This window comes from Mustela lutreola, chromosome 14, assembly GCF_030435805.1.
Source record: "Mustela lutreola isolate mMusLut2 chromosome 14, mMusLut2.pri, whole genome shotgun sequence".
In the NCBI taxonomy this organism is placed as follows: domain Eukaryota; kingdom Metazoa; phylum Chordata; class Mammalia; order Carnivora; family Mustelidae; genus Mustela; species Mustela lutreola.
This window is the reverse complement of record NC_081303.1, coordinates 20,613,309-20,717,754: the sequence shown is the minus strand read 5'-3', so window position 1 is coordinate 20,717,754 and position 104,446 is coordinate 20,613,309. Positions and strand designations below refer to the sequence as shown.

Genomic DNA, 104,446 nt, shown 5'->3' with positions numbered 1-104,446 from the left:
TACGTGAGAAGATGGGACATTCTTTGGAGTTTTAGGTCATTACATTTGGCAGCTTTCCTTTCCTGAATTCCCATAGATCTTTATTTGCCTTTCTCTGATGGCACTTATTTTCATTTTATGATTTGTGCACATATCTTACCTCTTATCAGAGAGATTTTCCCCTACACAGACTCCATGCATACTCAGTTTTGTACTTTGTATCTGGAAGGAGAACAGTAAATACCGAGTCAATGAATGTTTTTCAATATCAAAAAACTCATTTAAAGGTAACATCAGAGGCCCCTGGTGGCTCAGTCAGTTAAGCATCCAACTCTTGATTTTGGTGTTTTGTTTGTTTTTTGTTTTTTAAAAGATTTTATTTATTTATGACAGAGACACAGCAAGAGAGGGAATGCAAGCACAGGAGAGCTGAAGAGGGAGAAGCAAGCTCCCCCCTGAGCAGGGAGCCCAACATGGGTCTTGATCCCAGAGCTCTAAGATCATGGCCTGAGCTGAAGGCAGACCTTTAATGACTGAACCACCCAAGTGCCACTCAACTCTTCATTTGGCTCAGGTCATGATCTCAGGGTTGTGAGATCAAGCCCCATGTTGGGTTCCACAATGGGCATGGAACCAACTTGGGGCTCTCTCTCACCTTCTCCCTCTGCCTCTATCCCACTCATGCTCTCTCTCTCTAAAAAAATAAAAAATAAATAATAAAAAAATAAAAGTAACATCAAATAAGTCCTGTAAGTCAAGTAAATTGTGTTCCAGGTGATTTTAAGAAGTTTGTGATGGGGGTGCCTGGGTGACTCAGTGGGTAAAAGCCTCTGTCTTTGGCTCAGGTCATGATCTCAGGGTCCTGGGATAGAGCCCCGCATCAGGCTCTCTGCTCAGTGGGGAGCCTGTTTCCCTTCCTCTCTTTCTCTGCCTGCCTCTCTGCCTACTTGTGATCTCTGTCAAATAAATAAATAAAAATCTTAAAAAAAAAAAAAAGAAGTTTGTGATGTTTTCCAATATGAGAGCCGCATACTGAACATTTAAGTAAGTACAGATTATTGTTTTAGTCCTTTAAGACAGCCAAGAACATGCTAACCCGTTTTATTTTTTTTTTTTAAGATTTTATTTATTTATTTGAGAGAGCGAGCACATGAGCCAGGGGTGTGGGAGGGGGAGGGGCAGAGGGAGAGGGAGGTACTGACTCCCCCCTGAGAAGGGAGCCTGACTTGAGGCTCAGTCCTGATACCCTGGGATCATGACCTGAGCCGAATGTAGAGGTTTAACAGACTGCGCCACCAAGGCACCCCCATGTTAACCCATGTTCGAAAGTCATTTATGAGGCAAGGTATTGGCTGGTTGAAATCAGCCTCCAGGGCCAGACCATGTGGGTTCAGACCCATCTTTGCCATTCCAAGGCTGGGAGGCTGAGGACCCCTTGGTCCCTCACTTCCAACTTCTGGAAAATGAGGATCCTAATAGGACTTACTTCCCAAAATTTTTAAAAGGATGAGAAATAATGTGTACACATACAGCACCCAGAATGACATTAGAACTCCATAGACACTAGCCATCATTTTCTCACAGTCCTAACAAGAAGAAAAGGGGGACATGATCATTTATTAGATTAGGAAAGAATAGAGTTTTTTTTTCTTTGAAAAATGTAATTTAGACATCTCTCCTAATTTCCCAGCTCAAAACATTCCCATGACTCCCACCTTGTCTGTGACACCACAAATGCCTACAAGGTATTTTTAAGATGTAGATGAAAGTTGAAACACATTTTATTATAAATCCAATACGTGTTAAGTTTCATACAAATTGTATTTTATCCTTTTTACTGTTCCTTACTCAAAAGACTCATTTGTCTTCCTAGACCATGGCAACGGATTTTACCATGTGGTTGTCTCCTTCTTCCATTCTCCCCATCTGTCTCCAGTAGAAAACTTTCTAGAATTTAAAGAAAAAGACTGGATCTAACCAAATCCAAGACACAATGCAAGGAATTAACTAGAAAGTTCCTGATTGTCAAGGTGAACTTGTCTCATCAATTGTTCTCCCTCTGCCATTGTTGTCAGGTACTGCTGAGAGCCCCCCTTTGGCAAGGCCTCAGGCAATGTCAGAGGTGGGAAGAGAGGGTGACTGCCACTTAAGCTTTGTGCAGATGCTCCAAAGAATCATAAATTTCAGAGAGAGGGCCAAGCAAACCATCAGAATAAGAAGGAGCCTCTGATAGTTCGACCCAGTCGGGATGATGAGTGACAGACGGCTGCCTTTGCCTCACACAAGGACACTTCTTAGTCCTGGAAGCCTGCTCATTACGGGGTCACATGACTGTGTGTCTCTGCCATGGTGAATTTTCATATAAGAAAAGGCCAGCATTTCTCAGCCCACATCCCCTGGCAGCTGTCTCTATCATTTCAGGAAAAGGTCATTGCAGTGATAAGGGATTTTGATTTTGCTCTTTGAGTAAAATTTCAGTGCATCCTAGAGAAGTGTTTTTCAGCTCCCACAACTGGTAAATTTAACTATACATCAAAGGCTGGTAAATTTAACTCTACATCAGATACCCAAAGTGGTAAAATTTGGGTGCAAAAATAATTTATCCCCTTAGTGTTCCAGAATAAACATAAATGGAACCAAGATAAAATAGACACCAAATTTAGTCAATATGGATATTCTTGGGCAAACATGGTTGGACATATAGTTTAATTTCAATATTGATCTTATTCTTCTTCATATAATTTTCATTTCATTCTATAATTAATTACTTCAGTCTGTCCAATTTCCTGGTGACTCATGATTACATTTTTCTTAGTAACGGAGGAGACTTGTATTTCCTGTTAGCAGGGCTTTCTTTTCTTGAATTTGTGCCACCTAATGATGCTGTTTTTTCTTCCTTTTATTCAAAATAGTGTGGTGGGGCAAGAAGCAGCCTGGCCAGAACTTGCTGTGGTGTATTCATATAGCCTCTGACAGAGGTCGTGGTTGAGGTCCTTGGACTTTGGAGGTGATATCATGTAGTTTTGGCAATCATATAGCATATTGTTTAAATTGGGACATTTTTGAAAATGAAGGGGGGGCACTCTTCCAATAAGACAACAGGACAGTGTAAATCAAGACTATCACAGGCAAAACCAGAATTTATGGTTGTCCTACTATGGTAGAAATGATCTGGACTTCTATCCAAATATTGACTATACCATTTTCCTGTTTTGACTTGTGAAAGTGATACAACTTTCATTTTCTACATCTGTAAAAGAAAGATAACACTGTTCACATGTTGAGAGTGGGGCGAGTGCCTGACATATTGTATATCCTTTGTACAATATTATCATGATGACGTTTGCCTAGTATACCTCAAAATTCTGCAACGTAGACAGTATGAGATTGTGAATGAATCAGGTTAAGTAACTCCTAGAGGTGCAGTCAGTTGCCCCAGTCAGAATTTCACACTCCAAAATGGCAGCAAGTGATCTCATCAGGATGTAGGTACAGCAGGCACATCCTTCTGTCTTACCTGAGTTCAGACCAAAGATCATGCTATTTAATATGAGGGATATTTAAATGAACTTTTCATTGCTGGAATTAGTGGTTTGTTAGTCATCATAATGTTAGTCATCATAATGGACATTAGAACTAAGCTCTCATTGATAGAATTTATGATTTCCAAAATGTGTGGCTAACCTATTTTAGGGGTACTCCCATGCTTGCATGAACACGTTTTTAAGAAGCTGGACCATTAGCGATGGTGTGTGGGATAGAGGTCTTGCAATTGTCTGATGCTTACTGTGAGAGTGACAGAATCCTGGCTCTGGAATATTGTTCATCTCCCTCCAGTGGACCTTTCATGCGAGGTCATGATTACAGTTCCCAAACGGAAAGAAACCAGGCACTTCATCAAACTCACAGAACAGGTGGTATGTGTTACCTGTTTCTACTTGCTAACAAGTGTTTGTTGAATAAATGTCTGTATGTATGACAGAAATTGGCCTGAAATTTAGTTTAATAAAAACTGGCTATGAGGTGTGGAACAATAGTTCATTTTCATCCTAATTCCTATAGTGGCTGCTATCACTATCCACCAAAAAATAAGCCAGTCATTTTGTGTGATTAAAATATTTGCAACAGTTATATCTCTGTTTTTAACCACTAATGTGAGTCTACATCTGGAACTTCTGCCCACTTCTGTTGGCCATCTGGGATGAAAAAAAAAAAAAAGCTGAAAAACACAAATCTTAGAAAAACTGACTTGCATAGAATGGAAAATGGCAGATCCAGATGTAGAACTCAAATCACGTGGTTTGAAATTCAGTGCTCAAGAGTGGGTACAAAGCAAATGCGAGTGTGTGTGCATGTGTGTGTGTGTGTGCCCGCGTGTGTACATGCATGTACACCCACACGCCTGTGCCAGAAGAAGAGAAAGAGTAGAAAGGAAAGTGAGATGATATGAGGTGACACAGAGGAAAAACAGAAAAAAAAAAAAACATTAGACAACACTGTGGGGTCCTTTGGCAACCCAAAGAAGGTGCTAAAATTAAGTGCAAGCCTCCAAAGTAGGGCTGGGGAGACTCTGGAGTTAGTATTTGTTAAGAGCTAGTTCTTTTAAAAAATATATTTTAATTTTTATTTGAGTGAGAGGGAGAGTGAGAGTGTGCTGCCACACGTCAGGAGAAAGGTGGGGGAGAGGGACAGAGGGAGAAACAGACTCTCCGCTGAATGTGGAGCCCCCCTTGGGGTGGGTCCCAGGACCCTGAGATCATAACATGAGCTGAAGTCAGATGCTTAACCAACTGAGTCACCCAGGTGTTCCCAAGAGCTCTAAATAATAATAATAAGGTCTATTAATCATTAACAATGGACTAACAACACATTTCCATGCACAATGCAGATGTGCTTGCCTTGTTGTCTAGTACCATGAAAAACGTGGTCAAGAGGATAGTGGTATCTAAAACCACATCTCTCAAAGTTTTAAGTACAATCATGTGTACTGGAGATCGTAGAGTGATTTTAAAACACCACAAGGAAATTGATCTCCAAAGGAACAGTTTATTCCATTTCTCATCCATGACAAATTTTCCCTTCCCTTGGCTTATCTCCTAAAATACTAAACACTCTGCTTATACAAAAAAAAAAATAAAAAAGAAAAAAAAGAAAAAGAAAGAAAGAAAGAAAAGAAAAAAATCAAGAACAAAAACACAACCAAAAAAAGTACAAAAATCTTTCAATACATTTGGAGAAGAACCAAATAAAGTACTATTTTTATACAACTTTAAGCCGGAGAAGAAAGCCAGGAAGTAGCTAATTTTAAATATTTAAGAACTGTCAACATTTATTTCAATGGAAAGCACACCTTTGAGGTTAACAAATGACGAGGTTTCTCAAATTTGGACCACTCTGTCTAAGGATTATGGGATAAGAGGAAGAAAAGACAGTATTAGGTGTGTATAAATTTTCTACATGTATGTTGATATATACAAATGGAGTTTCTAGAAAGTAAGAATGTCACAGTTGAATAATGACTAAAATCAGTGTCACTACAGAAATAGCGAATTTTTTAAAAAGATTTTATTTATTTGTCAAAGAGAGAAAGAGCTCAAGCAGGGGGAATGGCAGGCAAAGGGAGAAGCAGGCTCCCTGCTGAGCCAGGAGCCGGATGTGGGACTCAATCCCAGGACCTTGGGATCATAACCTGAGCGGGAGGCAGACCCTGAACCAACTGAGCCACCCAGGCTCCCCAGAAACAGCTAATTTTTAACTCTCGAGTGTCAGAATCCTGAGATGCTTTTTGACCTATTCCAATAGGCTGGGCCTCTTTCACTTTGATCCTCAATTTCATATATAATTAAATAAGCCTGTTCGGTTGAGTATATTTTAAGTCCCATGGAGATTGGAGGTAAAATGGACCTTCGTGAAAATGAAGTAAAAAACTGAGTTAAGTCACATGAGAGACTGAAAAGATTTCCGACACGTTGATTCCACCTATAAAACTCCAAATGGCTTACAGATGAGGCCACTTTTAATTTTAAGAGGGGAGAACAGTACCTTGTGTTTGTATGTGTGTTTGCTCCAAAACATGGATGAAGCTCTCCAGCTTATGCAAGGTCCCTGTGGCAGAAACCAGGCATGAATTCAAGTCTCTTGAGTTGCGGGTCTCGAGAGCTAGGTTTTCGGACAGTGAGCCTGCAATATCAGGATGTGGCCAGAAAGCCAAGGAAGGGGACAAGATTCAAGGCTGAGTAGAATCATGGTCCTGTGGGACCAGCGGTACCTACCCCTGAATCCAACGTTCTCAACAATGGTGACTTTTCCTGGGCACTCCATACTGACCAGAATATCAATAGCTACTATTTATTGAGCTCTTTCGAACTGTGCTAAATATTTAACACTCATCATCTCACTACTTTCACAACATCCCTGAGGAGGAAGGTTTTAAAACAAGTAAACCAAATTCTGTTACGCTGGAAAGAAATTAAAAAAAAAAAAAATTAAACCATTTAATCCTTCTTCTTCTTCTTCTTCTTCTTCTTCTTCTTCTTCTTTTTTTTAAGATTTTACTTATTTGAAAGAGAGAGAGAGCACAGGTGAGAGAGCGCGAGAGAGTGAGACAGCAGCAGAGGGAGAGGGAGAAGCAGGGGGTCCAATGTAGCTGATCGGAGAACCCAGAATCATGACCTGAGCTGAAGGCAGACGCTAAACTTACTGAGCCACCCAGGCACTGGGTGAATCCTCTTAATAAATGCTGGGAGGGAGGTGCCTGGGTGGCCCATTGGGTTAAAGCTTCTGCCTTAGCTCAGGTCATGATCCCAGGGTCCTCGGATCAAGCCCCGCATTGGGCTTTCTGCTCAGCAGGGAGCCTGCTCTCACCCACCCAACACCCCCACCCCCCGCAACCGCTATCTCTGCCTGCCTCTCTGTCTACTTGTGATCTCTGTCAAATAAATAAATAAAATCAAAAAAATAAATAAATGCTGGGAGGCATTCTCATTTTCTAAATGAGAAAACTAAGGCACGAAGAAACTCGGTGATTGGCTTAAGATAACATGGCAAGTCAGTGGCAGAGCTGGCTCAGAACCATTGCTCTTGGTCACTGTGTGAAGACAGCGCCCTTCAGACACGGAGTGGTGCAGACTTAAACCCCTGGGGCCAGACTAAAATACAAAGTGGGGACTGGGTTGGTAATGCAGGGTGGGGATTTAGGAGAGAGGCCAGGAGCAAAATGCACTTGCCTGGAAAGAGCCGTGTGCCTTGGCTTGCTGTGGTATGTGGGAGTAAGTGGGAAATGGCTATAAAATGAGACCCTCAACCACAAGCGTGAGCTTAACATGAAACATGACGCAGGAACAAACTCTCTTATCTAAGACAGCAGGTGCAGGTGTCACGGAGAGAACCAAGATAATAATCTGAAGCTGAAGTGATTTTTAAGATCTTGAATCATGATTGAGAGGTAGGAAAGCCCTGGGGACATCTTAGGCCGCCGTGAATCTTCTGTATTTTCCATTCTCTTTCTTGGAATTTGGGTAAGTCAGCCAAGCCTGAAGTCAGCCCGTCACATTCACCATCTTCTTCATGAAATCGCCTTTCTAGGGCCTGAAAGTCCCTGGCTGTGAATGTAGACTGAGTATTGTCTCTATTTAATGTTTATAAGACTGGGTTCTCAAGAAGTGTTCTGCAAATTCCACCCGCTATCAAATAATGGGGAAAGCAATTTGAAGAATGACAAAATCACTACTCTCAAATTCCACCCTACCATTTTAGGAGTAATTAGATCTGCTATACTACAGAATTCAAGTCATTTAGGGGTAATTGCTCCTGTAATGGTCAGTCTCACACAGCTGCGTGTGGCCTCCTGGGACTATTTCCCAGGTGGGCTATGGACGGGGGACCCTTCCTTGTGTTTGCAAATCCACATGATTCTGACCAGGACGCCTCCCACTCGCTAAGTCCTGATCCATCCAAGGAAAAAAGTAAAGAGAACATCAGGTGAGCATACATATTTACATACGCTACAAGGTTGTGCAAACAAACTCTTAACTGGTAAAAGGGCATTTATAAATGGCTCTTACTTCGAACCATTTGCTTTGACAACTTTGTTTTCCTAATTCAAGTGCAATTAACACGGTTTTTTTTTTTTTTTAAAGATTTTATTTATTTGAGAGAGAGCAAGTACACTTGCACAAGCAGGAGGAGGAGAAGAGGGAGAGAGAGAAGCAGACTCCCTGCCAAGCAGGGAGCCTGATGTGGGCTCAATCCCAGGACCCCGGGATCATGACCTAAGGGCAATGCAGACGCCCAACCCACTGAGCCACCCAGGTGCCCCAGCACAGTGTTATATATGAGTTTCAGGTATACATTTTAATGATTCATCGATTCCATGCATTACTCAGTGCTCATTAAGATAAGGGTGCTCTTTTTTTTTTTTTTTTTAAGAATGCAGCTGCTTTCCTCAGACAAGGTAGCAGGTGGCATTTTATTTTATTTTTTTTAAGATTTATTTATTCGACAGACAAAGATCACAAGCAGGCAGTGAGGCAGGCAGAGAGAGAGGGGGAAGCAGGCTCCCAGCTGAGCAGAGAGCCCGATGCAGGTCTCAATCCCAGGACCCTGGGATCATAACCTGAGCTGAAGGCAGAGGCTTTAACCCACTGAGCCATCCAGGTGCCCCAAGATAAGGGTGCTCTTAATCCCTTTCACCTATTTTATCCATCCCCCTACCCACCCCACCTGTGGTAACCCTAGTTCTCTATATTTCAGAATCTGGCTTTTTGCTTGTCTTTTTTTTTTCCTTGTTCATTTTTTTGCTTCTTAAATTTCATATGAGTGAAATCATATGGTATTTGTCTTTTTCTGACTTATTTCACTTAGTATGAAACCCTGTAGATCTATCCACATTGTTCCAAATGGCAATGTTTCATTCTATTTTATGGCTGAGTAATATTCCATTATATCTGTATGAGTATATATGTATGTGTGTGTGTGTGTGTATGTGTGTGTGTGTATCCTGCATTTTCTTTATCCATTTCTCCATGGATGGACACTTGAGCTTCCATATTTTGGCTACTGTAAATAATATTGCAATAAGCATAGGGGTGCACATAGCTTTTTGAATTAGTGTTTTCATTTTCTTTGGATAAATATCATATGATCTTTTTAGTTTTTTGAGGAACCTCCATGCTGTTTTCCATAGTGACTACAGTATCTTTCATTTTCACCAACAGCTCCTTTTTCTCCCTATCCTTCCCATAACTTGTTATTTGCTATCCTTTTTGAGTCTAGCCATTTTGACTGGTATGAGGTGATATCTCATTGTGGTTTTGATTTGCATTTCCCTGATGCCTGCTGACGTTGAGCACCTCTTCATGTACCTGTTGGCCATCTGTATGTCTTTTTTGGAAAAATGTCAATTCATGTCCCCTGCTCATTTTTAATTGGATTATTTGGTGTAAGTTCTTATATATTTTGAGTATTAACCCCTTATCAGACACATCAGTTACAAATGTTTCTCCCATTCACCAGGTTGTCTTTTGTTTTGTTGATGGTCTCCTTTGCTATGCAAAAGCTTTTTATTTCTGTAGTGTAGTGATTTATAAATTTTTTTAAAAAAAGATTTTATTTATATATTTGACAGACAGAGATCACAAGTAGGCAGAGAGGCAGACAGAAAGAGAGGGGGAAACAGGCTCCCCACCAACCAGAGAGCCCGATGTGGGGTTTGATCCCAGGACCCTGAGACCATGACCTGAGCCAAAGGCAGAGGCTTAACACACTGGCGCCCTCTGATTTATAATTTTTTTTAAAAAGATTTTACTTATTTATTTGACAGAGTGAGAGAGCACAAATAGGCAGAGCAGTAGAGGGAGAGGGAGAAGCAGGTTCCCCACTGAGCTGGAAGCCTAATGCGGGGCTTGATCCCAGGACTCTGGGATCATGACCTGAGCTGAAGGCAGATGCTCAACTGACCGAGCCACCCAGGCACCCTGTGATTTCTTACAATTTTTAATAGTCTTTACACATCTAAAATCTTTTCCATATTGTTTAAAAGTCCTTATCCTTATTCTCCTTAATACTTTCCACCAGCGTTTCCCCCTTTATAACACACCAATTTTCTCTTGTCTAACTCATACCCTTTTTAATCACTAAGTGTATAGATTTTAAAATAATGTGTATAGGTTTTAAAATACGGAATGTAAATTATTTCTGGTGTTCATAACTGGCCAATTAGCTAAGAATTTTTATTATTTCCATCATGGAGTTAAAAATAGAATCTCTTTGAAAGTACTTCGTGAATATATTTTTCATTCACTTCCACGGGGTTCCACCTTACCTATGACAAGTTGCAATGCTTTTTAGGCCACACAAGATTTTCTACTCAGAGTTTTGCAGAGATTAGTGGCAAATGGACTCAACAACTGGCTAGAAATTGAATTTCAGTAAAAGAGTAAAAAAATGCTTATTACTTAGCAAGTCAACAAAAGTATGTTCCATGTTCTCATCAGACACTTTTTAAATGCAGTGTTAGCTTGAAAACAAATATATAAGCCAAAGTGGGGGATAGACAATGCCAAACACTAAAAGCCAGAACTCCTTCTTGAAAACATTGTTAATGATAGTTACTAGTCAGTTTTTGACTTCTTAAAAAGGCTTGGAACATCATGAAGATAAAGAAAACTTGAGTTACTTCCAATAATCTACTACAAATAACTGATTTGACTAAATTTCAATAAAATTGAAGGTCATTGGCTATGTTTCTCCTCCCCTTTCTCTTCCTCTTCCTCCCCGCTCCTTCTTCTTCTTTTTTAGATTTTGCTTATTTATTTGAGAGAGAAACAGAGTGCCCAAGCAGGGGGAGGGGCAGCGGGAGAGTGACAAGCTGACTCCCTGCTGAGCAAGAAGCCCCAGAGGACATGACTGGGGTGGAGGGGCAAACGTGGCTTATGTCAGCTGACCAGGACCAACAAGAGGCCCCATCTGGTTTGGATCCCAGGACCCTGAGATCATGGCCTGAATCAAAGTCAGACATTTAACCAACTGAGCCACCCAGGCATCCCTATTTTTCTATTTTCTTTGTTCCTAGTTTTCAAATACTGGATAGTTAATATTGACCTTTACCTTGTCATGTTCTTTATGCCGGAGCCAAGAACAATGCACAGGTGTTATTTATTTAGCTAACTTCATCCTTAAAGCTGCCAAAGAGGATCCCGGATGGAATAGATTTGCAAGTGCATAAAAAGAATAAAATTAAATGTTGTACAGAAATGACCTCATGTGTTTTCATAGCCTTCATCTAAGTAGATCGAGGGACCATATTAGTCCTTATTTTATAGATAAGGAAACTGAAGGAAAAAGGAAACAAGTATATTTAACATTTATTAAGCATCTGTAACAGCAGAGGCACAGTGCAGAGTTTTCGAACATACACATAATTAAGCTGAATTCCATACCCTCCAAACAGTCACAATCTAGTGGACATAGGTGACTGTGAAAAATGCCATCATAAATATAGAATACAATGAAAGAACAGGGGGAGTGACTTCTGATGGCTGTAAGCTTTTGAAAGGGTTTTGTAGAGATGGAATCTGAGCCAAGATTTAATGGGTAGAGTGTTCTACAGGCAAAGATGGTGGGATAGCAGAGGTCAGAGCAAAGGTATAGAAAGGTAGGACATGTGATTTTGTTAGCTATCGCTTGAATCTGAGGGTAGGGCAGGGATAGAAGGGAGATGACATGTTCGGAAGGCCTTAATGGCAACTCTGGTAACAATGGGGTAAAAAGTAGGGTGGCAGGGAGATAATTAGGAGACAACTGCAATGGTTCAGGAAAGAGGTAATGAAGCTTGAATGGATCAGAAGTAGGAGTGATGACAGCAGGTAGTGATAGCAGAAGTAAAATCTATATAATTTGGCAACTGAGTGGGTGTGGACCCTGAAGGAGGAGGAGGAGTTGTTGAAGATGATTCTAATCCATTAACCTGAACCAGTGAACATACTAGATTTGAGCTACGCTGGGTCAGAGAGAAGGGAATTTCTATTAGGAAAGTGCAAAGGTTGGGGGGCGTCTAGAGATCGGGACAGATAGGGATTAAGAAATCAACCACAGGCATCGATGTCTGAATCCGTATGAGTGGAAGAAATAACCAAAGAATAACGCACAAAGAGGAAAAAGACAAAAAGAAAACCTTAAAATGCAGGGAACACCAGCGTTCTAAGCAAGAGGAGAGTGGGGGAGTGAAGGAAGAGTCATTGGTGTCACATGAACGGTAGGTCTGAGAGGGAAGTGGATGATGCAAGGTGATAGAAATCAAGGGAGAAACGTTTCCAGAAATAGAACTGACTGAAACTGAGGGGATCAGTAGGCGATTTCCTGTGGTCACAGAGATCACGTCTGCACCTAAACTCCGCACCTATCTACCGAATTATCTCACACACACACACGTGTTTGTTTGTTTGTTTTTTCTTTCAAGAGGAAACTACTCATTTTATCAATAGTTAATGTGGGACTCCGACTCCGTGATCAAAATAAATCACAAGTTCCAATTTCCTTCATTAATCTTCTTTGCAGCTCACTCTACTCTCCTTGCACTGAGTTTTTTAGAGAACTGTTATTAATCAGGTACGTGTCCTTTTTAATCCTTGTGGATGCGGTTCCATTCAAGGACTCCTCAGTCCTAGAGGTCGGCTGGGCATCTAATCCAGCAGCGGGATGAGGACTTCTTCCCCCAAACTCTTCAGCCTCAGTTTCCTCATTTGCAAAATGGGAATGGCGGTACTTACTTCTTAAGAGTCGAGAAGCTTGCACGAGAGAGCGCAAGTAAAACTCTCAGCACATTGCGTCAAAGGTTGTCATTTTTGCTGTGACCGTTTTGTAATCCCCCTGAGAGCAAAAGACAACCCCAATACTAGTCTCTAAAGCGTGTAAGAGCGCGCTGGGAACGTGCAAGCCTCATTCTGCCAGCCCTCCGGGAAGCGTCAAACACAGGAAGAGGGATACGTGGTTGACAGGTTCCCCAGACTCCGCAGCTGACAGGCCCAGAGGAAGGACTGGCCGCAAGACGCAGCGAGAATCAGGGTCTCAGGCACCGCCCGTGACCCTCGGATGACCACACGTCCCAGGGTGCAGCGCGCCCACTCTGGGTGGAAATTTGGGCAGGCGGACTCGGATTGAGAGCCGCGCCGGAGGAAGCCGTGCACGCTGGGACTTGTAGTCTTCGGGTCACAAGTTCACGGGTCGGAGGAGGGTCGAAGTCAGAGGTCCCGCCCCAGTCCCGCCTTTTGTCCACGTCTCACTTCTCCCGGCCAATGCCCTCTCCTATTCCCGGAGCCTGCCCCTCTCCGTTCCGGTTCCCATTGGTCCTGAGCCTCAGCGCCTTGGGCCCTACCCGGAAGTAGCGTTGGGGGAGGCGGTTTCCTAGACTACGACACCGGAAAGCTGGGGGAGGTGCTCGGGGCTGCTGAGGGCGGAGGGCGGTGGCAGCGCTGGCGCTGGGGACCGGCTCTGTGGTTTCGGGAAGCAGATCGGCGACGGCTGCCGCTCGCGTAGCTCCGCATCCCGCCCTCGGCACGGCTCGCAGCCCCCTTGCCACCGGCGTCCGGCAATGTGTCCCACCGGCCGGGCGTAGCCGCTGCGCGTGCGCGGAACCGTGGGGCCATGAGCGAAGCCGGCGGCGGCCGGGGCTGTGGGTCCTCGGTCCCCCAGCGAGCGCCATGGAGCCTGGTGGCGGCGACGGCCGCGTTCTGCCTGGTGTCGGCCACGTCCGTGTGGACGGCGGGGGCCGCGCCCATGAGTAGGGAGGAGAGACAGAAGCTTGGGTAAGGGTGCCTGGCAGCCTCGGGTGGGTTTCCTCAGGAGGCGGACCACAGGCGAGGTGCCTGTCATTGCGACCCGGGCGCGCAGTGGCTTCTCTTGTCGCGATTGGGATGGTTCTTGCCCCGCGAGGGAAGGACAGGGTCCGGGAAGGTGAGGGCCGTCGCCTGCAGTGCGACCTCGAGGGGCCGTCGGGGTGTCGCCTGGGCCGTCGGTGACCTGTGCAGGCTGCTTGAGGCCATCCGCCGTTTGTCAACGCAGCTGCCATGTCAATGGCCCGTGAAGGGGGCTACTGCCCGTGTTACCACGCGACAGAGTCCTGCAGTTGTCTTTAGTCGGAGACATGGTTGAATGTCTCGCACAAGTGAGCTCCCAGCTTGGAAAATGCTGCTGATCTCAGAGTAGTTAAGGAAATAGTCTTTACACCTGTTACGGGAAAAGGGGGCGTTCATTGGAATTTGAACTTCACACATTTACCATTTCCTTGCAGTGTTTTCTTGCACTACGTTTTCTAATGGAACAGTATTTAATGGTATTATTCAGAAGTCTCAATTAAATATACTTGTTCACTTTACTCAAAGTAATTTTACCAGTTTCGAAAGTGTCAGAAAACTATCAGTTATATTTACAGCATTTAGTTGGGAGTCAATATTCCTAATATACGCTGGGTCCCACAAAGGAATAAGGAAAAATCCAAGAACCAGTAAGAAAATGAGCAAAGAGCGTGAAGAGTTCATTTCCTCCACATGGGAGGAAATGCAAATGGTCAATAAACATGAAAAGTTACTCAACTTCTTAAATGTGAGAGATGCAGATTAAAACAATGAGATAGCTGTTTTTCCCATTGGATTAATAAGTACAGGGGTGCCTGTCTGGTTCGGTCAGTAAAGCCTGTGACTCTTTCTTTTTTTTTTTTTTTTCAATTTTATTTATTTATTTGACAGACAGATTACAAGTAGGCAGAGCAGCAGGCAGAGGGAGAGAGGAGGAGGCAGGCTTCCCTCTGAGCAGAGAGCCCGATGTGGGGCTCGATCCCAGGACCCTGAGATCATGACCTGAGCCGAAGGCAGAGGCTTAACCCACTGAGCCACCCAGGTGCCCAAAGCCTGTGACTCTTGATCTCAGGGTTGTAAGTTGGAGTTCCACATTGGGTGCAGAGATGAATTAATTTTTTTTTTAATTAAAAAAATTTTTAAATTCAGAGATGAATTAAAAATAAAATCTTAAAAAAAAAAAAGGATTCGTAAGTACAAAACACAGAGTACTGACTAATTGAAATGTGAGAAAAGAGTTGGTGGGAGTGTAAATTGCTGTAACTTACTGACAGTATCTCCTAAAATTTAAATTGTGCGTACTCTTTGATTCAATAATCCCGACTCAGGGAATCAATCCTACAGAAATAAAAGCACTATTGATGTATAGATAGGTGTACAAGATGTGCGTTTTGAAAGAATGGGACTGTTATTCGGAGCATCCGTATTGTGAAATAATATTCAGACATTAGGGAGGAGGTAGATCATTGGAAGGCTATCCAGGATACATTCCCAAGACTAAAAAAAAAAAAAAAGTAAACTGTAGAATAATATGTATAGTGCCATTCTATATATATTTTTTTCTTTTTAAAAGGTTATATTTGTTTGAGAGAGAGGCCAGTGAGAGAGCAGGAGCAGAGGGTAGGGCAAAGGGAGAAGCAGGCTCCATACTGATAAGGGAGTGAGATGTGGTGGCTAGATCCTAGGACTCCCAGGATCATGATCATGACCTGAGCCCAAGGCAGACACGTGGCCAACTGAACCACCCAGGTGCCCCACCATCCCATGTTCTTTTAGAAGCAGAAAAAAAATTGTCTAAGCTCAGAAAAACATGGAAGGATGATTACCCCCTGGGTTAGGATGGAGGTGAGATGGAACCATCAGGTTTTGTTTTATATACTTCCTTGTTGTTTAAATCATTGCAAGAGTATTGTATTAACTTTTAAATAAGGTAACAATAAAAGATGCCTGATTGGGAAAAAAAAAAAAAGTCAGCTACCCAAAGAAAATGATCAGTAAACTCTTAATTAGTATCTTAAATTTTCTCTCTTTATGAATTTAATGTGTCATTGATAACTGTTTTAATGAATGCCCTGCTCTGTGCCAGGCACTTTATATATGTTCTCTCTCTAATCCTCCCTGTTAATGGAGGTGATCCCCATTATGCAGAGGAGGAAATTGAGTCTCAAGATCAACTTGTTCAAACTCAGAGCTAGTAAATGGTGGACTCAGTATTCAAGATTAGGTCTGTATGACCCCAGAGCCCATGTTCTCTCCACTGTGTTGCACTTCTTAAGACTTAGAAAGAGAAGCTTCAGGTCTGTTAAAGATAGAAAGTATCTTATTTGACTACCACTCTTCTTTCTTTTTTGTATTAAAATTTTTTATTTGAAGAAAAGTCATTAGTTAAGTCATTTTTGTCAGAATTAATTTTTAACTGGAAAAGTTTAACAAAAATGACTTGAAGTGTCAGTTTAAATTTTGAGAGTAAGAGTCTGGAGCTATAAACCACAAATACACAGTTGCTTGACTGCTTTCCCCTCTGGGAATTTTCCTTCCGGAACCTGAACCTGTGCGATTCTTTTAAAAGCCCAAGTGATTTATGATTAAAAAAAACCTCAAAAAATGCCTCATCCCTTTTCCTGTCCCCCCAAACCAAGGATGATAAAGACTGGAATTATCACAAGTTGGAAGCAGTTGCTCAATTGCTTCCAGTTTGTGGAATTTTTTACTTGATCATATGTAGTCTTACCCTTTCTGGAATGCATTGTTTTTTGCTTTTGTGGTTTAAATGTTACAGCAGTTGTTAATATAATCTTTTCATTTTAAAACAAGGGAAGTATAAAGTTATCCAATTTCTGTAAGACATTGACAGGCAATGTAGTTTTAGAAAAAGCTGACTTATAAAAATTATTTTAACATAATTAAAAAGACATAATTTTCAAACTGTGGATCTGATTCCCAATAAATTTCCGTTCACTGGCTGAATAGAAATAAAATCATCACAGAGACATTTTTTCTGTTTAATAGAGTAAACTACCATTCTGTATTTAAAGATGACTCTGAGGACTTACAGGTTTAGGAGAGAGAGTGCTCAACTGAGTATTAAATATCTCCACTTTGAAGTATGTGTTGTGAAATTTGATGGCCATGTGCTACAAAAATGTAAGGATTGGAAAATAATGTGTCCTCATATGCAGTTGTGATTTATTCATAATCATGAAAACTGCATGCTTTTGACGTTTGGGTTAACCAGTTAAAGCTTATGTTATCTTTAATGCACATGTCTAGGCACTGCTATTACCAGTTAAAAGAGTTCCTATTTCTTGGCAGTACTCTTGTGTTGATTCCATTTCAGTGAAAGGAAGAAGAATTTCCATATTCCATTTATTGATACCAGTGCTTGAAAGGAAAATTTTAACATTGTTTTTGGTGGTTCATTAGCTAATTTGAGAGATCTTTATCGTCTGCAATATAATAAATGTGTGGAAGAATTCTTTAAGATACTTCATAGTTTTCTGAGATAACTTGGCCCATATTCTATGATATATGTACAGACATAACTCATGTTTTAGCAAAGTGATAAGATCTTGTTTATAATGATTATTTAAAAATGATTATTCATAAAAAGTTTGTCAGGACTTAATTTATTCAGTTTACAAATTTAAGTGTACTTGATTTTGCTGGTCATTATAGCTAGGATCTGGAAATTAGTTCTTTTCTGTCTGCTAGCTTTATTATTACCAATATTTCATCATTCATGATTACAGTTTTTATAAAATGACAATTGCAATGTAACAGGAAGTAAAATAAAATTATACCCAGCCATATTCTCTAACACTTTCTTCAGTTCTTGCTATTAGTGACTGGAGCTTTGGGAACAATAGTAAGTGTTAATAGAAGATTATTGAAATATTTTTCCCTTGCTAATTATTGAGATAATTGGCCTTGTCTAACCATAACATTAACTTTGTAGCTTTTCGTGTAGTCCTCAAGCCCCCAAACTTGGGAGTGTTGAACTGAAAGACTGATTTATTGGTCCAGACAGATAAATGGATTTTGACTTAGTAAATCTGGTATGGGGATCAGAAATCTCCATTTTAAATAGTTGTCTTGGGGATTTTAAGAAAGACAGATAGCCAAAACACACAAATCTCTTCTCATTTGAGACATGAATATTATTTGACTTCTGACAATTTTTTAAAGAAGACAGTATATCATAAAATCATAAAGTATATCTTTTGAAAGTGTGAACAAACATATGTTAATAAGTATGTATTAAACTAGGCATTAGTGACTTGATTTAAAATGAAAGAAGCTTATTAGAGTACTGTTATTTCAAATCATTACATACCCACCCTTCTCTTGAGAGAATATCCAGCTATATTCTTCCATTTAAGACAGACCTGTTGGGGCACCTGGGTGGCTCAGTGGGTTAAGCCACTGCCTTCCACTCAGGTCATGATCTCAGGGTCCTGGGATCAAGTCCCGCATCGGGCTCTCTGCTTAGCAGGGAGCCTGCTTCCTCCTCTCTCTCTCTCTCTGTCTGCCTCTCTGCCTACTTGTGATCTCTCTGTCAAATAAATAAATAAAATCTTTAAAAAAAAAAAAAAGACAGACCTGTTGAATAGTTTTTTAAGAGGTAATTGTTTTTTAGCATCAGATTTCCTTCTCTCTGCATGGCATGCATCATTTATCAATTTTCTTGGGAAACATAAGGTGAATTTTACATAAATTGCTAGGAATAGTAAAAGTTTGGCCAGCTCTCTGTGGTTCATGAAAGCTTGTCTACTAACACTAATGTATTCTTGACTCTGTTTATGTCGTTTCTAACTAATTTTTTCTTTCTTTCTTTTTTTAATGGGTGTATGTTTATGAAGGAGCATTAACTTTTTTAGGAAAAACTTCTAGAATGTACTTAACTTTTTTCCATTTCTGCTCTTTTAAAATTAGGAATCAAGTACTGGAAATGTTTGATCATGCTTATGGTAACTATATGGTAAGTAGAAGTCTTATCTTTATACATCATTTATGTGAGTGGATTATTATATAAAAAATAGCTGCAGATTTTGAAACCTGTATTAATAGCACATTCTTTTTAACGGCTAACAGTGTTTTTGGTAATTGGTTTTTAGAGAAATTTAATTGGATAGCTATGAAACTGCATTAGATTAGGTAACTTTGTATTTAAGTAGTTTCCTTTGATGAGATCAGCAATGTGAGTGATTAATATGGTTAGATATTGTGGATGTGTATGCATAAGATGTTATCTCCAGCCTTTGGGGAAATTTTTCTCTTATTTAAAAATACTGTTTACAATATTGCTTCATATACTCTACGAAGAAAACTGTTGTTGAAAAGAGACAAAATATGACCTAGTTTCTGTCCAAGTTATGTCTTAATAGTGGGCTTTGGTTTGAATATATTCTACTTTCCAAATACACTGATCTGTATTGTTTTAAAATGTCTTAGTCTTCACTTGGGATGAAATTGCAGCTTTAGTTTTGCAAGATGAAAAAGTTACGGAGCTCTCTTGCTCAACAGTGAATATACTGAATGTTGCTGAACTTAAAAATGTTAAAAATGGTAAATTTTATGTTTTTTTAACCACAATTAAAAATTTAATCCTCCCATAGTACAGGGAGCCGCTTGGGGGATGGCAAGGCTGGGGGGTGTAGGTGCCCCCTATTTCTTCCTGCCTCATGCCCCTTAATAAAATGATCTTAGACTTCAGGAAAAAAAAATGTTTAATTTCTAAAAAGATGAGCTAGCAATAAATTTTAGAATTCAAAGAAAATTCTCTGTGAATTTCTATAATTTTGAAAAGAGTAATCAAATTATTCTGAGAATTCTTATGAATTTTAAAATATGTTTTTGCATTTTAAAATATGTTTTTAGTTTTTTACATTTTAAAATGTTTGTGCATTTTAATGTACAAATGTACAAACATTTAAAAATGTGTCAGATTTTCTTTTATGATGAAAGCCTATAAAATATACTTGGGAAATGTTTGACAGAGAACTAACTTTAATTGATTTTGCTTTAAGTATATTTCAACTGATTCTGTGAATCCATTTTTCATTATATATAATGCAAATATCTTCATATATTAACATCTTTATAAACACCTAAGTATACACACTTTATGTGTTCATGTACCTTTTTTTTTAGCTTTTTATTTTATCTTATTTTTAAAAAGATTTATTTGTTTATTTATTTGACAGAGATCACAAGTAGGCAGAGAGGCAGGCAGAGAGAGAGGGGGGAAGCAGGCTCCCCACCTAGCAGAGCGCCTGACGTGGCGCTTGATCCCAGAACCCTGGGAATCACGATCTGAGCCGAAGGCAGAGGCTTTAACCCACTGAGGCACCCAGGCACCCCATTTTTTTAGCTTTTCAAAAGATTTATTTGACACTGAGCAGAGTGAGTGAGAGAACACAGGTAGGGGGTGGGCAAAGGGAGAGGAAGAAGCAGGAAGCAGACCCTCTGTTGAGCAGGGAGCTAGACTTGACTTAGGGCTCCATCCCAGGACTCTTGAGATCGTGACCCAAGTGGAAGGGAGACACTTAACTGACTGAGCCATCCAGGCGCCCTGCATTTTTGTATTGTTTGAACATGTTTTATATTTGATAATTCTTACTCCTTCTTATATTTCGTTTTTCTAGGAGTCTATATTGAGTTCTTAATAAATGTTTTTTGAAAATAATGGTAATATAACTTGGGGTATTTTTAACCATATTGAAAACACAGTTTTAAATTCATTTCTAAAGACCTTGGCCATTCTCTTAATAATTCCCTTAATCGTTCTTTCAAAATTATTTATCTCTGGTTAGTTCATTCCATTTGGGCCAAGCAAAATTGAACAAATCTAGGCCAATAGTTTTGTGGTGGCCAAGTGGATCGATGCTATACCCTCAAACATTAGCCATCTCACAAATGCATACTTTTACTTCCAAAGTTGAATGAAAGGGTATACAGCTGGATCAGTTCAGTATATTTCACTGTGAAGAGGATCCTCTCTTTGTAAAGCACAGTATTTTAATTAATTAATTATTTTTTACAAAGATTTTACTTATTCATTAGAGAGAGAAAGCAGTGGGGGACAAAGAGAGACAGAGAAGAAACAGACTTCCCACCAAGCAGGGAACCCAGTGTGGGGCTCGATCCCAGGACACTGGGATTGTGACCTGAGCCAAAGGCAGATGCTTAATCAGCTGAGCCACCCAGGTGCCCCTAAAGCACAGTATTTTTAATATCCCTGTCCCTTTTTAGGTAAACATCAGAAATTTCTATCGATACATTTTTCCCTGTTACAGAGTTCACTTAGTAAATGGATTTATGACAGAGCTCTCTGACAACAGAGTACTGACAACAGCTCTCCGAGGACTTCCTGGGCCAGTTCCTATTTTTTGGACCCTAATTGGGAAGCTTTGTATTACACCTCCCTACCTATAAGATTGAAAGGGGAGGGATTTCAACCCCGAAGACTGGGAACTCCTGGAATTAACACGCCCCTTCATTTTTCCAGTGGATCCACACCATCTGCATTCCTCTGCAATACATATTTTTAAATGTTCAACGGTTTTACAACACAAGTGACTCTTGCAAGGTACTTGTGCTCTGCTTAGTTTATGTGAAGATTGTAACCCAAGATTTAGTCTGGAATTCTCATTTCCCTTTTTCAAGTTTAGAACTAACTTGAAACAGTTCTAAAATATTAAGCAGAGACCAGGTGCTCTGTATTAGTTATTTGAAGTCACCTGAAATTTTTTTCCAGTTGTAATACTCAGAAACAGTATTAGTTTGCTGTAAAGCAAAAGCATATAGGTTTTGGAATTAGATGGGTTTGAGCTCAAATTTTGTTTTGTTTATTTAATAGCTTGGACCCTAAACAGTTCATTTAACCCCTCTGAGCACTATCTTATGTAAAATGGGCATAATTGTCAAGGGCTATTGTAGCTTGTAAGATTGTTGAGAACGGGGATCATTTTATTTATTTTTAATTTATTTTTTAAAGATTTTATTTATTTTTTTCATAGAGAGAGAGAGAACAAGCAGGGGGAGCAGCAGGCAGAAGGAGATGCAGGCTCTTTGCTGAGCAAGGAGCCTGATGCGGGAGGGACTGGATCCCCAGACCCTGGGATCATGAAAGGTAGACGCTTAACTGACTGAGCCACCAGGTGTCCTGAGAACAGGGATCATTTTATTTAATTTTTAATAAATTCATCTTTTATATGTCTTGTGCCTGAAATCATGCCTGGTACACAAATGCTTATTGAATTTTTTTTTTTTAAGATTTTATTTATTTATAGGACGCAGAGATCACAAGTAGGCAGAGAGGCAGGCAGAGAGAGAGGAGGAAGCAGGCTCCCCACTGAGCAGAGAGCCCGATGCGGGGCTCGATCCCAGCACCCCGGGATCATGACCTGAGCTGAAGGCAGAGGCTTCAATAAGGCGTCCCCTTATTGAATTTTTTTAAAGAGGGGCACCTGGGTGGCTTCAGTAAGTGTCTGACTCTTGGTTTCAGCTCAGGTCATGAGGTGGAGCCTTGAGTGGGGCTCCATGCTGAGTGTGGGGTCTGCTTAAGATTCTTTCTCTTTCCTTCTGTCTCTGCCCCTCCCCCTGCTTGTGCTTGCTCTCTCTGTCTCTTGAAATAAATAAAATATTTTTAAAAAATAAATTTTTTGAAGCTGAATTGAATTCTTGTGAAGATGTAATCAAATAGTGATTTTTTTTGCATTTGATTATTATGATATATCTTTGCCTTTTAAATTCAAAGAAATCATTTAACAAACTTCACGAAAGATACAAGTTTATGGTGAGTTTTGGGATCTATAAGTCTGCTTGTTTTGTTGTAGTGGTTGCCTGCTATGCTGAAATGTAAGTACCTGGCACATGGCGGGCTTTTAATAAGTGCTGAAAGCTTTTCATTTCTCACTAGTCCTTTTTTATATTATTCTCCATTCTAGTGAGCATTCAGAGCAATTCCTTTTAACTTTCTTGGTTCCTAGGAGACCAATGGATTTCCAAAGATGCCATATAATATTAAGAGTGAGCAAGAAGTCTAGAAATGGAACAGGGCACTATGAGCTAGCTATGTTGCAATGAGAAAGTTACCTAATCTCCCTGAGTCTGTTTCCTCACTGCTGTTGTAAGGATTGAATAAGTTAATATAATTCAAGTATGTGGATCTAGTGTCTGGCAAATAAGAAGCACTATATAAGAGTTTATTGCTACTGTCATTATTCATTCTCTGCTTGAGATTGAAATTGCCCTCCTAAACTTCATCCAGGCCTTTAACTGAGAGCTTATTCCTCCCATTGTACATACAAACTTCTTAAAACACATTCTTTTCTGTTTTGAGCATGTACCCTTTGAGCTTATTTTTTCCCTTACCTTTTTTTTTCTTTCTTGATTCTCCAAAGTTCTGTAAATACTGTTTTTCAATAACAGTGCCCTGTAGGGTACCACAATACTGCCATCCTTTGTTATATCCAGGAATTTTCTGGTTTTATCAATTATTGGCTTAAATATTAACATTATAACAACTATGTTTGGCAAATCTCTAGCCTTGCTCCAACTGCAATTTATCCACAGTAAATTGCACAGATGGCTTTCTTTTTCCCTCAAATAACATGAAATTAGATGTTTGTTTTGGCAGTTCTTGTGTGGCCTTATTTAACCTCAGACCATAGCCACTTCAGCACTTCTGTTAGTATGTTTTTAGTACTCACGTTGAGGTTACTTTTCAGATTAATTTAGATGACAAAATGACATGTATTTAGGCCACCAAATGCAGAACCGTTTTAGATCTGTGCTTCCTGACCTGATACTTGTCTCCCAACGTTTTTCCGGTTACTGTCAACTACCCAAACTGTTAGAAGTAAAAACTGTTAAGGTAGAGCCTTAAACATTACACATAAACTTTAAAAGAGTTGGTAAGCACAGTTTCTTTTACCTAGTAGAATCATACCTAATAACCACTTTAAGCTTGATTTCATGAGAGCATAGTTCAAAAAACACAGTAGATTCGTCCTTATCGTTCAAACCAAGGGAAAATATAACTTCCTTATAGATTTTTTGATTTATGTAAGATTTCTTAGAATTACTTTTATCCCCCCAATGTTACTTTCTTTGAACATTTTTTATTGTGGTTAAAAAAAATATATATATATATGTATATACACATATATATGTATATGTGTATATACATATATATATATGTGTATATATATATATATTTACCATTTCAACCATTTTTAATTTTTTTTTTTTTTTTTTTTTTTTTAAAGATTTCATTTATTTTTTAATTTATTTGACAGAGAGAAATCACAAGTAGGCAGAGAGGCAGGCAGAGAGAGAGAGAGGGAAGCAGGCTCCCTGCTGAGCAGAGAGCCCGACGCGGGACTCGATCCCAGGACCCTGAGATCATGACCTGAGCCGAAGGCAGCGGCTTAACCCACTGAGCCACCCAGGCGCCCAACCATTTTTAATTTTTTTAAAAAGATTTTATTTGTTTATTTGACAGAGAGACACAGTGAGAGAGGGAATTCAAGCAGGGGGAGTGGGAGAGGGAGAAGCAGGCTTCCTGATGAATGAACAGGGAGCCCATTGCTGGCCTCAGTCCCATGACCCCGGGATCATGACCTGAGCCAAAGGCAGACGCTTAATGACTGAGCCACCCAGGTGCCCCCATTTTAACCATTTTTAAGTGGACATTTCTATGGTATTAAGTATGTTCACCATGTTGTGCAAACCATTACCATCTCCAGAACTTTTTCATATTCCCCATTTGAAACTCTGTACCTAATGTTTTCTTTTTGATCATCAGAAAGTAATTCTGGGGGTGCCTGGGTGGCTCAGTGGGTTAAGCCTCTGCCTTTGACTCAGGTCATGATCCCCGGGTCCTGGAATCAAGCCCCACATCAGGCGGGGAGCCTGCTTCTCCCTTTGCCCCCCTCTGCCTCTCTCTCTCTCTCTCTCTCAAATAAATAAATAAAATCTTTAAAAAAAGAAGAGAGAGTAATTTTGTAAATAAAGTACTTTAAAAGTGGTACTAATGGCTGGGAGGAGGGAAGTTATAAATTTATGTCTTTTCTTGTGTGAATGAGTGTGGGACTATCTTTTGTTAACCAGTGTTCCTTGCCCTGTACTTTTAGAGCATCCTAAACTTTGTCCAATTGCCATAAATTCTGTAGTATCCCCTTGTAATATTTTATTTTCACACTCTGATACTCTGTATAGGATTTTAACTCAGTGGAATAAAGTTTTTGTTTGATTAGGTATAACTTACAGATGAAAAAATTTTTTATTTTATTTTTTTTTAAAGATTTTTATTTATTTATTTGACAGAGGGAGATTACAAGTAGGCAGAGAGGCAGGCAGAGAGAAGGGGGGAAGCAGGCTCCCTGCTGAGCAGAGAGCCCCATGTGAGGCTCGATCCCAGGACCCCAAGACCATGACCCAAGCCAAAGGCAGCGGCCCAACTCACTGAGCCACCCAGGTGTCCTGAAAAAGTTTTTAATTTTACGTGCTTGATTCTGAGTTTTGACAATTGTTTCTATTTGTTTAACTACCACCACAGTCATGACATACTTTTCCATCAAAATGCTTCCTCATGCTCCATAGCAGTCAGTTCCTTTTCCCTACCTCTGACCCCTGGCAACCACTGTAATCTGCTTTTGGCACTAGTTTTTCCTTTTTAGGGTTTCATATATGGCATCATACAGTATGTAGTCTTCTGATTCAGATTCTTTTAACATGATGGTGTTGAGATTTTAGCCATGTTGTTGGATATATTGTAGTTACTATTAATTGCTTAGTAGTATTCAGTTGATTTGATAGAACACACTTTGTTTATCTGTTCACCAACTGATAAATATTTGGCTTGTTTCTGGTCGTTGCCTATCATTAAAAAGACTGCTATGAAAATTTGCTGTGAATGCAAATTTTTATGTGGACATACATTTTCATGTATTTCCCAACTAGGAACAGGATTGTTAGATTACATGAGAAGGATAAATTTAACTTTGTAAGAAACTGAAAAACTTCCCTCAAGTGTCTAATATTTTGTGTTCCCCACCAGCAATGTCTAAGAGTTTCAGTTATGCCACATCTTCTCCAGTACTTGGTATTTTTGGTCTTTTTAATATTAGCTATTCTAAAAGGTATGTAGTGGCATTTTGTTTTGACTTTGACTTTTCCCAATAACCAATGATGTTGAAAATCTGTGTGCTTAGTATATCTCTTTTTTAGTGATGCCTGCTCCACATCTCTTGTCTATTTCAAAATCAGGTCGTCATTTGTCCTGATTACTGAGTCATAAGAGTTAAATACTCTGGATATCAGTCCTTTATCACATATATCACATAGCACAGATATTTTCTCCCCCTCTGTGCTTTGCCTTTTCATTAACAATGTCTTATGAAGGCAAATGTTTTAAATTGTGATCAAATGCAGTTTATCCTTTTTTATGATTCCTATCTTATATTCTACCTAAAAATACTTCCCTAGCCCAGGCCACAAAGATTTTCTTCTAGCTGTTTTAAAATTTTAGCCTGTTTATTTAGGTCTATCACTCATTTTGTGTTAATATTTGTATATAGAATGAGGTAAAGATTGATTTATATTTTTTTCTATGTAGATATCCATCTCTATCCAACACTATTTGTTGAAAAGAATATCCTTTTACCACTGAATTACTTTGGTATCTGTGCAAAATTAGTTAACCATCTATGTGTGGGTTTGTTTCTAGACTATTTTTTCCCCATTGATCCGAATATCTATATGCATGCTAGTATTACACTGTCTTTCGTGTGATATTAAGTTGTGAAATCAGGCAGTGTAAGTCTTTCAGTGTTGTTCTTTTTCAAAATTGTTTTGGATATTCTGGGTTATTTGCATTTTTTTTTTAAGATTTTTATTAGAGAGCGCAGGTGTGTACATGGGACATGCGCACGTGTAGGGGGTGGGGCATGGGGAGAGAAAGAGAGGGAGAAGTGGACTCTCCACTGAGTAGGGACTCCAGCGTGGGGTTCCAAACAGGATCCTGAGATCATGACCCGAGGCAAAGGTAGATGCTTAACCTACTGAGCCATCCAGGTGCCCTGGTTTGCATTTCTCTGTAAATTTTAGAATCGTGGTATCAGTTTCTACCAGAGAGAGAAGTCAGCTTGGTTTTGTTTTATGCAGTTGTTCTTGCTTTTAGGTAGGCACCTGTTCTACTTAATTTGTATAGGACTCTTTTTATCCCTGAGTTTTGTTTCTGAGTAATTATTGTGCTTTGTGGTTCTGAGTCATAGCAATAGGAATTACTTGTCCCTCATTCTAGCAATACATTGTGAAGAGACGGTATTACTATATTACTCTATTACCTCAAGTAGACAGGATATTTGAAGTGTAATGGCTGTTTATTTACCACGTAGGCATTGCTCCGGATTTACGCAAATCAGCTGTAGTTCACTTTGTGGTTAGCCCAAAGAAAATGCTGTGGTTTTTGTTTTTATCTGTAATCTTGAATTAGCAGGGCATAAAGTATTTTTATGTCTTGTTCAAAGCTCCCTTATTTGATCATTCTGTTTGTAATTGCTCCTAATATTTTTCTTATCTTGATAAACCTAGGGTTTGAGCTTCATATTTAATTTCAGACAGAAGTGTTTTTGCATGTGTGTGTTTTTGCAGAACCCTAGGAATAGTATAAAGTATTCTAAGTGGTGGTGGTTTAGATAGTAAAGAACTCCTTACAGTCAAATTAACATTTGAATGATACTTTACGAAGTTTCAAAATTCATCAGCAAGCTGAAAATATATCACTTTTGAAGTACTTCAGAGTGTTGTTTAGATGTGTTCAGTACGAAACTTAAGCAATAAAAAATCGTATGCATTCTGGGAAATCACAGTTCTTTTGGCATTAACACAGAAAAAGAAGTTAGGAACTTAAAATGTTAAAAGAAAATTATTAGGAATTTATGCTAAAAATTGTATATAATATTAAAATCACAGTATGTTCAATTCAGAATTTGTTAGCTGCATATGGATTCTAATTATAGTACAAACAGTTGTCTGGGATCCTTTCCTCAGGAAATGAATCATTATGGAGCACTGAACTTTTTTAAATATCTGAAGGGTTGCAGGCTTCAGTGCTTTTTGTATTCTTTAGCCTACTTTATTATTATTTTTTTTGTCTTTCCTTTTCTGTTTGACCATGTGTTTAGTGTTCTGTCCTCTATTCTGTTTTTCTGCTGCTAATGTGCTATGGATTTGGCATATAGATCGTTGAGTTTAGTGAGAGGCTGTAGGATAGAGCTGGGTATGGAATTGGGAGTATTTCTGCTGAACTTAAAGAATTAAGAATCATGGGAACATACAGGCATAGGTGGTACAAGTCGTTCAAGGTACAAGGGATCAGACTAGTCTTAGAAACTTTGCCATGATGATTCTCAGTGGATGTCGGGTTGTGGAACAGTATCCTCAAATTTCGGAAGGGAAGAAAATATGTCTCGAGCATTTTATAACATTCATTTTATTTTTCAAGTGTAAGACAAGAGACATCCTAACCCAGGGATACTAGAGAAATAACAATACTGATGACACTCTAAAAAACCGAGAAACAAAAACATACCTGAGGACAAGTCCAGGCAACCAACAGCTGAATCAAAATAAAAAGTCAGGAATGGAGAAGCCATTAGAAAAATGGTATGAGTTGACTTTACTTAAGAAAAATTCTGATACTAGCAACTGTGGGAATTAGGGTTCCAGACCAGAATACAAATGTTACAAACCTTTTAAAATCTTTGTCAAAATATTGAAAATTCTCTTTCTGATGGTTATAAATGTACAGAGATTTTAAAATAGCACAACTAACATTCAAAATATTAGAGACTTTGAAAATTAAAGTGTTATTTCTTTCCAAAAATTCATTAAGATTGGGTAGTCTTGCCTCCATTGCCTTCATTTTAGTTGTGTAACCTAAGATAACAGCACACATCTTTTCTGTGCATCTGTGAATTGTCCTCCTGCTTTCAAAATTTGGATCAGCTGAAAAAATGTTACCCTTTTCCCTTCCCTGAAATACCTCTGGGAATTCCTTTAATGAGAAGTGTTTTTGCAGGTATCCTTTCCTTTGTGACCTGGTCACTCTATGTTGCAACCACTTTCTTCATCTATGTGGATAATTAGGCCCTCACTCAGTTCCTGTAGATGCACATCTGCTGGTCTCTGGAGTGTCAGTGTGACCAACTGTCCCTGGCCAGCTGCTCTCTACAGTGTTTATGTTCAGTTCAAATTGCACTTTCAGTGCCCTCATTTTTCTTTTCTTCGCTGAACTTTCATCCTTGTTGGCTAATTTCCTTTTTTGATTATCCATCCTCATAAATTGTCACATTGTCATGTCTGATTATCACTGGCTGACAAGGGGATAACCACACACTTGGTATGTATGAGCTAAAAACTAGACACACGGTAATCAAGACACTGACTTTGAAAGAAGTGATGTGAGTGATCACTGATCATGATGAGTGTCGGTTATTTATGTAGTGACTTGTGGGTTGAAGAACTGGCACCGAAGTTTGTCTTTTATGCACTCACTTGCAGTTAATACACAGTGGTAACTGAATTTAAGTCATGTTGTTGAGAGTTTATTTAACTAGATTGTAGAAACTCGTATGTAGTGAGGCCAGGCAGGTTGAAGACTGCCTGTAGTAGCATAATTGGCAAAAATCTTAAGTTGAATGAAAGATTTTATTTATTTATTTGACAGAGAGAGACACAGAAGGAGAAGCAGGCTTCCCACAGAGTAGAGAGCCTGATGCGGGTCTCAATCCCAGGACCCTGGGATCATGACCCGAGCCGAAGGCAGACGTTTAAGGACTGAGCCACTCAAGCGCCCCTATCTTACTGTTATTGACAGGGAATCAGTGAATATTGTCTGAAGTTGAAATATATAAGCACAGTGATTCTAATCTCTAATCATAATCATGTAATTAATTTTAGAGGAATCTTCTAGGGACTGTCCCCTAGTGAAAAAAATACAAAGTTCAGCAGGACTTTCTTGTTTCTGTCCTTTTCTGCCAGTAGGTGGGGATCCAGTCTAGTTTTACTGAAGCAACTATCCAACTTAAAGAACCTACTTCTCTGGCTTATGGCCATGTATGCAAGACCAGTAGCATCAACTCTTATACCCTTTGGGCATTAACATAATTCTCCTGAAGTCTATCTTTATTTCTAACGCCCATACCATTGTCACTGCAGCTTCATCTTCTGTACTCCATTATTCACTTTTGGTACTTAAGAATTTTTTCTTGTTCTTAAGCTCAGCTATGTTTTAAAAATAATTTAATACTGATACAGCAGTTCTATGTATTTGTAATGAATAGGAGGGAAGATTTTTGTGTCTGTTTCATTATTATCTGGATTAGAAATACTCTGTCATGGTTGTTCTTTAAAAAAAAAAAAAAAAAAGAATTCCAGGGTACCCTGGTGACCCAGTCAGTTAAGCGTCCAACTCTTGGTTTCACTCAGGGTCATGATCTCTGGGTCCTGAGATTGAGCTGCATTGAGCCTGGCAGAGGCCTCTGTGCTCAGTAGGAAGTCTGCTTCCCCTCTCCTTCTCCCTCTACCCCTACCCTGACGTGTGCATGCACACACACTCTCTGTCTCTCTCAAATAAATAAATAAATCTTTAACAGAAAATTTTGCTCAAAATAGTATCCCAAATGATAAAATTCCTATTAATAAATATTAAGAAATGTGTGAGACCTAGAGAAGAAAACCAAATTCATAAAAGAAGATCTGAATTAATGTAGTGATATAGTACATTCCTAAATGGGAAGAACCAGTTGGTAATAATGTCAATTCTCCCCCAAAGTAGGCTCTTCCAATTAAAATTTCAGTGGAGTTCTAGAGAAAATCTAAAGTTATCCACAGGGCTAAATTTGAAAAAGTAGTTAAAAATTTTTTGAAGAAAAATAATTGGGGGAGTGAGTTGCTGTCCTAAGTAGGAAGATATAGTGGAAAGGTAGAATAATTAAGATAATGGTTTGGAGCAGGAACTAGATCTGTAGGGCAGTAGGCATAGGAAATAAATCTGTCAAGCAGATTGATCTGCAGAACAAAAATGAGGCTATAGGAATGTGTAGACAATTTTGAACTAATAAAGCTGCATTTCAAGCAATTAGGGAGTGGATGGTTTGTTTAAAAAGTGGAATTTAGAAAATTGGCTCTTTTGGGGGGGCAAACACAGCTATATCCCTATTTTACATCATAAGGGGTATTAGATTCCAGATGGAGTAAATCTCTAGACAAAATAAGGGTGCTCTTTTCAGAGGCTCAAGATAGCTTTCTTAACCGTGCCTGAAATCTAGAAACCATAAAGGAAGGGACTCATAGTCTTAACTACATATTTAAAATAAAAAGCACCAAAACAAAGTTAAAAGATAATCAAAAGGGGCGCCTGGGTGGCTCAGTGGGTAAAAGCCTCTGCCTTCAGCTCAGGTCATGGTCCCAGGGTCCTGGGATCCAGCTGTATCGGGCTCTCTGCTCTGCAGGGAGCCTGCTTCCTCCTCTCTCTCTCTGCCTGCCTCTCTGCCTACTTGTGATCTCTCTCTCTCTCTCTGTGTCAAATAAATAAATAAATAATCTTAAAAATAAAAGATAAAAGACAGGAGAAATATTTTTACTGTATATAACAAACACAATGTATAGAGAATGTCTTGGCCAATAAGACAACCAATAGAAAATAGACAAAATATATAAACAAACATTTCAAATAAATAGCAATGATGGGGGCGCCTGGGTGGCTCAGTGGGTTGGGCCGCTGCCTTCGGCCCAGGTCATGATCTCAGGGTCCTGGGATCGAGTCCCGCATCGGGCTCTCTGCTCAGCAGGGAGCCTGCTTCCTCCTCTCTCTGCCTGCCTCTCTGCTTACTTGTAATTTCTCTCTGTCAAATAAATAAATAAAATCTTTAAAAAAAAAAAAAAAAAAAAAAAATAAATAGCAATGATGAATACAAAAAAAAAGTTTATTCTCATTAATAAAACTTGTGTTACCATTTTTTATGCAAGAGATCGGCAAAATATAAGTGATTGGTCATCTCCTGTGTTAGAGTATTGTTGGGATATAAGTTAGTGTCTTCAATTTGTAGGTATCAGAAATTAAATATCCATACCTTTGACCCACTGGGTGTATTTCTGGGGATTTAATCTATAGAAATACAAGCATATGTGCAAAAGATGTATGCATATACATGTCTATATAGTGAAAAACTGAGTTCATCTACATATTCCTCAAGTGAGGAATAAGTGAATTGTAGTGTATCCATACTGTGCGATACTGTGAAGGGCGGGCACCATGAAGGATAATATGCTCTCGAGTCAGGTCGCCAGGCTCAAATTCTGGATTTGTCATTTACTAGTTGCATGTCTGGGCTTACTTGCCTTCTCTTGGCCTCAGTTTTCTCCTCTGTAAAATAGGGATAATTGAATCTGTTTCAGAGGTGTGATAATGAAATGAACTAAACTGTGTAAAACAGTGCTTAAAACATAAGTACTTGGTAATATTAGCTAATATTAAATGACCACTTTGTAGTTAAAAAACACATTTATAAAATTCTAGCGTGGAAAAACCCCATGGTGATTAAAGTAAACCAATTTTAGAGCAATGTGTGCCTATGGCATGAGTACCTATTTGTAAATAAAATGTAAATTATGTATGTGCCTGTATTTTAATGTATGTGGATAAATTTGGAAGCATAAATGCCAGTCTTAACAGTCGTTATCTCTGAAGAGTGAGATTTGGTCGAATGGAAGCAGATTATCAGATTTTTTTTTTTTTTTTTTTAATTTATTTGACAGACAGAGATCACAAGTAGGCAGAGAGGCAGGCAGAGGGAGAGAGGAGGAAGCAGGCTCCCTGCTGAGCAGAGAGCCCGATGCGGGACTCGATCCCAGGACCCTGAGATCATGACCTGAGCCGAAGGCAGCGGCTTAACCCACTGAGCCACCCAGGCGCCCAGATTATCAGATTTTTAAAGAAAGATTTTTTAGCATTTTTTTCTTAGGCACGTATGACTTTAAATTTTTGAAAAGGTTCCCATAGACTTAAGAATAGTAGAACTTCTGAGTAACTTGCATCTTCCTTTTTAAAAAATAACTGCAAGAAAATTGTGTCCTCTAGATGAAGTTTGCTTTCTCTTATTTTCTTCAGTGACTCACTGTAATTTCCCTTGCAGGAACATGCTTACCCAGCTGATGAACTCATGCCTTTAACCTGTAGAGGTCGCGTTAGAGGCCAAGAGCCAAGTCGGGGGGATGTTGATGATGCCTTGGGAAAGTGAGTATTAACGCGATGGATGGTGTGGCAGCTCAGGGTTCTGAAGTCATAGACATCCTAGATGCAGCTTACAGTTGTATTTCTGGGGGTTGGTTAAATTTCAAGGACTGCTTTAAGTGAGACTTTAAACTCTTTTATTTCCTTCTGTTATGTTTATAAAAAATCAGTTTACCTCTTAGATCAGTGAAGAGTTTCTAAGATGAATATAACTTTTGAAATGTATATAAAGTCATTGATACATTGTAAAGTGTTCATAGTTTAATATTTTTTATTTTTTAATTATTTGAGAGAGAGAGTAAAAGTGGTGGGAGGGTGGGCAGAGGGAGAGGGAGAAGCAGACTCCCTGCTGAACGGAGAGCCCAACATAGGACTTGATTGCAGGATCCCAGGATCATGACCTGAGCTGAAGGCAGATGCTTAACTGACTGAGCCACCCAGGCACCTTGATGGTTTCATATTTTGATGGTTTAATAATTTTATTTGCTTTAAAAGAGAGTTAATGAATATTTCTATTCATTTTGAAAGATACGTAGATACACTGAATATTAAATGTAATGTTTAAGCCTTTTCAGGTGCCTTCGGTGCTTTATAGGTTACATTGTACTATAGATGCCTGGAAGTCCTAGCTGATAGAAACTGCCAGTCGATAAGTCATAGATAGATCTGCTTATACGTTCATGGATAAAATATTCAGACTTCTAATGGTTTGTGTCTCATTATACTTGTTTCTTAGATTTTCCCTGACACTGATTGATTCTTTGGACACTCTTGTGGTAGGTTTGAATCCTCTTGAATTTACTTATTTTATAAATTTCATAATTTGTACACTCAAAATATTACGAATGCAGTCATGATGCATTAAGTCTGAAGTAGAAGTTTTCAGAATTTAAGGTCTTCTGAGCTTTGCTTCTAAATAGCTCTTTCACAGTATTGAGTTGATGTCATGTAAATATCAAGTGAAAGTATGTAGAAGTCATGGAGGTATTAAAATAATTTATAGGTATGGTAGCTTATGTGATGGCACTTTTAATCAGGAAAGTTGTTTCCCCATTATGCAAGGAGGTTGAAGCTATTGGAAGAAATTAATTCTAGAAAATGCCACTGATATTCTTGATCCAGAACGGCATGCCACAATGATACTGAAGTTGTTAAACTAGAATTCTTAGGTTCATAAAAAAATTTAATTTTTTTACACCAGTGATTTTTAGCACCAGGTGTTCACTTCTTGGCAACTGTTTTTGACCTCATGGGATAAAAATCATTTTAATTAATTCTGGTTGGGATGGTTTGTAATGACAGAGGAGAAAGATTGAGTTCCAGATGTCATAATTTCTATATACAGTATCTAATTTTTTACTTTGAGATCACTTACAGTATAGGCTTGTTTCAGGATTTTCCTTAAGACCTAATTCTCAACTTTGAGTAAATGTCTTGAGGATTGATTAATATTTTAAAAAACAACAAAAAAAAAATCTTTGGGCTGGCAGGAACTTTTCGGAACCAAGCTTTTCTTTCCAATATTGTTTGTACGTTCTTTTTTCAATGGGCATTCTCTTTTTCTTTTCTTTTCCTTTCCTATCCTCTTCTCTTCCCTTTCACTTCCCTTCTCATCCCTCCTTCTTTTTTTTTTTTTTTTTTAAAGATTTTATTTATTTATCAGAGAGAGGGGGAGGGAGAGAGCAAGCACAGGCAGACAGAATGGCAGGCAGAGGCAGAGGGAGAAGCAGGCTCCCCGCTGAGCAAGGAGCCCGATGTGGGACTCGATCCCAGGATGCTGGGATCATGACCTGAGCTGAAGGCAGCTGCTTAACCAACTGAGCCACCCAGGCGTCCCTCATCCCTCCTTCTATACCAGCACCTTAGGAGGATGACCTATGAAGTTTTAAAGAATATCCCCTTCTCATGAATTACTCTGATTTAATTATTCTGGAGCAGGGCTTTATTACTATTTATGCTCCTAAAGCTTCTCTTCATTTATAAAATGCAGCCATGGTTGAGAAGATTTTTGTTGTGAAGCCTGCATTGTTTACAACTTTTACAGTTGGGTCAGGGTTTCAAAAGTTGTGACTTTATTTCTCAGAGATTAAAGGAATATGGGAACTGTATTATCATGATTATGAGAATGAGAATATTTGTATGCCTTATTTTTGGTTTAGTGGTCCTATGTGTTCTGTTATAACAGGGCTTCCTTTACAAATAAAAGGCAAAGGTAAACAAGATATCCCGGGAGGCACAGATTGCCACACTGGAAGAAGCCAGGTGGTGTCCTTGTAACTGTAGCTAGGTCATACTTCTCAGGTCTACCTTGACGTGGGGGAAGTAAGTGAGGAGCAGTAGCTTTGTGTTAGGAAGGATCACAGCTGAACTTAACTTTGTCTCTCGTTCTGTCAGCTTGGCTTTCTTTCCATATAGCAAATTCCCCATCATCTCTCTGTAAGATTTTCTTGAACATGGATCTCAGATATCATATGCTTTAAAAAATCTTAACAGAAATGAAGGAGAAAAGGTAGTATCAGGCTACATAACTTTCCTAAATTTAGAAATCTGTTGGCTTCTAATTGAGGAGCCATTCATTATTACAAAGGTTCTGTCTTTCATGTTATACCAGTTGTATACTTTGGCTTTAATTTGCAAAATATCCCAGGACCGTCAGCAGCAGCAGCACCTGACAACTTGTTAGAAATGGAAAATTCTAGCGCCTCATCCCAGACATACTAAATCAGACAGTCTGGGAGCGAGGCCCAGCAGTCTGTTTTTTAACAAGCTTCCAGATGATTCTGATATATGATAAAGTTTGAGAAATACTGTATAATACTGCAGTACTTTTTAAACTTCAATGTATTACAAGTCACCTAGGGATCTTGCTAAAATGCAGATTCTGATCCAGTAGACTGAAGGTAGGGTCCAAGAATCTGTGTTTCTAATTAGCTGCCACTTGGTGGTGCTGTTCGTGCTGGTTAACAGGCCATACTCTCCATACTGTGTGGTATAAACTTGAGTTCTGGCTCCTTGTGGCAGGGAGTAATAAGGAGTGATCACATAATACTGATGTGTGCAACCTCGGTCAAATCATTTAACTTCTCTGGGCTCCTGTTTTCACCTTAGAAGGGCCTAAATTAGGTATCTAAGTTTCTTATTAACTATAAACATGTTATTTCTTACTTATCTTTGGTTCAGATTCAGATAAATAACTCTATTTGTTGAAATTACCCTCAGAAGGAGTTAAGAAAGGTAGATAAAAATCTTACATTTAAAAAATGATACTTAAAAGTGAATTGGGATAAATCGGAGGGGGGAAAGAAGCAGGAGAGACTGTGGACTATGAAAAACAAACTGAGGGTTTGGGAGGGGAGAGGTGTGGGGAGATGGGTGAGCCTGCTGCTGGGTATTGAGGAGGGCACTTATTGCATGGAGCACTGGGTGTGGTACATAAACAATGAATCTTGGAACACTGAAAAAAAGAATACTTTATAAACTCTTTAAATTTTAGTCTCTTCAAGTAGGAATAGCCTAAGTAACTTACTACATACCATCATAACTTTGAAAGATAAAAATTCATTTTGAATTTTTATTACTGTTTGAAACATTTTTTTAAATAGAATTTTCTGTCTAGTTTAAACAGAAAATTAGTTTAGAAAATTTTTTCCTACTAAAAAAAGGAATTGTTTTGGTACATTTTAGTAATACACTTAATAGTATTTCTGATTTACCTTACCTTTACATTGTGATTATTTTATTTGACTTATTTGAAAATAATAATAGAATGTATCACGTGTGATCTTTATAGTCTACATTACCATGTAAGCTGTAGAAAGATAGATACCAAAACAAATCAAAGATGGTGCGGAAAGGAAGAGGCCTGAATTCATCTTTGTTATCAGCTAAGAGCTTAAAGAGTCCATTAAGTAATAGAGCAGTTGGAATGAATTTTCTAGCTAATTATGGACAAAGAGAATTCTTTCCACTTTTAATCTCCTTTGAAACAAATAATATTGGTATAATTCTTGGGAGTAATTCTCAGGAGATAGACCTAGGAAGAAGAGTAAGAGTAACAAAATGAGACTAAATGTGGATGAGTGGGGAGTAGCACAGTTGATTTTCATTCTAAAAGTGATTCAGGGCTATTTGCATCTGCACTTGTTGCTACAGAATTTACATGGATATAGAAGTGGATAAGGAGGAGTGTTTTTTTTAATCATTTTTAATTTTTTTTATGATTTTATTTATTTGTCAGAGAGAGAGCGCATAAGCAGGGGGAGTGGCAGGCAGAGGGAGAAGCAGGCTCCCCACTGAGCAAGGAGCCCAGTGTGGGACTGGATCCCAGGACCCTGGGAATATGACCTGAGCCGAAGGCAGACGCTTAACTGACAGAGCCACCCAGGTGTCCCAAGCAGTTTAAGGGCAGGCTTGATAGTATATTTTACTCAGAACTTATCCTGACTTTTACTTTTATTTGAATTTTTGTCAAATATTCTTCTTTTTTTTTAATTAAAAGATTTTATTTATTTATTTGACAGACAGAGATCACAAGTAGGCAGAGAGGCAGGCAGAGAGAGAGGAGGAAGCAGGCTCCCCGCTGAGCAGAGAGCCCGATGCAGGGCTCAGTCCCAGGACCCTGGGATCATGACCTGAGCCAAAGGCAGAGGCTTTAACCCACTGAGCCACCCAGGCTCAGTCTTAGTCAAATATTCTTATGGAATGTTTTATACCTATATTAGAATTTTTAATGAAAGAAATCAAGTGAAAGGCACTCTGAAGTATTATCAAATAGAAAGATTAAACAAGCAAGAAAAGGAGAACTACTTTTAATGGATCTGGGGTCTAAATACCGGGTAATTGTGTAGTTATCGAACAACTTATCACAGCCACTAACCCAAGAAATGAGCAGGTAAGGCCCAGCACGCTGCCTCAGCCAGCTGCTCTCTCCCTGGGAATGCCGAGGGAGCTGGACAAATCAGAAGCAGAGCTCCTGGCTGGTTATGCCAACACTGTTGTTGAACAGACTCAGATAAACTTGTGACAAGAGAAGCCAGTAACTCAAGAGAGGAAGGTTTGGAAAAGAGAAGGGGAGAGATTTCTTTTGGGGCCTGGCAGCTGGGGGGGTAGCAGGCACAGGCCTTAATACAGACCTCTCCACAGACAAGGTGGATACCTAGAGTTTTATAAGGTGAGATTGAGGGTAGGGGTACATGCAAGAGAGCAGGCCGGGCACGTGTGATTGAGGGTGGAGGTTGGTAGGTGTTCATCCCGTAATCAGGGGCAAGGAAGGGATGTGTAGGCTGTGGTCTTATAGGCATTCCATTGATATCAGGACTTTTCTGGTCTGGCGGTTGGAATGTTCTGGTCACTGCAAAATGTCTTGTCAGTGGCTCAGGGAAGTGTGATGAGCAATAGCACAATGAGTAGTAGCTAGAGCATGAATTAAGTGGTCTTGTCTATTTCTGGTTTTAACTGTTGGGCTTAATAGTTGAACAAGAGAGCTCTCTGACACAGCCTCAATTTTGACTGAAAAATCAGAGCAACTATGTAATGCATTGGCCCCTTCACAGAACTGATCACAAGATTCCACAGGATTGTTAACCTAGTTAGGATTCTAGACCCTCATGGTGATAATGATAATAATAACAGTAATGATGTTAAGCACTTACTAAGTCAGGCACTCGACTGAAAATACTTTACATATATTACCTCATTTAAGAGGGCAATCCTGCAGGAGTGGATATTTCTTCTTTTTTAAAAATTTTTTAAAGTTTTTTTGATATTTCTTCTTTTTATGGTTGAAGGAAGAGGTTCAGAGATGGAAGTCACTTGACCAAGATTACTCAGGTAGTGAGTTCAAAACAGGGCTTGCTCTTGATTACAACATTAAACTCCTTTATAGTTAAGGGTCAGGGTATCCATGCGGGAGGATTGCGGGTGGTATGTGGTTTAGGATTAGTCAGTCAGTCATTCTCTGAAGGGTGTGCTCTCTTTTGAAAACAAGCAACCTTTAAAATAATGTTTGGTGAATAGGATGGTTTTTGTGATATTTTGACTTGGAAACCAAATCCTGGTAGAGCTCATCTCATGTAGCTCTAGGTCAAGGGTAATATATTAAGAAACCAGTTAACAGTTCTGATGATGTTTTAAAGTCTTAATGATTTTTGTGTATCTAAAAAAGAAATATATAAAGATTCCTTATAATATAGGCAGTTAATTTTGGTGGGTTTTAGATACCACGTTTTTATCATTGGTTTAAGGGAAACATTTTGTATATGTCACTTTTTAGAGTCTTACTGTATTAACTTTTAGCATTTCATTCTAATGCTATTTCTCTTTGACTTGATAGAATTTTATTTTCATAATTTTCTTCTCCTAGGTATTAAATAAAACTAAAGAATTTGAAGATGCGGTGAGAAAAGTTTTAAGAGATGTTAATTTAGATAATGATGTAGTTGTATCAGTCTTTGAAACAAACATCAGAGTTCTTGGGTAAGTATGTAAGACACTAAAGCTATAATTTTAATAACAGAAAAGCCAAGGTCTACTGTGTATTTCTTGATGGTAATAAAGCAAGATATTTCTTATGTTTAAAAGATAGAAGTTGGGATATTATAAAACAGAGGCTCTGGGATGACTGCATTATATTAGGCACAGACAGCAGCAGACATTGGAAATTGTTGCAGACCCCCCCCCCCCATTAAAAAAGGATTAGAGGTTGAACATTTGCATATTAGCTATAGCTCAGGTTTTTCACTAGTTTCTGTAGTTTGCTAATCTTAGCCAGTAACCCTTCGGGCCAAATGAAATTAAATGTATAATACTACCACTCAACTCAACAATCTAAAATGTTTTTAGAACATTTAAAAATATTGAATTACAGGATTTATTAATTCAAGTTTCAGCATTATTAAATTTTTATATTTAATGGTTACTTGTATGTTGTAACACATTTCCTTTTGACAGGTAAAGTAAGTCAGTTTAGGAAATATTTATGTAGCTTTTCACAGAGTTTGTTAATCTATTATATTTAGTACAGAATTGGGGAGGGTTTTTTAATGCTATACTGTAAGAGTTAAAGGTTATGTGATGATATCATTAAGTTAAATTTTAAAGTTGGTAGAATCAAAAGTTGTCAAGTCTTTTGTTTTTAAGGGTCTTCTTTATTTTAAGAAATTTTAAGGTATTTGAGAATGCCAAATACTTCAGCAGATAGAACATTTAAAACTTTCTTGTATTATCTGTGTTTTGTCATAAAATGAACGGCCAGAGTTAGGTGTAAAAAAGAAAATGTTCTGAGGTCTTTCCTTATGTGTGCTAAATTGTCGATAACAAGGTACCCACATCTTTTTAGGTGGTGACTTTTAAGTATCTGTAAGAAGTGGATAATGTTTCATCTCTGTGCTTGTAGGGGTCTTTTGGGTGGACACTCATTGGCAATCATGCTGAAAGAAAAAGGGGAGTACATGCAGTGGTACAATGATGAACTTCTCCAAATGGCCAAGCAATTGGGTTACAAACTTTTACCAGCTTTCAATACTACCAGTGGCCTTCCTTATCCAAGAGTAAGTAATTCTGAAAAATATGGCAGCCCTTATATTCTTCCTTTATGGTCTTAAAAGAAATGAATTTTTGTAATTGGAGCCATTATTCGTCGTGTGCTTAAGGCTGAAGAAAAATACTTGATAGCTATATAAAACATTTATATTGACATTTCAGTTTTGCATTTGAGTGATATGAGAGTTTAGATTCATTTAAGGCTTTTATGTGTCACCATGTAACCATAGATTAGATTATGCTGCAAAGAAGGAAGAAACAGATGCCAGACTAGAATTTGGGCACAGAATTATTTGTGCGGAAGATACATTTGAAACAGTGAGAGTGGGTGTTGGCTCCCCAGAAGAGAGGATATGGAGAGAATATAAGACAGAGGGGAATGAGGAGGGGCGCCTGCGTGGCTCAGTGGGTTAAACCTCAGCCTTCGGCTCAGGTCATGATCCTAGGGTCCTGGGATTGAGCCCTGCATCAGGCTCTCTGCTCAGTGGGAAGCCTGCTTCCTCCTCTCTCTCACTGCCTGTCTCTCTGCCTACTTGTGATCTCTTTCTCTTTCAAATAAAGAAACAAAATCTTAAAAAAATAAATTTAAATTTAAAGAAAGAAGGGAATGAGGAAGTAGAGCAGTGGGAAGGAGGGGGTTCAGAGACTCTGGAGGAACCACACAGTTGTAGCTTTGGGATGATGAGATTTAGATACTTAAGAAAACACCTAAGACAAAAGGAGGTGTTTTAGAAAACAATTGAAGAATTAGAGGCAAACAGACCCTTAAAGGATGTAATGTGAGAGAATAAAGGGTAGGGAAGGGTTCCAACTAGGTGAAAACACAGAAAGCATTCATTTTGAGATTTTTTTTTTTAAGATTTTATTTATTTATTTGACAAAGAGAGATCACAAGTAGGCAGAGAGGCAGGCAGAGTGAGAGGGGGAAGCAGGCTCCCTGCTGAGCAGAGAGCCCGGAAGTGGGGCTCTATCCCGGGACCCTGGGATCATGACCTGAGCTGAAGGCAGAGGCTTTAACCCAGGCGCCCGGTAAGATTAATTTTTTAAGTCTCTAAAGAATAAGCCAGAGGGAAAAGAGTAAAATAGGAATAAGATGGGTATGTACAGTAGTTTAGGAATTATACACAACTTAGTAATGACTGAGGTGTCTAACTTGGACAGGAAGGAGAGACCAATAGCATTAATAAAGAAATAAGTCAGGGGGGCTTGGGTGGCTCAGTTAGTTAAGCAGCTGCTTTTTTTTTTTTTAAAGATTTTATTTATTTATTTGACAGAGATCACAAGTAGGCAGAGAGGCAGGCAGAGAGAGAGAGAGAGGAGGAAGCAGGCTCCCTGCTGAGCAGAGAGCCCGATGCGGGACTCGATCCCAGGACTCTGAGATCATGACTTGAGCTGAAGGCAGCGGCTTAACCCACTGAGCCACCCAGGCACCCTTTTTTTTTTTTTTTTAAAGATTTTATTTATTTATTTATTTATTTATTTATTTATTTATTTATTTTTAAAGATTTTATTTATTTATTTGACCGAGAGAGAGAGAGAGAGAGATCACAAGTAGGCAGAGAGGAAGGGAAGCAGGCTCCCTGCTTAGCAGAGAGCACCATGTGGGGCTCGATCCCAGGACCCTGAGATCATGACCTGAGCCAAAGGCAGAGGCTTAACCCACTGAGCCACCCAGGCGCCCCAAGCAGCTGCTTTTGACTAAGGTCATGATCCGGAAATCCTGGAGTCCAGGGATGAAGCCCTGCTCCCTGCTCAGCAGGGAGTCTGCTTCTCCCTCTGCCCCTCACCCTGCTCATGCTCTCTCTCTCAAATAAATAAATAAAATTTAAAAAAATAATAAAGAAATAAACCAACATATAAAGTTCTTTTCGTATTCATTGGCTTTTTCCCCTTTGCTTAATATAACATTTTCTCGGGGGGAATACAAAACTCCCTCAGTTGACTCTGCAGCCGGCTTTCTTGTACTACCAACCCAGTATCTCAAAACGGGGGCACCTGGGTGCCTCAGTGGGTTGGGCCTCTGCCTTCAGCTCGGGTGATGATCTCAGAGTCCTGGGATGAAGCCCCGCATTGGGCTCTCTGCTCATCGGGGAGCCTGCTTCCCCCTCTCTCTGTCTGCTGCTCTGCCTACTTGTGATTGTACAGAGTATCTTTTTTTTGTTAAGATTTTATTTATTTATTTGACCGACAGAGATCACAAGTAGGCAGAGAGGCAGGCAGAGAGACAAGAAGGGAAGCAGGTACTCCCTGCTGAGCAGAGAGCCTGATGCGGGGCTCAATCCCAGGACCCCGGGATCATGACCTGAGCCAAAGGCAGAGGCTTTAACATCTTGAGCCACCCAGGCTCCCCTGTACAGAGTATCTTTTAACTTTCAGAATTTATTATGAGAATTCAGAATTTATTATTATTATGGTTTGGCAATAGACTTTCTGACATGCTCTCAGAACCTCATACCCCAATGAAATGAGTGTTCCATTTCAGCCAGAAAAATCTAATAGTGTCCTCCCCCCAACCACCTAAGGTCATCTTTTCCTTTGTTTTTTGTTTTTTTCTATTTCCATGCTGTTAGGCCTTTCATCTCTATTACCTGGAATAACTTTTTTCTCCCAATATAAATCAAGTAAGACTCACTTTCACCATCAAGAAACCTTTGACTAGAGAGCATAATGTAGAGCAGTGCTTTTCAAACTGAAGGCATAATACTTTACCCACCAGTTTAGTGGATCGTGACCAACACTTATTTTGTTTGTTTAGAGAAACAGACTATTAAATCTCTTATCTAAATTTCTCACTTTTGATATTTTGAATAGCTCTTCTGCAAACATCTTTGTACAGATCTCTTTACTTCTTCCATAGGATAAGTTACTAGAAGAGGAAATAGTAAGTCCCAGAAATAGGGAATTTTTTTTTTAAAGATTTATTTGACAGAGCAAAAGAGATCACAAGTAGGCAGAGAGGCAAGGGGGAAGCAGGCTTCCCACTGAGCAGAGAGCCCGACGCGGGGCTCGATTCCAGGACCCCGAGATCACAACCTGAGCCAAAGGCAGAGGCTTAACCCACTGAGCCACCCAGGCGCCCCAAATAGGGAATGTTTTTTAAGGCTTTGGGTACTTCTTGCCCAGTTGCTCTGCAGAAGAGTTCCACTTTTATAGTTAGACTATAACTATAAAACACTTTTATAGTGTTTTATAAAAGTGTATGTGTCGTTGTACTGTTGCCAACAGTGTGTATTGTTATTATTTTCCCAATTGGATGAGAAGAAATGCAGTCTTGTTTTAATTGGAATTTCTTTGCTTTTTGATGTGGGTAAACTTGTTTGTTGATCTTTTTGTTTTCTTAGCATATTAAAATTAAAAACAAAGTTATTTCAAATAACCCAGGTATTTTTTTAATTGAATTTACTTTTTATTTTTAAGATTTTTTTTTTTTTAAATTTATTTATTTGACAGAGATCACAAGTAGGCAGAGAGGCAGGCAGAGAGAGAGAGGAAGAAGCAGGCTCCTTGCTGAGCAGAGAGCCCAATTCGGGGCTCAATCCCAGGACCCTGGGATCATGACCTGAGCTGAAGGCAGAGTCTTTGACCCACTGAGCCACCCAGGCGCCCCTTGTATTTACTTTTAGTAAATACTTTTAGTTTTTGTTTTAATAGGAAGTGCTACATTTGGGGCAATCTAGCATTTCTTCACTTTTGTCATAACACGAGAAATAGAAGAGGAATTAAAACAATAGCTACTAAGAGTATTCGAGTAAAATAAAGAAAATGTATTGTTTTCTTATTCTCTGAAGTATCAAGAAAATTATAAAAATTTCCTTTTAGAAGAGGACTGCTGATAGAAACTGTCTTCCTTGCCTTTCCAGACTTACGAGCTTTTACTCATGAAAATGTGTACAGTGTTTCTTAGGTATGCATACATAATTAAGAGTATTGCATTATTGCTTTTAACTCAAGAATTTGCTGGACAGAAATTATATTTTATTGGTTAATGGTCATTTGTTACATCTCCCTATAAACCCTAGAGGCAGTCGACACTTTGTGATGCCATTTCCTCAAAGTTAATTAAAAGTACTTTGCCAGTTTTTCATTTAAGACCTCATTTCTAAGGTCAGGTAGATGATTATATCCATAAAACATAGGGTTAATGGCAGTTCCATTTTGATTTTGTACTTTAGGGGTCTTTAGGGTATAGCAAATATATAGCCTAGATAAATTTAGTGTAGGTAATTTAAACTTCTACCTTTCAATAAAAAAAAAAATGTTCCTTTCAAGGACTACTTTGTGATTCCCAGGAACATAGGACCAGGAGGGAGAAAGCAGCTTCCAGATTTCCTTCTAAGTAAAAAACCTTTATTATATTTTTAACCCTTTTTGTCTGAAACCTTTCAAGTAAAGGGCAATAACCTCCTTGTTTCTAACTTGCACGTGACTAAACAGATGCTCCTACCTGCGCCCTCTACACTGGTCTTCTGAGATCTAGTCAGGAGGACTGCAGCTTATCTCAACAGCCTCTAGAGCAAAACTCAACAAGAGGATTAACATAAGCACTCAGCCCTTTTTCCTTGTCTTATAAAAACCGTGGTGCCCTCTGGAGGTTTTGCATTTGTAAGTTGTTTAATAATGCGGATCTTCAGCATAGGAGATGGAAATGATATGATACTAGAGATAGTTATATTAAGAAATAAACCTTTTATATCATTAGTACCAACCATCTTGGGACAGTAATGACTATAATGCAATATACAACCATCTTAAATATTTTTGACGTACAGAACTTCAGTGTGTCAAAGTATTTCCTTTTTTTTTTTGTTAAGAGAAGAGATACTAAAAATGGAATATAAATGTTTTCTGTCTTGCCTTTGCTTTCTTATGACCACTTCCCTGGACTTTGCTATTGTTAGCTCTCAGCTATTCCCAATCCAGTGATATTTTATCAAATATCTGTGAGATTTCTTCTGAGTTTTAGATCTTAGCATTTGTTGTTAGTTCCATTTGTACAGCATTTGTATGCCTCAAGTGACATTTTGGAAAGTGAGGTAAACAGCCAGTGCAACAATCCACTCCTCATGTCTCATGTACATTTCACTTTTGTTGTTTGTCTGTTGGTGGTAAGTGGGTATTATCCCTGTCTCCTTGCTTCCTAGAGAGTCAGTTGGGCGCTATTAAGGTAATAGGCTTACCCAGCACTTGATTTCTGCAGATAAGTTGAAATATGAATTTATTTGAACTTCTCCTTACAGAGTCTGAATAATAACTGATCTGGAAACATTTGTATTTGATGTTTTTGTTTATTGTTATATGAAATCCTTGCTGTATGCTTGCTCTTTTTTATATTTATTTAGACTGCAGAAGACCATTCAAGTTTTAATCAGTTTCTGGTCAGTTTGTTTCTGGTTAATCTAGGTTTATAATGTAATTTGGCTGTCTTTGAATTATTAAGAAAATACTCTTTTGAAAAAATTTTCTGTGTTGCTTGATAGCCTGTCAGCAAGGCAATATACTCTACATTTTAAAACTTTTAAAAGCTGTAAACAAAATTTTAATCTCCTTTTGAATACATACCATAACTTAATCAGTGTTTTTTTGTTTTTTTTGCTGTGAAGGACTAATATAGTACTGGTTTTTCATAAATTCTCAAATTTCTTTTAGAGCTAGTCTAGTTTCAGACTGTTCAGAGAATAAAATTGATATAGAACTAGGTATTTTCCCTATGTAATTCTTTTTTTTTTTTAAGATTTTATTTATTTATTTGACAGACTGAGATCACAAGTAGGCAGAGAGGCAGGCAGAGAGAGAGAGAGAAGAGGAAGCAGTCTCCCTGCTGAGCAGAGAGCCTGATGTGGGGCTCGATCCCAGGACACTGGGATCATGACCCGAGCTGAAGGCAGAGTCTTTAACCCGCTGAGCCACCCAGGCACCCCCCTATGTTATTCTTATATAGGTACTGAATTTTGGTCTCATTAAGGAAGGAAATCAATGAAAACTTTCTTACCCCATGAATGTTATATGTGTAGAATATTCTTCTCTAGATGTTAAATTGGAAAGTCACAAAGATCATCAAATTTCAGTGTTGAGATATTTTATGATGATTTGATGAAGAATCTTGATTGAAAAGTAATCTCTTATCCAGAAGCCATTTCCTGTTCATAGTTGCTAATGATAATCTTCTGGTTTTATTTAGATTAATTTAAAGTTTGGTATCAGAAAACCAGAAGCTCGGACTGGAACTGAGACAGATACCTGTACAGCTTGTGCAGGTACCTTGATCCTTGAGTTTGCGGCTTTAAGTCGATTCACAGGAGCAACAATATTTGAGGTTTGCTTTTCATAGTCTTTGATCTCTTGGGTATTGGGCGTAACTAACTTTATATCTTTTTTTTCATTGTTCAAGTATGAGGATTATCAGTTAGAGGATTGCTATCATTTTATACACTTTTGTTTAGATTCCATTATACGATTTTTGTCAAAAACCTAGAAGTCATTGTGAGTTAATACAACTGCATTTTTCACAAACTATAAATGTTTAGGTTTATTCTTAGGAGATATCTAGCCATATTATATGAAGTTGATATCACAGATGTCTTACATGACAAACTGTTTGTTTTATTTGTTATACTTCTAGATGATCTGTTGCATATCTGAGAACCTCACTGAAACAGTATAATTTTTGCACTTGTCTTGATAGTCATATCTGTAAGTTTGTTTACCTCCAAGGTTAATGTTATTTTTTATCCAAAAGACTTAATATTCCCCAAGTAATTTGTTATAGACTAGCTATGTCTCACACTTTAATTTTATCTATATGTTTAGGCAAATTATTGTGTGGAGTAGTATCACAAAACACCCTCTTTTTAAAAATATGACTTGGGAAAATTTTTAAAAATTCAGCAAATGGCACACATATAGCAAGCAAAACTAGGGAATATATATTAGCATTAGAGACATTGGATCTGAGTGTAAGTAAAACAAGTCAAGTGGTCTTTGTGTATCTGTATGTTCAGAGTGTCAAGGACAGATTTATCACGTTTGGTTTGATTTTATTCTGTACTTTGCTGATGTATTTTCCTTTTATTGAAAAGTATAGTCACTTTTGCACAGTCTAATTTGAACTACAAACTCTGAGATACTGATGCATTTATAGGTTAGGAAAGTGAAACTCGAAGAGTATAAGATGCACAGCTATGGATGAATGAGTAGAATTGAAATTAGAATCCAAGCCTTTCTAAATTCAAAGCCCATACTCTTTCCACTGGTCTATTTTGTACTTATGAATAAATCTATTTGGAAATTATGATGTTTTTAACTTCATGAATATACAGTAATTTATTTTAAGAGAAGCAACACGATGCATTTGACAGCATCGATCAAATACAGGGTTGGCAAACAACAGCCACGGGGCCAGATCTAGCCAATGCCTATTTTTGTGAATAAAGTTTTATTGAAACACATCCATGCTTATTTATTTATTTGTATCTATGACTGCATCTGTGCTGAAGTGACAAGAGTTGAGTAATTGTGACAGTGACTATATGGCTTCATAATGCCTAAAATACTATCTGGCAAAATGACTTTTGATCTAATATATAAAGAGCTCTGAATTCTCATATTGTTCTGTAATTCAGTTTTAAACTCCGGTTAAATCTTTGATTTCACTGGGCCTGTTTTCTTAGCTGTAAGATAGGAACAGGAAAATATAATCTTTATGAAACTTTCTGGCTCTGAAATTAATAGCATTTAATTAAAGCCATAGTCTGCTTTGTTTAAAAAAGTCAGCATAAATAAATTGACTTAAGAGCGAAGACTATTTTATACCCTGTTCTTAAATATGCAAAGTGGCAAATTGGTTTAATGATTTTTTTTTTCTTTTGTAGAAGTGCTTCTCTGTAGAAGTACTTCTCCAATGCTAAGTAGATTCACATTCCGAAATTAAGTTTAACTTAGAAACTCTGCTGCACATGTCTTATGCTTTTATGTTTTATAACCTCTTTTTATCCAGACCTAAGAATTTGATCAGAAACTATTTTAATTTCGTGGCCAATGGATAAAAATAAGTGAAAAAGAAGAGAAATGGTGTCATAAGGTTATGTTTGGTATTGGCAAATGAATACTAGTGAATTTATTTACTCTTCACTAACAAACTTGTATGCTGTGTAAAAAGTGGGTTCTTGAAATGCCTGTTTGTGTTTCAGAGATGACATACCAACTTTGGAATTCTCTAAGTAAGAGTCTGTGAGGAGATTTTCACTTTGTATTTAAGTGATAGAAATTATTTTAAGAAGTGCATTTAATTATGGCCGCAATTAATATAATTTTCTAATACATGTATATGAATGTGAACTTGTACTACTAATCTAGACGAACATGAAGGTCTCAAACTGAGATCACTGCCACTAAGTAGTATTTTTAGACTCATTCTTTTTAACTGGGCTTGATTGGCTGAAAAAGAGCCAAGATTGACTTATAAGGAAATTTAATGTATATTATAAATGATTATCATAGGAATTTTATGTAATCCTTAAAATATTCTATGAGCCTTTGACTTTTGTTTCTTTGTTTCCTGTTTGCCAGAGACATGCAGTTCTTCTAGTATCCTTTTTTCTTTTTTTTAATCATAGGAATACGCAAGAAAAGCTCTTGATTTTCTCTGGGAAAAAAGACAACGAAGTAGTAATTTAGTGGGTGTGACTATAAATATTCATACTGGAGATTGGGTAAGAAAAGGTATGTAAGTTGGGCGCTCTCTCTTTTTTTTTCATGTAAGTTGGGCTTTTTAAATCAAGCCTTCACATACTCTGAATGGGGAAGAAAGGATTTTCATTTGTTAAAATAATCTTTGGGACAGTATAAAGCATAGTTTTTCACCGGATTGCTGAAATTTTAATTTAACCTGATTTTCTTCTTTGGGATCCAAAAATAGCACATTTATTCTAGATGGACTTACTGTTTTATTTCATACCTTAATTGATACAGCATTATAGATATGATATGGATGAAACACTAGAACTAGTTTTCTTTCTTTTCTTTTTTTTAAAGATTTTATTTATTTATTTGAAAGAGAGAGACAGTGAGAGAGAGCATGAGCGAGGAGAAGGTCAGAGGGAGAAGCAGACTCCCCATGGAGCTGGGAGCCCGATGTGGGATTCGATCCTGGGACTCCGGGATCATGACCTGAGCCGAAGGCAGTCGTCCAACCAACTGAGCCACCCAGGCGTCCCTAGAACTAGTTTTCTTGAGAACTAAAGAATCAGAATACCTCAGTTGTCTCACATTAAGTAGAAATCTATATTTAATAATGTTGTCACTAGATGTTATTGAAATGAATTGGAATCATGAGACAAATGTTACATGAACAAACAGGATATAGAATTATGTAAAGAATATAATTTTATCTTTATAAGACACCCTTATAGAGCATAGGTGAATGGAAATATACTAGAATATTTATTCTTAGTAAGATTATCTTATTTTTTGTCTATTTAGTATTATGTAAGGTTTTTTTCAAATTTTATGTAGATGGTTCTTGAAACTAATCAGAATTCTGGTTTCAGAATTCTACCATTTCTTTTCTGTTTTTTAATCTGCTTGGAACTCAGGTACAAATTAATTAGTCAGAATTCATTTTAAATTAATCCTAATCCTTGTCCTAATCCTAATCCTAATCAGTGATGATGACACACTCATCATTGGTCTATGCATGGCCCATTTTACTTAATCCTTTTTTTTTTTTTAGATTTTATTTGACAGATCACAAGTAGGCCGAGAGGCAGGCAGAGAGAGTGGGGGAGAAGCAGGCTCCCCGCTGAGCAGAGAGCTCAATGCAGGGCTCAGTCCCAGGACCCTGAGATCATGACCTGTGGTGAAGGCAGAGGCTTAACCCACTGAGCTGCCCAGGTGCCCCTATTTAATCGTTTTTAATAAGGTAATAAGGACCCACAAGTGGACCATTACTTGATGACAAACACTTGTGCGTATGATCCTTGACTCCACTTCTGCAGTCCCATACCTCTGCCTTCTCTAATTGAAATAGCATTCTTATCTTCTACTGATCATTTGCTTTTAATAAAGTTTTATTGCATCAGTATGTATTCTTAAAAAGAATTTTTTGTTTTAAACCTTATAAAATCATATCACATCATGCATTTGAGACTTTTTTCACATAATATATTGCTAAGATTCATGTATAATGTTGCATGAAGGTGTAGTTGGTTTTTTTTTTTGACTGCTGTATAATATTTTATTGGATGAATCAGTCACAGTCTGGGCATTTAGATTGTTTCCTGGATTTTACTCTTATGAAAAGTAGTGCCATGAATATTTATATATTTCTCCAAGAGTATTTCTTGGTTACGTATGGAAGAGTAGAATTTTTCTATAGGTTTCCCTTTTTTTAATATTGATGTTTTTGTATTTTTTCCATTTTCTGTTCAGTTGTACTTTTAAAAAAATACTGTTGATACCTATATGATATTGATTTATATGATAACTATCCATTAAAATTTATTGACATTTTCTTTTTGGCCTAGAACATGGCCAGGTTTTTTTGTTTTTCTTTTTCCTTTCTCCAGATAAAGAGAGAGAGAGAAAGGTTGCATGAATGGGGTAGGGGGAGGGGCAAAGGGAGGGGAGAAGGGAAAGTGAGACTCTGGCAGGCTTCCAGGCTCATTGCAGAACCTGGTGCAGGGGACGATCTCAGGACGTGACCTGAGCTAAAACCAGAGTTGGATGTGCCTAACCAACTGAGCTACCCAGGTGCCCCAAACATGACTGGTTTTTATGAACATTTTGCATGCACTTTAAAAGTGTGTATTTTCTCATTCTTGGATATAGAGTTCTGTATGTGTCAATTTGCTGATTTTCTGTTTGCTTGTCCTACTAAGAATTAAGAAAGGTAGATAAAATTTCTGACAGTGGTAGTGGACTTATTAATATCTCCTTGTAGTTTTGTTTTGCTTTGTATATATTTTTGGGTGCATTAGTCTGTTTTATTAGGTACATTCATTTAAAATAGCTCTCTCTTCTTAGTTGAGAGAAATATTTTTGTGTCTTTTGTTTTAAACACACAAATGATTTAAAGTATTTCTTCATTATGTAGTGATCATCTCTAATAATATTCCTTGTCTTACAGTCTAATCTGGTAGTAATACAGCTACATCAGCTTTATTTTGCTTAATTGCCTGATAAGTTTTCTGTCCTTTTATTTTCAGTCTTTCAAGTGCTCATGCTGAGTGTAACTCTTAATGAAATTTATGGATTGTTTTAAAAAGCCAACTTGTCAGTCTTTGTCTTTAAATTGGTGATTTCAGTCCATTTACATTTACTTCTATTTTTACTTCTATTTTTTTATGTATTTCTATTTACTTCTATTTTTAATATATTTGGACTTATACTATCTTATTTGTAATTTCAGTGTGTTCCACCTTTCCTGTTTTCTCTTTAATCCTTTTGTTATTAAATGAAACCTCTATTTACCTTCTAGTAAGAAATGAACTTTAGCATCTTCTCCTACCTCTTGTCACCCCAACCTCCACCCCTCGTTTTGTTAATATTATGTAGTTATTTAGTTTTTATTCACTGTGAATATGTTCTTTTTCCTTTTGGTCTTAGCGTAGCCCTCTTTTCCTTTCTTTAAAGGTAAAAAACCAAACTGTCAAGGTATTTGGTCACTTGTACCTTGTGTATTTATTGCTAACAACATCTGGTAGATTTGTCTTCCTTCCTACTTATTTATCCTTGTTTTCAGTAGCTTTTAATAGTTCTGAGGCCTTTTATATCCAACAATTTTATTATGCTTTCATATTTGAGTGTTCGTTTGGATATTTATAAAATTTTCTATTTAAGTTCTTTTCCTTCAAGTCTTTGAAAATACAATTCTGTTGTCTTCATACATCCTATTAAAAAACGAGAAATATTCTGATTTTTATGCCCTTATGTGTGTGATCTATTCTTCCTCTTTGGAAGACTAGGAATATTAAAAGCAAAGAGAAATTTCTAAAAATGTGTCTGTAATTTTAGGTGTAGACTTTTCTTTAGCTCTCCTTTGGATATTCTGTGGGTCCTTTCTCCTTAAAATCTTTGTTTTTAATTGCTGAAAACTGGTCTTATTTTTTTAGATATTCTTTTCATTTTTATTAATCTCTCTTTTTATACTTCCTATTATCTAAATCAATTCTGTTTCTCTGCTCCATATATCTTATCTTTATATTTTCTTTTTTTTTTCCTTCTGCCTTCCTTTCTTCTGGAAGATTGCCACATGTGATCTTCCAATTTGCTGATCTCTGCCTCAGCCTCATCCTTTCTGCTATATGTCCCATCTGCTTTATTGTTTTAACTGTTTCATTTTTTATTCTATATATTTATGCCTGGTTAAAACATTTTTCTTGTGTGGCACCTGGCTGGCTCAGTTGATAGAGCATGAGTTCAGTCCCCATGTAAGATGGAGAGCTTACTTGAAATTTTTTTTCTTATTTTTTTATATTGTTAGTATCTTCCCTATCTTTAGTATGTCTACTAGGCTAATTTTAAAATTAAATCATTTAAAGTAAGTGTGCCTGTTTTGTTATTTCTTCTTCTGATAAATTCTCATTCCAGCACCTTCTTTTTATTTTTAGTAAGTCATGCTGCTTAAATGTTTTTGGCATATAAGTTTATGTTCCTTTTTCACCTATTCTGTGAGAAGGTCAGATTCCAATCCCTGTCATCCCCAGTGATCTTAGGGATGAATTCTAAGAATTTTTAAAAAATATATCAATGCTTGGACCCCAGGAGAGTCTGATTTCATTGATGCTGCATGGTCCCTGGGTATAGGGATTTCTAAGATTGTAATTGTAGTTGTAATTTAAATTGTAAACGCACCAACCTCAGAAATCACCAGGAAAGGTAGGGGAAAGAATGTCTAAAATTAGTTCCCACCTCTTTTGTTCAATTCCTTAGGCAGGGTTTCAGTGCTGTCTTGATTTTACTCCTGAGGAGACCTGAGGAGACCTGAGTTGTAGCAAGTGGAGGAGGAGGTGTGTCTTAAGATAGTGGTTTGGGAGAAGCAAGAGCAAAGCTCTAGCAGTTTCCCTCCTATTTGATTCTTTCTTAGTCATTTCCAGCTGCCTTCTGCTCCAGGCCAAAACCACCCTTTCCCTACCTGCCCTGCCCATGCTGCCAGGCTTCTTACGGTTTCCTTTGGTTCTCGGTGATGATCTTGGAGGAAGTCGCAGCAATTAAAATTGGACCCTCCAAACAGCAGCAGTCTTGATTTCATATCTACTCTAACTTTAAAGATTGATGTCTTACTGATTAAGGATCTAAATGTTTTTTAAAACGTATAATGGTCCTCTCTAATGTTTCCTTTTTGGAGTTTCTCACTGAGAAAATGAACTTTGAAAAACTTCTTAGAACTATTATCTCCTGCTTTTAAATAAGACTTATGTAACGAGTTTTGCAAAGTAAGATTCTTTTTTTGTAAATATACAGATATCAGCAAGGAACCATTGTTATTCATATAGTCGGGTTAATATTTCTATAAATGTTGAACTTTTAAATAGTTTTATGTTTAGACTGACGTTTCATTCTTTTTTTTTTTTTAATTAGTTTATTTGATAGAGATCACAAGTAGGCAGAGAGGCAGGCAGAGAGGTGGGGGGAAGCAGGCTCCCCGCTGAGCAGAGAGCTTGACTCAGGGCTCCATCCCAGGATGCTGAGATCATGACCCAAGCTGAAGGCAGAGGCTTCACCCACTGAGCCACCCAGGCGCCACTGACGTTTCATTCTTAGTGTATTCCTATCCTCACTTGTACTCTGTCAAGAGGTTTTAAGACTTGTTTAATAAAAACCATGTTTATATGTATTTTTTTCATAGATAGTGGAGTTGGAGCAGGGATTGATTCCTATTATGAATATCTATTGAAAGCCTATGTCTTGCTTGGAGATGACAGTTTTCTGGAAAGATTTAATACAGTAAGTTGATCTAATTTTATAGTAACTTTAGAGCCAATTTTATTTGAGTGCCAGATTTTGATAGAAACTGAACTGAGTGACAGTTGGAGAAACAATCTTTTTAAAATGTGTATTGGTTTTTTTGTCAGTATTCCCTGATGATGTTGGACAAGGGCAGGACAAAGCTACATACATTCCAAAAATTAGTTTACAAAGTAATTTTATTTTCATCTCTTTTCAGAAGTTTTTGAGTTCTGCCAGTAAGTCATAAAATAAGTAGATTTGAGTTTACCTAATCTTTTATACAAGGAAGTGAATTTATTGGAATAAATTACTAGTTATCTTTCTCCTTTGGACTCCAGTTCTTGTTGAAATCTTGGAAATTTGGCCTAGTCCTTGATCACACCAAGCATGCAGGGCTTTGGAGATTTAGGGAAACTAGTATTCATTTCAAAAGCAGGTCAATAACTCTTTTTAAGTCTGGGTCAGAACCACAGGCATATTTTTAGGGGAGAAGGGGATGGATTACTGAACCTGATCGGATTGCCTTTGTAACTGAAGCAAATTGAAATTAGTACAGTAAACTCATCAGCTATATCACTGTATTCTTTTCAATATCATTTATAATTTCTTTGTGCACCCATCAGTTCACCCACATTACTGAGAGACAGTATGGTATAGTGGCTAACATAGGAGAGTTTGTCCCACTTGAGTTTAAATCCTGGTGTACCACTGGTTTTGTGACTTTGGGCAAGTAACTTTACACTATTTAATTCTGTTCCTTATCCACAAAATGGGAATATTAGTATTATCATAGAGTTATTGGAAGCATTAAATAAGCTAGTGCATTTGAAGTGTTAGAACAATGCCTTAGCATCTAGCAGATACTCAATAATATTTATTAAATAATAGATGAGTTAGGAAAAACCAGTAAGAGACCTAATAAGTTGCCAGTTGAATACTTAAAAAAAAAAAAAATCACATATTATTAGATTATAACAAGATTTTTTTTTTTTAAGTGAACCAGGATAGGTTTTTCTTAATTGGCTCATGTATTGACTAACAGCTCAACCTGTTTTTGTCAAATCTGAGAAATACCTAGAAGGTAAAAGAAGGGGGAAAAGAGTTTTTAAGAATATAAAAGTGTAGCAGACTGTAAGAGTGGTAACAGTAATTAGATACATTAATTTAAGTAGTGGTGAGCTCCACCAGAGTATTACATTAGCTGAGAAGGGACCAAACTTCCTATACACAGGAGAAAAATGCAACTAATTCTGTAATACAGAAGCCTATAACTATATCTCAAGAGGACATAAGAGCATCCTTTGGCCACAGCCATGGGCCATTCCCACAAGACAGCAATAGGATCTCCCCTCAGAAGATTCTTTATTAATTATAGTCTTTAATATTCAACTATAGTCTTTAATATTCTGCATCAGATTTAACACAGGGGAGTATATATACTATATTTTAGAAAGATTTCCATATAGAATAATTTAAATATTTACATAGTTTATAAGTAAATGTATTTATATATAAATTCAGGTTAACTTTCTTCACAGTGAGATTTAATTACTGTTTTTAAGAATAATACATCTTTTTTCATCTACTTTCATGAACACATACTGTGATCTTCTAGCACTACGATGCCATAATGAGGTACATTAGCCAGCCACCTCTTCTGCTTGATGTACACATCCACAAGCCAATGCTGAATGCTCGAACTTGGATGGATGCTTTGCTTGCCTTTTTTCCAGGTTTGCAGGTAAAACAAACAAACAAACAAATAAACCCCAGACCAAAAAACCTGTGCTTTTAAAGTATTAACATAGAATAAATAAGTGCATATGTGATCTCTAAAATTGAGTTACCAAAATGGAGTCACATTTTAAAATTAATATACGTTTTTCTGTTTATATAATGACTCTAGATAAAGTCAACTCCTATTTTATTAGGTAATTTTGTTGTTATTATTGACTTCTAGGTCTTAAAGGGGGATATTAGACCTGCTATTGAAACTCATGAAATGTTATATCAGGTGATAAAAAAACATAATTTCCTACCAGAGGTAAGCACATCATCTTTGGAATTCTAATTTACATATATTATAAATTGCTAATTTAAAGATAGCAAATGTTATTTTCAGGATTGGTTTATTCTTTCCTATTTGTATTTTTCCTGGTTAAATAGTTTATTTAATTAAGTAGTTTTTGGTTTATACAGTACTATATATGTTTTTCCTTTTTCTCATGTATTAAGAGAAGTCTAATTTAAGGTAATGCTGACCTCTGTGAAAAAGAAAACAACCCAAAGTAGTATTTCTCAGCCTTTCCTAATCTATGCCATTACATACATATTTTCTCGTCCTAACTTTTACATATACCCACCAACTAGAGAGATTTTTTTTTTTTAAGATTTTATTTATTTATTTGACAGACAGAGATCACAAGTAGGCAGAGAGGCAGGCAGAGAGAGAGGGGGGGAAAAGCAGGCTCCCCGCTGAGCAGAGAGCCTGATGGCGGGGCTCAATCCCAGGACCATGGGATCATGACCTGAGCCAAAAGCAGAGGCTTTTTTTTTTTTTTTAAATATTTTATTTATTTATTTGACAGAGATCACAGGTAGGTAGAGAGGCAGGCAGAGAGAGAGAGAGGGAAGCAGGCTCCTTGCTGAGCAGAGAGCCCGATGTGGGACTCGATCCCAGGACCCTGAGATCATGACCCGAGCCGAAAGCAGCGATTTAACCCACTGAGCCACCTAGGTGCCCCCAGAAGCAGAGGCTTTAACCCACTGAGCCACCCAGGTGCCCCTAGATTGCTTCCGTAAGTGTTTGTTTGAGAAAGTATAGTTTTATTAGACTTCAGGTAAGTAGGCCTATGCATTGTAGAAAATTCATATCCACTGAGAATAAACCAAGGTTCAACTAAATACATCTTATCACAGATGAAGTTTTATTTGGTTCCCATAAAGGTTTTGGTTTTATTTTAATCTTTTTTTTTTTTTAAACCAGTTGGCTCTGTTAGTGAATAATTTCAAGTGAGACTAGTTTTATTTTTAAATAATGCCTTGTCTCACTCTGCAGAGGATTTGAGGTTGTTACAAAAGAAAGAATATACTAAAATGCTAAAATAGAAATAGAACAAGGGACTTAATAATTAAGAGGAAATGGGGCGCCTGGGTGGCTCAGTGGGTTAAGCTGCTGCCTTCGGCTCAGGTCATGATCTCCGGGTCCTGGGATCGAGTCCCGCATCGGGCTCTCTGCTCAGCAGGGAGCCTGCTTCCTCCTCTCTCTCTGCCTGCCTCTCTGCCTACTTGTGATCTCTCTCTGTCAAATAAATAAATAAAATCTTTAAAAAAATAATAATAATTAAGAGGAAAAAATGGAGATAAGGAAAAAGAAAACACAAAGACCCATTTAGTAGCATTACTGAGTTTCATAGTTTTCTCTAAGCTTCCTAATAGCCAAAATGATCATTTACAGAAATACTTTAATTGCTAAAAATAGCACTTTAGCAAAAATGAATTATGATTTAAGCAATGAATATTTTCATTTTATTGATGAAAATTGTTACCAATATTTTAATTTTATTTTCTTATAGTCTAACTTATATACTGTATACTCTGGAACCAGTTGTTTATTTTTTAATCACATTTCTATACCTGTTTATATGTTGTTTTGTCTAGGCATTTACCACAGATTTCAGGGTACATTGGGCTCAACATCCTTTAAGACCAGAATTTGCAGAAAGTACCTACTTCTTATATAAAGTAAGCTCTTTTACCTCTCTTTTTGCTGTTTAGTCCCCATTCTCTGTTGGATATCTCACTACCTTGTAATAGTTATTGGGTTTTCAAAGTCCTTGTTTTAATGTTATCATGATTGGATATGTTACGGTTTTCATTCATCTAGACCATAATTATTGAAAGATAGAAGAATTGACACCTAAGTTTTGTGTCTTTTCAAAATATTTACATAAACATTTCTAAAAAGAAAAATGTTATATTTTAGAGCTGCTTTCTAAAGCATGTCTCTTACCTTTTTGGGCTTTGAAAATTTTATCAAAGGGCTGAGAAATGTAATTGGACAGCTTTCCAGTTATGTGTTTAAGATATTCCATAAAGCAGATCCCTGGCTTATTTTCAGAGCTAAGTTCTATGTAACATATACTCCAGTGCCTGATACAATGCCTAAGCACCTAGTAGGTACTCAATAAATCCCTGATAAATGAGTGGGTATATGGTAATATATAAGCTATATATATGTATACATATATTCTCCTTTTTAATAGGCTACAGGAGATCCTTACTACCTTGAAGTAGGGAAAACTCTTATTGAAAATTTAAATAAATATGCTAGAGTGCCTTGCGGATTTGCTGCCATGAAGGATGTTCGTACTGGAAGTCATGAGGACAGGTAAAACAATTCCTAACATCCCCTTTCCTCAGGGTAACTCTGAAACAACACAAAATACAACTCTTAGAATTCAGATACACTTAATGCTTTTACAAAAGGTTTTTGAAGATGCAAAAGGTAGTTCATTGTGTTTATATTTTAAACTCTTGAATGGGCTTATTTAAAATTGTTTGAACAGTTTGTATTTTTATCATAGTGCCTGGCATATAGTAGGTGCTTAAATGATTTTTAAGTAGATGAATAAATAAATGTTAAATATCAGAACCTTGGTATTAGGAGTATTAGGAATGCGGGGAGGGCGTCCTGTGTTAATAGTTTTTATATTATGTACAATGTTTGAAATTATCAAGATGATGACGAATGATCTGGATTATGATTTTTGCTAGTCAAGAATTCCTCAAAGCATGTCTTGGTTAATGTGTGTATTCTTTCTTATTCTGTTGCCGATTTGAAGGGCTGGGGAAGACCATTGTCAATTTCTCTTTCATCACATATCGGATAGATGTGGATGGCATGAAATACTCGAGCTGTAAAAAGCATACTTTGGTTACTGTGATATTCACTAACATTACAGTTATTCCAGAATTACTTATCTGGTTATTTTAACCATCCAGAACCTAGCAGCACATCTCTAATGAACACTAACATTTGTTGATTTGGTTACCAAATGTTCATTCCACAGGTGTTTATGAAGTGTTTTATGTGCCAGAGTTATACTAGTTTTTGAGGATTTAAGATAGAAGACATGTCTTTTCCATCTTTGAATCACTGAGAATAGGCAGATAAAGAGATGCTACTACTTTGTAAATGTGCCATGAAACGTATTAAAGATTGGGATATGACAGTCCCTGGAGGGTTTCTGGAGGCTTCTGTATCATCCTTCAAGATAAGGATGAGAAAACAGTAGTAAAAGGAATTTCAGGCAGAGGGGTAGAGGCAGGTGAGACACAGCCCTCATCATCTACTCAGAGCTATCCTTAGTCCTTCACTCGAGAGTAATTAGATAATAGTTAATGAGGCTTGAGACCTACTTCCCTGATCGTAGCTGGTGAGAAATGGATAGGTTTTTGGAAGTAGGCATGTAGATACCAACAAGAAATGAAAGCAGATAAGCTGTGTATTTATTTTTAATATTTATTTACTGCTGTCTACATTTTGGGCACTCTTCTGATTAAGCCCCTGCTTTGTTTAATTCCTTTGATCTTGACAACAACCCTCTGATGTGTAATTTCTGTTATAATCTTCATTGTGTAGGTGAAGAAGCCAAGGCACAGAAAGGTTGGGGAACTTACCGAAGATCACACAATTAGTAATTAGAATTCTTATCAAGGAAGATTGGCTCTTGAACGCAGTGCTATTCTGACAGCTCATTCAAGGAACAAAATAATTAAGCACCTGCTGAATGCCAGGCACTGCACTTACTTGTGGGGATGGGAAGAGAAATTAGAACCCATTCCTGCCCTCCCTTGACTTGTAGTTAGTGAAGATAAGTATGTAAAGATATAATTACAACCAGGTGATTTATGCTATAGTTGAAAAAAGAGTAACAGGTTGAGGAATTACAGAGCAAGGCATGATTTACTCTATGTAGAGAGTTCCAGTTTTGTAAATTTAGCAATCTCCTATTTTTACCTGTAAATATTCCTTATATGACATTGTTTCTAGACCGTTCACCACTGCCTTTGCCCCAGTCTGATTATATTCCAGTATGTAGAGTATCTCTTTTTTTTTTTTTTTTTTTAAAGATTTTTATTTATTTATTTGACAGAGAGAGGTTACAAGTAGGCAGAGAGGCAGGCAGAGAGAGAGAGAGGAGGAAGCAGGCTCCCCGCTGAGCAGAGAGCCCGATGCGGGACTCGATCCCAGGATCCTGAGATCATGACCTGAGCCGAAGGCAGCGGCTCAACCCACTGAGCCACCCAGGCGCCCTAGAGTATCTCTTAAAGTATCATGTCCAGAATTAGCCATCCTCAGGATGTGCCTGGCAAAACATCACTGTTCGAGAACAGTTGTGAGGTCGCTAATTTTCTGAGCAGCTGATGGGCTTTCGTCCTCCATCCAGCTGAGGATCAGGGCTTCATCAACTCACTGTTTCTCATGGCAACATTGTACCTCTCCTGCATTTGGCCCAGCGAAAGGTCGAGAACTACTAATCATCATTCTGTGTTACCAGAGAAGCTTTAGATTCTGAGCAGCTTTATTATATTCAGCTCACAGTGAGTTTGTGGCCAGTTCACTTCAGTTACTTAACTGTGGCCTGACAAATGGGTATTCCCCAACCTGCTTTTAAGAAAGCGATTTTTTTTTGTTGTTGTTGTAAACTTCGAACTTTATCCTTAGCCTATCAAAATTTGATTTTTGTTGGGTTGTTTGTGTGTGTGTGTTTCTAGACCTAAAAGGGAGTTTGAATCTCATCTCAGTCATCTAAGATACTACCTAAATTACCTGTTTCCAGTGATCTGCAGTTTCGATAGGCATACCTTAAAAAGTTGCCATCTAAATTGTTGGGGAAGAATTCTGGTTTGGACCATGACTAGTATACCTTGTGGTATGACATTTGAGGGCTTTCAGGTTGCAAGTTTTTTGCATCTGGTTGCTTATTCCCTTACAGATCTGTCAGTGCTGTCCCCTGGCTCACGAGCATACACATATACAATTTTCAAAATGGGAATATCTGTATGTTCCTTAATGACCACTGAAAGAATATAAATGGCAAAAAGAATATCAAAAATCTTTCCTAAGACACTTCCCTGCTTGCCCGCCCTAAGATAACTACTGTTGGCAATTTGATAAACAGTCTTCCAGATAGTTTTATTACATATATGTATATATTTATGGTTTTATAATACAAATGAAATTATATGATATGATACCCAGTTTGCTAGCCTTACCCAATTTGTACTGTAGTGATTTTACCATTTCTCTATTCTAAGTGTTTGCTAACCATCTCTTTCATAGTAAGTTCTAGAATTCGCCCAAAAATCAACACCCTGCTCATCAGTCTGTGGTTCTCAAGGTAGCATTTGCTCATGATAATAACTATCCCCCAGTGAAGGTTAAATTATTATAAGTATATTGCAGATTGACAGGAAGTGTTTTATCTATTCTGAAAAGATTAACATATAAAATGTTCAAAAAAATTTGAAAGATTATAGATGTTCTAAAACAAACATTTTGTATAGGAAAAATAATGATAGCTCTGTTTTTGAGCTCCTACATATGCCGGGTGCTGTGCTAAATAATAAATGTGTAGTATCTCTTTTAGTCTTTACCCCAGTGTTAGACATAGACATGCATTATTATGTCCTTTCCAGAAAAATAAACGGAAACTCACACTCCTTCTATAATATTCTTATGATTCTACAGCTAGTCGGTGGAAAGTCTTCTATTTCCAAAGCCCAAATCGTTACCTCTGTGTTCCATTGCCTCTCTAGTTCATTCTTCAGTAATACTGTTAAAACTTGCTTTTGATTTAGTAAATGTTTATTGAGTGCCTACTGTGTGCCAGGACTTGTGCTTGGCTGGAGGTGTGAAACTATGCTATCTGTCCAGTAAATTACAAGTTGCTTTGGGAGGTAGTAAATGTGATAAATTCCATGTTACTATAACTCCATCTAACAGCTATGCTCTTTTTCTGCCACTTTTAATTTTATTAAAGCCTTTTTAAAAAATGTTAATTAAAACATTGTAACATTAAATAATTTATAAAGTCGCATATATTTTTATCCCCTTTGTTTCTTCTCTGTTCCCTTTTTGATAAGTATTTAGAGATTTACAAAGTTATAATCGTAGTCCCTGTGATTTTGTGCTGTACTTTTTTCTTGTAATTTTTTTGTAAGTGATTTCCTTTACCTTTAAAGCCTTCTTGCTTATCACTTAAATAGCTACATAATGAACTCCATCAAAATTGTTTTACTTTATCCAGCTTAATATTAATTGAATTCTTGTATGGCTCTCAGTGGTAAAGTTTATCTGCATTACCTCCCTGCTGTTGGTTCTCTGTAGAAGAAATGGAAAACTCTCCTTCATTGGAAGGCCAATGGGAAAAATCTTGTCGGTACTATTGACAAGATTTAGTGTACCTGTGTGGTAGGCAGCCCCTCTGATGTTTTTCATTCCCTTGGAATATGCTTCGAGTCAAGACTGTTCCATTGGGGGAAAAGATAGATACTATAGTACTTTGGACATCGGAATTGGTATAGACTTGTTCATTAACCTTGACTCTGTCTATTTCAGATAGTTGGCATTGGATATTTTTATGTTCTTAGATTTATTTGTGACTTTTTATCTCAGGATGGATTCTTTCTTCTTGGCTGAGATGTTTAAGTATCTTTACCTGCTATTTGCTGATAAAGAGGACATTATTTTTGACATAGAAGATTACATCTTTACAACAGAAGCTCATCTGTTACCTCTTTGGCTCTCTACTACAAATCAAAGTATCTCTAAGAAGAATACAGTAGGTTATGTTTTGTAATTAAATGTCTTATTCCTCTCTTTTATGTGGTTATTTTTCCAAGTGAAAAATAATTCATGAATAGAATTCAATAAATATATGTATGGCAGGAAGAAAAGTACACTTGATATTTTTTTTTCTTTTGTTTTTTTTTTTAAAGATTTTATTTATTTATTTGACAGAGATCACAAGTAGGCAGAGAGGCAGGCAGAGAGAGAGAGAGGAGGAAGCAGACTCCCTGCTGAGCAGAGAGCCCGATGCGGGACTCGATCCCAGGACCCTGAGATCATGACCTGAGCCGAAGGCAGCGGCTTAACCCACTGAGCCACCGAGGCGCCCTTTATTTTGTTTTCTTACAGTTTTATCTTATATACACTTATTGTACTCTTGTTTTATTATATTGTTTATCCTATACACGCTTAGATTTCACTTAATGTTTTATATGAACATGCTATAATGTTTAGTAAAATAATTATTTTTATTTATGTAACATTCTTTTATATTGTAGACCTCAGATTATACAGAACTGGATGACAGTAATTTTGACTGGACTTGTCCAAACACTCAGATTCTCTTTCCTAATGATCCACTGTATGCTCAGAGTATTCGTGAACCCTTGAAAAATGTGGTGGATAAGAGCTGTCCTAGAGGCATCATCAGAGTGTAAGATGTTTTATTTCGTACTTGTTAATAACGAAGTTAATTGTTAGTAAATGACAGAGAGTGTAAGGAATATATAACGGCCAAGAAGATGTTCACTTAGACCAAAAACATATTGAAGTATGTAGTTATCACTAATGAAAAGTTATTCATTGGTAAAGTTAGATGGCAAAGTTTATTCTGAAGTAATGTCTTTCTTATTATGGAAATTTATTATGGTGATTATTTTGTTTAATGAACTGTTAATAGACAGTGGGTGGCATATAATAGTTAACTTCTGTAGTTCATTTTTACACAAAATAGTTTCTTCAAATACTTCCACATATCTTGTTTATATAGGAAGTATTTTTCCTTTAAGCTGTAGTTTCTATGTAGTGAAAATACAGTTTCTTATTTCATTTGATTTTGTTTTTTGATGAAGTACTGATTCTTAGTTTTTAAATAAAATTTTTTGGCTTAATGAGTTCATTTTTTCCTAAATAGTTACATTAGAAAGGCCATCAATAAGAAATTTAAAAAAAAATTTTTTTTTAAGTGAGTGTTATTATGCACAGATAGAAATGCTGTTTTGCTTCCTTGTTTTTCAGGGAAGAAATCAATAATAACAAATCCCCAAGCCAACCTTTTCTGTGCTTTCAGATAGTTATAAGGCTGTCGACTAATACAGACTTGTAGATAATATACATGCTTTGGTAACTGTAAAATATATTTGACCATGCCACTTAATAAACTAAGTTATATATGAGAAAATAGCTGTTTCCAGTTTTTCCAGTTCTACTAGTTCTAAAACTAGCAGTTTTGCAAGTATCTAAAATTATTTTTATTTGTCTTGGGTTTTTCCCCAGTTCTGATTTGTAGTTTTCTAAGCCTTGCCTATAATTACTTTTAGCAGAGAGGAGAGTTTCAGGAGTGGAGCTAAACCTCCTCTGAGAGCCAGAGATTTCATGGCCACTAATCCTGAACATTTAGAAATCTTGAAGAAGATGGGGGTGAGTTTGATTCACCTCAAAGATGGGAGAGTCCAGTTGGTTCAACATGCAATCCAAGTAAGCCATTGCTGTACTAATTAGTTACCATCTCTGCCCTTTTTGGTCTCATCAGCTTTCATAAGATAATGACATTTGGCTTTCTAAAAACTTTTAATATGTGATTTAAAGTTAGAGAATCAGAATTTTAGGACGTGGAAGTATCTTGGAAAGCCATGTAATTCGGCCCCTTCCTAGTGTAAATCAAATGAACAATGAATCTTGGAACACTGAAAAAATAAAATTAAATTAAAAAAATAAAACATCAAAAAAAAAATCACGAATAGGTTGGGTAATTTTCTGAAATCAGTAGAGTCAAATGTAGGGCTCAAGTTCAGAGTTTTCTGTTTCTCAGCACCTTGTCTTTCCACCCTTTACAGCAAATCTTAAAAGCTAGTAATTCATTTCAGTACCTCTGTAGTTTACAGTATTTTAGTTTCCAAAAATCTTTTATTTTATTTTTATTCGTTGTGAAAATCAAAATTTGCAAGTATTTGTCTATGCCTAGGAAAAATAACATAGCTTTTTGAGAAAATTCTATTGTTTTTTGCTTTAAAAAGCTTTCATAATATGAGACCTTTTAATTTTTCAGTTTATTCACCTTATTAATATATTGATTGTGAGAAAAAACACAGTTTGCTAAAGAATTTCAACATGGTATCCCTTAATCTCAAATCCAGACTTCCCACAACCTTAGTTTTCCCTCTGATTTCTTTTCTCATCTCTGTTGTCATATCAGTCCTTTCTTAAAGAGTCTTCTGCCTGCTCCCTTATGTTTCACTTACTGTCATTTTTCAGTAGAGAGAGCAGCATCTCTAGTGACATGTTCACTTACGCCACCAATGGCATAACTACCACCCAGTGACCTCTTAATCCTTATTTGATTAGTTTTTTTGTAACTGTTGACTGACCCTTTTTAAAATATACCCCTTTCTTGGCTTTCAGGGCATTCCAGCAACATATAACTTTTCTACTTTTCTGTTTATTGCTTTGTGCGTTCCTTTGGAACTTTCCTTTTTTGCCACAGCCACTCAATGTAGGCACTACCAGAGAGTCTGGATCGCACCCCTTTCTTTCTGTATTCTTCTTTCGCAGTCACATCTGTTTCTGCAAGCTCAGCTGTCATCTTTGTACGTGTGATTTCTTAGATGTATGTAGGTAACCCTGATTCCTACCTATACTCTTAAATTCAGCTTTTATCTGCCGGTCATATGTATGACATGTGTCTGCATCTCAGTCTCTGTCTAAACCTGGATTATCTCTTTGTGCCCCAATCTCAGTCCATTTTTCTTCCTTTTTGTTTGCCATCTCAATACCCCTAGCATCATTCTCTTTAAGTCACCAAACCTGGATATATCTAGATAGTCTTGAACTTGTCTCTGTCTCCAAACTTCTCTCTGTTCTGTCTTGTCCTCTAACTCTGTCAAGTACAATTAACTTTTCCTGTTAAGTGTGAGGAATCCACCTTTTTTTTCCACTAAGGTAGGCATTCTTCAGCTTTTCCTCTGTTAAGACTCAATTCAAATATCATTCTCTAAATATTTCCCAGATCCACACTGGCAGAATCAAACATTCCCTTGTCTGTGCTGCTAGACTAATTTCCCACATGAGAATTTTATCATAGGTAAATTTATATGTCTGTATCCTCTAGATACAAACTTCTTTTTTTTTTTTTTTAAAGATTTTATTTATTTCTTTGACAGAGAGAGATCACAAGTAGGCAGAGAGGCAGGCAGAGAGAGGGGAAGGGAAGGAAGCAGGCCCCTGCTGAGCAGAGAGCCCGATGCGGGACTCCATCCCAGGACCCTGAGATCATGACCTGAGCCGAAGGCAGCGGCTTAACCCACTGAGCTACCCAGGCGCCCTAGATACAAACTTCTTAAAGTGAAAGACTCTGTCCCCAGTTCCTAGTCCATTGCTGGGATCTTAATAGAAGCCTGATACATATATTTTGAATTTAGTGTGATTATTGGATCATAATTCCAAAGAAGCGAAGTATGGATCAGTATGAGGTTTATTTCTTAAAAGGGGAAGCAGTGGAAAAAATCAAGCAAAGTAAACATTTCAGCATTTGGTGGAAGTCCAGTTCTCAATTTGTATCAGAAGTGGTTTGTAGAACAGTGAAGGAGATGTTGAAAAAAATTACAAATGTACTTTCAGAAAATATTTCCAGAAGTAGTATTTTTAGGACAAATCAGGCCATAAGTATTTGATAGGGACTGAAACCGAAAGGGGAAATTTTAGAGTAGGTTATATAGTGCATTAGTATTTAAGACATCAGAAAGTTGAAAGTTTTCATTTCAAAAGGATAAAATTAATCTGTTTTTTTTCCCTAGGCTGCTAGTTCAATTGATGCTGAAGATGGGTTGAGGTTTATGCAGGAGATGATTGAATTGTCAAGTCAGCAACAGAAAGAACAGCAGCTACCTCCACGGGCTGTACAAATTGTTTCCCACCCATTTTTTGGCAGGGTAGTGTTAACTGCTGGACCAGCTCAGTTTGGGCTAGATCTGTCTAAACATAAAGAGGTGTGTACACTTACAATATGCTTGTTGAAACTGAATGTATTGTGTAAGTATTGTCTCATTGCTTAGTCTAATTTAGTAGTTTCAGTTTGTTAAACCTAAATATTTAATCTACTAAAACCCAAATATCCATTCTCCCAGATTAAAGCAGATTAAAGTTAAAAGCATATCTTGAAAAAATTTTTTTTTATATCTTGAAAATTTTGAGTCATAATTTATGTATACAACATGCTTAAAAATTTTACTTAAAATGTTGTTCACATATTGTCTAGTTCTTGACCTGTTCTGTAATTTGGTATCTTTAATTTATCTAAAAATGGTTTTTTGGACTTTTTAGCAACTACTAGAACCTTTCATTGAACAGAAATCTAACTTGGAGCTTTAAGGTAGAACACAACTAAAACCAGAGATGCTCTCGCTCAGGTGGCCATAGAGAGCATGACACTGTGTTCCCACCAAGCCAACTCTCGGAAGGCCACTAAGCTAGCCCAGCCCCTTAGTTTTAATGTAGGAAACAAATACCTACATTGTTAAAGAGTTCACACATTCATGTAACTAGTTGCTGAGTTGGGACCAGACCCAAGTTGCCTGATAATCTAAAGCCAATGCTCTTTGAACTCCATTCCCTCTAAAGGAGACGTTTTTTGTGTGTGTACTTTAAAGCTCTAAATGTTTATAGATTGACTCATCCAGTCAAGCAGCTCTTTTTCGAGTCCAGTACTACTGTATTCTAGGCCCTGTTTTAGATGTTAGCTGTGTGTGTTGTTTATGAAGCTCGTGCAGATCATGCCCTTGTGGAGTTTGCATTCTAGGAGAGAGAGGGATATTAAAGTATCTTTATGTTGGTATCTTTAAAATCAGTTCTCGGATGGATTGATCATTCTAGGAAGAGAGCTGCTTACAGATTCATGTAGATTAAATCCATTTTTCCCCTCTTTCAAAAAATTTTTGATGGTTTAAAAGTGGTTCCCAGCTATTTTAAGTGTGGATGTGGGTATGAAGTGAATCTGCCTATGAATTCCAACTTTACCACTTACTAACATTGTGTCTTTGAGTAAATTATGTAACCCAAGTCTGTCTTAGTTTCCCCATAGGTAAAATGGAGATATTCTATGTTTTTTTCTTAGAGTCATTATAAAGATCAGCTTTAGTAATTTATGTTTTATAAACTGTATTTATGCTTTATATACAAATATATATGTGCTCTATATGCTTTAAAAAGTAGTTATGTTTTATAAACTGCAGAGCACAGTAAAATGTTGGTTGGGTACTATGATTTGCAAAAGAGTTCAAAACAAAAACTTTTTGCTAAATTTATACTGGATATGTTATCATTAGAAATGAAGTAAAGCCCTAGATGGTGAATTGTATTGACTAGAGAGTGATTTGAGAAGACAAAAGGATATTTAACTTCCTTCTATTTCTGACAGACCAGAGGATTTGTTGCAAGCAGTAAACCATACAATGGTTGTTCAGAGCTTACTAACCCCGAGGCAGTGATGGGAAAAATCGCTTTGATACAAAGAGGACAGTGCATGTTTGCAGAAAAGGCTCGCAACATTCAGAATGCGGGTGCCATTGGTGGCATTGTTATTGGTGAGTACTCCTCTGTGCCATTGGGTACACTGGGAGGAGATCATTTTTAGGATTTTTCCTTGGGTTTGTCAAAATGCAGAATTCATCACATTATTTTTAGTTCACCAGACAGCATAATGGGTGGGTAATCCAGTGACTCTCTTAAATAATGTCTGTGTCTTGTATATCTTTTTTGAAAGTCTAGATTGGGGTTTCTGTATATTAAGGCCAATAAAAGTACTTGGGACAGATAAGAACGTGGGGGCACCCCAAAGCACCCAACAGCATGGTAAGAAAATGTGCTTTCAGATCCAAAGCCCTCTAAAGGCAAGAATTACACTCTGGCACCTCCAGTGGGAAGCCATTAAAAATACCCATTCCTCCACAAAGATGCAGGCTTTGGACTCAAATACATTGGGGTGCAGTTCCTGGCTCCGCCGCAAGATCATGGTGTGACCTTGGCTTAGCTTTAGTTTATTGGTTTATTCAGTAGAATTTTTTTTTTTTTTAAAGATTTTTATTTATTTGACAGAGAGAGATCACAAGTAGGCAGAGAGGCAGGCAGAGAGAGAGGAAGGGAAGCAGGCTCCCTCCTGAGCAGAGAGCCCGATGCGGGACTCGATCCCAGGACCCTGAGATCATGACCTGAGCTGAAGGCAGTGGCTTAACCCTCTGAACCACCCAGGCGCCCCTCAGTAGAATATTTTTTGAGCTCTAGTAGAAGTGGTAATAAATATCTTCCAGGTGGTTTTAAGGTTTGACTATAATATATACAAAATGTCTTAGTATAATAGTTTACATATCATAGGTATAAGCACTAGTTCCTAGCAAATTTTTTTTTCCTTGGGTCTTTTTTCCACTGAAATTACGAACTCAAATCATTTTACCTCCGTATTTCAACCAGTGTGTTCTGCTCTTTTATTTTTCATAGAAAATCACTAACAAGCAGACCTTGACTGCCAGGAAAAAAAGAAATTTTTCTTTCCTTTTTAAAGATGTGTTTATTTATTTTCAGAGAGAAGGAGCAGGGTGGAGGGTGCAGAGAGGCAGAGAGAGAGTCTCAAGCAGGCTCTCCCCACTGACCAGGGAGCCCCATGCCGTGCTTGATTTCACAACCCTGATACTATGACCTGAGCCGAAATCAAGAGTCATACACTTAACTGACTGAGCCACCCAGGTGCCCCAAATTTTTCTTTGCTTTAAGTATATAGTTTATATTCAGAACTGCAAGACCTGAGATCACATCCTAATTATGAAGTTAAAAGTTTTTATAGCTTCTCGCACAGGGAAAAATCTATTTTGAATTTTTTCCTTCTTTCTGGGATAGATTTCCTTTTCCAATTCAAGGTAAGTAAAAATTAAGGCATTTGAAATAAAATACTAGGATTTATTTCAGTGAAAATAATTATTTACTCTTCCTTTTGCTTATCCTATACGGGCACTTCAGGGCTGGTTTATTGAGTGCAGAGATTTCATTAGTTAATTCAGTATTAGGAGAACTTCTGCTTAATAACTTAAATCAGCAATTGGCACACTACAGCCTGTAGGCCAAGTCCACATCACTGCCTTTTTTTGTAAATAGAAGTTTTACTGAAACACAGCCATGCCCGTTTGTTCCATATTGTGTATGCTTACTTCCGAGCAACAGTAAGAGTAGAGAACTGTATAGCCTAAAATATTCACTCTCCGGCCAATTACAGAAAAAGGCTGCTGCTGCCCAACTTAAATGATCTCTTCATCCTTGGTGATTTTCCACACTGTGAGGTTGTTTTTATTGAAGAATTTAATAACTTGTCATCACTATCATTTTGAACACCTCTTTACCAAGACTTAAAAAATATAAAATAGAAGAAATAAGGGCTGGAACACATATGGAGTAGTTTAGGTTTCCACTAAGTCTTATTCTCAAGGTATTCTATACTCTGCAAGGTTTTTCAAGTTTGTTTTCTTTAATAGCTGTTATTAGTAGAATCTTCTACTGAGTTCAGTGGGTAAACAAGTAAGAGGCAATGATCCTTACTCTCAGGAAATTTTTTTTTTAAGATTTTATTTATTCATTTGACAGAGATCACAAATAGGCAGAGAGGCAGGCAGAGAGAGAGGGGGAAGCAGGCTCACTGCTGAGCAGAGAGCCTGATCCTGGGCCCCATCCCAGGATCCTGAGATCATGACCTAAGCTGAAGGCAGAGGTTTAACCCACTGAGCCACCCAGGTGCCCCCGGAAATATCACTTTTAAAGAGAAAATTTCTTGTATTATAACATCTTTTCCCTATTTATTATTATTTTTTTTTGTTTCTGATGAAGTATTTTGTTTGGTTTTGCTGGTTTTCATTGTATATGAATGAGCAGATTAGGGCTTAGCTGTTTTTTATCACAAGTACTAAAAGTGAAAATTATCTTAGAATAATCATTTGGCTGCAAGAGACAATAATTGATTTAAGCTGGTTTAAGAAGGGAGGTTTGTTTACTGCATGGAACTGGATTATTTTATTTTTTTATTTTATTATTGTGTATATATATATTATATATACATATATATATATTTAGATTTTTTTAGATTTTTTTTTTTAATTTGACAGACAAAGATCAAAAGTAGGCAAAAAGGCAGTCAGAGAGAGGAGGAAGCAGGCTCCCTGCCGAGCAGAGAGCCCCATGTGGGGCTCGATCCCAGGATCCTGGAATCATGACCTGAGCCAAAGGCAGGCTTTAACCCACTGAGCCACCCAGGCACCCCAATCTTTTGTATATTTTTTAAAGATTTTATTTATTTATTTGACAGAGATCATAAGTAGGCAGAGAGGCAGGTAGGGAGAGAGAGGAGGAATCCGGTCCCCCGCTAAGCAGAGAGTCTGATGTGGGGCTCGATCCTAGGACCCTGGGATCATGACCTGAGCCGAAGGCAGAGACTTTAACCCACTGAGCCACCCAGGCGTCCCCGGAACTGGATTATTTTAATTGAATGTGAGAGTAAGAAATTCGGCTGAATAAAAGTCATCAGAAACCATGATAGCTGCTAGAGTTTTTCACATCTCTCTCTCGTATCTTTCAGTCTTCCTATACTCTCTTCTCTTCATAGACTCTCTTCGCTGCATCTCTTTGCAGTTCTGCTTCATTCTCCAGCTTCTCACCAGCTTGCTCCCTCTTTGCTCATTAGTTCCAAAAAGGTCATTCTAAAATTAGAGCCTCAGTCCTGAGTCTGTGCCCTCTTATTAGATCCCTGTCCATTGCTAACTGAAACCGTCTTGCGGTGTGCTACTTCCGGGGCCTCTAGAGAGACTGAGAGCCAGGTGGCCCTGCTTTGTCCAATCAATTATCGCTAAGGAGGAGAGTCCTACTTGGTATTCTCCACTTAGCAGGGCCTATCACAGCAAGCTCTCTGAGAAGGGACAGGCAGGCTTCTCATCTGGCCTGCGCAGCGCAGTTAGAGGGGGGGCGTGACCACCTCACCAGTAAAGCAGTTATTTAGCAGTCCTACAGCAGTACCTCACCCGTGTGAAACAACTGTAGTGTTCACCTCAACTTACAGAGGAAGAACCACGATCATCATTCTTCTTTGTGAACAGTATAGAAATAGGAGCTATCATTTAATAGTTTGGTAAATGCCATTAAAGGAAATCTTAAACAGCAATGAAATTTCATTCATAATTCTATCATTGTAAGCCAAGGCTTTGAATATTTATATTTCTGGGCTTTCTTATAAGCATATGGAAGTTTTTAGTCATAATTATGGATTATTGTGTTCTACTTTTTCATGTAATAGTAATATTCTGTTTTTCTGTGTGTTCCATTAAGTAATTAATTATAATTTGCTTATAATAGGGGTGCCTGGGTGGCTTAGTGAGTTAAAGCCTCTGCCTTCGGCTCAGGTCATAATCTCAGGGTCCTGGGATCGAGTCCCGCATCAGGCTCTCTGCTCAGCAGGGAGCCTGCTTCCCCCTCTCTCTCTGCCTGCCTCTCTGCCTACTTGTGATCTCTGTCTGTCAAATAAATAAAACCTTTAAAAAAAAATAATTCACAGTTGTTCACAATTACAAATAGTACTCCAGTAAACTACTTTAGAACTAGATCATTTTGCTTATTTTGAGTTCTTCCTCAGAATAAATTTCTAGGAATGGAATTAGTGAGCTCTAAAAGTATGTTCACTTTTCTGATTCTTGATGCATAAAATAAATGCCGCCAACAGGCGAAAAAAATAATAAAGATTGGTCTATAGATCTTTTTAATGGACAGAGGTTTTGACGTTTGCTCTATTCATTTCCTGGCTAGATGACAATGAGGGGAGCAGCAGTGATACTGCCCCTCTGTTCCAGATGGCAGGTGATGGAAAAGAAACAGATGACATCAAGATCCCCATGCTGTTCTTATTCAGTAAAGAAGGAAGCATCATACTGGATGCCATCCGGGAGTATGAGGAGGTGGAAGTGCTTCTTTCTGACAAAGCAAAAGATAGAGGTAAGGGTAAAAAATCACGTGTTTTTTATACAGCTTAGCATTGATTTTACTAGTTAGATAATAAAAATGAGTTATAAAAAGTTACTTTTGGTTAACTGGTAAAATAGAAGATGGTTTCGAAAAATATTTTTGGAAATAAGAGTTGTAAAACATTTATTTTGCTTTGTTTGCTGACTTAGGATGTTTTTCGAATTTTATTTTTTATATGACATTTATCACTTCTGCTATGGTTCTGCCCAGTGACAAAAATATAGCTAATATATCAAGAGAGTCAATTTAAACAGTCTCAGGTGTTCACTGTTCAATTATACTGACACTACATCTTACATTTCTTTTATAAGGAATAAAAAGATTGTATGGAATGACATTATATACAATGTAATAGTAGTTGGGTTTCAGCAGGCCACCAATAATCAGATGACCACTGTCTTGGTGAAGGCAGTAAAAATCTAGCAGGTTCTGTCCACCGAGGTGTACGTTTATCACATAAGGATTTATAAGTTACAAGAGTTAAAACTGGCTGGTGTGTGAAGGACAGGGTAGCATGCCTTAAGTTGTGACAATATGTAGTCCTCTCTAGGCCAAAATGTTTGTTAGTAACTTGAAAGCTGTTTGAAACCCAAATAATTGTATAAATGCAAGGTCTCACTAGTACTCTTTTTTAGTTTGACACCGGGGGATAGTGGAGGAGGGAGGGAAAGTGACCCATCAGACATAGACTGCCATCGTGCTTCTGGGAGCGGGCTTACCTAGCCGCTGGAGGCATCTGCAGAGAGAACTGTATTTCTCTCTGCAGATGCCTCCAACGTTATGACTAACGTTGTGGGATTTGTGCAGGGTTCTTGAATCCCTGGGGATGTTTGTCCAACAGCTTGGTAGGTAATTGATTCAATTCAGTGTAACTTCCAAGTGAAACAGTGGGGGAAAAAAAAAGTTCAGCGGTACTCTGGTACTAGCCAGATCAGTGTGTTATCTTCTCTTCTTGTGTTACTTTATTCTTCTTGAGGATCTTCCACGTGTCTAGTATTTAAGAACAATGAAGTGAATAGGATGAATGTTTGTAAAGATGTAGAAATAAAAACAGAACAGAATAGGATTTCTAATCTTCTTAAATCCTCCTGTGTTCCTGTTTTTTTTTTTTTTTCTGAGTCTTTTTTCTCAACTCGGATCCTCTCTCCTCCATATATGCGTGTAGGCACATCAAACACAGGCAAATTATTACTCCATATAACTCTTTAATGCCTTTGCTTTTCTCCCCCCTATTTGTGCTACCATTGGAATTTCAGCAGCAATATTAAAAGGTAAAATGATTCCAAGCTACATTATTAATAGTAGTAAGTATCTTGCATTACTAAGCTTTAAGTTATGTATATGTATATATGTATGTGTGTATGTGTGTATATATATACACACATGCATGTGCAAATATATATATACATATAACTTGTTTCAGTGGATACCATGATAATATCTGGATTAATGTAATTAGATTTTCATGTCTAGTCAGCTCTCCCACAATAAAAATTCTTTATTGATCCTGTCCTAACAAATCCTATGAATTACATATCCATATAGTATAGATGAACTCACTAGTCCATGTAAGAGTCAGTCTAATGACGATGCTGTTGTTTTGGCATGTATTAATTTTGATCACTTTTATTTGAATATAATGTAAAGTCTTTAAAATATCAGCTTGTTTTAAAAATACATGTATGTGTAGGGGTGCATGGGATTAGGACTACAAGGTCATAGTAAAGCATATGCTTCTCATACCAGAGAAAGAATAAGAGAAAAAGATCAATTCTACTATAGATCCTCCCCTGCCCCCACATCTGTGGGGGGTATATTCCAAGATCCCCCAGTAGGTGCCAGGAACTATGGATGGTCTACTGTTCTGTATATATACTATGTTTTCCTATACATACATACCTGTGATAAAGTCTAATTTACAAATTAGGCACAATAAAAGGCTGATAACAATAACTAATAATAAAACAGAACAGTTAGAACAATATACTGTAATGAGATTTATGTGAACCTGGTCTTTCTTAAAATATCTTAACGGTACTATACCCATTCTTCTTGTGGTGATATGAGGTGATAAAATGCTACTTGATGAGATGTAGCGAGAGGAATGACATGGGCAGTGTGACCCTAGCATTAGACTACTGTTCACCTTCTGATGCTGGGTCAGGAGGCGGAAGATCATCTGCTTCCTGACCACGGCTGATGGCGGGTAACTGAAATGTCACAAAGGAAAACCGGTGGGGGGGTGTGCTACTGTACAAAAAATACTATCTGAACAGTATTCTCTCTCTCTCTCTCTCTCTTTTTTTTCTTTTAATTTTATTTATTTGACAGACAGAGATCACAAGTAGTCAGAGAGGCAGGCAGAGAGAGAGAGGAGGAAGCAGGCTCCCCGCTGAGCAGAGAGCCTGATGCGGGGCTCAATCCCAGGATCCTGGGATCATGACCTGAGCTGAAGGCAGAGGCTTTAACCCACTGAGCCACCCAGGTGCCCCTTCTCTCTCTCTTTTTTTAAGATTTTATTTATTTGATGAGAGAGAGAGAGCACAAGTAGGCAGAGTTGCAGGCAGAGGGAGAGGGAGCAGGCTCCCCACTGACGAGGGAGCTCAGTGTGCGGCTCGATCCCAGAACCCTAGGATCATGGCCTGAGCTAAAGGCAGCTGTTTGACGGACTGAGCCACCCAGGCACTCCTGAAAAGTATTTTTTAAGGACTGTGCAGTTAAAAGGGCTTTATAGAAATGATTTATTTTTAAAGTTTTGCTGGGCTCTAAAGTTAGTGAGCTGTGATTCTGTTACAGAATGATCGTTTGATAAAAAGTCTTTAAAAAAACCTCCCCTTTTTATGTAGCTCTTTCAAGAGTTGCACAACTATGTTAACAAAATCAATATAATAAAATTATTGGTATAAGAGAAACTCAGTAATAGTTTTATTAAATCAACTACTTTATTCATTTAGGAAAATATCCTAAGAAGATGATGTCTCTAGTGTTGTCATTCATTTGTCCTGCGCCATTACCACATGCCCGCATTTCTCTTCTGCATCAGCGGATGCTGATGCTGTTGTTACAAGTGTAGATTCCTAAGTCTTACTCCAGAATATTGAATCAGACTCTCGGAAGGCAGGGGACTAGAATCTGAAATTGTAAACAAGCATCCCAGGTAATTCCACTCAGTTACACTTTGAGAAGCATTGAACAACACTAAGAAGGCACCTTTTCTTCCTTTTTTTTTTTTTTTTTTTTAGTCTCCCAGTTATGTATGAACCATATTATACCATCAAGGGGGCTAGGTAGGATTATATAAGTACCTCCAGTAATTAGCATCCTTAAAATCTGCGCATTAACATGTCCTCCAGATTGCTCTTTAAAAATCTCATTCCACAAATTCATACTTCCTTTATAAAGTCGCACAGTTTTAATTGAGCAGTTCATCCCACATGTTGACACAGAAAATAGAAGCCCAAAGCCCCAGAACAAGCCCCTACTCCCACTCTCGCTTTCTAATTCTGATGAGAAGTTCCAGCGATTGATAACAGAAATATCTGTAATAGGGGTGCCTGGGTCGCTCAGTGGGTTGAACCGCTGCCTTTGGCTCGGGTCGTGGTCTCAGAGTCCTGGGATAGAGCCCCGCGTCAAGGGCTCTCTGCTCGGTGGGGAGCCTGCTTCTCCCTCTCTCTCTCTCTGCCTGCCTCTCTGCCTCCTTGTGGTCTCTCTCTCTGTCAAATAAATGAATAAAATTAAAAATATATATATATATATATATATATATATCTGTAATAGTCTTGTCTGCTAGCAAGAAGATATCTTATTACACATTCTTCTAAAGAAGTAAAGCATTAGTAATTTATGAAGTGGAAATACTGCTTCCTCAGGTCAGACCAGTCCTACTTCTAATAGTTGAGCTTGTCATGGAAGTTTTAGTATCTTGTCTCCCATGTGTCCCACCTTTCCAAATTTTAAGAATTATTCCAACCCTGTGCTCACCACTGTGCTGTTACATTTAGATCCAAATTGATAGTTTATAATTAAGAATCCATTTCCTTTTCTCAGTAGTATTTTAAAGGGGAAATGAATCAGCATTTTGAAGGTTCCAGACACGATCATGCTTTCAGTTTACAGTGTAGGTCTATGGTGCCTTGAGAGCAGTAGACTGTTTTCAGTCCTGCTCCTGTATGTATACCTACCTGATACAGAGGCGGACAGAGAAAATGGGGGAAAGAAAAGAAAGGTCCCATGGTTCGAACTGCTCAAGATTTAAGTCTAGCAGTGTTACTTTTCCTAAGATTATCCCCCATTGAACTTGATTGGGGTGAATCTACCCTAAAGTTGAACTGCAAAATTTAATATGTATGCAGAAGACCTCTTGGCCTGGAAAGGAGCTTCTGAAGCATTCTTGTTAAGCCGAATTGATACTTACCTGCACCCTTCTATTAGCCTGACATGTTTGCGCATGCATTTTTGCATTTGTACATATCTTCCTTTTTCTGAGATGCTTATCCATCCCTATCCGCACACCCATGGCCCATTTCTTCTTGAGGACATTTAGCATCCTGCACACCCATTTAAATACCACCTTCTTCTTCTTTTTTTTTTTTTTTAAAGATTTTATTTATTTACTTGACAGAGATCACAAGTAGGCAGAGAGAGAGAGGAGGAAGCAGGCTCCCCGCTGAGCAGAGAGCCCGATGCGGGACTTGATCCCAGGACCCTGAGATCATGACCCGAGCCGAAGGCAGCGGCTTAACCCACTGAGCCACCTAGGCACCCTAAATACCAGCTTCTTAATGGAATTTTCTCTTATTCTCATAGGTGAAATGTAAGAGTGTCTTTTTTTTTTTTAAGATTTATTTATTTACTTGAGAGAGAGAGAACGGGGAGGGGCAGCGGGAAAGGGAGAGAGAGTTTTTTATTTTTATTTTTTTTAAGATTTTATTTATTTATTTGACAGATCACAGGTAGACAGAGAGGCAGGCAGAGAGAGGAAGGAAAGCAGGTTCCCTGCTGAGCAGAGAGCCCGATGTGGGACTCGATCCCAGGACCCTGAGATCATGACCTGAGCTGAAGGCAGAGGCTTTAACCCACTGAGCCACCCAGGCGCCCTAGGGAGAGAGAGTCTTAAGCAGATTCCTTGCTGAGTGCAGAGCCGGACATGGGGTTTGATCTCAGGACCCTGAGATCATGACCTGAACCGAAACCAAGAGTCAGACACTTAAAGGACCGTGCCACCGAGGCGCTCCAAGGATCTTTTTAATATCATTCTACTTTGACATTCATATTAAATCCTGCTGCTGTACCTGCTCTCATCTCTATAATCCGTGCTTGCAGCAAATGTTGGCCGGACAGACGTATCAATGATCATAGAACATCCAGTTTCAAGTCTTTGCCAAGGCTCCCTTGTTCTTTTATTATTATAACTTAATCATTTTCTTGGGCGCCTGGGTGGCTCAGTGGGTTAAGCCGCTGCCTTTGGCTCAGGTCATGATCTCAGGGTCCTGGGATCGAGTCCCACATCAGTCTCTGCCTGCTTCCCCTTCTCTCTCTCTGCCTACTTGTGATCTCTCTCTCTCTCTCTGTCAAATAAATAAATGAATAAAATATTAAAAAAAAAAACTTAATCATTTTCTTGTCGTTGTATCCTGAGATTTTCTTCATTTTTTGTGTGTGTGTTTCTGATACTCCATTCCGGAATTTAATGATGATGTAGTTAATGCTCTTGAGGACTGGGCTGCTCCCTACAGGACGCTGACCCGCCCCGTAGAATAAGGCCGTGAGACCATGCGACCCCAACAGTAACTCCTTCCTTGCCTTTTCTGTTTCTTCAACGGCCGTCTTTACTTTACTGATAGCTGCTGCTTTGCTGTCTGTCAGATAGTCGTACATATTTTCTCTGTCTAGGAAGTCTGGAAAGACTTGCTCTTCTTTTCAACTAATCTATTTGTTTACTCCTGTGCCAATAATAAAAGTTTGCTGTTTTGAATGTATTTTGATACCTGATAAGGCAACTCCCTTCTCACTAGTTCTTTTCAAAATTTCTTGACTTCTCTTCGATATATATTCTTCCATAAGAACTTCCAAATAATTCTATCTGGTCCCAAAAGAAAAAAAAAAAAAAGTAGAAATGGGGTTCATTTTGGAATTGTGTAGTTGTATGCTTTATATATAAGTAGAAAGTTTTACTATCTGTAAATGTAATCTGGTCTTATTGTATGTTTTTATTAACATTTTATGGTATTAAGTAATGTAGGTCTCATATCTTTCATAGCAATTCTAATCATTTTATAGTTTTAATTTTTATTATGAAAAGGGTACTTAACTTTATTTCTAACTTGTTTTTACTATAGAGAGGTTATTTGCCTATTTTATTTTTACCCTTCTTTTCAAGTTCTTATATTATCTTAATGTTATTTTTAAAAAATTTAGAGTTGCTTTGAGTTTAAATATACAACACACTCTAAAAATACAATTTGATCTATTCTTTTCCTATATTTATACCGACTTCTGTTTTCTTATCCTGTTGTTTTAGCTAGATTTCCAGAATCTACTGCATAATCTGTAGCCGTAGGGTAATTTTTTGCCAAAAGCACAATTTTTATTACTAGATCAGACAGTACTACATCTTTTCCTATACTTCTAAACCAGATTAATACAATCTAGAAAAAACCCTGAAGGTTTTTCTTTTTGTTTTCCCTTGAACTTAGGGTAGCCTATTGTAAGTGAGCGGCCAGCTCCTGTTTTCTCTGCTTTAGTCCCCACCGTGATTTTCCCGATTGTTGGATTAAAGTATACCTTTTCCACAGCTTAGAAGAGAGAGAGTGTGGGGACTCCCCAGCTCCCGCGAACTTAAACTTCCCTAGTCAGGGAATCCTTCATCAGGGTGTACATAAACGCACCTGCCTGTACCTTCCCGCTTGCCTGTTTCCTTTAGTTTTTCCGGCTTCAGAGTATGTCCCATCTTCCCTCCCTTCCTTGACTCATTAACTCTACTGACCTTTTAAATCTCAGCTCAGTGTCACTTTCTGAAGGAAACCCTCGGCTCTCCTTACTCTTTCCTATTCTCTGTAAGCTTTCCTAGCAACATAAAACATGTCATAGTTACGCTTTTCCATTGATTTTGTGTAATTATTTGTAAATGTTTTCCCCACCTGGACTGAAAGATCCATGAGGGCAGGTCTGGTGTTTGGCTTTTGCCTCACGTTATCACCTTGCACAGTGCCTGCCGCACTGAGAGGGGCCCCTCAGGACCCACGAGCTCACTGCCTGCAGAGACGGGGAGCACACGGCAGGGGCCATCAGTGTGAGTCCCGCACTGTCTCGTGGGAGCCCTGAACAGAAGGTCTCTAGCAGTTTCACTGTATCTTCAATACAAGAGGTTTAACCTCTTCTTCAGCCTCCCAGTGGATTTTTAAATGATACCTTCTAATTCATAGACCTACAATAATGAAATACAATAAATAATCTGTTCTTGCTTGTCTTTGTGAAAATATTTTATCTAACCACATTAGTACCCTCAAATCCATAGTGTTGAATTATCTGCATTTTCATGGCTTACTGAGTGGAATTTCACTTTCCAAAAGAGTATTATCTTAAAACATACTGATAAGTGCTGTTTAAAATTTATTCTGTTTCATGTGTTCTCATGTACAAGCTTTTCTGAATTTAGATATTTAACAATAAGTTTTAGACATCTAGTGCAAATTTATATGCATTTTAGCAGTATTATTTAGTGTGTTTCTTGGCACAACTAATCCCCATTGAAGGCAGTCTAGATGATGACTAGAGTCATCCTTTCGGTTTGAAAGTTTTGTCGAATTGTGCAAAATGCATATAAAAGAAAAATGTGGTTACATTATTATTCGAAGGCAGTACTTTTACCCTTCAATGTTAATATTCACTGTTTTGCATTAATGTGCTTTTCTTTTTCTTTTATTTCTTCATTTTATTGTGAAAACCAGTATGCTCTTAAAACTGCCATAGTAAATATTTTGAGTGGGAAAGTAGCATGAAGCTTCTTTCTTTCACATACAGATCCCGACATGGAGAGTGAAGAACAGCCATCCTCTGAAAACAATTCTCAGGATCAGAGTGCTGAACAGATTACGCCAAGTTCTCAGGAGGTTGATTTGGTTGATCAAGAGTCTCCTGAGGAAAGTTCTCTAAACTCAGAACCAGAATCATCATCTCCAGCAGATACGGACAATGCTGCAAGCGTTTCTGCTTCTGAACAGAATTCTAACCCCATGGAGAACCATGAGACTACAAGTCTTGATGGTGAATGTACAGATTTAGATAACCAACTCCAGGAACAATCAGAAACTGAGGAAGATTCCAATCCTAATGTTAGCTGGGGTAAAAAGGTCCAGCCTATAGACTCCATATTAGCAGACTGGAATGAAGATATAGAAGCATTTGAAATGATGGAGAAAGATGAACTATGACTCACTAAAGAATCCGGTGGTAGGTATTTAAAAAGAAAAGGCAAACTGTGGTTCACAGACACCCTGATACTAAGCAGGCTCTCTAGTGGGAGTCTTTGAGGATGCTGATGAGTAACCACGTTCTGACTGAGATGGTGGTCATAGGAGCCTGGAGCATGCTGTGTTAGAGCTGACCTTGCTTAAAACCGTCCCATCCAGAATGGAAACTCACAGTCCCTTCCCTACCCTGACTCCCGCCTGGGACAGCGTCACACCACCCTGCAGCCCCTCAGGCCGGGAAAGGATAGCTGGGCATTCCTAGGAGCCAAATTGCTGTGCAGTCTCTGGATAGACAAGAAACAAATTCAGTTGATGGTGGAGTGGAGAATAGGAATTTGTTAGCTTTCTAGTTAAAGGAAGCTTGACTTTCCTCGTTTTGGGGGTTAGAGGCTCTTTTGGGAAAATACATATGAGCATTGTGGGCATTCTGGTTTTGCTGCCTTCACAAAAACACTCAGAGTGACCCGAGTGGTCATGAAGCAGATGCGTTTATGATGAAAACGGGCTTTGCTCATCACTTCCACTTGCTTCATCGTGAAACAAATGATCAAGATGACTTGGTTTTTTTCCTCTCTTAACAGTGTCCTTTTTGTTTAAACCAAAGGTGAACCCAGTGTACTTTTCTCAGTGAGTTCTCTGCATAAAGTTAATCATTGGGACCAGGTAAAAAGGTCATATAATATATTATGGAAATTGGTTACTTAATACTTAGGAAAAATGGAACAAGGGAGAAACTATAATGTAATATGAACTTGCCATTGGGCCTTCCGTAGGGAGAGCCATGACTACTCTGAAATGGAACTTAAAGTTCTATCCTTGTCGGGTAAATTATAAATCTTTGCCGGTTCATTTCTCTTAGAGGTGATTACCTCTAGCCATCAGCCTTACTCCATCCCATGTTTAGTATGCAGTTTGAGCCACAAGGGCCATACCGCCAATAGCTGAATACATTTTGTTCCATTTTTCTATTTTAGGGAGCCGTAATGAAACTGTGGTAGTGATCTAAAAATCCTAGGGAAACTACTATTTTTCTTCTTTGAAACTATAGTTTCTAAAGACGCACCTAAGGAATCTGTCACATTTTCTGTTGAATCATGGTTTTTGAGGTTTTTTTTTTTAACTTTTCTTTTCTTTTTTTTTTTTTTAACAGATATTCCTTTTGATATGGACTTGAAAAGTAATCTATGGTAACCTGTGTAAGAAGCATACACAGTGGCAACTAACATATAGCCATATAGCTTAATGAGAATTTATTTTCCCTTTTTTTTTTGGTGGCAGTCTGGTGCTGGCCGCATTTAAGTTTTAAAATCTGTTCTTGATACCCTGTAGACAGCCCTGTAATTGAAATCATGGTTTTATTCATTTTATTTATTTATTTTTAAACTTACTAAATCAGTTCTAAAGGAATATTTGTGAGACTTAATTTTCTTTCTCTTTACCGTGACATTACATATTAATTTTTTCTTAAAACACAGTTTTGAGGTACTGATGAACTTAAACTGTATGGGGAGCTGTTAAACTGTATGGAGAGCAGTGCTGTATTGTAGTTATGTATATTCGTGTACAGTATGTCTTAGATCCCAAGTAAACATAATCTTTTCTAAGGGGATAAATAGCTGCTTTCAAAAATTCCAGCTAAATATAATTGGGTCAATGAATAATAAAACTAATAGAGAATTCACGTTTTAGGGGGAGGGCGGGGAAGAGTAGTAGAATAAGACCTTTATTGGCCCTTAATTAAACCTGACACTAAAATGGATATTTTAGTCTTTCTGCATGTGAAATTTGGTGTAAGAAGATAGAACTATAATACATACAGTATACGGAAGGATAGACATAGTGCTTTGTTCATATTAATTGCAAAGCTGCCAAAATAGCTGAAGCTTAATTACTTGACTTGCCTTGATTTATAGGACTGGGGCTTGCAGAAAAGGAGCAGATGTTCCTCTAAGACTTTGATTCCAGAAGCCTTATATACATTGATTTGATTTTGTATTTGTAGCTCAGAGCCATTGTTGTCTAAATTCAACTTTTCTAAGTTAACAAAACAACGTGGTTTTTTCCCCCAGCAAAGATCTCAAGGTATACGAGAGCCTCCTTATTACTTTCCCTGCCCTTGGCCATTAGGGCGAGTTCTTGCTGTTCCTTGACGTCTAGAAGCAGATTGTTCACTTTTTTTATAAAAGTGAATCCTTTTAAAATATGTCTTTTATAACAAGTTATACTTAACACCCAGAAGGAATCATATTTGATTTTTCCCTATTTGAGAAGGTGTAATGTTCAGCTTCAGAACTCCCAATGTTATCATTAACAACACATTCTTATTTGATGTACTGCCATGAAGTTGTTTTTTGAGTTCATTAAAAAATTCCAACAGCATTAGGTGGTTTTTTTTTTTTTTGAATGTTTTGTTTTTTAAATACCTTTGATAGACGTTTTATTTACTTCCTGAATATTCAGGGGATTCTATGAGACCCTGAATTTTAGAAACATCTGGTCTACCTCAGTTAAATGTTGACTGCATAGAAACAGAGCTGAAGTGATCACCACAGCCATAAAATTGTTGGACTAAGAAGGATTTATACAATGTTTACAAACCTGGAATCAAGTAAGGATTTTATCTGAAAGTGAAAAATTAGATATTAGAGCAAGTATTTAATTCAGGTATTTTCAAGTTTTAAAACTTAACTTGTTTACCTAACTAAAAAATAGCTGTAGCTTTTTCTGCTTATGAAAGTCTATTAAAATGATACACCCTGATTTGCAATAATTTTCCCATAAAGTAGGTGTGACAGAATTGTAATTTACTGGATATGTTTAGGATGGGATATTTTGTTGGGTAGGTTTTGTTTTTTTTCTTTTCTTTTTAACCTTTAATAGGCTTCCAACAATAATATAACTGTTGTTTCAGAACAAATTGTTTTTTGACATTATACTTTCCCCTTTTTCTTCACAGTATTAGAGAGTAAAATGAAAAATTGTGCACTCTCTGGTTTTAATTTCTAATTAATTATTCTTTTGAGAATTTCTTTAAAATTTAAATTACCATCATAGCCCTTTTTACAATAAAACCAGCATTTGTTCTCTCACCAAACCCCATGCCAGATTCATCATAAAGGAAGCTCAGCATAAGTAATTCAGATAGTGCTTATAATTTTGGAAGCGGGCGGTGGGGTGGGGAGCTGATTTATTAAATATTTCAACCGGTCGTTTTATGCACAAGGCTTCAGTCAGAACATAGAAAAAAAAACATTCTGTGAATGAAATATTGTATGTTCAGATTTTATAAAAGACATTTTTAAAAGCCCAATTTACAGCCGTATATTTTCTTATGATGTAATTTATGAAAAAGATGTCTGTACTAACAGGTGCTGTAACACTACTGTTGTTGGATTTTGTTGTTTGGTGATAAATGTATACAATATTTCTAAGGGAAACTATGTACTGTGATGTAAAAGTCTGGGCAAAATGTATATAATCCTTGTATATAATTGTGTATTTGATTATAATTACTGATTGTAAAGATTTAATAAAATATGTAAATATTCTGGTCTAGTTTTAATTTGGATTTACAGCATCACTTTGCCTATCTTTATACTTTGGTATCTTTTTTTTTTAAGGTTTTTCTTTTTTTTAAAGATTTTTATTTATTTATTTGACAGGCAGAGATTACAAGTAGGCAGAGAGGCAGGCAGAGAGAGAGGAGGAAGCAGACTCCCTGCTGAGTGGAGAGCCCGATGTGGGGCTCGATCCCCGGACTCTGGGATCATGACCCGAGCCAAAGGCAGAGGCCTTAACCCACTGAGCCACCCAGGCGCCCCTATACTTTGGTATCTTTTTTTTTTTTTTTTAAGATTTTATTTATTTGTTTGTCAGAGAGAGAGCGAGAGCGAGCACAGGCAAACAGAGTGGAAGGCAGAGTCAGAGGGAGAAGCAGGCTCCCTGCGGAGCAAGGAGCCCGATGCGGGACTCAATCCCAGGATGCTGGGATCATGACCTGAGCCGAAGGCAGCTGCTTAACCAACTGAGCCACCCAGGCGTCCCTACTTTGGTATCTTTTTAAAAAATTTTTTCACCAGCCTGTCTTCCCTTTAATTTTCTTTTTACCCCAGGGGGGCAAATCTGGGGATAGTTTAGGGTATAGAAACAAGCACTGAAGAGTTCCACAACTCAAATAGTGCCAAGGACCCTCAGAGCAGAGATGAGTTAATAATTCATAGTGTCAATATTGGTGACATGTTTATATTTTGAGTTTACTTAATAAAATCTTTGGCTGTTGTCATCCAAAGTCAACGTAGCCTCTCCTGTTAATTCCAGTGAGGCCACTTCCTTTTATTTATTTATTTATTTATTTTTAAAGATTTATTTATTTATTTGACAGAGATTGCAAGTAGGCAGAGTGGCAGGCAGAGAGGGGGGGAAGCAGGCTCCCCGCCAAGCAGAGAGCCCGATGTGGGGCTCAATCCCAGGACCCTGGGATCATGACCTGAGCCAAAGGCAGAGGTTTTAACCCACTGAGCCAGCCAGGTGCCCCTGGGGCCACTTCCTTTTAGCAGCCACTTTCAGATCCTGGGATACTGTGCTGCTCATGTGTACCGTTCCAGAGTTTCTGAGCGCGGACCCCTGAAAGGCCTAATCGTAATTACTATTATCTATTGATAATTGCTTTCGTTAATGATGAGTAAATTGCGACCGGAAGTTCTAAGCATCTCAAAGCCCCACATTTAGTGATGGGCAATGGGAGGGGCTCTCTGGTCTATCTCCTGAGCCCACGCTCCTTTCAGCGCACCTTCTCCATTTCTCTGTCTTCAGCCCTTCTCACACCTCCGTTACAGTTTCTGCTCACCTTTCACTCAGCCACTACCTTCCCACCTGACCACTTTCTTCCCATTTGGGGTTAAAGTTTAGAAATGGTAGCATCCATTCTCAGGGTCTCCGGACACGAACTCTGGTGTCAGCCTTCCTGTATTCCCCGAGGACAGAACCACACTATTTCAGCAAGAGTTTAAAGGATCTAATAGTATCTCTTGGAAGATTTCAAAGGGGAGGTTGCCCTTCTTTCCTGGGTAAAGTAAGTTTAAGAGTTCTCTCTACTAAGAGAAGCTAAGAATTGTGAGGGTTGAGAATAGTGTCAGCATCTACCAGCGAGTCAAGTTTAGAGTTCCCAAAGCTTTGCTCTTGATTTACTCTAATAAGCCTGGAGGTCTGTAGTGTTCATCTTCAGTGAAGAAGTAATGATAGACCCTTGAGGATTCTCTTAGTTCATAAAAGAACATACTTGTCGGGTTCCTGGATGGCTTAGTGGGTTCTCCCTCTGCCTTTGGCTCAGGTCATGATCCCAGGGTCCTGGGCTCGAGCCCCGCATCGGGTTCCCTACTCAACCGGGAGCCTGCTTCGCTTCCTCTCTCTCTCTGCCTGCCTCTCTGCCTACTTGTGATCTCTGTCTGTCAAATAAATAAAATCTCTAAAACAAACAAACAAAACATACTTGTCATCCCAGATGACCGAAAAATGCTTAAGTCAGTGGCAAGATGGGAATATAATGCTAAATGAAGAAAAACCTGGGACTGTATATATACGATCTCAACTGTGTTGTATATGTAAAGAGAGACTCATTTATTCAGCAAAGACTTACTGAGCACCTCCTGTGTGCTAGGCCTTGTCTGGGGCAGTGGGCAACACATAGAAAAGGTGGGAGATAAAGTAGTAATCTGATAATGTGTTGATGAACAAAAACTCACAGTGAGAGAGGATAGTGATGGAAACCAGCATAGTAAAAGAATTCTCTTAACTAGCCAAAATATTAACAGTGGTTGTCTCTGGATTGTAGGCAGTTTCTATCTGTTTACTTATAACTTTCTGTGTTTTCATCAGTTTACAAGACGAGTAAGATTTTAAGAATAAAAACAGCCTGGGTCAGGTCAAGGATAAAAGGGAGAAAGAGAAATACCACATCCGAACCCTACCATCTTGAGCTTCTGCACAATTCAACAAGTTCCTGATGTGCCCCGGAGCTGTCATGGACAGAAGCCGGGAAGGACTCCAGAAGAGGCCGGCCCAATTACAACGCTTTGGCAAATGGATTGTTTTGAATTAAAGTTACTCAAGAAACAGCCAGTGTGAAAAGGACACTCTGGCCTTCCTTTGTTCCCTGAAAAGAGGAAATAAACCTGCCACATGAAAGGGACCATCCCTGTCCCAGGAGGCTGGAGGCATCCTTATCACCAGAGCACGGGAATGGAGAGGGCCATTTAGCAAGCCTTGTTACTTGCTCACTAATTTGCTACACCAACTCCAAACCCTTTTGTCTTGCTGATTTTTCACAAATGTATTACTTCCTTGTCTGAAAAGGGTGACAAAGCTGCCTGCTTTGGTTTCTTCTTTGAATCTTGTATTTTTATGGGCTCCCTTACATAGAAAATTAAATTTGCTTTTCTTTCGTTAATCTGTCTTAGGTCAATTTAGTGACTAGATCCACCAAAGAACTCGGAAGGGAGGAAGGGAAGAGCTTTTCTCCTTTCCAACAGCATAGAGCTGGGACTCAAAAGACTGCTCCGGAGGATTATGTGGACTGGGGAGAAGAGAAGAGGCTCTAAAACAGGGCCCTGAGCTAGCTGGCGTTCAAGACAACAGGAGCCAGGGCTTGTATGGAATGTAACCGGGCAGGTGGCGAAGGAGGAGGGAAAGGAGGGCAGAGCAGTGTTACAAAAACCAGAAGAAAAGATTATTTCAAGGAGAAAATTGGCAAATAATCTGACCCCCACCCCCTCCAAAAAAGTTGGTGCCAGCAAACTCACTACACAAGAATGTGGTTCAGTGTGGTCCTGTTGTCTAATATTTTTAAAAAGCCAAGAAAACTAGGTGAGATTTCATCTTAAACGCCGTTCAGGTTGAAACAGATGAGACAAGAAAGACCTCCAGCGTGCAACCCCTGCGCTGGCAGACCCTTGTCTCCCCAGTGTGGGGAGAAGACTCCTCCATTCTCAAGGTACCATTCCCCGAGCGCTCGCTCCAGACTTACTAAGGAGACGAAAGGCCGCCTCCAACTGTTGAGATTTTCTAGGTTAATCTTTCAAATGGTGGTGATACAGCTTTCCAAACATTATTGGTTTAATCAAGCAGGTCAATGGGAGAAAAAGCCTCATCCATTCACTTGCCTACAATCTAATGTCAACCATGGACACCTTCTTTGGTATGAGGCCATGCAAGTTCCTCTTCTCAAATCCAGTTCAGATGTCCACTCCATCAACATGTCTGGCCAGACTATTGCCTCAGCTTCACCCCAGCACCTTCCTTCTGTGGTTCTGGGGGGTTCCCTGACTCGCACCCAGGATACATCTGTAAGCTTCTGCTCAACCCTACAGTGATTCCTTCAAGTTCCAGCAAAGATCTGAGAGATCTGGTCTAGTCACCTCCTCTTCACAGGCAGGGTGATGCCTAAGGCCCTCTTTGTAGAGCTCATCATAAAAAGAGCTGCCACTTTCTGAGTCTTCACCAGGCCTCAACAGATACTGGGCACTCTGTATCGGAGTCCTTCCCTATAGGACAACCTCGTGAGATGTCTGTAATTTCATTTTCCAGATCAGGAAGAAGAAGTTTCAGCAAAGTTGACCGGCTTGCCAGAAAGGACAGACCCAGTTAGAGGGGGCTGGAATTTGAGACTAGATTGATCTAAATCAGATTGCTGTACAGACGTTGTCAAACAAGGCTGCATCGGGGATTCTTATAAACAACTAGCTGGCCAACCAGCCAGCCACTACAAAGATCTGGAAATTGAAGGTACTTTGCACTTACCAAAGACGTGGGAATAGGAGAATGGGCTGCTTTCGGATTCAAGCCTTATGGTCTTTGCGCCAGAAGATATTTATTGGAAACGTGTCGAAAGGCTGGGGTGGTGTGTATCCCTCTTTCCAAGGTAATTACCAGTTTCTCTGATCTTTGGCTCAAACATATTATCATCCCTAATCAGAAGGGCCAGACCTGGGAGACATGTCTGAACCACACCAAAAAACCACACAAGTGGGTTTACCATCGCATCACTGGACTGGGAATTCCTGGAGAAGACAGAAAAGTTGGCCTATTCCTCTTCTCCTCACCTAGATCAGCACCTGACTGCTGAAAAGCCCTCACTAAACACTTCTGGAGTGAAAGGGGAAAAAAACAAAAACAAAAACAAAAAAACTGGTTTTGAACAAAGGGACAAACAAAAAGAGCTAGGATTCGCAATCACCAAGAAATGTCAAAGACATGATGCACAGGCTTTGAAGACGGTGGTATGAAGATAATCCTACACTATTTTTTTGTTGGAAGCAGACATTGGGGGGAACACAACTCATGCAGTGATCTCAGAGTTTTAGGGCTAAAATAATTCTGTTTCCTTTCCATCACTGATTCTCCTTGTTGGACAGAAAAAACAGAACCCAGAGCCGGGCGTGACCTGACCAAGGTTACATACGAGGCTTGATCACCTCTTTAGGGTCTGATGCACCTGTTTCAAAGTCATTCCCCTGCCTCCGGGCCTTGGTACCCCCATTCCTCTGCAAGTTAACATTTAGCCAGTGGGACGATGACTAACTTCAGAGCAGCCCCTGAGGTGCCTTTGCAAAACACCAGGACGTCCCTGAATGTGCTTTAAAAGCTACTGACTCAGATAATTTATTTGTTATTTAAACGTTCAGCACCTTCAAGCAAAAGTGTCCTTTAATTCCCTGAAAACGGGCCATTCTCATTGTCAGCGTTTATTCTTCTCTTCCTTTCCTGATGAATAAACCCATTAATGAAAGAATACGCTGTGTACTTTCTTTTGTTCTGTTATTCATCTGAATTAATGTGTGTGGGCAAAGCTCAAACGGTGAGACCAAGATACAGATCTTTTGCCTGGTGGGCCCTCTTGTGGGTCGCAAACCTAGCAGTTCCCCAGGTTTCTTTCTGGGGTTGGCCGAAAACGGTTCTCTTTTGGCCCAAAATGACTGAACTGAAATTTCTAAATTTGAAACTCTGAGTAAGATACAGAACTACAATGATAAACAACCTGTTAGTATTTGTTCTGGTAAAGCAATAAGGGAGAATTCTAGCCTAATGAAGTCAGAGACATCGCATCTTCAGCCAGGATTTTCTAAACCCCGGTAATGTTCGCTAATAGCTTATAGTAAGAATGATCACTGATTGGATGTTTCCCATATACTTAGAATTTATAAAGCCATATGACACAGGTATCATTGTTATTCCCAATTATTATTCCCACCAATAGCAGTTGGGGTTTTTAACTACAAGAAACATACTCTGGCTAAACAAAGCAGGGTGGTGGGGAGGCACTGGCGAGAGCGTTCTCTTGGAGGGTTCTAGCTGCGGCAACAGGGCTGCCGGGGGAGGGGGGAGGTTCTCAATGTGGAAGTTACAAGTATAGACTCTGAAGCCGGACTCTGGAGATTCGAACCGTGGCTCCTCCCCTTGCTCTATGTGACCTTCACCTGGGGGTCTCTGTTTCCTCATCTGTAAAGTGGGATTATTGATAGAACCCATTGTTTGTTCTTGTGTAAAGTGCCAGGTAAATGTGCTTTTACGTCCCTCCTATCCGCCGCTGCTCTCCCCTCCCCTCCCCTCCCCTCCCCTCCCCAGGGACTGCTGTCCTTGAACTTCAACTATAAATTCTAACTATATTAGCCAGTTCTGTGTCATCGCTAGCAGGAGCTTTGGCCAAGCGCTATGTCCTTGGACTTCTGATAGGTCTCCAGATGGAAAAGTGGGGAACTCTCTCCGCTTTTCCAACCAGAAGAAACAGACCTAATCATCTCTTTCTCTCAAGACAGCAGAAAAGTCCCCTTGGAACAATAGGAGCTTTCAAAGGCCATATTTCGGGGAGAAACAAAGGAGTGGCCTGGATTATTTATACAGGTCTTGTGCAACAGGAGACCAGAATAATAAATTAAATCTCGGAATGAAACAAACTACACACAGGGGAGTGAGGCATGTCCTGAGGACATCGGGTTTTGTCACTACCCCAAGAACTCCCAGGGGCAGACCTGCCAAGAGGGGGTGCTCACCGGCTGTCTGACACAGTCCCTAAAGCAGCCTCTGAACAACACCGGTTGCGGGGGGGGGGGCGGGGGTGTTGCAGATGAGCCCGGCAGCAGCCCAGGCGGCCATTACCGGGGAGGACTTCTGTCACACAGAATGTGGACTCTGGGGAGGGGGGCAGCCCACTGCCAGCGGGTCTGGGCTATGGAACCCCCATGTCTTTGCACAGACGCCAAAACTAGAGAAAGAGCCCTAAATTGTCAAAGAATTGTATGGGAGTGGAGGTGGGAGGGATAGGAGGGATGGGGAGGGGCATGGAGCTGGGGACGGACGGCGGGACAGACGGCGGCGGGAGGAAGAAAAGAAGAAAGAGAAAAGTTGTAAAGGAAAAAGAAAGGCAATTATTTCAGGGCGCCTGGGTGGCTCAGTGGGTTAAGCCTCTGCCTTTGGCTCAGGTCATGATCTCAGGGTCCTGGGATCGAGCCCTGCTCCAGGGTCTCTGCTCAGCAGGGAGCCTGCTTCCTCCTCTCTGCCTGCCTTTCTGCCTGCTTGTCTGTCAAATAAATAAATAAAATCTTTAAAAAAAGAAAGAAAGAAAGGCAATTATTTCAATGAAGTATTGACCTTACAAGGGAAAAAAGCACAAAGCCAATTTCCTGGGAGTTCTCACATCAGTATGAAAAAAGCCCATTGCACAACAGATCTCCCTGGAAAAGCAGGGGAAAGTGTCTCCTTCATGTAGCCTTGGGCCGCTCAGAGCCTTATAAATTCAGGCTGGGACATAATTTTTTCTTCGGTTCTTGAGAGTTGCATCTTTTTTATTGTTGTTTCTTTTTCTTTTTCCCTGCAGATATTTTCTCTCTCACATAGAAGAACCAAAATTTCTTCCCAAAGCCCCTCATTCCCAGAACTTGCTTGGAAAATGTCTGTCTGATCTTGTAATGCAAAACCACTCGCTTGCCCTGTGACCTTGGCAAGTTACCTAACTTCTCTAGGACTTGGTTTTCTCCTCCATAGAGTATGGTTTCATCTACCCAGCAAGCTCTCCTCCGTTTTCTCTGTTTGGTGGGCCCCCCCGCAGGACTGACGCTATAGAAATAGAGGCTATCGGATTCGGTCTTGCTTTGGCAGCCTCTCCTGCAGCCGTGGGGTGAGGTCATGGCTTCAATTCTGTGAGCTGGAACTTTGAATTTGGGACAGGATCTCCTGGAATCTGTTCCCATGAGAGTGGTGGCAGCCACTATATTCAACACAGACATGGTGACAATATTTGGCTCCAGAGACACTGGGAGGTCTATGTCCTGTATGTGTGTGTGTGTGTGTGTTGCTGAGGGACATACTTGTTTTCTACCCCTCATGCTTCTATGGGGAATGTCCTCTCTAACCCTGCTTTGCTTCTCCATCCTTCTGGGTTGCTGAGTTGGAAGCCAACCTGCCTGTGGAAAACATGCTTCTTGCTTTACTTCTGTGCAGTCGAAGGACTCAGCCTCTGAGTGAAAGGGGAAGCCTGGGTTTTCCTGCTCTGCCAGTTCCTGGGCGGGTCAGTCTCCCTAATTCTGTGATGAGGTGTTAGTGTTTCTGCGTTAGTCCATTCATCTATTGCTTTTTTTAAGCTTAAGTTTATTTCAGAAAGAGATTTTTAAAGAAATTTACTTATTTATTTGAGAGAGTGCACAAGTGAGGGCAGTGGCAGGGGGAGAGAGAGAGAGGGATCAAGCCCCACATTGGGCTCCCTGTTCAGGGGGGAGTCTGCTTGTCCCTCCCCCTCCGCCCACACCTCCACAGCCTCAACTCCCCAAGCTTGTGTGCGCTCTCTCTCTCAATAAACACAATCCTTAAAAAAAGAAAAAATCACACACTTTCCTTTCCTGACTGAGCCAGCCAGATAGTCCTATATGAGCATCTTTTATATTAAAAAAAAAAAAAAGTTCTTAAAGCATAGGATGATCTTTAAATGCATGATTATTAAAAAACATATTTGTGTACCACTTAAAATCACATTCAGACCAGGGATATATGACTTTTACTTTGGAAAATACTGTATTATGCTTTACAGACTCAATTTTTTTTTAAAGATTTTATTTATTTATTTGACAGACAGAGATCACAAGTAGGCAGAGAGGCAGGCAGAGAGAGAGGAGGAAGCAGGCTCCCCGCTGAGCAGAGAGATCAGAGCTCGATCCCAGGACCCTGAGATCATGACCTGAGCCGAAGACAGAGGCTTTAACCCACTGAGCCACTCAGGTGCCCCATTTTTTTTTTTTTTTTATTACCATAGCTGTTCTTGTCTGAAAGTAAGAAATGATCACCTCCTTTAAAATGAGCCTCAAATAATACTCATGCAGCTACATCATTCGGTAGGTTTGCAAATTTCATTTTCTCTTTATTACTCTAACTTTCTTTTTTTTTTTTTTTTAAAGATTTTATTTATTTATTTGACAGAGAGAAATCACAAGTAGGCAGAGAGGCAGAGAGAGAGAGAGGAGGAAGCAGGTTCCCTGCTGAGCAGAGAGCCCGATGCGGGACTCAATCCCAGGACCCCGAGATCATGACCTGAGCCGAAGGCAGTGGCTTAACCCACTGAGCCACCCAGGCGCCCTCTTTTTTTTTTAATTTTTTATAAATATATAATATATTTTTATCCCCAGGGGTACAGGTCTGTGAATCGCCTGGTTTACACACTTCACAGCACTCACCAAAGCACATACCCTCCCCAATGTCCATAACCCCACCCCCTTCTCCCAACCCCCCTCCCCCCAGCAATCCTCAGTTTGTTTTGTGAGATTAAGAGTCACTTATGGTTTGTCTCCCTCCTGATCCCATCTTGTTTCATTGATTCTTCTCCTACCCCCTTAAGCCCCCATGTTGCATCACTACTTCCTCATATCAGGGAGATAATATGACAGTTGTCTTTCTCTGCTTGACTTATTTCGCTAAGCATGATACCCTCCAGTTCCATCCACATTGTCGCAAATGGCAAGATTTCATTTCTTTTGATGGCTGCATAGTATTCCATTATGTATATATACTACATCTTCTTGATCCATTCATCTGTTGATGGACATCTAGGTTCTTTCCATAGTTTGGCTATCGTGGACATTGCTGCTACAAACATTCGGGTGCACTGCCCCTTCAGATCACTACATTTGTATCTTTAGGGTAAATACCCAGTAGTGCTATTGCTGGGTCATAGGGTAGTTCTATTTTTCAACATTTTGAGGAACCTCTATGCTGTTTTCCAGAGAGGTTGCACCAGCTTGCATTCCCACCAACAGTGTAGGAGGGTTCCCCTTTCTCCGCATCCTCGCCAGCATCTGTCATTTCCTGACTTGTTAATTTTAGCCATTCTGACTGGTGTGAGGTGATATCTCATTGTGGTTTTGATTTGTATTTCCCTGATGCCGAGTGATATGGAGCACTTTTTCATGTGTCTGTTGGCCATCCGGATGTCTTCTTTGCAGAAATGTCTGTTCATGTCCTCTGCCCATTTCTTGATTGGATTATTTGTTCTTTGGGTGTTGAGTTTGCTAAGTTCTTTATAGATTTTGGACACTAGTCCTTTATCTGATATGTCGTTTGCAAATATCTTCTCTCATTCTGTCAGTTGTCTTTTGGTTTTGTTAACTGTTTCCTTTGCTTTGCAAAAGATTTTGATCTTGATCAAATCCCAATAGTTCATTTTTTGCCCTTGCTTCCCTTGCCTTTAGCAATGTTCCTAGGAAGATGTTGCTGCGGTTGAGGTCGAAGAGGTTGCTGCCTGTGTTCTCCTCAAGGATTTTGATGGAGTCCTTTCTCACATTGAGGTCCATCATCCATTTTGAGTCTATTTTTGTGTGTGGTGTAAGGAAATGGTCCAATTTCATTTTTCTGCATGTGGCTGTCCAATTTTCCCAACACCATTTATTGAAGAGGCTGTCTTTTTTCCATTGAACATTCTTTCCTGCTTTGTCAAAGATTAGTTGACCATAGAGTTGAGGGTCTATTTCTGGGCTTTCTATTCTGTTCCATTGATCTATGTGTCTGTTTTTGTGCCAGTACCATGCTGTCTTGATGATGACAGCTTTGTAATAGAGCTTGAAGTCCGGAATTGTGATGCCACCAACTTTGGCTTTCTTTTTCAATATTCCTTTGGCTATTCGAGGTCTTTTCTGGTTCCATATAAATTTTAGGATTATTTGTTCCATTTATTTGAAAAAGATGGATGGTACTTTGATAGGAATTGCATTAAATGTGTAGATTGCTTTAGGTAACATAGACATTTTCACAATATTATTCTTCCAATCCAGGAGCATGGAACATTTTTCCATTTCTTTGTGTCTTCCTCAATTTCTTTCATGAGTACTTTATAGTTTTCTGAGTATAGATTCTGTGCCTCTTTGGTTAGGTTAATTCCTAGGTATCTTTTTTTTTTTTTTTTTTTTTTTAAATTTTATTTATTCATTTGACAGCTAGAAATCACAAGTAGATGGAGAGGCAGGCAGAGAGAGAGAGAGAGGGAAGCAGGCTCCCTGCCGAGCAGAGAGCCCGATGTGGGACTCGATCCCAGGACCCCGAGATCACGACCCGAGCCGAAGGCAGGGGCTCAACCCACTGAGCCACCCAGGCGCCCCCCTAGGTATCTTTTGGTTTTGGGTGCAATTGTAAATGGGATTGACTCCTTAATTTCTCTTCTGTCTGGTTGTTGGTGTAGAGAAATGCAACTGATTTCTGTGCATTGATTTTATATCCTGACACTTTCCTGTACAAGTTCTAGCAGTTTTGGAGTGGGGTCTTTTGGGTTTTCCACATATAGTATCATATCATCTGTGGAGAGTGATAGTTTGACTTCTTTGCCGATTTGGATGCCTTTAATTTCCTTTTGTTGTCTGATTGCTGAGGCTAGGACTTGTTGAATAGCAGTGGTGATAATGGACATCCCTGCTGTGTTCCTGTCCTTAGCGGAAAAGCTTTCAGTTTTTCTCCATTGAGAATGATATTTGCGGTGGGTTTTTCATAGATCGCTTTGATAATATTGAGCTATGTGCCCTCTATCCCTACACTTTGAAGAGTTTTGATCAGGAAGGGATGCTGTACTTTGTCAAATGCTTTTTCAGCATCTATTGAGAGTATCATATGGTTCTTGTTCTTTCTTTTATTGGTGTTTTGTATCACATTGATTGATTTGCAGATGTTGAACCAACCTTGCAGCCCTGGAATAAATCCCACTTGGTTGTGGTAAATAATCCTTTTAATGTACTGTTGAATCCTATTGGCTAGTATTTTTGTGAGTATTTTCGCATTTGTGTTCATCAAAGATATTGGTCTATAGCTCTCTTTTTTGATGGGATCCTTGTCTGGTTTTGGGATCAAGGTGATGCTGGCCTCATAAAATGAGTTTGGAAGTTTTCTTTCCATTTCTATTTTTTGGAACAGTTTCAGGAGAATAGGAATTAGTTCTTCTTTAAATGTTTGGTAGAATTCCCCCAGGAAGCCGTCTGGCCCTGGGCTTTTGTTTGTTTGGAGATTTTTTTTTTTTTAAAGATTTTATTTATTTATTTGACAGAGAGAAATCACAAGTAGATGGAGAGGCAGGCAGAGAGAGAGAGGGAAGCAGGCTCTCCGCTGAGCGGAGAGCCCGATGCGGGACTCGATCCCAGGACTCTGAGATCATGACCTGAGCCGAAGGCAGCGGCTTAACCCACTGAGCCACCCAGGTGCCCCTGTTTGGAGATTTTTAATGACTGTTTCAATCTCCTTACTGGTTATGGGTCTGTTCAGGCTTTCTATTTCTTCCTGGTTCAGTTGTGGTAGTTTATATGTTTCTAGGAATGCATCCATTTCTTCCAGATTGTCCAATTTGTTGGCGTAGAGTTGTTCATAGTATGTTCTTATAATTGTTTGTATTTCTTTGGTGTTAGTTGTGATCTCTCCTCTTTCATTCATGATTTTATTTATTTGGGTCCTTTCTCTTTTCTTCTTGTTAAGTCTGGCCAGGGGTTTATCAATTTTATTAATTCTTTCAAAGAACCAGCTCCTAGTTTCATTGATTTGTTCTATTGTTTTTTTGGTTTCTTTTTCATTGATTTCTGCTCTGATCTTTATGATTTCTCTTCTCCTGCTGGGTTTAGGGTTTCTTTCTTGTTCTTTCTCCAGCTCCTTTAGGTGTAGGGTTAGGTTGTGTACCTGAGACCTTTCTTGTTTCTTGAGAAAGGCTTGTACCCCTATATATTTTCCTCTCAGGACTGCCTTTGTTGTGTCCCACAGAACCGTTGTGTTTTCATTATCATTTGTTTCCATGATTTTTTTCAATTCTTCTTTAATTTCCTGGTTGACCCATTCATTCTTTAGAAGAATGCTGTTTAGTCTCCATGTATTTGGGTTCTTTCCAAACTTCCTCTTGTGGTTGAGTTCTAGCTTCAGAGCATTGTGGTCTGAAAATATGCAGAGAATGACCCAATCTTTGATACCAGTTGAGTCCTGATTTAGGACCAAGGATGTGATCTATTCTGGAGAATGTTCCATGAGAGAAGAATGTGTAATCTGTTGCTTTGGGATGAAATTTTCTGAATATATCTGTGATGTCCATCTGGTCCAGTGTGTCATTTAAGGCCTTTATTTCCTTGTTGATCTTTTGCTTGGATGATCTGTCCATTTCAGTGAGGGGAGTGTTAAACTCCCCTAGTATTATTGTATTATTGTCGATGTGTTTCTTTGATTTTGTTATTAATTGGTTTATGTAGTTGGTTGCTCCCACGTTGGGGGCATAGACATTTAAAAGTGTTAGATCTTCTTGTTGGACAGACCCTTTGAGTATGATATAGTGTCCTTCCTCATCTCTTATTATAGTCTTTGGCTTAAAATCTAATTGATCTGATATAAGGATTGCCACTCCTGCTTTCTTCTGATGTCCATTAGCATGGTAAATTCTTTTCCACCCCCTCACTTTAAATATGGAGGTGTCTTCGGGCTTAAAATGAGTTTCTTGGAGGCAACATATAGATGGGTTTTGTTTTTTTATCCATTCTGATACCCTGTGTCTTTTGATTGGGGCATTTATCCCATTAACATTCAGGGTAACTATTGAGAGATATGAATTTAGTGCCATTGTATTGCCTGTAAGGTGACTGCTACTGTATATTGCTTCTGTTCCTTTCTGATATACCACTTGTAGGCTCTCTCTTTGCTTAGAGGACTCCTTTCAATATTTCTTGTAGAGCTGGTTTGGTGTTTGCAAATTCTTTCAGTTTTTGTTTGTCCTGGAAGCTTTTAATCTCTCCTTCTATTTTCAATGATAGCCTAGCTGGATATAGTATTCTTGGCTGCATGTTTTTCTCATTTAGTGCTCTGAATATATCATGGCAGCTCTTTCTGGCCTGCCAGCTCTCTGTGGATAAGTCTGCTGCCAATCTAATATTTTTACCATTGTATGTTACAGACTTCTTTTCCTGGGCTCCTTTCAGGATTTTCTCTTTGTCACTAAGGTTTGTAAATTTTACTATTAGGTGACGGGGTATGGGCCTATTCTTATTGATTTTGAGGGGTGTTCTCTGAACCTCTTGAATTTTGATGCTTGTTCCCTTTGCCATATTGGGGAAATTCTCCCCAATAATTCTCTTCAGTATACCTTCTTCTCCTTTCTCTCTTTCTTCTTCTTCTGGAATCCCAATTATTCTAATGTTGTTTCGTCTTATGGTGTCACTTATTCTCGAATTCTCCCCTCATGGTCCAGTAGCTGTTTGTCCCTCTTTTGCTCAGCTTCTTTATTCTCCGTCACTTGGTCTTCTATATCACTAATTCTTTCTTCTGCCTCATTTATCCTAGCAGTGAGAGCCTCCATTTTTTATTGCATCTCATTAATAGCTTTTTTGATTTCAACTTGGTTAGATTTTAGTTCTTTTATTTCTCCAGAAAGGGCTTTTATATCTCCCGAGAGGGTTTCTCTAATATCTTCCATGCCTTTTTCGAGCCCAGCTAGAATCTTGAGAATTGTCATTCTGAACTCTAGATCTGACATGTTACCAATGTCTGTATTGATTAGGTCCCTAGCCTTCGGTACTGCCTCTTGTTCTTTTTTTTGTGGTGAATTTTTCCGCCTTGTAATTTTGTCCAGATAAGAGTATATGAAGGAGCAAGTAAAATACTAAAAGGGTGGCAACAACGCCAGGAAAATATGCTTTAACCAAATCAGAAGAGATCCCAAATCGTGAGGGGGGAGAAAGGGGATAAAAAGAGGTTCAGAAAGAAATAAAGAAAAAGAAAAAGAAAAAAAAAAGGAAAGAAAGAAAAGAATTAAAAAAAGAAAACGAATAAAGAAAAGTATAAAAAAGAAAATATATATATATTAGATAAACTAGTTTAAAAACGTTAAAAAAGAAAAGGGTAAAAGTTAAAAAAAATTTTAGCAAAAGAAGAGAAAAAAATAAAAAAAAATTAAATTAACTCAAGACTAAAGAATCATAGGGAGAAAGCCATGAGTCCCGTGCTTTGCTTTCTCCTCCTCTGGAATTCTGCTGCTCTCCTTGGTATTGAAACGCCCTCCTTGATAGGTGAACTTGGTCTCGGCTGGATTTCTTGTTGATCTTCTGGGGGAGAGGCCTGGTGTAGTGATTCTCAAGTGTTTTCGCCCCAGGCGGAATTGCACCGCTCTTACCAGGGGCTGGACTGCGTAATCCGCTCGGGTTTGCTTTCAGGAGCTTTTGTTCCCTGAGCGCTTTCTGTAGAGTTCCAGGGGACAGGGAATACAAATGGCGGCCTCCTGGTCTCCGGCCCAGAGGAGCCGAGAGCCCAGGGCCCCACTCCTCAGTGTGCCCTCACAGAACAGCGCCCAGTTACTCCCGTCTGCCTGACCTCTGGGCGCGCTCCAAGCTCACCGAGCCTGTGACCGGTTCAAGGTAACACGGAGCTGCGAGCTTACTGTCGGCTCTGTCTCTGTAGCTGGCTTTTCCGTTCCAATACCCGCAAGCTCTGCGACACTCAGACACCCCCGATCCTTCTGTGACCCTGCGGGACCTGAGGCCACGCTGACCCCGCGTGGGCTTCGCCCCGGTTTAGCCTCTGGAGCGATGTCCCTCAGTGGAACAGACTTTTAAAAGTCCTGATTTTGTGCGCGGTTGCTCCGCCGCTTGCCGGGAGCCGGCCCCTCCCCCCGGGGTCTCTCTTCCCGTCGCTTTGGATTCACTTCTCCGCCCGTCCTACCTTTCAGAAAGTGGTTGTTTTTCTGTTTCTAGAATTGCTGTTCTTCTTCTCTTCGATCTGCCGATGGATTTGCAGGTGTTTGAAATCTTTAGATAAGCTATCTAGCTGATCTCCAGCTAGCTGAAGTAGTCTCAGCCTGCTACTTGACTCCTCCCCTAGTACTCTAACTTTCTATATGTGTTGAACTCAGGTAGTGTGACTCCTCCAAGTTTGTTATTGTCGAGATTATCTTGGCTATCCTAGTCCTTTGCATTTCCACATAAATTTTATTTATTTTTATTGTTTTTATTTTTTAAAAGATTTTATTGGACAGAGAGAGAGAGATCACAAGTAGGCGGGGGGAGGGTTGCAGGCTCCCTGCTGAGCAGAGATCCTGATGGGGGCTCGATCCCAGGACCCTGAGATCATGACCTGAGCCGATGGCAGAAGCTTAACCTACTGAGCCACCCAGGCGCCTTCCACATAAATTTTAGAATAACTTGTCAATTATTCCAAAAAATCTGATGAGATTTTGACTGGGATTGCATTAAATCTAGAGATCAGATTTGGGAAGAGCAAACATAGTGAGTCATGTGTTCTATGAACATGTCTTTTTATGTAACTGGACCTTCTTTAATTTCTCTTAGCAGTGTTTTATAGCTTTTAATGTAGAGTTTTTTGCATGTCTATTATTAAATATATTAAGTGTTTTGTGTTTATGATTATATGGAGTTCTCAGTTTTTTAAAAAAATTTATTTAAAATTTTATCTATTGGTGCTAATATGTAGACATATAATTGATTTTTGTATATTGACTGTATGTCCGACAATCTTGTCAGATTCATTTATTGGTTGTAGGAACATTTTTGTAGATTCTGTAACATTTTGTGTGTAAACAATCATGATGTCTATAAAGAAATGAAAGTTTTACTTTATCTTTTTCAATCTTTTTTTTTTTTTTTTCTTAAGATTTTTTATTTATTTATTTGACAGACAGAGATCACAAGTAGGCAGAGAGCAGACAGAGAGAGGAGGAAGCAGGCTCCCCGCCGAGCAGAGAGCCCGATGTGGGGCTCGATCCCAGGACCCTGGGATCATGACCTGAGCCGAAAGCAGAGGCTTTAACCCACTGAGCCACCCAGGTGCCCCTATCTTTTTCAATCTTGATCCATTTATGTCACTTTTTGGCCATCTAAACTGTCTAGGACCTTTGGTACAATGTTGAGTAGAAGAGGTGACATTTAACATTCTTGTTTTATTCATGAAATGAGAAAGTATTACATACATTATTATATGTGATATTAGTATATTTTTCAGATTGAGTAACTTCCCTCTATTACTGATTTGCTGTGAATTTTATCATGAATAGCTATTGAATTTTGTCTAACACCTTTTTTTGCATCTGTTGAAATGAACATGTGATTTTTCTCCTATATACTACTAATCTTAGATTACATTAATTGGTTTTCAAGTATTTAACCAAACTTGCATTCCTGGGATAGACTCCACATGGTAATGATGTATTATACTTTTTACATGTTGCTGAATTTGACTTGCTAATATTTTGGTAAGAATTTTTGTGTCAGTATTCATGAGAGGTTGGTTTTATTCTCTTTTCTTTTCTTTTAAGCAGGCTCCACGCCCAGAGTTGAGCCCAACATGGGCGCTTGAACTCATGACCCTTAGATTTAGACTTGAGCTGAAATCAACTGTTGGACACCTTACTGACTGAGCCACTCAAGCACCCCTTCTTTTTCTTGTTTAGAATTTTATTTTTAAGTAATCTCTATACACAACATGGGGCTTGAACTTACAACCCCAAGTTGCCCCTATTCTCTTTTCTTAGAGTGTTTTTATCAGGCTTTGGTATTAGGGTTATACTGGCCTCAAAACAAGCTAGGAAGTGTCTCCTCCTCTATTTCTGGAAATGACTTAAGACTGGTGTTATTTCTTCCCTAAATATTTGATTGAATTTATTAGTGAAATCCTTTTGACCTGAAATTCTTTTTGTGGAAATGTTTTTGATAAGTTCAGTTAAAAATAGATATATGGATGTTCAGATTTTCCATTTCTTCTTTTGTCAGTTTGGTAAGATATTCTTTAAGGAATTTGTGCATTTCACTTAAGTTGTTGAACTTAACATAAAGGGTTTCACAATAATTCTTTTTCTTTTTTTAAAGATTTATTTGACACAGAGAGAGATCACAAGTAGGCAGAGAGGCAGGCAGAGAGACAGGGGGAAGCAGACTCCCTGCTGAGCAGAGAGCCCAATGCGGGGCTCGATCCCAGGACCCTGAGACCATGACCCCAGCCGAAGGCAGAGGCTTAACCCACTGAGCCACCCAGGTGCCCCTCACAATAATTCTTTATTATTTTTTATCCTCTATAAGGTTTGTAATATCTTCTCTTTTCTACATTTTTTTAGTTTAATTTGCTGTGTTTTTCTAGTTTCTTAAGATAAAACTTAAATTGCTGCTTTTAAACATTTTCATTCCAGTTTCTGCCTTCTTCTGGTTGTTTTCTCCTATGTTTGACAGCTGGGTAAAATATTTTTCCATACTTTATAAGCATTAACTGGAGGATATTTATTTTAATATAAGTCATTCCACCATTATTGGAACTGGAATCCAGTTGTTGTTGTTGTTATTATTTATTTATTTATTTATTTTGGGGGAAGGCATAGGGAGAAAGAGAATTGTAAGCAGACTCCCCACTGGGCATGAAACCCAACTCGGGGTTCAATTCCATGACCCTGGACCTAAGTGAGAATCAAGAGTCAGATGCTTAACTGACTGAGCCACCCAAATGCCCCTGCAATTTAGATTCAAGCTTAATCATCTTGGGTAAGTATTCTTTTTCTTTTTTTAAGAGAGGGAGAGAGAGAGAGTGCACATGTGTGTGGGGGGAGGGGCAGAGAGAAGCCTAAGCAGGCTCCATGCCCAGAGCAGAGCCATAAGTGGGGCTCAGTCTCAGGACCCTGAGATCATGACCTGAGCCAAAATCGAGTCCGTCACTTAACCAACAGAGCCATTGAGTAAGTATTCTAACCCAAGTGCCAATTTCGTCATCTGTGAAG

The 104,446-nt window shown here is 38.6% G+C and overlaps 1 protein-coding gene across 10 annotated transcripts; it reads left to right on the top strand.

Moving 5' to 3' along the window:
- Positions 1–13,389: 13,389 nt before the first annotated feature.
- EDEM3 (ER degradation enhancing alpha-mannosidase like protein 3) lies at positions 13,390–90,985 on the top strand. Of its 10 annotated transcripts, none has more exons than XM_059145227.1 (22): positions 13,390–13,781; positions 18,762–18,807; positions 33,035–33,135; positions 33,869–33,908; positions 39,494–39,606; positions 40,526–40,679; positions 46,850–46,984; positions 49,284–49,389; positions 54,515–54,612; positions 56,231–56,356; positions 56,576–56,659; positions 58,276–58,359; positions 58,881–59,005; positions 63,299–63,464; positions 63,970–64,124; positions 65,011–65,167; positions 67,483–67,674; positions 69,102–69,267; positions 73,514–73,699; positions 74,986–75,033; positions 81,752–82,180; positions 88,656–90,985. In XM_059145227.1, exons 1-21 carry the CDS (start codon positions 13,621–13,623, stop codon positions 82,159–82,161), a joined length of 2,853 nt encoding a protein of 950 aa, XP_059001210.1. In that variant the 5' UTR covers positions 13,390–13,620; the 3' UTR covers positions 82,162–82,180; positions 88,656–90,985. The 10 variants fall into 10 exon arrangements, with proteins under 10 accessions (XP_059001210.1, XP_059001208.1, XP_059001215.1 ...); XM_059145225.1 differs by lacking the exon at positions 88,656–90,985 and adding an exon at positions 83,351–85,747; XM_059145232.1 differs by lacking the exon at positions 88,656–90,985 and having other exon boundaries at positions 65,014–65,110; positions 81,752–85,747.
- Positions 90,986–104,446: the final 13,461 nt, after the last annotated feature.

Bases quoted from the DNA above. Each gene is read 5' to 3' on its own strand.
- EDEM3 (XM_059145227.1), top strand. From the start codon at position 13,621: ATGAGCGAAGCCGGCGGCGGCCGGGGCTGTGGGTCCTCGGTCCCCCAG. The intron at 54,613-56,230 runs GTAAGTTGATCT...GTGATCTTCTAG, and splicing joins TTCTGGAAAGATTTAATACA to CACTACGATGCCATAATGAG. The intron at 63,465-63,969 runs GTAGGTTATGTT...TTTATATTGTAG, and splicing joins GTATCTCTAAGAAGAATACA to ACCTCAGATTATACAGAACT.